Consider the following 105,953-nt stretch of genomic DNA (forward strand, 5'->3'; position numbering starts at 1 on the left):
TCCTCTGTTTCCTGGGTAACATTTGCACAATTTTGGCACCAACAAATCAGTACAAGAAAGTCTTGCACACATACAGGAACATCTTCCAGACTCACATTTGCCTTGCTTGCAACTGCAGTGGACTACCTGCAACACACAGGGGCAATCCTAGCTGGGATTTCTAGTCAAGTTCAAGTCTTTTATTGTCAGATGCACAGAACAACACAAGGTCAGACTGGTCACTGAAATTCTTAGGACAAGACAACGCAAAGCAACTGTTATAACATAACATATAAGTACACAAAACATAGATTACATCTGTGATATGCAAAAATATAATAAACCTAATATATACAGTAGAGTAAACCTCTAAATATACAATATACATAATAATCTATAGTAACCTTATAAACCTAAATTAACCTAAGACAAGTGAAGTACAATAGTGCAATATTGCTGATAGTGCAACCAGTAGCTGAAAGTGGCAGTGTGTAAAGTGACTAGTGAGAAGTGTATTCGTGTCCATATCAATGCTCATTCAGAAGCCTGATGGCCCTTGGAAAGAAACTATTATCCAGTCTGCGTGTGTGAGACCAAATGCTACGGTATCACCTGCCAGAAGGCAACAGGGTAAAAAGACTGAATGATGGGTGGTAACAATCTCTTAAAATCCTGCCAACTTTCTTGAGTCCTCCAGGTGACTGCTAACTCCCCATCCTCAAGGTGCCATCCATTGCCAATTGGTGAAGGGGCACACATTATACCCGTCAGAGAATGTCTCATTATGGCTGCTTGATAGTTTGCCCTTTTGCAGTGTTGATACAGGGCGTCGGGGGCATGGATAGTTCTGGCAAAGCTGAAGATGCCATGCAAAATGCTTTGTATCTTGCATTGTTCACAGTTTTGTCGCTTTACCCCGTTGCCTTCTGGCAGGCGTTACCACAGCATTCGGTCACGCACACGCAGACTGGACAACAGTTTCTATCCAAGGGCCATCAGGCTTCTGAATGGACATTGATTCACTTCATACAAGTCACTTTACACACGTCACTTCAGCTACTGGTTGCACTATCAGTAACATTGCACTATTATACTTCACTGTACTTCACTTAGTTTAGAATAGGTTTATAGGGTTAGCAATAGGTTATGACGTGTATTTAGGGTTTAGTAGGCCTATATTGTATTTTTATATTTATCTGTATATTTAGGAGGTTTACTTTTTTTTCACCTTTATTTAGCCAGGTAGGCTAGTTGAGAACAAGTTCTCATTTACAACTGCGACCTGGCCAAGATACAGCATAGCCACATAAGACACATACAAGCCACACAAGACACATACAAGTTTCACATAGAATAAATAAACATGATAAGCACAGTAATTACAAATAAAACAGTTTAACACTGAGGATAAAAGTGCAGGTAGAAATACTGGAGTGCAATGGAGCAAGATTAAATAAATGCTTAAATTTAAGCTTAGCATAGATGTAATTTATGTTCTGTGTACTTATATATGTTAGGTCATGCCAGGTACTTACGTTGTCTTGTCTTAAGAATTTCAGTGCACAGTCTGACCTTGTGTTGTTCTGTGCATCTGACAATAAAATACTTGAACATGAACAAAGTTACACTGGTCCAGGTTAAAACTGCTACCCAGATTTGTAAATGCAGTCAGGTATTCATCTTTCTCACAAGCAACAGAAAATGCCTTTCTTTTGCCTTTGACATAAATGTCAATGAAACGCCTGTAGCAAGTGGAGTGAAACCCAGTGTCTTCGAGAACATTGTCAAACCAGAGCCTGTTTAAGGAGAGCCTGCCCACTCCCTATTAAGCCCCATTGTACCGAATTTTGTTGCAGTTCCACCAGAGTTCCACTGGGAGTGATCGCTGTCGAGTGCAAAATGAATGGGAGTCTATGGAGCTAAACGGCTAAATTTGTCTCTTTCCCTGATTGTTGTTGATAAATCTCAGATTTTATTGTAGTTTTTGCATGTTCAACATACATTACAGGTCAAAAGTTGAATGAACGAGTACTTATGTCCTTTGGATTTCTTACAAGGTAAGTTGTTGTGGCCCATAACACGCTAGCATACTGCTAACGAATGCTGATTGGTTAGTGAAGGACTGACTACGACCAGAGATCCCGCTTGATGGCATCCGAAGCAGAACGAATTTCAGAGCATTAGCAACATTAGCAACAACATTAGCAAGCCAAAACTCTTTCCAGCATGTGTATTGACAGGGAGAGCCTAACCTGTCAGCTGTGTTGTCGATGCCTCGAGAGTAAAGTGGAAGTAACCAGAGCTTGCCGTCAAGCAGTAGCTCTGGTCGTACGATGTGTATGCTGTCAATGCCATTTTCAAAGGCTTTTTAGAACAGAAAGGCGACTTTAAAAAAAATCTAACACCCAGTGGTGTGTATTTTTTTGCCTCCCCTTTCGATTTCAGAATTCAAATTACTAGACAAAAAATCATATCCTGAGAAAAGTGGATTTTGAGGGGTATAGCTCCATAGACATCCATTCATTCTGCACTCGACCGTTAGCGCCCTCATATGGAACTTGAGTGGAACTGCAACCAGTTCAGAACCCGGAAGTTTCCCGAGAGTGGGAGTTCTCTCTTTATTAGACAATGGCTGTTTATCAATCCGAAGAACGCTGAGAACGCAAGTACATTCTTTTGAAGAACCTTCTTGCAAGCGTCCTTACAAGAATTGTCTTGCAAGGACGCAAGGACGGAGAATGAATCAGGATTGTTAGGGTTTTCCTGGACTAGCAGTATTATGATAACACTGACTAACTACAAAGACTAGATAACAAAGCTAAAAATTGGTCCGTCTACCTGTAATTTTACGTTTTCTGTAGCCCATGCTAACTTACAGTACCTAGTGTCTGCACTGCACTGAGAAGCTGGCTAGGTTATCGACAAGTCGGAGCAAATTTCAGGGTTCGTAAGGTCATGGAAAACCTGGAAAAGTCATGGAATTTTAAGATGGTTATTTCCAGGCCTGGAAAAGTGCTTGAAAAAAATTAAATCCCAAAAGTTTTGGAAAAGTCATGGAAAGTTGTTATAATCATATTTTCATGTTGTTTATTTACGCTTAATAATTCACATGCGTTTAAAAGAAATACGTTCAAAATATAAGCAGGCATACGCTTTCTAACTGAAAAGATAGATGGCCATAGCAACAGTAACTCAGAGAAGCGCGATGGATAATTCAAAGTGCCAGGAAAGTGTAGCTTTAACGATGATTGGCTACAAATGGAAAGATATATTAAACAGACAAAGACCCGGGACGAGCAAAATGTCGGTTGTGTGGTGGAAAATCATTCGACATTTCAAACATGGGAGAGGCGGCATTAACTAGCCATTCCAAAGGTAGCAAACATCAGAGCGCTGCTGCTAGCAAAGCTACAGCAGCCCGGTGATGGGTGCTGCTAGCAAAGCTACAGCAGCTCCCATCACCGGCTTTCTCACCACAGCGAGGTCCAGTGCTACGCCTAGCAGCAGGGGTCGATAACCGATGCTGTGACAAAAAATGAAGTCCTAACTGCGGAGGTAATGTGGGCTGAAGGGGCTTATTTTCCCGACTATGACCGGCGTTCTATACATTATGCCGCACACGGCTACTTGCCAAAAAAATAACTTAACACAGTGTGTCTTTTTACAATTTATTTGTTGCCGTTCGTAGTGTTGATCAGCAGAAAAATAGTTCGACGTTGAACTTCATAGATGTTGAACATTCTTTAGGCTTCAGTACGCTGGGGTTGAAAAGTTACCGGACTGCTTGCGGAGAAAGATGTGAATCCGAGGCAAAAAGGCCACTTCCCTTGACAGCGGTGAAATAAGCATAGAAAAGTTCAAATGTAAGTAAAAAAATTGCTCACCGCAGAACGTTGGGAATCCCCATTTAAGTGAATGGAGCATTCTACAGTATTACGAACAGCCGTGTAATACAACTTTTTAACGTATACACCAAGATTTCACAAAAAGTTTGGTCATGGAAATTTGGTTTAAAGTAATTGAAAAGGCATGGAAAAGTCATGGAAATCCGTTGGTCAAAATGTGTATGAACCCTGAAATTTACAAATTAGCCGTTTCATCAATAAAATAAGAACATTTTCAGCGACTGAACTGCTTATTTCTCGTCACATTTTAATTCAGATGCTGATTTACACGTACCGTTTAGCTGAAATATGAAAAGTAAAAAATTACAGCTGTGAGTTTGTCTGCCTCGCTTGACATCTTGCAATGACTTCTGGGATATCAGAAGCGTTCTCTCTGGTCAAGTCACCATCCGATGCATCCTCGATAAAAGGGGCGGATCAGGACCATTTCCGGATATTTTTGGCGTTCTTGGTGACTTGTGTTCTTTGGATTGGAACCATGCTTGGGCAATAAAAGATGACGTCAAACGAGTTCGCAAGAACACAAGAGCGGAAAAAAAGTGGATTGATAAACAGCCATTCTCTGGTCAAACTCAACTTCTAGACAATGTGTTTCCGCTATTTATTCTCAACCTGCAAGCCAAGCCACCGTTTGGCCCTGTTTCTGAATGTATCCCACCGTGTGCAGGTAACATACTTTTTCTTTCTTTATGGTCGTGAGATGCATATAGCATTGTTTAAAATCCTTGCCACTTACTTTTGAAGGTTTGTCCTAAATTTCCTCGTTTTCGCTACTTGATATTGACGAGATTGATTGAGAAAACATCTTGGACACTTTAAATGTTACAAAAAGCGGCAACTGTATTGATCTAGCGGTGAGCACGTGCTGATTTCCTCATCCCTCATGATCAAAATATAATTACGCGATGAAAGAACTAGTGCTGACTTTAAACACTAATAACAAATTAACTGCAGGATTCCACATGGATAACGTTTTTCTCTTGCTCAAAACCAATAGGTGTTTTTTTCAGAATCAAAGGAATGTAGTGCCCAAGCCCCCACCCCTCGCCCTTTGGCTTGAAGCAACGGCCCCGGTGGATGTAGGTGGTATTGCATGTACGGTTAGGTTTCCGACTCTTCCGGTCGTTTTTATTCTATTAACTCCATTCAACATTTACAAAACTATCTCCCCCAATAATTTTTGTTTGATTCTCGAACCTGGCTCATACTACTAGCTTTTTCATAGAATAATTTTTCCCGATTTTTGCTAAGTTTGAAACCAATCCGAAATGGGTAAACTAGCAACCCATTTATTTGCTTAGTCAATGAAAGTTGCCTGCAAATGTGCTGGCGGATACTAACAGGGCACGAGCACAAAAGTTTACATTGGCCGATAGCCGATTGATGAGCTCTCGGAGCTAGGGAAAAAAGAGCCACTGTTTAAAGTTAGACAGGGAAGACACAGAAGTGGAAAGATGGCCGCGTCCAGTCTCGCGATCTTGCTTGCCTCACTGCGCCACTGAGCACTTTTCATAGAAATGAATGGGGACGCCATCTTGGAAGACAAAAGTAGCTTACTCTAGTTATATTAACTCTATGGTAGTGCCCCATGGGAACGGAATGAAACGCAAAATGGTTTCACTTCAAATCAGCTGACGTCGCTAAGCAACGGAGTATGCTGGGGTTGAAAAGTAACCGGACTACTTGCGGAGTGCTACGAAAGACGTGAATCAGAAGCAAAAAGGCCACTTTCCTTGACAGCGGGTGTTGTTTGCCCTGTCGGGGCTTATTTTCCCGATAATGACCGGCGTTCTATACATTATCCCTTACATATTGGACTGGACACCTCGTCGGGCATTACATAATTGACCGCAGAACGTTCAAGTGAATGGGGCATTCTACTGTATTAAGAACAGTCGTGTAATAATTAAGCAATAAGCCCCAAGAGGCCGTGTTTTGCGCTGATTTTAGAACAGGTAAGGGAAGTTGTTAGGCACGAAGCGGAGTTACTCTAAAACTGTTACTACAAATATTTGATATGGTTTCATAAATAAAAACAATTAGAAACTAAATAGTTTAATAATAAACCATCATTCTTCCGCCACTACAAAGTATAGTTCCTACATAAATCGTTGCCACGCAACAGCCAGACGGACACCGTTGCCGTGTTTTTTTATTTGAAATATTCGATGCGCAGTAATATGGAAATTTAAATAATGTTATGAGGACAACCTGTAAGGTTATGCTGGATTTTACAATGGCATGGAACAATATAGCCAATCACAATCAAGGATGGGAACAACCAGTTTTAGAATGTATATTGTTTGTGTCCTAATATAGCTGCCAAATTTTGATGAATGCAGTTCACTGTTAATACTGTGATTACAGTGAATGTACTGTGTTTACAATAGCCCAGTAGCAGAGGTGACCCTTGGACAGATTGAATGGCTGAAAAACAGTTTGCCATTCTTGGTATTTGTTGTAGACAAATCTGAATTCTAAACAAACTCACACTCAAGAACTCGACAATGTTGTCCAGACAGATTCCATTCTTGTCAGGTTACAGTCATTTCCTGGCACTTTCCAGGGAGGGCAAACACAGAACTGATCTTGCTCATCTGATGCTCCGTGTTTAGGCCACTACGGAGCTGACTAAGCTGCTGCCCTGCAGCCTGCCCAGCCTGCCTGGGTGCCAGGCATCTGGTCCTCAGTGCTGGGGTGCCAAGGAGGCCACCAATATGCCTTAATAGAACAAGTCAATCAGTGGTGACAACCACACTGGAGGAAGAACAAAGCCTAACACAGGTAACAGACCTAAATGTTTATTAATGCTAATTTTTATGAAACATCCATAGCATAAAATGTTTGTTGGATTGTTGTCTGTCAATTCTTTAAATAATATTCTATTACAAATAAAAACAACATTGGATCCAACTAGTATCTGTAGTATCCAAAGTATTGAGAGACTTGTTGCTCTTGTTGGTTAGTTATAACCGATTTACACTTTTGTACTCGCTGTGAAATATTTTATTGTTGATTGTTCTTCTACAGGTACACTCTTGCACTTTTTGGGTTTCATGTTGTTTAATTGTACTTGCACTTTTTGAGTTTCATGTTGTTTAATTGTAACTTGTTTAACTGCATGCTCTTATGGTTCTTCCCTTTGGCACTTATTTGGTTTTTCACAATGTATGCTTCATGTTTTGGCTGCTTGTTATGTTTGGGGCTACCTCATTGTTATGATCAGTGACCTATGCTCTTTTGTAAAGCTCTCTCTTGGAAGTCGTTTTGGATAAAAGCGTCTGTTAAATACATAAATGTAAATGTAAGTTCGATGTTAACTGCCTGGAATGCTAGTTACTAGCTCTAATGTTTCTAATTATTCAAAAAGGTTTTTTGTCTGCTTCACATATCTGAGCTATCACTTTGACATAATGCATATTTTTGACAATCTCAGAGGTCGTTGTCTGCCTGCAATATATTGGATCAAGAGTGCTGACCATCTGTCAGGAAAAAAAAAGTTGTAGATGTAGACACAGATATTTTTCATAGAAAGAGCAACGTAGCTCTTTATATATGTCAATAGATCTCAAAACCTGGATGTCTGCAGTGCACCTGCAGAGATAGTACACCCATTTCGATTTATTGGAACAAAATAAGAGTTCTCGTGGAAACGGGAAGGTAGGGTAGTGTTGAGAAGTGGGATAAATGCCCTCTGAGCCAGGAGCTCTCTGGGTGTGTGTTCATCTCAGACAGTCTCACACCATTTCAACTTCTCACATCGACTCCATTAGCTTATGTGTTTCTTGGCCCGGCGGGAGACTTTGGTGTCAGAGGGAGAGAAGTGTAGGGGAAAAAAGCAGTTTTTCAAGGTCTTTAAATGCTCTGCGCTGACAGCAGAGGGGAGAGTCAACACTGTTCACAGGTTTCCTGCCGGCATGGTTTCCAAAACCTTGCTAAAGATGAAGAACGTTTGCAGACAGAAACTGTCAGCAATCTTGCAGACTCTCCAGGTGACGTTGCCTCTGCAGCCAGGTGTTGCGTGGGATAAACCTGGAAATGAAAATTACATCGGAATTAGAAGACTCCAAACTTGATTTGAATGAGACAAAACATTGTTTGGAGATTAAACAATCCATTTAAGACAGCCTTTATTTATGATGAATGTATATTACATATTTAAAACTGTTGATTCAAAATTGAACTTCAACAGTGTATGTCCATCAGGCAATACAATACACATCCCTTATACAAGAAAAGTGTCAAATGAACTCTTCCATCAACTCGTTCCATCCCAGACATGGGTTGTTCAGTTCTTGTGGTAGCAATTTGTCTGTCTGACAAAGTAACTAGCAGGCTGAGCATATGGTTCCCTTGCCCACTGAGATATTTGTATCTGTGATATGATAGTGTGCAGTGCATCTCTTCACTGTATTATCTAATGTGCCTTTCCTGGGTGCACAGAAATATGAAGGAATATAAAAAATGGGGTGACACTTTACATTAAGGTTACATTAACTACCATATGACTATGTACAGATATCTATAGTAACAACATTCTAGTTAAATAGGAATTGCTATTTAAATTATGTTTTAAAATAGGATTATGTGTTATGTTATTGTAAAAGTGTAATAAGGCACAGTATGGGGGAGGGGTGTAAGGGGTATGTGAATGTTGTGAAGGGGAATTCAAGGTTGTGCTACCAAAACAAGATTCATGTTAACATCCCCTTACCCCTGGAAAGCCCAACCATCCTCATACCAAGTTTCACTTCTGTAAACAATGGTATCAAAAAACCATAATTCAGTGTAACTACACAGCAGTTCCTATGTAACTATATGTCTATGTAGTTACATGATAGTAATTTTGATGGAAAATGTTAACTGCCAAAAATGGAAAGTAACAGCTCTACCAGGTTAATAATGGAGCACATTCAGATTCTTCTACACAAACTCAATGATCTCCAACAGTGTGTCTAGAGAGCAAGTTGAGATGAAGGCAGTTGTGGTTTATTGTTCAAGTTGTGGTTTCATGTTCAAAATTAAAAATGGAGATAAGTTATAATATTTATGGATGAGGAAAAAAAAGAACTGTTGATTGACAGGCTGCCAGACAATTTGCTTTAACTGAATGGTCTACGGTTGTACTCTGCACACTTACTCTGCACACTTCTTGTATGCTATAACAGATGGTTTAACTGACTTGTGTTTTAGATTTTTACATATTTATTTTTTAACAAATATGCAGCCTGGGTTGTGATGAGGCATGCAGATGACAGGCAGAGGCTTCCTGACATAACCTCTGACCCCTGAACAGACTGCCCACCTGAACTGTCATGAAAGGTTTGGTAAGTCATCTAACTGACAACAAGAACTGAAGCATCAAATTTGAGCAGGCAGGAAATTCTTAAAGGCTTAAGGCGGGACTTAACCTCAAACAATCAGGCCACACCCGAGTTGATTGGATGCCTGGTACATGCCCTGCTCATAATCTCTTGGTTTGCTGCAGCATGTTTTGCTGCATGTTGCACTACCTGTTTTCTCCTTTTGACTGTGCTACGGATGCATTATTTGAGGAAATTATGGATATTAGCTATTGCTATTTCCTTGTACTGAGGTGAATGCTTTGATTTGTTCAAGATTTTTAGGGTACCAATGTTGTCCAATTATTGTTTTTATTAGCAATTAAATAATCTGTCAGTTAACTATTTGTTGGAAATCCTTTGAAGGGACAATTAACTGCTTAACGGTTCTCTTTCAGGTCTTCAGCCTTTAACTAGTGTGGCAATGCCGACTGAGGTTTTTGGAATAACCCAGACACCAATAATTCAGTTTTTACAAGAATATTGCAGCAGGTGAAAAGGAGGGAGACAGAGATGGAGGAGGAGAGACAGAGCAAAGCAGAGGACAGAAAGAGATAGACACAGACCTGTCTGATCTAAAATACAAGGAAAAGTAGTCTAACTTGTGCCCTTACATTTTCATCTGTTAGCAATTTGAAATTCCTTGTTTTGGAGCAATCACAGGCATTACTAAACATTGGAAACTTGACATGATTGATTAGGCTGACAGTGTGGTGTCACCCCCCTCCAACACCCCTCCCCATCCCTCCCCTCGTCCTCTACAACACCCTTTTCCTCATCCCCTTTCTTCAACCCCCCTCCTCCCCCATGAGTGCATCTCACTCCTTAGAGAACTCATTTTGTTTACATCAACATCTCTGCCATTCTCGTGTGTTGTGTCGGGGGTTTCAGTCCTTTTCAAAGTCCTTCTATTGTTCAAAGATGTCTCCTTCCATCAGAAGCTGCACATCTGATCACATGAGGACATCAAAGGGACTTTGACTGCTTATGCTCCATTAGTGTGTGTATTGTTTGTCTGCAGCGGGAGCGTTGCTTGTTCAATGGAGTACCAGCGACGACGGGACGCCAAGAATGTGCTTCTCATGGGAGCTTTTTGATATTTTTCAAGTCATGTCGAGCTATACAAGATGACTGTAAGACCAAAATACCTTCTTATAAGTAGCCACAAGGTCAACGTGAACTTGAGTTTTCAAATAGTATGACTGTAAAGTGCAGGGTTGAAAGTGGGCTGACTCAAACACTTGTCAGCTATACTGCTTTGCCTTGGACCATGTTTTCTGGGTATTATAGTGTCAAACTCAAAATATCATAATAGCTTATGTTTTAAAGATCATAATTCTGTTAGTGTCAAACTAACTCTGCCGGTCGACATCTTCAGCCCATTCGCCTTTGTGATTTCAAACTGTCTCTCTGAATGTTGCTCTTCCCCGCTAATGAGAGTCTTGAGCCTTTAGTGGACCATTCAGTCAGAGATCAGATACATACGGCTTTAATGTCACCATTAAAAAGCTATTGAATGTAAAGTGACCCACGTGAAGACAGAACAGGCTTGTTAGTAAAACGAGACCTCAGTCATCTAGGGTGACTTGTTTTGTACATTTGGGTTGTTACTGGTTCCACCGCCTTGGGGTGACATTAGTGGAAATGCTTTATTCATACTAAATCTACACACACAGAAATACAGAGCATGATTTCAAACGACACAAACTCATCTTTTGGGGATTTTGCATTTATTGCCAACAAATCGTATTTAGGTGATTATCCATTTTTAAACCTTTAGTATGTCTTCTATTCAGACTGTAGCCATATGTGGTGTCATGGGGTAAATGCAGAGGACTGACCCAAACACAAGGAGACAAGGCAGGCAAGATCAAAGCAAACAAAGACAACTTTTTGCCAAAACAACTGGTACACAGAGAGGACACTAACAAGACATTAACAATGATGGCATGGACTGACAAAAAGTGAGCCCTCAAACAGGTGAACCGACACTGTTTAGAGAGAGAAGGGAGAACATCAAGGCAGGAAGCTACGCTTCAGTAGGAAGGAAGAGTGTCGCTTCTACTACCATCGGTCGATCATTTGAGATTTCACTGTTGAAGCCTCACGAACAGGCGTCAGCCGCCAAGCCAAGTGGAGCAAGGCTCCCTGGAAGATCTTTCGTTTTGTTCAAGGGTGTTTAGTTTCGGTCATTTAAACACACGCAAGTGCTGTTCACCCTCCCTTTGTTAACAGTCTGCTGAATTGTGTCCATCTCTGCCCTGAATCTCTCTGCGGCTTGCCACAATACACATGAACAAGTCTCAACAAATCTATAAGCTACTGTGTTGAATAGAATCGGAAACAGAAAGAGCACGACAAAGAGGATCCATCGAACAAGTCTCCAAACTCTCCACACAGGGTCATCCTCGGAAGTCACAGAACTATGGAAAATAAAAACAAACTTTTACTCATAGATCCGGTTAGTTTGTAGGTAGACTTCTACATATATTTAAAACAAACAATTCATGGAACAACTCTGACAGTCAGTCGCAAAATGCCAAATCGTCCCCCAGGAAGTTCAGTAATAATGTAATAACAGTGACAGATTTGAAGCTGAGACATCCTGATCTGATGTAATGTGCTCTTCTACTGTCATAATAGCTCACATGCATTTTTTGGTTTACCCAACAACACATTTTTCACCATGATGCTTTTAGTAACATGCTAGTTTACCTTGTCACATTTATTGTAGAGTTGTACAATGGACCTGATGCATTCAGCAGGGGAGTCAGGCATGTTGTTACCTCAGAATAAGTTGATGTTGCTGGGGAAGTTGAAGTTGGGATTGTTGTGGTAGTTGTTGTGGTACCAATTGTTGTGGTAGTTGTTAATGATGTGATCTGTGATTTATGTCCTGTACAAGTAAGGTCCACAGAGGAGTTTAATTATTGTATATCAAGCCTTCTGGTAAGCTCTATTTTTGCGCAGGACTACAGGTAATTCAGTACTTATATATTGCTTGTTAGTAATATAGGGTCCAAGTGCTACTTAGTTTAGAAGTTGAATGTTATATATATATATATATATATATATACAGTGCCCTCCAAAAGTATTGGAACAGTGAGGCCAATTCCTTTATTTTTGCTGTAGACTGAAAACATTTGGGCTTGACATCAAACGATGAATGTGAAACCAGAGATCAACGTTTCAGCTTTTATTTCCAGGTATTTACATCAGGATCTGATGCACAAATTAGAAAATATCACCTTTTTGTTCGAACCCACCCATTTGTCACGTGAGCAAAAGTATTGGAACATGTGACTGACAGGTGTGTTTTGTTGCCCAGGTGTGTCCTATTACATACATTATTCAATCAATAAATACCACTGAATGTCTACACTCAGGTTCAGATTGGGTAAGATAGGTTTTGTCTATGCAGACTGTATTCAGAGGTGAAAACAACATGAAAACCAGAGCGCTGTCTTTGGGTGAAAAACAAGCAATTGTGAGTCTTAGAGAAGATGGAAAATCAATCAGAGCCATTGCAGAAACATTGGCCATAGCCAGTACAACCATTTGGAATGTCCTGAAGAAGAAGAAAACTACTGGTGTACTAAGTAACAGACGTCGAACAGGTAGACCAAGGAAAACATCAGCAGTTGATGACAGAAACATTGTGAGAGCTGTAAAGAAAGACCCTAAAACAACTGTTAGTGAGATCAGCAACAACCTCCAGATGGCAGGAGTGAAGGTATCACTATCTACTGTTCGCAGAAGACTTCATGAACAAAAGTACAAGGGCTACACCAGAAGATGCAAACCACTCATTAGCAAGAAGAATAGGAAGGCCAGGCTGGAATTTGCCAAAAAGTACAGAGATGAACCTCAAAAATTCTGGGACAAAGTTTTATGGACTGATGAGACAAAGATTAACTTTTACCAAAGTGATGGAAAGGCTAAAGTTTGGAGAAAGAAAGGAACTGCTCATGATCCCAAACACACAAGCTCATCTGTGAAACACGGTGGAGGTAATGTCATGGCTTGGGCTTGCATGGCTTCTTCTGGGACGGGCTCATTAATCTTCATTGAGGATGTAACACATGATGGCAGCAGCAAAATGAACTCGGAAGTCTACAGAAACATTTTGTCTGCCAATTTAAGGAAAGATGCAACCAAACTGATTGGCAGAGCCTTCATCATGCAGCAAGATAACGACCCAAAACACACTGCCAAAACAACAAAGGAGTTCATCAGGGGCAAGAAATGGAAGGTATTAGACTGGCCAAGTCAATCTCCAGACTTAAACCCTATAGAGCATGCATTTTACCTGCTTAAGAGGAGACTGAAGGGAGGAACCCCACAAAACAAACAACAACTGAAAGAGGCTGCAGTGAAAGCCTGGGAAAGCATCAAAAAGGAAGAATGCAAAAGTTTGGTGACGTCAATGGGTCACAGACTTGCTGCAGTTATTGAAAGCAAAGGATTTGCAACTAAATATTAAGTCTTATTCACTTAAATATGTTTTAAGTATATCTGTTCCAATACTTTTGATCACATGACAAATGGGTGGATTCAAACAAAATGTGATATTTTCTTAGTTGTGCATCAGATCCTGATGTAAATACCTGGAAATAAAAGCTGAAACGTTGATCTCTGGTCTCACGTTCATTATTTGATGTCAAGCCCAAATGTTTTCAGTCTACAGCAAAAATAAAGGAATTCGCCTCACTGTTCCAATACTTTTGGAGGGCACTGTATATAGATAGATGACATACAGACAGACAGACAGACAGACAGACAGACAGACAGACAGACAGACATAGACAGACAGATAGATGGATGCAGCAAAAGACCAACAGCACGAAAATCCTTTATGTGTACTCACGTTCAGAAACACGAACACTCACAGCAAAGGACACTCCTCGACCAGCTGTTTCAATGGCACACCAGTAAGAATCACAATCCTCCAGTCTAACAGCCTTCATAGTAACAGTAAACATGCCCAGGTTCTTGTTGTCTATTATCTTTACATTATTGTTCATGTTTTGAGGTTGATCTGATCTAACTACAACCCTACAGAAATACCAGTAGGAGCCCCTACACCAGAACTTGACCTTGTCACTGTAGAAGGGATGGTAGAGGCAGGATATCTGAACAGATTCACCCATGATGCTCGTCACAAGGGCTGGGCCAGATATAGAGAACAAGGCCGTTGCTGTATGACAAAAACACAAACAGCATTACTGTCCAATCCTAGGACAAAGATTATCACAAATTAAAATGTTATACCATGTGTTGATGGTCATGATGCCTTACCTTTCACAAATAATAAAATAAAAAAGACCGTCATTGTTGCCTCAGCAGTCCTTGACTTCAAGATGTCTTGTATGTTTTGCTGCCTGGGTACTGAAAATGGAAAGTTTTAGTTTCGTGAGGTAGTTTTATGCGCAAGCAGGGCAGTAGTGTCTAACTTCCTGTCCCCATCTGAGTAAAGTAGCCAGACAGGAAGTTGTGTTAACCCCTGTGGAGGCGTTCAAGTAAAGAGAGCCAAAGAGTATGCAAAACCAAAAACCGCATCCAGTATGAAGATTTTGATAATCAGTTTCAATCTCACTGAATAAAAATGTCTTTAAGTAGCTGTCAATGTGAAAAAAAAAATAATATCACCATCATTTACCTAACAAAGAGGTGGTGTGATTTTTGTTTTTTCATGCTCAAATGCGCCTGGAACACAGCAATCAGGTGGATGTCATGACCTAGGCTGATTGAAGATAGCCTGAGCAAATAGAAAGACTCTCTGAGAAGAAAGACCAGCCTGCTTTACCTGTCTCCCACATTAACATATTACGAAGGGATGTTATCAGATTAGGGATGTCCTTAGGCAGCCAAAACACAGATTCATTCTGCAACGATCTGCAACACTGGAGTGAAAGCCATTACTGGTCAGGTGACATTGAGCGTTAGCAGTTATCAGTGCTGATGCACCTAACGACTTATTGAGCCTCTTTTCAGCGATAATGAATTCCACTAATTAATTCAATGCATGAGCTGTGGGATTGGGATTTTACATGCATGAGGATCCACAATGAACTGTCAGAATTGGGTTTCATTCAACATGTTCCTGCCACTTTCTCACAATTAGATATAACATCTCTAACTTCATTCCAACTACAAACAGCTATAGTGGAGGTGTACGTACAGCATTTGCACTATCATTTATTTTGGATTGTTTACTGACACTGTGACTGTTTTACCCAAAGTCTTTGTATAGTCAAATACTGTAAATCCATGGAAGGATCTGAAAGGAAAACACCCACAACAGTCCTAATAAATTAGATTTTGTAGAAAAACAGCCAACTCTTCTAGATTAGTCCTCAGAAATGTCAACATATTTCCAAAAGTAATTCCACACAATTACTCACAGCAGTAGCAATAGGAAATCACTAAACATGCAACAAGCCCCAGGTGAATTCTCAGCCAGTACTTTGGCTAGCTGGCAACTCTTTACAACATTATCGAAAGGTCAGGTAAACGGGCGCTTATTACCCATCTTGTTATTAACTTTATAACTACCTCAATATTAGTATGTTGTTTGCCTAGCAGAAATATGCAAATACACTGATATTTATTATACCTCAGATACTGTATTCGTAAAATACAAGTGTTGAATCTCTCCTCGCACACAAGGTCTGCTAGTGTTGGACCTTGGACTTCACAACATGCATTGTAGCGCTTATTTTTTTAGACCAGGGTCACACACATTGATCAATTTAAGAGAGTGACCTCGCTTTTGATGTTGCACTCCAGTGAATATGCCTCTGAAAACCTTTTTAGAAACCTTTGTTTTTCCCCCAAATAACATTTGTACGTAGCAGAAGAAAGGGTTGTGCACATCTGGGGGCAAAATATATCAAACTTGATGTAAAGAAAAAAATGGAAATGTCTTTAGGTCAAGTTTCCTGATATTTATGAGAAGGATACCTGTGCACACCAAATGGACATTACACTTAATTAAGGACTTTAATAACAAGTCTCACAATTGAACTGTTTTCTTATTTTGTACTTGTCTTATTGTTACATTTATAAATACTATTTTATAAAAACGCCTATTCAATAAATGTATTTTAGCAAATGCTTTCATCCAAAGCAACGCAGTCACCTTCATATAGTTGCTACAGGTAGCGAGGACTTAAGGACTAGAAGATACAGTGCGGTAACAACATTGTATCATGTAAAATACAACATCGCCTTTTCTTTCCCTTCGTTATTGTAATGAGCGCAGTTTCAATTCATTGGTTGTATAATTCACTAGTTGACCAAATTACCTAAACTTCTTTGACATAATTTTTTTTTTGACACAGTATCAATCAATATTTTATCCTCTTTGGCTTAATTGATACATTGACACATGACAGTTGTAAACCAAATAAACTGTGATTTTTCATGCATGAACTTTCTCTTCTTGCCTTTCAAAACACTGCATAAGTGTGGTGTCTGTATAGAATCTCACGTGTACTTGGTTATTCTTAAAACTGCGTGGAAACAGCCATCAGCTTGGTTCAGTGGCCATTTAAAAAAGGTGGTGCCATTTGTAAATGTTGCATGTCCTAAAATTATGCTCAGTGTTTGCACATTTTAGCATTGTCAAATGTACAAAAAAATCCTGAACAATTTTAACTATGACATTTTCAAACATTTAGAGACACATTTGTATAAATTAATGCAGTAATATAAAATGTAAATATAAAATTTAAATGTTAAACATAAACGTTTAGAAAATATGCAAATAGTACACACCCCTTGCTCCCCTCAATCGGCGCAGCCCCACTCACACCAATGACCATGGACCAGCAGGTGAAACCAGCATGGAAACTATGGGATTCATATGATGCCATGATTCAACCTGAAAAATAAAAAAAATTAAGGTCAAAAACAGTTTTAAACTTGAAAAATGTTGAGAGATTGAATGGCCAGTTATGGCAGGTGTGTTTCCTGCTCTCCAGGTTCCACTGGTACCTTCCATACCATTAATGGCAAGTTAGGTCGTTTTAATTTGAACTACTTATAGTATTTTGAAAATAGTTACTGTTATGGCTAACCTACCCAGCTAGCTAGATAACGTTTGTCCGAAACTAGCTAGAACTGAGGTTTTGTAGTCCACACTGACTTTTTGTAATCATGAACTTATGAACATAAATTACCCATAGCCTAGTTAGAGCTAGAGGTTACCGGTGACATGACTAACCACTCTATGAATTCTATACAGTGGTTAATGTGTGGCTAACTTCACAGGCATCAGGGAACTCGTGTTCTAGGTACAGCTCCAGCAGTGTAGTCTCTAATGTCTCCCGGCCTCTAGGGGACAATGGGGCTGTGGTGCGCTGGAGCCATCAGTGTGGATCGACACCGTCTTCCCTCGCATCAGTCCATACAGGTGTCGCCGGGTCTACTCAACAGTTCAATCTCAATTCTTTGAGATTGTCTAGCTCTCTCTCCAATTTTCCGGGCCATAAACGATGCCAATTAGCGATCCGGCGGCGGATCCCAATTCTGACACCATTGTAGCAGGTGGCAAGAAGAGGCTAGCAGTATCACAATGTCTGCTGTTGATAACTAGGGTCCTTCTATTTATATTCCCGTGCATAATCCTTACCAAACCCCAACATTTGTTTAACAGTATTCCAAGCTGTTAGAAAAGCAACCTCTGGTCACAGTTTTTGATAGGTCACTGATTTTGGTACAACACCAACACCGACCGTCTACAGTCAGGTAAAGGGCACCCATGCATTTCCGGGTTGCCTTTATGTGACTTAAGCGTGCCAAGGGTGGCCAGGTTCACTGAGTATGGTTTTGTGTGTGTGTGTGTGTGTGTGTATGGTTTGCTTTAGCATAGCATTATACATTGTTTACATAACTGTATTGAGTTTATCTTGTAATGATTACTTGTGAAGATTATTTGTATGCTATTCAATAGCTGCTTGAGCTGTGCATAACTGGTAAATTGTGTGTAGTACTGTAGATCAGTCCGGAGGTGCGGTTCATTTAGGCTAGAGCCTATATAAAAGAGGGCGAACTTCAGTTGGAGAGACTGCATGAGTGTGAGCAACCCAGGTTATACGTGTCATTTTTGCAGACTCATGTCATTTCAGTGTGTCTCTATTTTTGTACCATGTTTTGTCTCTACACGGGGCTGCAGGCTACAATAAAGAGCCCTTTATTGACTTAATTCTTCATTCTTATGCATTTTCTTTCTAATCCCTAGTCTTAAATCTAATCCCTACTGGCCTCTAAGGTACATTACCCTACAACAACGTGTAATTGATAAGTATAGAGTATACATACAGTGTTTCCCCTAGGATTTGTTTTTGCAGTGGAGGCAGGTCAGGTCTCTAACCTTTCACCTAATAGCTTCTCTACCCTGTCACCTGCGCTTGAAGGTTATCTGTCCAATCACACCTGTTCTTAGCAGCTTCATGAGGAATGATGTTGCCTGAAGGAACAAATGAATGAATCAATTTCTCATTAGTACTACAGACATATGTAGTTACAGTAGCAAAAGGTCACCTACCTACAGACTTTTAGATGTCTTTTGGTCACACGTAATTATGATCCCATTAACTCCAATGAAATGCCATGAATCTTGATTTTTTTCTTCACCATGATAAATGCAATTTTTTCCAGTTATTAGCCATGGCTATTGAGTTAGTTTAACCAAGCTATAGTTTGACATTTTCTTTAACTTTGGTCTTTCTTTTCCACATCAGTTCTTTCATGTGGATCATTGGTAAATCATTGTCATTTAAACATGATCCCTTCATTGGCTCATGTATGAAGAGAACATTTTCAAGGAGCCTCAGTTCATCGTGTATATTGTGATCTATATTGATATGACATCTCTATCATACCAGACATGTGTCAGAGGTCTTGGGGAGTCCCCAAGGTGGGTGGTGGGCTATGGGTTTAACCAACAGCATGACACCCTGGAGTTGTATATTTTCTCTCTTTTGGGGTCCCACTAACTCTGGGTATTGGTGAAGCTAGTTCAGGCATGGCACTCACGCAATCACTACAGTTGTGCTAATTGAAGGTCCAGGTCTTCCCCTTTAGGGAAATAAAATACTGAAGTTTGGGGAGTTTTCCTTGTATTCTCAGAAGGTTAAGATTGGTGTCCCTGTGAAGTGTTTTGACTTTGATTGTAAACAGGCCTTGTTTGTAGGCCTACTTGTGCTATGCTAGCTGCTCAAAGACAGTTTTTCCCTTAGATAGAAGAACCACTCAGCCAAAGATAAACCTATTTCCATTGCAATACATGGTTTCATCAATACATGAGTGTCTTGAATGAACTCAAATCACTGCACTACATACATGGACATGTGAAAGTGCACAAATTGTTGTGAAATCATACTCTGTGCTCCTTAGTTTCCAAGCTTTCTTCCTCACAGCACTCTGACTGATTAAAACTGCATGGATGTCCACAGAAGTTCAGCTTCGCCTGATGGAAAATAAAACAGGATTTAAATAGTAAGGGAGGAAGTGGTCACTGGTTGTAAGAGTCGGAGCTGCATGCCAGGAAAGAACTCTCAGTTCTCATTAGCACACTTCTTAACCACCTGGTGTCTCTGACAGGCATCAGATTGATAATGATCACATCCCCAAAGACATTCACACAGTTGATAAAGGTGTTTGGGTTTGGGGCCTCCATCTGTGAAGGAATTTGTAGCATTAACATGTTTCTCCAAACGTAACAAAATACGTTTTTATCTGAATTAATGGAGTACGGTCATAATTGACTGAACCCTTTGTTTTTACCTTACAGTATATACTTTCACAGATCTAAAGCATAAATATAGTGAAGTGTTTATCATACAAGATGCCCACCACAGCTAGCTTCATTCTCAAGTGCCGGAATTCATACAGGGTAATGTTATTTCATTTCAGTGGTATTAGGCTGCTCTTCTTCTATTGTATTTTCCCATCTATCTCTTCCTGAGGAGAGGAAAGGGGAGGGTCATATAGAGTGCACTCTGCCCATGGCTTGACTATTAAAGTCTCCATGCAGACTGTCTCCTGATTCTACTGGAGCCATGGAAGGGCTCTGTTGTGGATTTAATTGAGAGGAGGCTAAGCTTCCCATTGGGAGTTAAACACTGGAGCCAGCTGACACTGGCAACTTATAGTCCCTCCTTGTAATTGAAACTCACTTTTTGCTGAGACTAAACCAAAGGGGTTTACAATTATGCTTGAATTATACAGCCCCTTGATCCTAAATGGGTTCATATTGTCTGTGTATATTTTTAAACTTGCAATAAAAAATTTAAGACAAACAGTAATAACTGTATTTTTGAAAAAGAAAATTACGTAACCCCAAAGAGGAAGCATTTGTAGCCTGGTGTCCACATAATACACATTACAGAAGTTATATCAAATGTTTTGTTTAGAGAGGAACGCATTGGATGGTATGGATTTGTGGTTCCTTAATGGTCTGTGACTGCAGTCAGTGAGGCCTCTGCTTGAGAGTGCTCTCCTCTCAAATGACCCAGCTTTCCTCCCTGATACACAGAATCATGGTTTGTTCCTGGTTTTGAGTGTAAATAGTGTCCAGAGTATTGTTCTCATATATTGTGTAAAGAGTGCTTGCAATGGGTTACAGTTTTTGGATTCAGGTGTATTCATTAGATGATGGGTCAGATCAGTATTGTTTGGCATTTTTGAACATTTCACAAATGCACACCCATGCAGAAAAACACACGCACTCACACACACACACTTCTGCTTCACACTTGGTAAATGTGGGATTGTAGGACATGACCACGAACAAGAGTACATTTCTCTGTATTTGACAGGGAGCGCCATTGGTGAGTAAAGGCTTTGACAGTGGGGGAATGTATTTGGCCGGCTGTAGTATTATGACAAATCTCCTTGAGAATGGCTGTGCGTGGAGCGATACATCAGAATGGCAGAGAGGAGGAGGAGCTCCTCAGTGATTCCAGCCACCTGCAACAATATCTTTTCCTCATCATTCGGATGAGGCAGGCACACTGCTTTAGAGGCAAACACAGCCAAAAATTCAATTTTCTCTGACTGGAAAGGTTTCTGTCATTCACCTGTGAGGAGGAGACATATGCATGTTAAACAGAAGGGTTTCTAAAAGCAGTCTGTTCCAGCAGTGGTAAATCCTTCAGGATGTACATAGGAATGGCATGATTTCTAAAATCCTATTAGTTACACATTAAACAACTCATAAACATTGGTGGCTGCAAAGTAGGAGAATGCTAATCCAAAGCATGCCATTTTTAGTTATCAGTCATGGATCAGCTCCAGCTATCTAGCCTTGAAAAAATCTTCAGTTTAACGAATGATGAATTGATCCTGACAGGGCAATTTACTAATTTCTATTTTTAATCATATCTCAGGAAGAGCATTATTTTATTATTCTGCATCTAACCCTTTTCAATAACAATCCAATCAGCCATGGGTTATGTGCTCCGCTATTGCCCTCATTCTCAATAAACACAACAGCCCACAGAGAGATGGTTTGTCTGAAATACAAATACAGCCCAAATCAGAATGTGTGTGCGTGTGCGTATATGTGTGGATATAAGACTGATGTCAAAAAGTTATAACCATTTTGGACACATTAGAATATGCGAGCAGAAGTGTTTAATTAGTCCTTTATCACTATAAATGCTGCCAGCTTTTCTGATTTTATAATTCACTTTTCGGCAAACACCCACATTCTGCATAATAGATCTGTCAGATTGTGTTAATGCAGAGAGGACTGCTGGGAGTCCAGTCATTCAGGAGGACATTTAAGAGAGCCAGGCTCAACATTCATCAGCACATTGATTTTTGTCCTTCAAACGATAGCTTTATGAATGTGTGTACTTTCACATGCAGTATAGGAGCTGTGATCGTGAAACTGAACCGTTGCTGCACTTCAACGACAAAAAAAGGGTGCATGTTGAATTTTTCGACATTTTCTTTAGCTGTTGCAGGAAAACCTTTTTAGGACCATCCTCAATTGTAGATGTATGCATGCGGTTCTTTTAATTCTTCTGTTTGAGTTGAAAGCAAGGTTTTCAATGGAAGAGAAAATGCATTTGCGTATGTTATGATTATTTAATAAAATAAGAATTTGGCCCATTTTCTCATCAAATGTTAGCTTCAAAAAAGGGCAAAGTCACATTGCCCTGTGATTCAAATGCACCTTGTGTTAGCAGACTGCCATTTACAGCATAAAAATCTTCTGCACATTCATCTCAGCCTTCTATTGAAGATTCTCCAGTTTTTGCCCAGTTCCCTAGATCATTGGGCTGGTTTTCTGGACAATTTAGCAAAGGCGGCACATCACTGGCGTGATGGGCATAAAGTAGAAATTCATTCCAGGGTGATAGCATTTAATTCAGGTTTTACACTGCAAAATGACTGATCTTATCTGTAACAGAAGCTGGAGCCTCTCATCACTGTCTGTCTGGAGCCTGGCAATGGATGGTGAGACAGCATCACTATGGAAATTCCTCCTAGCAACCTGTTAGAGGAAGAGAGGCTCAATTTTAGTAATGGACTGAACTGGATAACTTTTCTTTGAAAGATGTTTCTTAGGGTAGCGAAAATAGCATAGAAAATAGCATTCTGTCCAAAATACTGTGTAAATATATACAGACAGCTTATAGTACAGACAATTATGAGGATTAAAGTTATTATTATAAGTTAATGGTTGAAATGATTTACATGCTAATTAATAACTCCAGTGAGGATCTAGATGAAGCCGTCCATAATGGGTGACATTTGACGAGGATTCACTCAGGAGTTTATGTTCATATGAAGTATAAAGCAGATGGATGTTTGAGTTTCCCATTTCTGCAATGTCATTACAGTTGTCATAATTTGTTTTCCTCGTGTTAAAAGGTTGCACAAAGACCATATATCCTAAAATATATATTTTTGAGCCAACGCATCTTCAAACTCAATATCTATTTTCACCATTGACCTGTATGTTTGACAAGTATCTGAGAACAGGACTGTTGTATATCTATCTCAGAGTAACAACGTAAAAAAAAACTGTTAAAAAATGAGATTTACAGTGCACAGAGCCTTTAAATGCTACACTAACACGCTGAAGGAACGGTCTGGAGTGAAATACTTCTCCTTGGGCCTATTATAGATTTGGAGTGACAACCTGTTCCAAGTTGCGGTTGGAAATAATGAGACAGACCAGTAGACCGAAGGCCTCTGCTCAACGGCATCATGTTTATGTGATGTTAGCTTTTTCGTTTTTTGTTTTCAAGATGGCGCCTACGAAGGCAGCTGCGGTAGCTAGGTGCGCTCTGTTTTGTCTTGTTTTGTTTGTTAATTCAGTGTTCTGCCAAGATTTTCGGGGTTCTCTAACAAGAGAAGCACTTCTTAACATCAGGACTACAACTCCTGTGGATTTATTTCCCAATTTTCTGCTTCCAGCGGCAGATTTAGTGAGAATTATAGTCAAAGCCTCCCTCGGCTTTGTCCAAGCGCGTCGTAGGAGAGGTAAACGGGCCGGTGCTTTGGTGCGACTTCGTCGGCGCAGAGCGCGCACAGCGTTACCGGGTATATTTCTCTCCAACGTGCGTTCGCTGAGCAACAAACTGGACAAACGTCTACTGGTGTGGAAAGACAGAGACTTTCGTTCATCTTCCGTTTTGTGCTTTACGGAGACATGGCTGAGTGAACTGATCCCAGACTCTGAGTGAACTGATCCCAGACTGAGAGGCGATCGTGACTCCCTGCTTTCTGGCAAAACGAAAGGCGGTGGTATTTGTTTTTTTATTAACAACGGCTGGTGTAAAGATATGACAGTGATTCTGCAGCACTGTAAACCTTTTTACTCACCACGTGAGTTTGCTTCATTCATACTGGTCGGCGTCTACATGCCCCCTCAGGCTAGCGCCAACGAGGCTCAACGTGTGCTCGCCAACCAGATATTGAGTGTGGAGCATGAAAATCCCGACTCCTTGGTTATTGTGCTAGACAACTTTAACAAAGGCAATCTCACTCAACAACTCCCCAAATACAGACAATTCATCAAATGCCCCACCAGAGAAGAGAACACTTTGGATCACTGCTACTCTACTATCAGTAAAGCATACCATGCGGTTCCCCGAGCAGCACTGGGTCACTCAGACCACACCATGGTCCACCTGATTCCTGCATACAGGCAGAAGCTTAAGCGCTATAAGCCTGCTGTGAGGACATCGAAACAGTGGACCAGTGAGGCTATGGAGGAACTGCGGGCGTGCTTGGACTGTACTGACTGGGACATGTTCATGACTGCTACCAATAGTCTGGATGAGCTCACGGAGGCTGTGACATCATACATCAGCTTCTGTGAGGACTGCTGTATACCAACACGCATCAGGGTGAGCTACAACAACGACAAACCCTGGTTTACAGTTCAACTCAGAAGGCTGAGGCTGGACAAAGAGGCTGCGCTTAGGAGTGGGGACAAGGACAGATTCAAGGAGTCGAAGAACAGGTTAAGCAAGGTGGTGAGAGAGGCTAAACGACTGTACTCAGAGAGGCTGAAGCGCCAGTTCTCTGCTAATGACTCTGCTTCTGTTGGAGGGGGCTCAGGCAGATCACCAACTTCAAGCCCAGAGCCCCCTACTCCACTAACGACTCTCGTCTGGCCAACGACCTGAACAAGTTCTACTGTCGTTTTGAAAGACAATTGGACTGCCCTAAACTATCCCTAAACATTCCCCCCGCTCCCCACCAACTCAGTGACAACACTCTCCATTCAGGAGAGTGAAGTTAACAGACCTTTCAAGAGGCAGAACCCATGCAAAGCAGCTGGGCCGGACGCTGTCTCTCCTGCCACCCTCAAGAACTGTGCTGACCGGCTGTCTCCGGTGTTCACCTACATCTTTAACACCTCCTTGAAGACATGCCATGTGCCAGCCTGTCTTAAGTCCTCCACCATCATCCCTGTGCCCAAAAAGCCCAGGCCAACTGGACATAATGACTACAGACCCATCGCCCTGACCTCTGTGGTAATGAAGTCTTTTGAGCGCCTGGTGCTGGCACACCTTAAATCCATCACAGACCCTCTACTGGACCCCATGCAGTTTGCCTACAGTTAACATGGCCCTCCACTTCACTCTACAGCACCTGGAATTCCCCAGCATCCTACGCCAGGATCCTGTTGGTGGACTTCAGTTCTGCCTTCAACACCATCATCCCCGCCCTACTTCAGGACAAGCTGTCCCAGCTGAACGTGCCCGATTCCACCTGCAGGTGGATCACAGACTTTCTGTCTGGCAGGAAGCAGTGCGTTAAGCTGGGAACACTAGTCTCTGACTCCCGGTCCATCAGCACCGGATCACTTCAGGGCTGCGTCCTTTCTCCTCTGCTCTTCTCCCTGTACACAAACAGCTGCACCTCCAGTCATCCGTCCGTCAAACTCCTGTTTGCGGACGGCACCACCCTTATTGGGCTCATCTCTGGTGGAGACAAGTCTGATTATAGGTGGGAAGCGGCCAACCTGGTGACCTGGTGCAGCCAGAACAACCTAGAGCTCAATGCTCTTAAGACAGTGGAGATGGTTGTGGACTTCAGGAAGAACTCAGCCCCACTCACCCCCATCACCCTGAGTGACTCCCCAGTAAACACTGTGGAGTCTTTCCGCTTCCTGGGCACTATCCTCTCCCAGGACCTCAAGTGGGAACTAAACATTGGCTCCCTCATCAAGAAAGCACAACAGAGGATGTACTTCCTTCGGCAGCTGAAGAAAATCAACCTGCCAAAGACAATGATGGTGCACTTCTACTCAGCCATCATTGAGTCCATCCTCACCTCCTCCATCACCGTCTGGTACGCTGCTGCCACTGCCAAGGACAAGAGCAGGCTGCAGCGTATCATCCGCACTGCTAAGAAGGTGATTGGCTGCAATCTGCCTTCCCTTGAGGACCTGCACACCTTGAGGACCGGGAGGAATTTGTGGCTGACTACTCCCACCCTGGACACTCCCTGTTTCAGTCACTCCCCTCCGGCAGAAGGCTGCGGTCCAGCGGGTCCATCGGGACCAATACTGACCAAAACAGTTTTTTCCCTTCCGCGGTTGGCCTCTTCAACAAGGCCAAGGGTCCACACTGACTTTAAATGACTTCCTGCTAAAAAAAAAACATTAAATCTACACAATTCTACTTTGTACATTTGTATCTTTTGTAATATTTGTATTTTCATATTGTAATTTGGCAACTTATATTTTATTTCATGGCAACTTATATTTTATTTTATTGTACATTTTATTTAATTCTTATTCCACTTAGTACTGCTAGTTTATGTACCCTTAGTATAGATAGTCCACATATTTAAATTTTAGGTTCCTATATATTTATTGTATGCACCTTCCTGCCAAAGTGAATTCCTTGTCTGTGCAAACTTTCATGGCAAATAAATCCCTTTCTGATTCTGATTCTCTGATTAGCCAGTGCTTTGGGGAAAAGTACATTATGAACTGTGTGATTAACCACTGTATTTGATAAGCATTTAAAAATATATTGTGTTTATTTAGTGGGGGGGGAGCGAAAAAACTCTTATAGAAGGAGATCAGAAGTCACAACTGTTCAGGTTCAGGTCCTAGCTAGGACACAAATAAATGGAAACATCTGGAAAAGTAGACAAATTCGTATTCAGTACTATGTGTACTGTAACTTTGGGGCTGAAGGTATGTGTAATTTGTAGCAGTAAGCCAGTTTCAATGTGCCCCACTAAATGTAAATGAACTTGAAATTTATTCCTGGAAAACTGGCGAAAATAAGTAACTAGTAACAAACTAGAGAGGGTACAATTCCTGCCCCGATCAGGGAATCCGGTACCCCGTACTCTCGGAGCACCCACCACATGAGCCCCCGAGGGACACGGTCGAACGCCTTTTCCAAATCCACAAAACATGTGTAGACTGGTTGGGTGAACTCCCATGTACCCTCCAGGACTCCGTGGAGGGTATAAAGCTGGTTCACTGTTCCATGGCCAGGACGAAAACCACATTGCTCCTCCTGAATCCGAGGTTCGACAATCCGACGGACCCTCCTCTCCAGGACCCCTGAATAGACTTTCCCAGGGAGGCTGAGGAGTGTGATCCCCCTAAAGTTGGAGCACACCCTCCGGTCCCCCTTTTTAAAGAGGGCAACCACTACCCCGGTCTGCCAGTCCAGAGGCACTGTCCCTGATGTCCACGCGATGTTGCAGAGTCGTGTCAACCAAGACAGCCCTACAACATCCAGAGCCTTAAGGAACTCCGGGCGGACCTCATCCACCCCAGGGGCCCTGCCACTGCGGAGCTTTTCAACCACCTCGGCGACCTCAGCCCCAGAGATAGAAGGGCCCCCCCCGATGTCCCCAGACTCTGCCTCCACATTGGAAAGTGTGTTGGTAGAATTAAGGAGGTCTTCGAAGTATTCCTTCCACCGATCCAGGACGTCCCCCGTCGAGGTCAGCAGCCGGCCATCCCCACCGTATACAGTGTTGACAGAGCACTGCTTCCCCCTCCTGAGCCGCCGGATGGTGGTCCAGAACCTTTTTGAAGCCGTTCGGAAGTCATTCTCCATGGCCTCGCCGAACTCCTCCCATGCCCGGGTTTTTGCCTCCATGACCGCCAAAGCCGCGTTCCGCTTGGCCTGCCGGTACACATCAGCTGCCTCTGGAGTCCTACCAGCCAATAAAGTCCAATAGGCCTCCTTCTTCAGCTTGACGGCATCCCTCACCTCCGGAGTCCACCACCGGGTCCGAGGGTTACTGCTGCGACATGCACCGACCGCCTTGCGGCCGCAGCTCCGGTCAGCCGCTTCAACAATGGAGGCCCGGAACATGGCCCATTCGGACTCAATGTCCCCGGCTCCCCCCGAGACATGATCGAAGCTCTCCCGGAGGTGGGAGTTGAAGCTCCTTCTGACAGAGGGTTCCGCCAGCCGTTCCCAGCAGACCCTCACATTACGTTTGGGCCTGCCAGGCCTGACCGGCATCCTCCCCCACCAGACCTCGGGTGTCCTGGTGCCAGGTGCACATATGGACACCTTTATGCTTGAACATGGTGTTCATTATGGACAAGCCGTGTCTAGCACAGAAGTCCAACAACAAAACACCACTCGGGTTCAGATCGGGGGGGCCGTTCCTCCCAATCACGCCCCTCCAGGTCTCACTGTCATTGCCCACATGAGCATTGAAGTCCCCCAGGAGGACAAGGGAATCCCCGGGAGGAGCGCTTTCCAGCACCCCCCCCCCCCAGAGACTCCAAAAAGGGTGGGTACTCTGAGCTGCCGTTTGGTGCATTACATTACATTTACATTACATTTATTCATTTAGCAGACGCTTTTATCCAAAGCGACTTCCAAGAAAGAGCTTTACAAAGTGCATAGGTCACTGATAATAACAACAAGATAGCCCCACAGCATAAGCACAAACGACAGTGAGGACCCGTCCCCCCACCCGAAGGCGGAGGGAGGCTACCCTCTCGTCCACCGGGGTGAACCCCAATGTACAGGCGCCGAACCGAGGGGAAACAAGTATTCCCACCCCAGCTCGACGCCTCTCACCAAGGGCAACTCCAGAGTGGAAGAGAGTCCAGCCCCTCTCAAGGAGACTGGTTCCGGAGCCTATGCTGTGCGTCGAGGAGAGGCCGACTATATCTAGCCGGAAACTTTCTACCTCGCGCACCAGCTCCGGCTCCTTTCCCGCCAGCAAGGTGACGTTCCACGTCCCTAAAGCTAGCTTCTGCAGCCGAGGATCGGACCGCCAAGGCCCCCGCTTTCGGCCGCCGCCTGTCTCACACTGCACCCGACCCACATGACCCCTCCTGCGGATGGTGAGCCCACTGGAAGAGGGTCCCACGTTGTCTCTTCGGGCTGTGCCCAACCGGGCCCCATGGGAAAAGGCCCGGCCACCAGGCGCTCGCCATCGAGCCCCACCCCCGGGCCTGGCTCCAGGGGGGGGGCCCAGTGACCCGCTTCCGGGCAGGGGCAACTGAGAACCATTGTTTTTCTTCATGGTTGTTTTTTTGAGCCACGCTTTGTCTGGTCTTTCACCTGGAACCTGTTTGCCTTGGGTGACCCTACCAGGGGCATAAAGCCCCCGACAACATAGCTTCCAGGATCACTAGGACACGCAAACCCGTCCACCGCGGTAAGGTGGTGACTCAAGGAGGGGGACACTAACGCCTGTCTAGATTATCCATTTGAAAGAACTGAAGAAAGGCAGGTGCTACAAACAGGATACGTTCACATCGCTAATAACTGTTACCGACAAAATCATACTACAGCTTGTGGTTGTGATGAACATAAGGTCGGAACGCACCTCTTTTCAGCAACAGCTTCATAGCTAATCCTGCTTTACATTGTCCCAGGTTTTCAAACCCGTCCTTGGTGAAATGGTTTGAGCAAATGTGTAATTGTGGGTCGAACTGCACGAGGATCTTCTACGCTATGGTATAGACAAACATCTGGCATGCCCGTTGAGTCAATGTTAGCAAGCCTCTAGCTCAGTGGTCACCAACCTTTTTAGGCCAAAGATCACCGACCTTTGCCTTGGTGACCCGAAGATCTACCTATTGAGGCGTTGAGAGACAGAACAGACTCCAGACTGAACTTACAACTTAACTTTATATTTGGCCTTATTGTAATTGAATGAAATCAAACACTTTGTGAACAATATGAACAAGAAAAAACACTTTTGCAATGAGCAGGCTGGATATGAACGGTTTTATTTATAAACTGAAGTTACAACACAACACTGACAAATTTCTCATGTGACAAGTCAGTGTGATGGCTGTGACTGAACACTTTCTGTGAGTGCCTTGTAGTTTGGCTCATAAGCAGAGACAGCCAGTCTGAGGCAGTCTGTGAGGTGTCTGTCAGTAAGCCGGCTCCTGTACTTGGATTTGGTGATTTTCATCTGTGAAAATGCCATTTCACAGAGGTAGGTCGATCCAAAGTAGGCACTCACTTTTAGTGCACATGCACTGAGGAGAGGAAACTTCTCTCGGCTGACAAGTCCCCAAAAGTCACTGTCCCTTGACCTGGCTTTCAGCTCAATGTCATTTTGCAAATCAAGCATCTCCATGTCCACTCCACTTGGCAAAGCAAATGCTTTCTCGAATTGGTCTGCAACCTCCTCTGTATTAATAGGCAGGAATGGGTTTGAAAGAAATGCAGCAATATCCTTCATGATTTCTAACTCACCAAAACGTCGACTGAACTCCGCTGCCAGTTTGTCCAGGTGCACACAGTACTGCTCAGGGTGAAAGTCAGAAGAGTCTTTGATGGACTGTGACATTTTTTCCAGGTTTGTAAAGTGTGTCAGCGTCCCTTTCCTCAGATTCGTGGTCCAGACACAGAGTTTGGCCTTGAACGCATTCACTGCGCTGATCATGTGGAGGAGGTGCCGGTCTTTTCCCTGGAGTTCGTGGTTGAGCGAGTTCAGTTTTCCGGTTAGGTCCGTCAGAAACCCCAGGTCCAGTAGCCACGCATCCGTTGAAAGTTCCTCGTGCTCCTCGTTCCTTTTCGACAGAAACGTCTTAATCTCAGGCAGCAAGTCAACAAATCGCTGCAGCACTTTTCCGCGACTCAACCACCTGACATCAGCATGCAGAAGCAGGTCTCCATACGCCGAATCGAGCTCATCCAATAACGCCTTGAATAAGCGATGCTGAAGCGCTTTTGCTCGAATCGAGTTTACCACTTTGACCACCAGTGACATGACATGAGAAAAGTCCACAACTTTCCCAGCCAAGGCTTGCTGATGAATCACACAGTGATACTTCATGAAGTCGGGGAAATCCGGATCATTACGGCACAGTGCTATAAAACCAGCGTGCACACCGCACATTGCCGGTGCCCCATCGGTAGTGATTGCCACCAGTTTCTGAATGGGGATGTTCTTTTCACGGACATAGCTTTTAAAAACGTTGTAAATATCCTCACCTCTCGTTCTCTCTTTTAATTGGAGAAGAGTGAGGAAGTCCTCCTTTGTTGTAAAGTCCTGGAAAGCCATTCTGACAAATACAACAAGCTGAGCCGTGTCCATTACATCCAGCGATTCATCAAACTGCAGTGAAAAATATTCACAGAGTGACAAGTCATCAAGTCCTCCAACACCTGTTGATCAGTCGCAGCCTTACTTTGAGACGTAGGTTGTGAGAAAAGCGACTGTTGAGCCTTCAACTCCACTTTCAGCTCCTGAACTTTTTTGGCGCGGATTGCGCTCTTTGGTGGATAGCAGTCTTTGAATTTCGGATGGTTAGTGTTGTGGTGCCGCTCCAAATTCCCTCGCTTAGACAGTGCCTGTGGCTGGTGGCACAACATACACACACTCTTGTCTTTTACCAAGGTAAAGATGAATTCCTCCTCCCATTCATGATGGAAACTGTAGTTTTTCGCCCTCTTTCGTGGTGCCTCTGCCATGCTTGCTAACACTATGTGGACAACACGGCCGGGTAAATAAACAAACCAACGGCAACCACGCCCACAGGTATCCTGGGATAGCAGGTCTCTCAAAGGTCGTCTTCGGGAAAAAACGCCCATTTATTCTGTCGGTGAATTGCTTTGCAACACGCACAGGCCAATATGCAAATCCAGGTACAAGAGAACGCGCGTTCAGTTTAAGAATCCTCCGCGTTCATGAATTAGTCGGAGATCAGTATTTCTGAAATTATTTTGGAGATCGACAGGGAAAGTCTCAGAGATCGACACGTCGATCGCGATCGACAGGTTGGCGACCTCTGCTCTAGCTCATTTGCTTTTTTAAAATTTGTATTGTTACGCTGATTTGCAAGGAATGCAAGAACAGCTAGATAGCGAAAACACCTAGACTGTTGGCTTGTAAACTAGTTGAGCTTGCTAACGCAAGAGCATAGGGGAGTCAGATGGCTGAGCGGTTAGGAAACCGTCTATTAATAAGTAAGTTGCCGGTTCGATTCCGGGCCGTGCAAATTGAGTGTCTTTGGCCAAGGCACTTCACCCTACTTGCCTCGGGTGAATGTCCCTGTTACTGTAAGTCGCTCTGGATAAGAGCGTCTGTTCAATGACTAAAAGTAAATGAATAGGTAGAATGTGTGGTGATTTAGCCAAGTTTATTGGCAATGGGGCTATCGCGTTATTTCATGTTCCTGACTGTGTTTCATTCGAATAAATAACCTGTGTTGTCATGTAAATCTGACGAACATGGTGCATCCCTCTGCTTTAGGAAGTATCCCATGTGTCGCCGCATGTTTCAATAAATTTGACGTGCTTCCCCCTTTGAACGTAATCGTTTTGAAACATTAGTTGCATTTTGCGATGTAGGAATCCTTGGCTGTGAAATAAAGTCACACTTTCGACCGCTACACTTTAGGCATTTTAAATGCACTAAAAGCTAGCTAGCTAACGCTAGACTAGCAGAGCAAGTGTAATATGTTTACTAGCGATCACGAGCAGTGAGTGGTTAATGTGCTTTTACGTCTGTTTTGGAGAGCCCAGATATGGACGATTATAGGGGCCAAAACTAAATAATAAATAATTGAATGGTTAAATGCTTGAATAAATACATAATTATATAATACAAAGCTCAAATAAATGACTAATTATATAATTTAATGCCTAATTGACATACAAAATGTATAAAGGCCAAAAAGGCCAAAAAATACACACTGCTGGGTGTTAGATTTTTTTTAAGTCGCCTGTGCCTTTTAAAATGTCAATGACGTCATACACATTGTATGACCAGAGATACTGCTTCCGGCAAGCTCTTGTCACTTTTTCTCTCGAGGCATCGACAACACATCTGACAGGTTAGGCTCCCTCTGTCAATACACATGCTAGAAAGAGTTTTGGCTTGCTAATGTTATTGCTAATGTTGCTAATGCTCTGACATTCTGGTTCCGCTTCGGATGCCATCAAGCGGGATTTCTGGTCGTAGTCAGTCCTTCACTAACCAATCAGCATTCATTAGCTGAATGCTAGCGTGTTATGGGCAACAACGACTTACCCTGTAAGAAATCTAAAGGACAAATACTCGTTCATTCAACTTTCGACCTATAATCCATCTTGAACATACACAAACTACAATAAAATCTGAGATTTCTCAACGACAATCAGGCAAAAGAGACACATTTATCCATTTAGCTCCATAGACTCCCATTCATTTTGCACTCGACTGCGATCATCCCCAGTGAAACTCTGGTGTAACTGCAAGCAAATTTGGTCCAATAGGGAGTAGACAGACTCTCCTTACACAGGCTCTGGCTTCACTTTTTTCACAAAAAAACAAATTGTGGATGTTCATGGAGATACAAGCATCTCAATCGGGACCAAGACGAACATGTGGACAACGATGTTGTCTATGTAGTGCAAATACGTTTTTTTAGGGGTGGGAAAATAATAATAATAATTTGTGAGATAATATGAGAGAGAATAGAGGTCGCTTTGGATAAAAGTGTCTGCTGAATGAATAAATATAAATAAACAGTAGGCTAGGCTAGTATCATAGGGGTGAACTAGCCAGTGAACTAGAAAATTAATGTAAAATATATATGATTTAGGCTGAAAATGAGCTTCCCCTATTTGAAAGACCAGCAGCCGTCTGCGCTTATTCAAACTCGATGTCGTTGTGCTTATTGAGAACTTTGATTGCTATTTTCCAACAGAGAGGTATGCCATTCTGAATGATAAAAGTAGGATGCAAAATCCCTTCGAATTTTAGAGTCCTGATACTTTGCTTGAGTTGACGCTTAGTCCTGCAGAAGAAACCGAGTTGTTGCAGCACAGCTGCGATCGCACTGACCTTATGGATCTGTGACCTTATCGTCATTCTGGATAAGCATTTCGTCAGAATATCCTGTCCTCAGTAGGGCCATTATTTCTATGCTTATTCCTTTCACTACCACGTACATGTGCGAATTGGGATTTTCTGTGCTCACAAAAATGAAGACAAAGCACAAAAACAGACTGAATGCTGCGCCTGATATGCGTGTTGCGCTTTCCTCCTGCACCCCGGACTGGAAGGTGCTACAAAAACGCAGACAGGCCTACCTACCCCATTAGCAATGTTGAAATGGTACACGTTTTGTATAATTTGTAATCTTTTTGTAATTATTTCATATTTGTTCCAATATTTCTGGTTCAATTGATTGTTGAAAATAAGAAGAAATGGGCTCTATGTCTTTTTTAATAGCCTATATTTAATGTCCAATTAGGCACTTATTGGATAACTTCTTTAAATATTGCTGGTTCAAATGTTCAGCGAGAAGTGATCACTCAATCTGAGATAGCTTATTAACAATGGCAGTAGGCCTACAAGTTTTGAAATAACAATAAAATAACAATAGAATTTCCTCATTATTGTTCAATAATAGTCAAATCCACGTTAATTTTGTTATTTACGAATAATGTCTATTGGCTTGGGTCGCGAAGGCTTGTGACTTTTAAAATATGGGTCCCCAGAAAAAAAGTTTGGGAAACACTGCTGTATAGGACATAGAACATGAAACACATGCAGGTCTGCATGCTGCAAAAGGACATTTATCATTGATTTACTCACACAGACCACAATATATTCCACTCAGTCATGTTAAGCATTTCCGGATTTCCCATTTGGGCATTTGCCTCGTAGTAAATGGAGGGAGCTATGAGATTCAGATGAAAGCCAGGAGGAAATGAATAGGCTTTTCATCAGGAGACAAGCTGCATGAGAGTAATAAAGAAGGGTTGGACTTGAAAAGGCAATGGAACAAGAAACATTATCTTAGGAAACGAGCCCCATAATCTATGCAATTAAAATGAAATGGCTGACAATGACAGTTAGCAGTTTTTTCTTCCTTTTTGGTTGTTCCACTGTAGCCCTGTTCTTTGAGTCTTCCAGCTACTACAGTCTTTCCTTTGATCTTTAATAGGTTGCTCTGCAACACCATCCAAAAATGAAAATGAGGAATGCTTTAGTTTTGCAACTGGAAGCAGGGTGTAGACAAAAAAAGTCACAGTGGTATTGTGCCCCAGAACAGGATACAAAAAAATAAAAAATAAATGTACACCTCAAAGCCAACCATTGGTTTGCAATGTATCTGACCAACACCGAATTTGGGTGATTACGTGAGGTTGTCAGGTGTGAAATGCTGCAGTAAGCTACTAAGAGCTGTACACTGGAGATGGCCTGGGAGTCACATTTCACCTGAGTGTCAGACACCTCTGTGATTGCTGCCTTCTCAGGATCTCCTCTCTGGGACATTACTCTCATGAGAACATCCCGAGATGCAGCCACTGTGGAGAATTTAATTTGGGAAACGGAGAAGCTGCTGAGAGTTTCATCATATGGATGATGGATGAGCTGGAGCTTTCAGATGCAAAGAACTCTCCCACCCAGGGCCAAGCAGTCTCTGCTGATGATGCCCTTGAAATATCGTTCTGTCTCACAATCACAGGGCCCAGGGAACCAGAAAACTCTCTGTGTTAGCTCAGGGTAAAGGTACCTTTGTGAGAGTCCCATTAAGTTCCTGTGGCCTTGCATTTGTCATGCATATTTTTGTTACTGAAGTGGTAGTTTGTCTGGTGTTGGTTCTGTTTGCCATTCGTTGGTGTAAAAAGTTTAATCAAGAGACAGCTCATCTTGTTAATGTTTCTCTTCATTAGACAAATCTTTTATGTGATTATAAGCTTGTCTTAATCCACCAATGAGACACAATGTTGCCTCTCCCTTGAATGCAGCTAAACTAATGAGATACCTTTTGTTCTGTCTACTAATCTAACATGTGGCATTTGACCTCAAAGCTCCATACTTGCAGTAGATGTTATACTCTGTTATACTTTTCCTATGAAAGTACCTTTTAATTTACTCAGCCAGTGACAGAAGGGTAAACAAACACATAATATGATCTTGGCAATGGATATGTCCTTTGAGTGTTCCTCCAGCAGTTATTCAGTTTCATATCTCGCTTTAAGGTCCATTGTTTTCTCCCTGGCTGTGTTTCTTGCCATGGTTTTGAGACAATATAATGACTCATCTTGAATGTCTTCCAAACGTGTTTGAGAGATTTGAAATCTAATCATTTCTGCATTTTCCTTTTGCTTATTAGCTCTGTTGCTACCCCTTCTCTTCTCCCTAATATGGACATGTGGCAAACCTAATTAAGTAGGGAGGTAGGCCTTCCATGTGGCAGTGCATTGCTAATCCATTATTGGTAAAAGCACTGTTCAGTCTAAGAAATATATTGTTTACTGATTGCTATAGGCCAAAATATAAACAACGCGTGATATGCAGGCCGTAAGGGGGCTTCGGATATTTCGAACAACCGGAACCCCGGGGGACATGGAACTATTTGATCCGCAGTCAGAAGCTCTATGCCCACCCCATTTTTATCAGCCGTTTGGTTATTTATGGCATATATAACACATTCCAAATCGAGTTTAGAAAGAAGCCTGTGTCATAGTCTGAAGTCGAAGGCCAGGAAATTTAAAATGAATTCTAAAGAAAATCTGCTAATTTAAAACGGGAATGCCTTGACAGGAGGAGCTGTCCAGTAGCCTACAAGAGCTCTCTCTCTCTCTCTCTCTCTCTCTCTCTCTCTCTCTCTCTCTCTCTCTCTCTATCTCTCTCTCTCTCTCTCTCTCTCTCTCTCTCTCTCTCTCTCTCTCTCTCTCTCTCTCTCTCTCTCTCTCTCTCTCTCTCTCTCTCTCACACACACACACTATTGTACTCTGTCGCTCGCCCCCTCTGTCGCTCGCATTGTCTCTCCGTCTATCTATCTCTATACCTAGGCTCTTTGGAGGAGGACGTGTTCGTAGCAGCACTCTCTTACGGCGGGCATCACGCTGAGTGCATGGTTTCATCCACGCTGGATGCTAAACGAGATATTTTAAGAGACATACTCTGTTGCCTTACAAGGATTTAACTATTTAGGCACGATGGAGATGCAGAAGTTGTTTCAGCTTTACATAAATGCCTTTTGTTTATTGAGCGTCACCCACACAGTATTTGCAGCCAGTCAACGTGAGTATGGGTGCTTGCTTTATGAAAGACTTAAATCGTTCACTTTACTGTAGCTTATTTAGCATAAATTGGTTAAGATAAAGGTTTCCGGACAAATAATCTTGTTGGAAACAACGGCGACATTGTCTTTTGGCATGATAAGTTATTCAGCCCTAAATGCAGAAGCTTATTGACAGGATTGCAAACATAATCATGTGTGAATATAACTGTTATGGATCCAGTTTAATATCTTCTGTCGAATGAATTAAAACAGAAACGGCACGCCAAATTAAACTGATACACTACACATAAACACGGTGTCTATGATTGTATGTGGCAACATGATGAAGTTACGGAATCCTAAACTTGAATCATTGGCTGTCACTAGAGGTCGTCGTCCCATACTAGACAGGGTACGTTACGTATCTTGATGTACTACAGGTGAGATTGTCTGTACAAGTTAGGCAAATGCAATTTAATGCCGTCGTACTCCAGGCAGTAGCCTATAGCTTTAATGTTCTGTCGGTAGCGCGCTATGGTGAAACTGGAATCTGTTTGATCTGAACAACAAATGTATAAATAACATACACAAAATACCTCTATCCAAATTCGGCCTTGCTGAATATGTCTGTCATGATTCTACTACTGATAAAACCTGTCTTGTTATCCCACCCAGGCTTAGAGGTGGCAGGTCCCTCTCAGCCAGAGCCTGGACCACCAGGGTGTTTTGCCTATCCTATAAGCAGTTTAGTCCAGCGGTGTAACCCTCTGAAGTGAGCTAAACTGACAGCTGCATTATTCATTTATGACCTTCTTGTGGTTCTCAAATGTATCCAATGATCAGGATTGACATGCTGCTCTAGAGATGAAACGTCTAGATTCTCCAAGAGGACAAGCAAATGGCTGTTCTCATATTTACTTTTGAGAAACAAAAGAAGAGGCCAGAGATCCATCATGGCTGGTTTGGCATGGCCCCTGTGTCAGGTGACAGAGATAATGGCAGCCACATCCTCTCAGAGGACCGTGTCCTTATGCATCTCTCTCTTTCTGTCTCTCTGTGTCTTCTTCTCCATATCTTTCTTTGTCTGCCTCTTTCTCTCTATCTTTCCATCTATTTCTCTTGCTTTCCCACAGAAATCAAAGGGTTTCTTTGCCCCAGTGACCTGTGAAAGCTATTCTATCACCCGTCATGAGGACATTTCTTCTCAGATTTTTGTACAGCCACAGACCTAAAGCAACTGCTTTTATCCCTGTGATTGGCAGCACACATTGCCGACCAGCTAATCCTAGTGCGTTTCTCATTGGTCCACATTTGAAACTCAGTAGGGGTTTGGGCCTTCTGTATAATTTACTTTATCATATTTTTATTAAGGCCAAAGTGTGGGTGCTTTAAAAGGGAAAGTTCCCCGCTGGGAGGGAAAGAGGGATTTTGAAGGCTGCCTTTGGCTGGAACAGCAGGGGCTTTCATTACCAGTGCTGTCTCTGATATGACACACTTCACTGTGGGGTTGTGGGTGGAAGGCTGCTCCACTTTCACTGACTCTATCTGCCATAGCCCACACCTTAGACCTACAAAACCTTCCAGTGATTACTTTGAGAATGTTCCATCCCATGTCGTATCCTGCACATGTTCCTCAGCTGTCTCCATTCATCTGCATACTTCAGTTCTATGACATGGCCTGCTTCAGTGCATCCCTCTTCACAGACAATGACGTCCTTGCCAATCCACTTACGGCCTTTAGAGGGGCACCATCTTACAATTCAATGTGCAATGTAGATGACAGCCTCCCATTGTGGATGCAGGTGCCAGAGTGATACTTGCTGTTTTCCCTGTTGTATGTTGAATTTAAAATGAGCAGTACAGGAACTCACTGAGACTCAACTACAGACTGACACTAATCCAATATATTTCAAGTATATTCTGAGTCATGTTGTGATAGACATGAGATGTCAGTGAAGAAGCAGTTTTGATATGCACTACATCCCATTGTTTCCTTTACAGGAAAACCCGCGTAGTTACAAATGACTAGTTCACTTTAGCTAAAGATAATGCATGCCCAAAATCACATCACACCTATAAGGTCAACATCAAATATGACTCTGTGATCAAAGCCCCAATGCCGCTAGAAAAAAGGCTGATTATTTCACAGTTTAGAATTATCCAATCGCTTTCTTCTATCTCCTGCCTTTCATCACTGCATAGAGGAAATAATGATTTCCATAATTCCAAACCCACACAGACTAACCATAATGCTGCACTACCAGAAGTGTTCTTGCTAGGTGATGAAAACTAGCCTATGTATTGAGTGAATGAGCATGATGAGAATGATTATATATGTTTGAGTGAGCTGTGGTAATCACAATACACTGACACCAAAGCAATGAAAAAAGATAATCACAGCCAAATCATCCTCATTCATATAATTAATGTATATTATGAGGGTTATTAGGACTGATAAATCAAAAAACATCAACTACCGTAAGTAGTAAGGTGTCATGACTAATATACAACTCCAGTCAAGTAATGTGTTATACCAAAAACAAATTTTCTTTAATACGATTAATATCACTTCAAGTGAGATTCTAAGAGATAACTTTGTGAAGCAGGCATGGTGTTTAGGTGGCGTGGTGTGGCCATGCTTATCCTACCCTCAGGCCTGTGTTACTCTCGTCGTGTTTGCCCAAATCTTATTTCTTAAACTGTCACAGCCGATACATCACAACTGCTGGACTGGGACCCGCCATGTTGATTACAATTGATTTTCCTCTTTTGAAAGGGTTATTCATGTAGGTGCTTACATGGTCCCCAAAGAGTTCAATTACAGGGGCTCTAATGAAACGATTCAAGACTGACTTGGCTTACTTTTGTTCTGTAGAGGGCGGACGGTTTCTTTGTCTCTCTCATGTCTACAGGGGCTGTTCTGCCCAGCTTTATAGGAAACCAGGTTTTGTTTCTCTGTAGATACTTACCACATTGAAAAGTACTAAATGTACTAATTTATATAATGTAAATGTACTAAGTGTATTTAAGAAATGGCAACTGAGTGTCCTACTTCTTCAAACCTTATCTCTCGAGCACCAATGCACACCGCAAAACAATATAAGTAAATGTGCTATAGTGTCCTACAATGTCCACCTAATGTACACATCCGATGTGGAGTTACCCAGTTAAGTCTAGCAACAGATCATATACACATTTTCTGGTTTGTACTCCTCAAATCGTAATCAATACATTTGAAAACAGGCAGCAACATTTGGTGTATAAGAGATCAATTTATGGTAAGAAATTCTAATGTCAGACATCTAGCAACCGCTAGAAACATACAGTACCTCTTGTTGCTATGGACACAGCACAGAATGTGGCTCTATTCATTTTTGTTCTTTCTTGTTTGGTTGTATAGCCTAGTGGAATCATACTTTTTCATTTTATCTCCCCACTGTCAAAGAGACCTGTCTTGTGAATACTGTAGAACGAGGTCTAATTTATCACAAAAAACACCCCTAACAGATCTCTCTTTTTTCTATCTATTTTGTATCTCCACCATCTCTCTCTCTCTCTCTCTCTCTCTCTCTTTTTCTCTCTCTTCTCACTGCACCATCAGATTACAGAATAGAACAAGCTAGCAGTTGGCCGTAATGAATAAAACAAATGCAAAAACAGCAATGGATATATGATATAACACTGTTTAGAGCAATCATTTCTGCTTGGGCTCTCGGGAATGAGACAAAATCTATTTTGATGAATGTGGCGCCAGTGCCGGCTTTGCATTTCCAATGGCATTGCTCTCACACTGATGGTCCACCATTGGTGATCTATAAAGGCCAATGAATATTCTGCAGATAGCGGTACAGTCCGTAAGTTTCACCCTCTTTCTATTCCTGTTATTACTGGCACAGGACTCAGAAGGATTAACGACACCCACTTCTTATTGAGCGTTCCAGTCAGACAGCGAGGGCTAAGTGAGGCACCAGGCTTGACAACAACAACAACAAGAAGATAATGATTTTGAACTTTTCATCCCAAAATAGACTGAACAGACAGTTAGGGTCGGGTTCTGGGACTGCTGCTGGTCATTATCAGTCCATTTAGATTCATCTCCGTTGTGTATCTACCATGAGCAGCCAGGAAACGCTTCACGATGAAGAGTTGGCTTTAACATCTCAGATTCAGGAGATCAACAAACAGTTTAACGAATGGGTAATACTTCTGCAGTGTGTAATATTCTAACACTGTTTGTGTTCAGCGTCAGCTTGTATTTATGCCCCTCCATTATAACAGTTGGTGTTGTATCTGTGGCATTGTAGCTGCAATTCCTCGGCCATCATGGCGGCGAGCCAACAAAGCCAAGCTCCTCTGTATTCAAATGTGAGTGGGTTGTGTGTGACATTTCTAGAGAGGCAGAAGTGAAGATGGCCAGATCGGAGCCAGCATTAGGGGCTTCTGGGAAATGGAGGCCAGGCTGTCAGTCCACCTCAAATGGGAAGCCTCCTCTACCGCACTATTCACAAGGGGCCAATCAGAACTAACCTCTGGTCTCTTTGCATAGGGACACACAGTGTCGCCTAATGATGAGCTCAGTGTGGGGTGTCTTGCAGAGGTTACACAGGCGTTAGAATAACAGGACAGAGAGATGACGTGTGTAATAGCTTGCCACTACATAGCAAACCCTTCATCACATTCATAAGGAAATGGTGAATTCAATGGTAGACTGACTAGTGTTTCATAAAATGTTACGTTGTTCAGCCGCGCGAGCTTCCAAGGATAAAGCTTTCTTTTACCCGCGGAAGACTACATATCAACTACCTATCCACAAGTAAACAATGCCAGCTTTCTCAGTATATGAAGAACTCTATCTTTTTGATCTCCGTTAGAGTGGGCTATCGAATGCTTTATTGGAAATGAAGTGCTACAGTACAGGACTGTGTTTCTCAATCACTCGTATTGACCTGCGCTTCCTCGAATTCAGCCTGCGTCTGGAGCTAACTGTCAGCCGATACCTGAACCCAGCTCAAGGTCTGCCAGAGCAGAGATATAGGTCTGAAGTCTAGCGGTCCTTGGGAGGTATCGTATATGTGGCTTTATCAATACTCTCCGGAGGCATTGACAGATCCCCAACTGGATCACATTGTTGCCGCGACAAGATTGCCCTGGAAGCAAGGCTAGATGAGACAGCATTTCAGGATAGAAGGTTGCTCTTACAGCCCCCCCCCCCCCCCCCCACAAGTCTACAGCTCTTCTCTCTATTGACCAACCTCCCCTGGCTGGTGTGGTCTGCCTGCTCCCAGGATTCCCTCTGAGCTGGTCCCAAGGTGCTACCAGTTCATATCTCATCTCCAGTGAGTTTCTGGTGAGAGGCTAGGAGAGAGAGGGAGCACCTCCCAGACACCTCTGAGGCTTGTTCAGATGATGGGATCTCAGCAAGCAGCTCCGGGCTCTCACCACTCTGCTGCAGGTGCACTCAGGCCTGCGCACGGAGCTAAAAATACTCCTCACTGCAAATCATGCACCCGTCAGTTTGTTGCGGTAATTGGGCTCGATTTCTTCCGTGGGCCGTTGTTTATTTAGTTTAGCAAGATTAAGAGAGGCTTGCTAATGAGGGTGAGGAAGGTGGGTGGGGGACTTATGAGGTAGAGCACTTCTGAGAATGTTTTTTTTGAATAAACCAGCATTGCTATAACATGTTTATGGCATCTGCTTGAATCACCCTCACTATCCTAACACTATTTCAGAGATACTGTTGTTACAAGTCCACATCACAACTGTCAGAGTTCTCGAATCCTGATGATGAAGTAAACAACTTCCAAATCTAACACCTAAGTACAGCTTTTGAAATCACAACACCTCACCTCATTTTTCCAACACACTCTTACTGTCGTTGTTTTGCTAGGAACATTAGTTGTGGGACACTGTTTTACATGACAAATATGTTTTTCATGGAGCAAGTTATTAATTGGTGTACATCGTTTAGGGCGGGGAGGGAACAGAGAACTCACACTCTGAATATAACTGTGTTCACACTCATCCATCTTACCATGCATCACTGCATGATGACACACCTTAGGGAACAGGGCGGAGTGCTGCATCTCGTATTTTTATCCCAAACACAATCAGTGAATAACCTCTAGCGGTGTTATATTAGCCTGGGGGTGTCAGGATGCTTCTGTCGTGGAGGCCTGCCATGTTGACTAGGCCGACTAAACTACCTCAGCATAGCAGCCAGATGGCTGCACTGTTCAGATGTGTTCGTATAAGAAAAGGTTGCTTTTAGTTATATTTTTTGTGTTTGGGTTTGAGGTGAGAGAGAGAGATAAAGAGAGAGAGAAATTGAGGCAAGGAAAAATGTGTGTGCGGGTGTGTGTGCATTAATGTGATTTAAGTCCCAGCACTTTGCATAGTGAGTGTGTGGTGGCACGATCACATTCATAGCTTCGAAGGATTTTCAATTATCCTACAGGGCAGGAAGGCACGGAGCAGTACAGCTTTGCAGACAAATCATCCCTGGCTCGTAAGTCTTTGTGATTGACAGGCCGGCATTTGGCTTGCCGCCAAATAAGTAGAGGGAGACCATAAACAAAAATACCGTTCATAAAATACACATTTTCTAAGTGGAGGTATGAGATTGTCTCAATTTTCACAAGCCCTGAGAGTTATGTCAGTTCTGTGTGCTGTTGACATAAATGGTTATAGGTGTACCCTCTCTTCTGTGTCAAGGTCTTGAGTTCCCTGTGTTTAGGTCCAGGTCTCAAATGGAGAGGGGGGCTGTCATTCCATCAAGTAGAGAGAGGCCTTCAGGGTATTTTACAGAGGTGAGAGTCTACTACTTGACATTTATATGGATGCTGCAGATTCCTGGGTTAGGTGAAAGCTATTCAGATCAAAGGTAGGCTGGGAGGTATTGAGGGGTTGCACGATCTTCAGTGTGATGGATTGTGTGAGAGATAAAAAGAGATAGATTGATACACTGTAGATGAGTGTGAGAGAGAGAAACACAGAGAGAAAGAGGGAGAGAGAGAGAGAGAGGGGGGGGGGGAATGGAGGGATTAATGGCTGCAGGATCTAAATCTAGGTAGGTGCTTTATTGATCGGCAAGGGGAAACTGTGACGTTGCAGAAGGCCAGAAGAGGAATTAGGAATTGGAAAAATAAATACAAATATTATATGATAATACCATAAACGCAATATACAAATGACCCATTTACCAAGTACACAGGGCTGTACACAGTGTAAAACACAGAGTTAAATCACAGAGAGATGCACATGTACAAAACAGTTTAAGGAAGCCTAAGTAAAGTAAGGTTCTACGGTTATACAGTCACAGTCAACAGATACGTAGCTCTTTGTTGGTTTTAGTAACAGTGCTGTTATGGACCTGCTCTGAAAGCCTCTGGAGGAAAGTCTGCTGGTGGAGACTATTTTTTCTATGAATTACGGCTTTAAAAAATGCCTGCTCAAATGTGAGTTTTTAAAAAAACGGCTTGATCCACTTTACTTCAACAGAAGAAACATCTGCTGGTGAGCGATGTGAGTAAATCAGGTCAAAGAAAATCCAGTCAGCTGGCCTGAAAGTCCTATAAAAAACTGTCAACATAAAAAAGACAAAGAAAAACTACAGGACTCCACTACCAACCAACATGCTGTGCTGTGAGCTATGTGTAGTCATTAGCCATCACTAATGTGCAGAGGACATCTCTAAGTTCGAGTGTTTGCCATCCAAAACAAGAAGCCTCTTGTAACAAAGAGGAATGAATGGATCCCTAATGGAGAGAGTACAGTAGTCATTGTAATCAAGCTGCTGGCAGTTCCTATTATGTCCTCAGATTGTCCTCAGCTGCTTCTCACACACATACACACACACACAGCTCTGCTCAATGGCATCAACAAAGCCTGCTCCTGCAGTAAGTGGAGGAGCTCCACCCCACCTCACTGCTCTTCTTGTCCTGGCAGGGCTGGATCAGGGGAAGAGGAGTCTGACACGCTCAGATCACTGGCCTCTTAATCTCCTCCTGCCTGTTGGAAGTGCTCTAATCTCACACTGCTGGATTAAAAGGAACACACACACATGCACACACCCTCTCTGTCACATACACACACAAACACGCAGGGTTACAGAAGGAACTGTGGACTCGACTGTCCTCTCTTAAAGGGTCACTGCTAGAGTTAATAGCCTGTAGAGTGGAGATTTGTGGAGTGGATAAGTGAGCCTGGCCTGGTATTTTAGCAATACCTGGTTCAATACAAGACTGAAGTTGGAAAAACATATTCTCCAGGTTTTAAAATGATGTTGTAGCGTTTCTTTGGTGTTAATCATAGTTTATGTGGGCATTAACTAATAAACGATTTAATAATGGATGATGGAGATCTAATAACTCAAATCCTACAATCTTACTCCATTCCTGAACACTTTTTCATCCTCACTAATCTTCGTTTTTCGAGGTTTATAGGTATTGGTTTGTGTTGATTTTCCAGATCACTGCAACATTCCCCTGGTATCTCTGCTGCCTCAAGTTTCCTTCCAGAGCTCCTCTCAATCCTCCACCAACAGTGCGCCACATTTTGCCAAACTCAACAGGAGAGATGGTGAGTACACCCACAACCATCAGCGACAGAGCAACAACTGAACACTGTAAGCCGTGAAATATAGGAGATTAAACAAGAATGGGGGAAAAAAACATCCTGAGACACACCCACACGCCCGACGCATACCCAGACTCACAGACACACACACACACACATGCACACGTTTACGGACACAGACACACAATCCACTCACACACACTGACAGACACACACACACACTCACACACCACAAATTCACACTCACAGACACACACACAAACACAGAACTTGATCCGATACGGTTGAATTATATATTTTACGTGAGGTGTTGTGTATGCGAGGTATCTCCCAACCTGAAGTTATTCTTAGTGGTAGCCAACCTCTGCTACATGTACCTGTAACAACAGCACGATGCTGCTCCCTGGGGGGCTCCGTAAACGATGCTTCCTCCGTGGTGGAGACTCTGGTTTGATATTCTGCACTCATCTGCTCCCATGGTGTTGTGTCCCAGCCCACAGCAGCTGAGTAATGAACCTTCCTGCCAAAACTAACCTGTTTCCTCAGCTTGTGGGGTCTTCTCCTCATTGGACTGAACATCACGCCATCAGACGTTTACACCACTTTCTCTACACCGAGCCAAAGCACATTCTAAGGTTTAATGTGTGTTTGGTCAATGGTGCTTCCAGCACATCAAACACCTCTTAGACTTACACTCTAGGAAACTTTGTCGGTTCACATTTGATGTCAGACAGCCTTGTTTCACCAAAGAGGTGTTAGATATTTCCTAGCCTTTACTAACCAATGACACAAACAACAAACACATTTTCACACACGCACACACACAGCAAAGTGGGCACAGGATACTCCCAGAGCAAGCTGCAATGCAGGGTTTTAGCCATTGCAAGTGGAGCCCACAGGCAAAGGCTTAGCTAGACTGGGCAAAAACCACAATTTGATCCGAAGTGCATGCTCGGCTGCTTGCTGAAAGGGATCTTTTTCTCTACCCTCTGTGCTCTCCCCAGGGGCGGGAGGCTGGTCTCCCCTGGTGCTGGACAGGCAGCCCTGGCTGCAGGTGGATCTGAGAGACAGGATGGAGGTGACGGCCGTGGCCACACAAGGGCGCTACGGCAGCTCTGACTGGCTCAGCAGCTTCCTGCTTTTCTTCAGTGACACGGGCCGGGCCTGGCAGCAGTACCGGCAGGACCACGGAGTTGGGGTGAGTCTTGTTTGGGGGGGGGGATCAGTGTCAAATACGGTGCAAACCATTGTAAGCCACAGCACCTTGATCATGATGATCAAGCCACAGTTCATGAGGTATTAGTCAGTCTGCTTGTGATAGAAAAAGTTTTGAATAAATGACTCAATGGACTGCAGCAACTAAAATCAGACAGTTGAATAACTGAGCAACACAAGGTCTGTGGGAGCTGTCTGCCAGTCTGAATGACTTTCAGGCTGTAGAAGAAGCAACATTCACATCTGGAACTGTCTAACTATTCATCCTCGTTCATTTCAAGATGAGACAATCATCAAGTTCTATCTCAGTCAGAGGTTCAGACTCAGCTTTTCATGATGATGAAAGTGGATCCGTGTTCATATGAAGTCAGTGTATGAGATCGTTCCACCCACCAGACTAAAGATGAAATTGAGGTCTTCCTCTCATGTCAGGGACACAGTCATGAGCCCCTAGTGACTTCTAGAGAAAGCTAAACTACTCTTTCAATTCCTCTCCTGCCTCGATGGACACAGGCCCTGTGTGACACAGATACAGAACACACGCTCTCAGACACCGTGACATGTCATCCTCCCAGCTCCTCTCTCAAGTGACGGAGACAGTTTAGTAGCAGGCGATAGAGAGCGTGTGAACTCTCTGCTTTAAGAAGACAGACCACGTCCCTCCATTGTGATGTCATAGCTTGGTGCTGCTCAGGAACGTCTGCATAATTGAGTTAAAGTCTAAGAAAAAAGGGCCTGTTTGTTCCTGCTGATGTTATGTGCACATAAATTCTTTATCGCCCATTGTGTTCAGCCCAGTTATGTCAGGTTTCTAAACAAAAATCTTCAAATTGGTTAAAATAAAAACTGCTAAGGGGTTGGATATGAGAATGGATGCTCTGGACCAGGGAGACAGTTACTGCATGCTGGAGTGTTGGGTGTTGTGGTGTTTTTGCAGTGTATAATTAACTTCACAGCAAGTACCATGCTGGAGCCAGTGCTGCACCCTTTATTCAATTATTAACACCATTGTAAAATATAGATTATTTACACTGGGCTGTACAGGAATCTAGGGATAGGGGAGGACAAATGTTCTCATTGTAAGTCACTATGCAAAGAGTCAGCTAAAGCACTTACATTTAATAAAAATGCAAAGTGTTAATAGTGTTTTATCTTGGAAATGACCTGGATCACACCTCGTGTCCAGATACGCAGTGTTAATGTGCTCTCAGCTGGTTGGGTGGCCTGTTCCAAATATGAATGAAGGATGATTTTTTTCATGCACATATCATTATGGAAAAAACAGTTTAATGGAACAAATAGCTATTGTTTAATACATTTAGTAACAATTCAAATACTTTTATCTTTAAAACGATAAATCACTGTTGTGTTATCACTATCAAACTTTTCAGACTATCATTCATCACCGTCGTTGTGGGGAGTAAAGCAAACACGTATCTTTCACATTCAACCCTGTTCAGATGCTTGCACAATTCTTTGTACAAAGACAGTTGCTTTCGACTCAAATGTAATTACCTGTCTAGATCAGAGCACTATCTATGACATTGAATTTATTTACCTAAAATGAAAATTTAAATAAATTGATAGCGTTACATTTGATTTATACCATACATATTTTTTTTTTCTTTTTCTAAATGCTAGGCTCTTTAGTAAAAATGAACACAATCACAACAAAATAGACCAGCCTATCTTCATGAGAGAAATCACGCTGTGCTTAATGACCCCATTAGAAACTGTGGTCTAACCCATGTTGAGACCTTGGTGATGGGAGAGTGTGATGATCTATACGGCAGGTATAAATGCCAACAGCCCCCCTCTCTCTGACCCAACTTCCACCACCTCCTCTCTTTCTCTCTCTCTGATTGGAATGTAAACAAACTCTTCTGTGGCCAAGCATTCCGCCTTTGTCTGCAACCTTCCTCCAACCACACGGCTCCACAACACCGTGTCCTGTCATGTGGTCACCTATTGAACAGTGGATGTGGATGGTATTAAGTGTTGAGGTAGGATAGCAAAGGATGTGCTTCTAATTTGAGTTTTTACTCAAATAGTTGAACAGACGTGTTTTGACACAGCCTGCCAGGAGATGTTTGTAATGCATCCCTGCCTACTTGTTCATTCCCTGAGTGACTGTGACTTTCATTTGCATGGCTTCAATTTTCTGTACCAACCAATTACAATGTATTTAAGGTAATGTTGCCTTAGGCACCACCTATCCGCGCTCTGTCAATTAAAACAATGACGAACATGGATGTAGGGGCTTCGTTGTTGCCAATCACGGACACAGCAACTAGCCTGTTGGATAGTCAGGCCATGACTATGCAAGTAGACAGCAGATGTCATCTGAAGCACCCACTGTGTATGACTGACAGCTAATTAGCCAAAGTCGGCCCTTAATGAAGCAACTCCAAAGGTGGCTAACCACAGTTTGAACCTATGACTTTTGGAGGTATTAATTGACGTCTGTCTGGCTTCTGAACGAGTGAGGTTCATAGGTAACGACCTGCTGGATTTCCTGCACCCTGAGGGGTTGATGAGAGAGCTGAGGGGAATGCTATGGCCTGAACTTTCCGACACTTTGCTCCTGGATCACTGGCACCTCCAGGCACCAAGAAGAAAACTGCCAATCAATATATATTTTTTTATTTATTATTAATATATATTTTTTTTATCATAATCTCTAAACATTGTGGTTGTCGCTGCTCATGTCACCTCGCCATTTTCTTTTTCTTCACTTTCTTATCTTATGGTAATACCCCCTTTATCTCTCTCTCACACACATACACACACTTTATACTTTACAAGCACAGCTGCAGTCTTTTTTTTATCTCTGCTTTGTGTCAAACCAGGTCACAGGGGCAACATAATTATCTATTCTTGCGGCTCTCTTTCGTCTTAGTCTATGGGAGTCAGAGAGGCTGGGCTGGAACTGCACTACAGGGAGTGAGCTGCTCATATGACAAACAACAGGATGGCACTCCAAGACAAGCCTCTAATGACCCAATTAGTCCAAATCCAGGAAAACGACTGATATACGTGGGTGTCCAGCTGTTTTTGACTTTTGGGAGGCAAGAGAATGTCCAAGTATAAACACAAACTTGATTATGAAAAACATAAAGATAATAAACAAGATTTTACATATATTTTAGTGAAAAAAACACATGTGTGTCAGAATATAACATTTCACCATTAGCTGAGGCAAACCTCAGGCTGGAAAAAACTTGAAACTTCTATTATATGGTAAACCACTTTTCAAGTTGTGTATTGATTTGGGGGATCGGAGGGGTTCATCTACTGCTGTGAGATTCAAGGTTCAATAGTTCCATTGTTGGCTTGGCTACAAACACATACCTCAGTGAAGACAGTGACACACCTAAATGTCAGCTATCTGGACTCTCACTCAGACCCAGCAACCCTCGGGTCCTAAAAGAAGCCTCCAAGAAGAGATAAAAGACTACAAGAGAACAAGAGGGAAACAGTAAACAGATGTATAATTATTCGAACATAAAGTGCCTACTCCCTCCAACTTCTTTAGGGCAGTAGGTGAGGCGGTGTTACATACTAAACAATCACTGGACACCTTTGGTTTCAAGGCTTTCTAATAGTGAGTAGAACTCCATATTATTTCTTGCTTTGTTAATAATATATTTGTAGTGGTTCCCAACATGAAGACAACTTGTTTTTGTAGAATGTTTGTCTGCTTCATCTCATTACAGAGAAGCCTTACAGGGAAGTAACTCCATGCTCTGAACAGGAAGGTCATTACAGTGTTTTTACTTTTCCTTCATTTTTGAATACTTTCATTTATTTATGTATTTTATTTGTTCACTATAACAGCAAGTGATGAAGTTGCTAAGGAACTTTGACCCTGTTTAAGATATTTTTAAAATGTTTTTGTTATGTTTGATTCTCTTCTAAACTAAAGAGCAGAGTTGCAGAAGAGAGCCTCGAGGGGTTAGGGTAGTTTTCACACACTGGATTTGGCCTTCATGTTGTCTGGAGTATCCGGCAGGGCAGGGTTTGGCTGTTTCTAAGATTGGTCCTGTCTGTTCTTCCCACACGTACACCAACGCAACACCAGAAACCTCCGCTCTAGGGTTGCCATGACATTATAGTGTTGTGTCATTTTTTGCTTATTGTTTGCGGATACCATTTTTCAGATACAGGATTCCATTACATTTCCTAAACTATTCCATAAAAAGAACATGTTGTAAAAAGACAGTGAGGAAAGAAGCATTGTCAAAGTTGTTTTCTTTTCCACTTCAGCTGTTTAGGTCCAGTGATCCACTTTAGTGTCCGTACTAATGTGAAGAAATCACTGAAAAGCCTCCACCAATAATTAGCAGTAGAGCAGGGTTGGTAGCTGAATAAACATTTCCTTACAATGTTTAAATCAAACCTCATCCTTGGTTCAGATAAACGTTTCTTTGGATATTAAAATGTCTTATTATTTTCCAAACTACTCATTGTCTGTAACATTAATGTGATTTCAGTTATCTGCTGTAACAAATGGCCTTACAAATGTTACTTAGTTACATTTACATGTTCTAAATCTCCACAATGTCTTCAATGCTGATCTATATTCCCAAGAGTCAGAGAGCATGTGCTCAGACTGTGCCAGTGCCATCAGGCAGCTCATCACAGGAGAGGAGGACTAAAGAGCTCTAATGACAGAGGAGGGAGGCTGTTCAGGAGTCAATACAAGAATATCAATAATTAAGTCAGGGTAAGGTTGGGAGATGTTTATGTGGACAGTGACTAACCTGTTTACATAGACAGTTTACATAGACAGTGACTAACCTGTTTACATGGACAGTTTACATAGACAGTGACTAACATGTTTATGTGAACAGTGACTACCCTGTTTATGGTGACAGTGACTGACCTGTTCATGTTGACAGTGACTAACCTGAGCTCTGGGTTTCTCAGGAAGGTCTTTAGGATCATCTTTTTTGACACATAAAGACGTGGACTCATGTCTTGTAGAGCCTAGGGAGGGTGGGGAGATGGGTCATCCCTCAGGGATGTCCATGCATGATACAGTATGACATCACAGCAGTTTGCACCAGGTAGTTGATCGCCATGAATTAATTAATTTACTAATGACTGCCACCCACTTCACTACACCTTCTTAGCCTTTTTCTGACCCACGTAATCTATACACTTCATATTAAACCATACACATTGTGAATGTGTATGTGATTTAGTTCCTAGCTCTTTTGAGATGATCTGATTGTAAGATTTTGAGATCAGAGTTCATACACAGAAATTTTTTTGTAGCATTGTATGAGTGCAGTGCTATCCTTGGCAATGAGGCATATCCCTTCATTGCCCAGTTTGCTGCATTAAATGTATAACTGCTTTTTGGCATTTTAAGGGACAACCCGGACGAGCACATTAAGCAGAAACATGGGCGGCGCTAGGGAGGGGCTAGCAGGAGCTTCAGCACCCCCAAGAAAGACCAAAGCACCCCAATAGCAACCCCAAAAATATTGCTCATTTATTAATATTATTCAGGCCCGGAGTGGCCATCGGGAAAATCGGGAGAATTCACGGTGGGCCGTTCTGCCCGCTCATAAATTGGTCCAGCAGATCGCCTGCTTGCTTTCTCTCAGTTTTTTTTCACACACCGAATAAAACGATATGTGTTAAGTTACTGTGACTAATAAGTAAGCTAATAGGCTACACTATGTTTTAAATAAGCGCATGATCAGATCGTGGATAAAAAGTGCCGTTTTCAGTTGCCGCGCATGCTCTCTTTCTCAAACACGTGTACCAAGTTTGCCACGGAGTCCCAATCAATCATTTATTGTTGTGGAGTTAGCAAGATTAAGCTGATGCAAAAAGAATCAAATGGATGGGGAAAAGATGCCAGGAGGAACTGAAAAAGCCAGGTAAAAAAAGAAAGATCTGTCTCTCCATAAATCTAGATTTCGGCAAGGGTGGGAAAAATATGTTTTCTCAAAAGCCCTGAATCTTTCAGGTACAAATTTGGGTTGTAATTCCTGTAAAATATTACAATATGAGTCCAACAAAATGTTTCTATTAACCTACAGAAAGCTCAAAAAACGATTTTGCACTGAAATTAATGCAACAAATTGCGCTCGTGTGGTATGCTCGCTCGCATTCGTGAAGTTCCAATTTCACCTCGCATCAAAACCTTGACTAGGTTCTAGGTTCGGGTTAAGCCCCGATTGTTCAACAAATGGGCTGGCTTTGGCCATAACACTGCCGGGCTGAAAATGGGTCCCACTCCGGCCCAGGCGGCCCTGATAGTATTTAAATATAATATATAGAATTGCGCAGATCCCCCTGTCAATGATCTAGCACCCAAGGGCGATTCTAGCATCAGACCTTTAGGGGTACTCAGCCCCCAATGACAATGTGACATGAATACAGTGCATAGAGTTAATACAACTAGAATAAGCTACTTTTGTCTTCCAAGATGGCGTCCCCATTAATTTCTATGAAAAGTGCTCAGTGGCGCAGTGAGAAAGATGGCCGGACGCGGCCATCTTTCCACTTCCGTGTCTTCCTGTCCAACTTTAAACAGTGGTTCTTTTTTTCCTTAGCTCCGAGAGCTCATGTAAATCGGCTATCGGCCAATGTGAACTTTTGTGCTCGTGCCCTGTTAGTATCCGCGAGCACATTTGCAGGCAAATTTTATTGACGTAAGCAAATAAATGGGGTGCTAGTTTACCCATTTCGGATTGGTTTCAAACTTAGCAAAAATCGGGAAAAATTATTCAATGAAAAAGCTAGTAGTATGAGCCAGGTTCGAGAATCGAACAAAAATTATTGGGGGAGATAGTTTTGTAAATGTTGAATGGAGTTAATAGAATAAACCGGAAGAGTCGGAAACCTAACCGTAATGCAATACCACCTACATCCACCGGGGCTTCAAGCCGAGGGGCGAGGGGTGGGGGCTTGATGCAAACAGGTCAGGGGTAAAAAAAAAATTGCGAAGGATACGGCGAACCCCCGACCCTAGGGGGGTTCGGGGGCATGCTCCCCCGGAAGAACATTTATTACATTTTAGAGTTTAACGCATGAATCTGGTGCACTTTGAGAGCTAAATTAAGAGGCTAGATCTATGTAGAATCTGTGCTCTTGTAAACAATGTCATGTTCTTTTAACCATAAATAACTTTTTTGTATAGCATCATAAAAAACAAATAAACAAACAGGATTACCTGTGTTGAACGACTTTAAAAAGCAAAAGTCAAAAGCATCACTTACTGACAAGCTAACATACATCCAATAGACATAATTTTCATTATTACACGGCTGTTCTTAACGCTGTAGAAAGCTCCATTCACTTGAATGGGGCTTCCCAACGTTCTGCGGTCTGATATCTTCTGATAACAGACCGTTGCTATGAATAACAGACCGCTGTCAAGGAAAGTGGCCTTTTTGCTTCTGATTCACGTCTTTCGTAGCACTCCGCAAGTAGTCCGGTAACTTTTCAACCCCAGCGTACTCCGTTGCTTAGCGACGTCAGCTGATTTGAAGCCTAAAGAATGTTCAGTTTATGAAGTTCAACGTCTTTGGCGAACTATTTCTCTGCTGGTCAACACTACGAATGGTAACAAATACATTGTAAAAAGACACACTGTGTTAAGTAATTTTGTTGGCAAGTAGCCGTGTAATAAGCGGGATAATGTATAGAACGCCGTTGTCATTATCGGGAAAATAAGCCCCGACAGGGCAAACAACACCCCGACGCGAAGCGGAGTTTGGTTATATTTATACATATTGTATTATATTTTTGTAGTATATTTCATATTTTGTAATTATATTTATATATATTGTATTATATGTAAGGGATAATGTATAGAACGCCGGTCATTATCGGGAAAATAAGCCCCGACAGGGCAAACAACACCCCGACGCGAAGCGGAGCTTTATATTTCCCGATATAATGACAACGGCGTTCTATACATTATCCCGCTTATTACACGGCTACTTGCCAACAAAATTACTTAACACAGCGTGTCTTTTTTATTTGTTACCATTCCTAGTGTTGATCAGCAGAGAAATAGTTTGCCAAAGACGTTGAACTTCAAGTACTGAACATTCTTTAGGCTTCAAATCAGCTGACGTCGCTAAGCAACGGAATACGCTGGGGTTGAAAAGTTACCGGACTACTTGCGGAGTGCTACGAAAGACGTGAATCAGAAGCAAAAAGGCCACTTTCCTTGACAGCGGTCTGTTATTCATAGCAACGGTCTGTTATCCCTCAGAACGTTGGGAAGCCCCATTCAAGTGAATGAAGCTTTCTACAGCGTTAAGAACAGCCGTGTAATAAATATATATATTGTATTAAAATTGTTTCTACTAGATGATGTAAGGTGGGTCTGTAAACCTCTCCCCACTCTGCCTCTGGCTGTGAGGTTTAGGCATTAGGAGTGACGTTTGGTTCCAGAGCCAGTTGTAAAGTTGGGAAGCACGGGTAAAGTGCTGTGTTGCCCCCCCCCCCCCCCCCCCCCCCCCCCCCCCCCCAATTTTTTTTTATCTCATGGGATCTGCACCAATCACGTAGGTTACCCATTTTGGTTTCATAAAGGTGAGTCTCACCTAAAGGTGAGGAGTTTGCATACTCTAATACATTCCTAATTTCACTGGATAACAATTAATACATTTATGTATGATTATGCAAAATATTGAATGAAGGAAAAAACTAAGGATGTCCCTTTCTTCATGAACTACCAGCATCAAATTATAATAAACAATAATATATGTATATATATATTTTTTTATTATTATAATTTTTACGAGTGCCGAGATTAAATTTAGGGGCGCTTGAGCGTTCAAAAAACGCCACTGCTAACACCCCCTTAGCACCTGCATAAAAAATGATCTTGCGCCGCCCCTGAGCAGAAATATCAGAGTACTTGCTGTCCTGGATGTTATTGTCTAAAAGGAGTACTCATCTTGCATAAATCTAACACATTGAAAGATAAGAGACAGGCAGCTCAATCCAAGACCATTTAAGCATGTTTTCTTTTTTCAAGAGAATTTCATTTCATGTCAAGTCTGTACAAAGAAGAACTAAAACGTATACAACCTTCAACTCACAGCAAGCATAGTAATTATTTGGAGACAGGATAGAAACAATGAGTATAATCTGGACATCATTTACATATCAGCATTTTAATTCCCTTACACTCTTATGTATTTTCAGAGGATTTGTGAAGAGATAATTTTTCAATGTAATTGACTGCCTATTTTTGGTTCGAGGTGTTCCTGCATTTAATTAGGCTACCTCTTCTCTAGGGCTTTGATGGATAGCTGTGTACACCAGTGATGAATATGTATGCACCATTTTTGAAGCAAACTTGTTTCTCTAATTTAATTTGCTAAAGAGCCTCCTTTACAACACAAGAGTGTGTGCAATGAAATAGCTAGTAGGCTCTCAATGGAAATGTAACCCCCAGTGAAATTTGTTAATGCTTATCCTGCATGGCCATGAGTAACAGCGGAGCTCGTAAGTGCTGAGCTTGCATCTCTTCCACGATGCATTTACCAGGAAGCGCTCACAATAACAACGCACCGGCATAAATCACAATAAGAGCCTAAATACTTCCCTTTTAGGATTGTCTCTCCTGTCTCACCTATGAGGGCACCTGCATCTGCCTGCCCAGTACCTCAGAGAGGGTACTTGAACTCGGGGCGGCTGTTGCTTATACTTGTATTTTAATTTGTGCTGTTCCTCCCCATCTACTCACATGTCAAGGTGTTTTCAACTGCAGTCGGAGGGAAATAAATGGTTCAGTTCGACTCTGTTAGGCTATTCACAAAGCCTGCAGCTGCGACGTCAACCATCCATCTTTCTGTTGCTTCGTAATACACATCATTATCGATTTAGCTCGTCACCTGCCTCATATCTGTTATAAAGGTCTGGTCATCAGTCATCTGGAGTTTTTTCTTGGTAGCTCTTTCTCTCCATGTCTCTCCGTCTTTGTCTGAGTGTCTCTTTGTCCCTCCTTCCTTCTCTCTCTCTCTCTCTCTCTCTCTCTCTCTCTCTCTCTCTCTCTCTCTCTCTCTCTCTCTCTCTCTCTCTCTCTCTGTCTCTCTCTCTCTCTCTCTTATTTCCCCGTGGCTACATGTGGCGGGGCTGTTGATGCCATAGACGGTAGGGAGATGAAAATGAAGAAGAATAATAATCTTTCCCATTTTTACTGAGAGGTTCTCCCATGGAGATGACTAAATGTGATACCAATAGTTTTTTACACTTGCTCCTTTCCATGGTACTCTTTATTTCTTCCATTGAGCTGCATCGAAATGTTGTGAACCAAATTCTTCTATTTCCAGCCCACATACTGATTCATATCCTCTTTTTTTATGCATCAAATAAAGCGGTTGTGTGGAGAGAAAGACGTGGCATTGATTTCGTTTTGTCAGCAAAAAGCGATTTTCATGCCTTTCTCCAGACCTGAAAACGCCTTGTCTTTCATGTTCTGATTCAAAGCTTTCACCTCGCACACAAAAGCCTTTTCAATTCCCGGATGGAATAATTACCATCATTTTCCACACTTCCAAGGTCATTTCAGGCAATACTGGCTCCAAAAAGACTCCCTTGATACAAATTCTGTAATTGCTGTCTTGTTTGTTTAATGAATGACATTCCCTAAAGAGTCTCTCTCACTTATTCTGCTGGTCTCAGTATATAACCACCTCTCTCTTCATCCTGCTCTCTCCTGTATCTGCAGAGGTTTGTGGGGAACATGAACGCTGACGGTGTCGTCCTCCACAAGCTCCCCCACTCCCTGAGAACCCGGTTCCTGCGCTTCGTCCCCCTGGATTGGAACCCCGTCGGCTGGCTGGGGCTTCGGGTGGAGCTGTACGGCTGTGCTTACAGTGAGTCCCCCCTGTAGGACCCCCACCCAGGCCATAGCCCCCGAGTAGGACCCCTACCCAGCACCCATCACCTTACCCAACACCAGTAACTGTAGGCCCCTTAGTCAGCAGACAGCATCTAGCCTCCCTTTAGGATTCCCACCTAGCCCTATACCAGCAAATGTAGATCCTTACACAGCACCTAGCCTCAACTCAGTAGTTAATGAATTTCCAGACTTTTGAGACATTTGATGAGTCCTAACTTACCATGTAAAACACATAACATACCACATCAGCATGGCAGTCATTTGTTTTCATAGAATGGAACGTGTCATGTAACGGTTGTCTCAGTGCAGGTCAGCACCCATCACTCTTGGAACATTATCTGAACAGGGTGGGGCTCTTGTGCTGACGCTGTGCATAGATGCCTTGTGATTACATGAGCTATAGAAAGGCAGGAGTGTTCTGACATCCATCATCATCAACGCCAAGCCTCCAAGCCTGTCCATGTGAAGCATGTCCTGGTTCCCCTGTAGCATCTTGGTCCAGAGGCTGTATGCTGGAGGACAACCAGAGGAGCAATGCAAGTGTTCCTGTTCCTGTTGATGAGGCTCTATGGTGCCAGTGTGCTGACAAAGCCCAATGCCAGCAGCTAACAGAGACAGACAACATCAGGCCTGCCTGTTCCTGAGCAGCCTTGCCCAGCTTGGGAAGCCAATGCTGAATAAATAAAGAGGGCCGTCTATGGGACGCCTCTGCCTGCCACTCTGCTCTTACTGGATCAGCAGTAAATTACTGCCCCGTGAAAGACAGTTATAATTATCCCTGAGTGAGGGCTTTCATAGTGCCCAGGCGTTGCACAGCATGATCTCTGTGTTAGTGCTGGATGGTGGTTCACTGTGATAATAAATGCAGGACCCTCACATCTTTGCTTCATATTATTAAGGTCATATTAAAGACATGGGCAGACCTGCGAGTAAGACCCCTACCCATGCAGACCATGATTATATTTATATTATACCATGATTATATGACATATTTAAGATTTTACTGTATTTTTGGAAGTCATAGCATTGTGAGCTATTCAGTGTTTTGATACTGTGGATTTGGACATGATCGCAATTTTCCGAAATAATTGTTTTCATTATGTGGATCGTAATTGGTGGTGGGCATAGATTATTTATTTTTAATCTAGATTAATCTCACATTGTAATCTTCGAATTCATCTAGATTAATCTAGAATTCAAATGTCTCATTTGAATTCCGCCAAAGGCATTCAGAATATGTGTGCTAGCCAAATAATGACTTAAAGTAAGTCTTTGAGAACGGGTTTCTCAAGCCAGGTGAGCGATGAGATTAGTTAGCTTGGTTGATAGAGCTGTGCTGACGGGCTTGCCACGGTTGCACTCAAACATAGTTGTTTGACGACGACTCTTCCCCTGCGCTACATCAGTGCTTGGCCTGGCATCTTCCCGCATTAGCTAAGGGATGCTTTGCGTTTAGGTGGTATTTTATGGAGCTAAATCAGGGCCAAATGTTTTGTTAATTCGAAGAAGAAAAAAATCTTCAGCCGAAAAACTAGTTTTTGGTCGAAAACTTGAAAAATAAAACATGCATTCAAAGAAAAAATAAGTGTACCAAGTTTTTTTTTCAGGTCGAATAACATTTCGATAACATTTTTGAATAATTTATAATATAAGTTATATAAGTTATTTTTATTTTTCACTTTCATATTTTCACATAGTTTCACATTTCATGTTTTCAGATTCAATAAGTTTTTTTTATATATTTGTTTTTTTCAGGTTTATTTTTTTTCAGTTTATATATATATTTTTTAGACTTTTGGCCCCGATTTTGCGTAGGGGGCGTGGCTTCAACTCAGAGGCAGGAATTGTGAGTGACAGCCTAACAAAGAGGCAGAAGACTCGGCAGTCGGCAAGGCGTCCGCTCCGCCAACCCAGTCTATGACACGGGTTTACACATCTATTTTGCGTGCCAAACCCTACGCAATCGGGGCCAAACTTTAAAAAATAAAAAATACTGAAACTAAAAATAAATAAAACTGAAACTCAAAAACAAAAGTTTTGAATCTGAAAACATGAAATGTAAAACTATGTGAAAATATAAAAGTCAAATAATGAAAAATAATAATCAAAATAATTCAAAAATGTAATTGAAATTGTATTCAACCTGAAAAAAAAATTGGTACACTTATTTTTTCTTTGAATACATGGTTTATTTTTCAAGTTTTAGACCAAAATGTACATTTTCAATGTCAAACTTTAGTCTTTCGACTAAAGATTTTTTTTCGAATTAACAAAACATTTGGCCTTGATTTAGCTCCATAGTATTTGAGACTGGATGAACTCGTACAGTAAACTAATTCCGAATCTCAGAAGGTGCAAACAACCTTAGTCTTGTCAAGGTTTCCAGTGGGAAGCTTCTTAAAAATTTCCCCTGAAGCAAACCCCGCGGCTTTATAGCTGCATCCATGTTAGCATGTCACGTTTGATGTGGTAATTTCATACACATTACGTACACATAAAGACATACACACAAGTTCGAAGACTCGTTCTCGCCCCCTACAGTGCAATTCGGCTAGGCATCTGCCCAAAAATATCAAGGTGAAAGTCATCATAGCTTGTCATAGCTATGATGATATCATAGTATACACCCAGCTCCCAACCCAACTTCGAGAATAGATTAACGGCGATATTTTTTTTATCGCCCGATAAGAGTCTCACGTTAATGCAACACGTTAACGCCGATAACGGCCCACCAATCGTAATTCCTAATATCAGAAAGGAAAGACTATGGTTTTGCTATAGTAGCTAATAATCTTTTTACAATATACTAACAGCATACTTTTCCAGATGTTTAAAGGGATTTCCTCAACAACACAAAATATTTACAAAACATATGCAGTATATATGGACAGAAATAAATTAAGAAAGAAGGAGAGAAAAAGAGCAAAAGGAGGACACTTAAAATGCAATATTGCACAGCTTCATGTTCATGTATCTATGCATGAGTCTCTCTGATGAGTCTCAAACTGATATAGACTGCCCTCAGCTTCCTGTGTTCCTTACGCAGAACATCAATCAGGCAGGCACTGCGTTTGACCCGGAGAGGAGGGATGAAACATGTTCTGCATTCTTTTAAAATAACAGGTGTCTGTCCAAGATTGTACAAGCTTTTCTCCAGATTGACATTGAAATTGCTTCCTGCATAAGGCATTACTATACAATGATTCCATAGCAGCATTAGCATACCCCTAATAGGTTAGATTGCTTCCATGCTTCGTCGTCGTCGTCGTCATCTGCCGCTTGTCCGGGGATCGGGTCGCGGGGGCAGCGACCTAAGCAGGGAGGCCCAGACTTCTCTCCCCCCGGCCACTTCCGCCAGCTCTTCCTGGGGGACCCCAAGGCGTTCCCAGGCCAGCTGAGAGACATAGTCCCTCCAGCGTGTCCTGGGTCTTCCCCGGGGCCTCTTCCCAGTGGGACGTGCCCGGAACACCTCACCAGGGAGGCGTCCAGGAGGCATCCTAATCAGATGCCCGAGCCACCTCAGCTGGCTCCTCTCGACGCGGAGGAGCAGCGGTTCTACTCTGAGCCCCTCCCGGATGATCGAGCTTCTCACCCTATCTCTAAGGGAGAGCCCGGACACCCTACGGAGAAAGCTCATTTCGGCCGCTTGTATTCGCGATCTCGTTCTTTCGGTCACTACCCATAGTTCGTGACCATAGGTGAGGGTAGGAACGTAGATCGACTGGTAAATAGAGAGCTTCGCCTTTCGACTCAGCTCCTTCTTCACCACGACGGACCGATGCAGAGCCCGCATCACTGCGGACGCCGCACCGATCCGCCTGTCGACCTCGCGCTCCATTCTTCCCTACTTGACGCGCTCTCTTCTTCCCTTCCATGCTTCAACTGTGAAAAAAATATTCCTCCTCCCTGACAATGTCTGTTAATTTCCTCAGAGTCAGATGTGGCGGACTTTGATGGCAGAAGCTCTCTGCTGTACCGGTTTAACCAGAAGTCCATGTCGACGGTGAAGGATGTGATCTCCTTGCGCTTCAAGAGTGGTCAGGCTGAGGGGGTGCTGGTCCACGGGGAGGGCCAGAAAGGAGACTACATCACTCTGGAGCTGCACCGGGGCCGACTGGCACTCTACCTCAACCTGGGTGAGACTCTCACCAGGGGGGGGGGGGGGCGGCCTCTAGGAGCTGTTGAAGGAAGGTGCTTCTGGAGAACCAGTTAACATGGAGTTGAGGGAGCAGTTTGGTTAATGGACTGTGACTGGTGGGTAGTGTGTGTCTGTGTGTTAAAGTGGAGAGAGACAGAAATAGAGATAGAAATGTGATAGCATGTGTCAGAGCATGTGTGCGTGTGTGTGTATGTTAGTATGTGTGCGTCTGAGCGTTGTGACGAGCGTGCGTCCTTGACCTATCAATTACCAATCCACCAGAGCTCTATTGACTAGCTGGCTTAAGATGGTTAAGGGTTCAGTCAGCAGCTCAGCTGGGATCCAGTGTTCTCAAACAGAGGTTTGTGTGCTTGTATCCAGACGACATCAGGCTACGGTTCAGCAGTGGTCGTGTTGCGGTCACTCTGGGCAGTCTTCTGGATGACCAGCACTGGCACTCTGTCCTCATCGAGCGCTTCAACAAGCAGGTCAACCTAACAGTGGACACCCACACACAGCACTTCAGAACCAAGGGGGAAGGAGACTCACTAGAGGTGGACTATGAGGTTAGTCCTCCTTTCTCCTCTGACTGACTGAACTAAAGGTGGACCTTTTATAGGTTCTCAAGCTGTAGCTCCCCCAGATGTTCTCTGACTCTAGCTGAGGAACTGTGGAACATCACGTTAACATCATTAGCAGGAAATCTTAGTGAAGCCCCTTAGGTGTAACATTCTGCTCTAAAACCATATCAGAAGATTGAATATCTTTATTTCTGACGACTCCTTTCCCCAACCTTCCCCTCTAGTTGAGCTTTGGGGGCATCCCACTACCTGGAAAGCCCGGAACCTTCCTCAGGAAGAACTTCCACGGCTGCATTGAGAACCTCTACTACAACGGTATCAACATCATTGACCTGGCAAAGCGACGCAAGCCCCAGATCTACAGCGTGGTAAGACTCTTCATCCTTAGGTACCAAGAGATAATGAGCTTGTTACTAAAACACAAAAGACAAAGAGAAAATAGTTAAAACAGCCAGGGCGCAGTGGGGTTTTAATTGCGCTGCTGCGCAGAGAGTTTGCAGTCGAATGCAACGTGATTCAATCATGTTTAATCACAGTTGCATTTGAATTAGTCACATGGATTTCTCTGTGGTCCTTAAACTGTGAGTGAAATGGAGCAGGAGAGTGTCAAGAGGGGACGCGAGGAAGGGGGTAAAAAAAGTTGAGTAAGAAATCCAATCTATTCTCTCTCTATCATTACGTCCTATCTGGTCCACACTACTCTGCCATTAAGTCTAAATCTATGAATAGATTCAGCCAAAGGCTTAGCACACCCTTCCTCCTCCTTTCAAATCAGACGGCCAGGCCCAAGAACCACATTCATCTCAAACACCTTTTCCCCTTGAAACTGATTGCTATGTTAAAAGGCCTTTACTTACAAGTGAGAGAGTGGACTTTTTTCTTTCTTTCTTTTTTTTGCCCACGGACGGCCATGATGGAATCTCTAATGGAATTTCAATGTGGAATTCTTCCCCAGGTGGTTTTGGGAGGAATCACATTGAGAGTCAAAGTGGTGCGATTGCTCTTCGCTGCCTTCCGGGCATACAGATTGATAGGAAACTGACCTCAATTTACATAACTGGTCTGGTCCATGTACCTGCAGGACCTTTGCACTTTGTGGAATATAAGTGCAATTTCATTCTTTCTGTCTTTGCTTGCTTCCCAATGACCTGCTTTGATAGACGTTGAGGACCTCGATTATTTCTTAGCTATTTCCTTCTGTGTCTTTAAAGGTTGGAAATAGTCTGTCAGAAATGTGTTATTATCAGTTTTGTAGAAGAAAATAAGGATATCTGTTATCATGGTTCAGAGATCAACATGACATTCCTTCAAAAACCTTAAATCATCAGCTCTCCATGAGGTTAATTAGCCATTAGCGACGCTGATGATGAAATGTGTAAATAACATCGCCTGGTTCCTTCGTCTCCAGGGCAACGTGACCTTCTCCTGCTCAGAGTCCCAGCAGGTGGCCACCACCTTCCTGAGCTCCAGCAGCAGCTTCCTGTCGCTCCCGGCAACGCCGTCCGCTATGGGGGGTCTGGCGGTGCGTTTCCAGTTCCGCACCTGGAACCCAGACGGCCTGCTGCTCTCTACCCTGCTGGCCCAGGAGCCCCAGAGACTGGAGCTGCAGATCAGCAACAGCCGGCTCTGTCTCACCCACCACACGTCAGCCCAGCAGAAATCCGAGGTGTCCACTGGTGAGGACCAGCCGCTGGCTGGATAACCATGTCACTGAACCTTAAAGTTCCGCAACCTCCTAGCAACCTAGGCTGCATGGAGTCCATCTGCTCAGAGACCATCTGAGGGGAATGCAGTGTTTGTTTCTATAAAAGACTCCTGGCTCTCTACCAGGGCAGACAGACTGTATTCAACTTAATCCATCATACAGCCGTTGACTGTCTATGTTTGGTTGAGCACATGATTTTCATCAACACCGTTTTTATTACCTTTGCCCTCAATCATCACAAAGCATACGTAATCTCCTCAGTAAGGCTTCAAGGAAAAGGTTATCCTCCTTGAGTTTATAAGGTTTTTACCGCATTGCCATGTGAACAATAACCTGGATAATCGTTTTGGATTGCAGAAGCCAGACCTAAAAGCAGATGGCAGACACAGAGGAATATTTATACCCAGAAGACCGACATAGCTTGAAACTTATCTTCTATAAAAGTCTTAATTTAGTTTCATCCTGCCTGTCATTCTGCAATAGCTGGAGCTTAGCTAAAGCCATTTTAATTTTTTATCTGACAATAGTAACTGGAATATTGTTATAACTGCACAATGAAACCTAACCTTTGAGTCTGTGTTTTTTTAGTTTCCTCAAGATTGGTATAGGTCAGTCGTAGAACATTGACCTCAGATCAACAGGTTGCAGGTTAAAATCCTCCCCAAGTGTTAAATAAAAGTGTCTTGTAAATAAATACAATATGTTCTCATGTAACAAAAAAGTGCCAAGTCATTAACTTTCTTGTCCAAATAGCATATGAGGTCAAGAGTTTTAGTTGAATAACTATTGCATACAAATATGTAAGCATTTCATGATCCTGTAATGTGAAGGTAAAACCTCTCTCACCCAGAACTGTCCAATGTGCTTCCTCAGGTCACAGAGTGAATGATGGACTGTGGCACTCGGTGAGTCTCAGCACGCAGGGTCTGCAGGTGACCATGAGTCTGGACAACGAGCCGGCCTCCACCATTGAGCTGGGGGAGCACCTGGAGGCAGGATACAGCTTCTACTTTGGAGGTCAGATTACACACAGCAACACGCTTCAACCTCAGAACATTTCTCTCTCATATCTCTTACTCTCACTTCTCCAAGGAGATGTTTCCAGTGGGACTGTCCACTGTTTGGTTGTCCTGTTGTAGTGTGTGTTCAGAACAATCCTGCATCATAATCCTAGCCTCCATCTCAAGTGCATGCAAGGAGATGATCCTTGTCTCAACCCTTCTTTTAAACATTCTCAAGCAGTAAGGTTTATAAAGGAGGCTGAGGCAGGAGGGGGGGGGGGAGACAGTTTGAAATGGGTTTTTCAAACATCAAAACAATGTGCTTTGTATGATTAATATAGTTTCATGTGAAATTATGCGTCCTTCAGGTTGTCCCTCTTCCCAGAGTGTCTCGGGCTGCAGGAACCCCACGATGGCATTCCAGGGATGCATGCGTCTCATTGTCATCAACAGCCAGCCTATCAACCTCAACCACGTCCAGCAAGGCCTTCTGGGAAGCCACAACGAGCTTCAGTTCGACACATGTGGCATACATGACAGGTAAAGCTGTTCCTTTTATTAAACCTCACTAGATAGACTCTCATTTGGTTGAGAAGGCTATAGTGAGATGGCTAAAGATGGTTGGGTAGATATGATTAGGTAGAGATTATCAGATGGTTAGGAACAGCAGAAATGGAAATAAATGGTTAGGTAGAGATGGTAGGTAATGTGAGCTCTCGCTCATTAAGGGGAATTACTTCTCTCCTGCCCTGCTATTCTGCCCAGACTTTCCTGCCGTCCTCTCCTGCACAGTCTTCTTGCCATGCCATCCTGCACAGTTGGGGTTCTGGACCTCTCGACAGCTCGGCCAGTCGGCACTCTCTGACAGGGTCGTCCAATTACACACTGTTGTTAGCTGTGTAGCACATTCCCTGCTAACAAGCAGCTCCTGCCATCAGCTGTCTCCTTCCCCTCAGTCAGGGGTGTACTGTAATATACAGTGATACCTTGAATTAATCCTGCATGTGTAGTGTCGTACAGTATGGATGAGGAGACAAACAAACAAGCTGGAGTTTCCCTGTTTACCCTGCGGGGGGCTTCTGATGTCGGACCCAGACTAGCTGAGGTTTTTCATCTGGAAGGCTAAGTGTTTCAGAGCTGCCAGGGTGTGTTTTAAATGGCGCAAAAGGGTGAGCTGCAGGCTCATGGCATGATTAAATGAGATGGGAGACAAAATGTTCTTTGACTCGGAGTACTGTTATCACCTGCTGTCAAAAACCCCTAGCATAAAAAAGCATGGCTGTATAGTCCACAACCATGTCGTATCTCCTACTACAAGCTTTTCTTGTAGTCATCATGCGGTTGTAAGGGCAAGGTTTATGTTCGGTTTTGTGCAATGTTCTGTAAATCCATTCTGTTGATGTGTGTTCTCACTCTAGCATTGGCGTATCTAAGCGAAGTGCAGCTTCATTAAAAAGAGCAGGAGATTAACCTTTACGAGTGTTAATCTCCTTTCCCTGTGTCCAATCAAACTGCATGACTCAATTTATAGCAAGTGTGCACTTCTGAGCACTGGCTACTGTAATTTCATGATCTGTTTGGGCAGGGCATCCTGCGAACACAACAATGGGAATAGCTTGGTGGTAATTAAACCAAGGCCTGCAACCTTATCCTTGGCGCGGTCGCCTCGCTCTATGGCAATTAATGGGAGAGAGACGAAAGTGTATGAAATTATAGATGCGTGCTTGAAAGGCTGGCAATTATGCGTAACTCAAGGAGGCTCAAGGAAGGGACTATTAATCAGAAGAAGCGTGGTTTGGAATTTCCGTAAAGCACAGGCTGTTCACATCCCGTAAACAAGCGGCAGGTTGACATGATGATGCTTTCTTTTTTTAGATGCGCTTCCGCAATGAGTGTTTGCTTTTCACTTGCCCCTCAATCTGAGTAGATACGAAGCCAGACTGTATGGGATTTATGAAAAAGACTAAATAAAGAATAAAAAACAATTGCAAAGGAAATTTCAAAATTGTGTTTATCTTGCTTTCTGACTATTTGGGTGCAAGAGCGTGTCTTGATAATGGCAGGGAAATGAAGAATATATTTGTAAGCTGGGAGCTGCTTCACTGATAATGAAAGGTTCAGAGGAAGACACACAAATGTCTGTCCTTTTTTACATAACACAAAAGCTTGGCAGTTCTTTAAATATTTTGTAAGCTTTTAAGGACATACATTTTGTTAACAACAAATCTGTCTTTACTCTTCCTTCATTTGATATTTTTTGGGGTTGTTGATTTTATTGACTGATGAAAGTGTCTGACATTGCAAAGTAAGGAAGGAACCGTCTTGTTACTCTTGTGAGCTCACCAAGAATGCTGCCTGGTGAGAAAAGCCCATACTGGAATGAAAACTGAGTATGTGTAGATAGAACATACAATATCTCTCTCTTTAGCGATCTCTCTTCAACTCACTTTTTTCTCCAGATGTCTTCCAAACCTGTGTGAGCACGGTGGTCAGTGTTCCCAGTCCTGGATCACCTTCAACTGTGACTGCTCAGGAACAGGATACTCTGGAGCTACCTGCCATAACTGTGAGCAGACACACACCCATACACCTTACACACCCTTTCTACAAAATACGTTCGAGTATTTTGAGCCAAACAAGCCAGGCCAGACCAGAAGATTTGCCATGTTGTTGTGTAGCTTGAGCAAACAAAGCAAACCATCACTCCGTTGTCCTGTGCTGTCAACATAACACAGCTCAATTACAAGAACAAACTGCAGAGAGCAACGCTGGTTCGAGCCACTGTGACCTGTAGATTAATTCCACAGTTCTCTCCTGCCTCTAAATCTTTCAGCAACTCTTCAGAAGCTTCCATCCAACATATGGAAGTTTCCCCTTTCTCTCCCTCCGTCTGCCTCTTGACATACCCAGCCTCTCCTTTGATATTCACCTCAGAGCACGGCGTGCGAATCCTTGTGTGAAAATCCTTGCTCCAGAATACTGATTCCTTGTTTACACACCAGCGGATGCAGTTGTCCTTGCATGTCGGGGCCAACGTGACGGAAACGGAACACCACCTGAATAAAAATTGCCCTAACAGCACATTCTCTCGTATGCTAAATGTTTTGAGGCTACAGTCAGGTCTACAGTATCCTCACTCTGCTTTATGATCCATAAAATGTCAGAAGCAAGGAGAAACTGTTGCTCGTTGCATACTGTGTTTCCTCTGTGCTGTGGTCTCCCTTCGGGGGAATAGTGTGTAATAATAAATATATTGGAGATAATCTTGTTAAGGAGGTCATTCTTAAGTGTGACACAATCTTTTATCACATGGACTCTGCAAAAGCTTTGCTGGAGCTTTACTTGCATCAGCAAAATAAGACAAAAATCCGTTTTGGTATCTGTTACACAGTGTTTTGGGTCACTAAATCTTTAAGTTTATTTGTATTTTTTTTTCGGTTGACCATATTGGACACAGTTTGAGTCTGTTTTCCCTCCAGCTATCTATGAGGCGTCCTGCCAGGCCTACAGACAGGTGGGCAGCTCCTCAGGCTACTTCTCCATTGATCCAGACGGAAGTGGACCTCTGGGGCCCACACAGGTCTACTGCAACATGACAGGTGAGTCAGAGTAAGAGCGAGGTCATGGGCGAGATCATGGGCTTGGCGGGGCAGTCAGTGCCTCAACTCTGCCAGTTTCCCTCAGGGACCTCTGAGATCATTCCAGAAGAGGGACACAGTATATAATAACAGCTCTGTTCGCTCACAGATCACGTTGCATTGATCCACAGCACGACTGACAGCTGACAGTTCACTACCCAGCAGAAAATCGTTTGGGCTAATTCGATATGGGCCCCGCACGTGGCCAGTGGCAAGCTTCTCCCTCCTCAGCAAGCCGTGTTTTGTGGGCATATCCTGGACATTAGTATCTGCATATCCCCAAAGCATGTCCTAAAATTACACTCGTCCATAAAGGTTAATCCACATGGAGTAAATCCAGCATCCCGAGAGAGGGGAGGGCCAGGCCTTGGCAGCGGTGCAGGACAGAGAGCACATTGTTGGCGCCCAAGACAATATCCATCACCACCCTGTCACCGGCTCCCAGCCATGACCTTTACAGAGGTTAATGCAACATTGAAGTCATTACGGAGGTGGCTGTTGTCTAGTGATAGTATAGCTCTATATCACAATGTGTTTTCCTCTCAACCCAACCCCCCACAACCCCCAAATCCTAATCATTTTGCAGTAAGTTGCCTCAGGTTGACCTCAATTAAAGAATCCATTAGAGATGTAAATAACTCTCAGCTTGACAACCTGGGATGTGAATTATCGCAAAGTGGAGAAGGATTTTCTCTCAGGCAAGGTAAACACAAAATCCCTATAATACATACTAAATGGAGGATGGAAATGAATTGGAGTCTTCACCTCAATTAATCACGTAAACTGTTAACCCATGGAGGGAGCACATATGGGCAATATCTTCCATCAGCTTCCTAGACATGGATTACTGCACTCAACAGTGAATGAGTCCCTCAGGAATTCTGTTAATGAATTCACAACTCATGTAGTTTCTTTAAAAAAAAATATTGTTGTCATGTTCACGTAGGAGGATGTCACCTGTGTCTGTGGGTCACAGGCCAACATATTAGTAGTCAAACATGTCTGCTTGCATCTGTGTATGTGTGTGTTTGTGTGTAGATGACAAAGTGTGGACAGTGGTGACCCACAACAGCTCAGGTCCAGTGAGAGTCCAGGGTTCCTCCATCCAGAAGCCCTACATTATGAGCTTCAACTACAGCGCCTCGTCTGACCAACTACGCACCCTCGTAGCCGGGTCCGAGCAGTGTCAACAAGAAGTGACATATGTCTGCAGGAAGTCACGCCTCTTCAACACCCGAGGTGAGTCAGTGGTGAGCAGGGTTTACATTCCTGAGAGATCCTTCTTAATATTCATCCCTGTCTCCTGGCTACCTGACTGTTAGTATTCACTGTCTGATCCAGCATGTGACCTCACAGAAAATACACAACGCTCTCTCACTATTTTTCTCATTATTTTACAATAACTTGAAAGGCTATCCCCACAGCTTGTCTCCAGCATTCATCTTCGATTGCTATGGGAGCAAGAGGGGTCCCAGACATCCCACGTTTGCTCCTATATCATGAAACATTCATGGAGTCCCAAATTCCCATATTCCCCTGGTGTCGTGTGCTTGCAAACAAACAAGTTCATTATCACAGCAGATCAAAGAGAGACAGAAAAGCAGGCCTTTCATGGAACCAAGTGCAACCATAAGAACATAAATGGCTTAGTTCTGTGCCATGCCCAGACACAGATATACGCTACAAAGAAGGTCTTTAACAACATGCTAAATAGCCTGCATCACTTCATGGGCACATATGCAATTGACAGAGTCCTATGTTATACTTTCGTAGAAGATTCAAGTCAATCTGCATAGGCAAACATGCACCCAACAGTTTATTAACAGTAGTTGTATTGGTACTTTATTCACCCTGAGGGGATATTGGAGCGTTGCATCAGGCAACATATAAATAGAAGGAACAGAAAATAAACAAACAAACAGGCTACCCGAAAAAAAACTAAATACACCTACTACAAAATACAAAAATATATTTTCAAAATATACAAAATGAAAATCATATCAAATCCCGATGCATAAAATATGTAGAGTTGTGTATGGGGTACACACAAAACAATACAGGTGACACACAGAGAGAGACACAGGTGATGGAATACTGGACAGATGAGTGTCAGTGTATAAATAAATACAGAAATATTAATCCTAACCGAGACTACTGGGTGAGAACAGGCATCGAGGGGGCCTAGTCCTCTATCGTCTTGGAGATGTTGAGCTGCAGGCAGTTCCTTCTGCACCAGCCAACAAAGTCATCCACCTGGCCCCTGTACTCACCCTCCTGACCATCCCTGAGACACCCCATAATAGAAGACTCAGGGTAGAGCTTCTGCAAAGAGCAACCCCTTGAATATGCCATTTCACAGCATTGTCAAACGCTACGCAATTTTATTTGTCTAATTACACTCATTAATTTGTTTTGTTATGTTAATAGTTTCTTTTGTGGTCATTTGTACACATAATTGAAAGGCTATGTAGAGGTGCGTTTTGTCAAAGACAAACCAACCACTCATGACAGGAAACAAGAAATCACCAATTCCTATGGACATGCAGTTGTAGAAATATGAATGCAAACTCACTCATTTCTCTTTCCATGACCACTAATTACACAAACAAGCTTTTCAGTCCTGGTAGAGTTGTCACCAACAGTGGGACTGCATCTGACAGCATAAACAAATGTGTTGGCATCATTAGCAACAACACAATCACAGGTTCATTTTATGGGCATTTGTATCAACATGTCAGGTATAGTGCCAGGTGGTGAGACTGCATTCTTGGTAATAATAAAGAGATGCTTTATGAATATTTTAGCTGTGGTTTTATGACTATGAGGCATAACCCTGTAAAAGGGTATCAAGAGACTGGGGGATTTGGGGATGAGGAAAGAAGAACATTGTACATTGCCGTTGATTATAATTATAATTAGAGAGAAGAGAGGTGTGAAACAGTTTTTCATGTTTCAAGATTAAACAAGTTTGAAAAGCTCTGAGCACCTACATGAGGCATACTGGGTTAAAGAAAGCATTGCATTTGACTGGTGCTTGTTATTGGTGGACCTGTATGGTCCTAGCGATGTTCCCATCTCTCTGCAAGGTCAGCAGGTTCTAATGTACAGTCCTGTGGTGAGGCAGAGGAGAAAGGGAGGGCCACTTAGACAGACTGCAGTAGATGACGCCATTTAGACAGACTGCAGTACATGAGGCTAGTCTGACAGACAACAGTAAATGAGGCAGGTCTGACGGGCATCACTCACAGACAGTTGACAGTAGATGCAAGCAAGTTCTAGCAGGGCTCTGATAACCCTCACTGGGCCACTCTGCAGTGGTGAGCTCCAGACATTAACCAGAGCTTTGATGGGCACATGCCCAATCCGGCAAAAGTGTGAGATTGTTCAACGCATGTTATTATGAAAATATGACTCACAAACTTACACAAATAGTCATTTGTTCCCACATCTGTACTCCTACTGTACATTGCTAAATATTCCAAGCCAAAACATAAAAAAAATGTTTGGTTCTTGTGTGTGCGCTTGATCTGTGTTTGTAGACGGCACCCCGTTGTCCTGGTGGGTGGACCAAGGTGGAGAGAGGAGGACCTACTGGGGAGGCTTCCTGCCTGGGGTCCAGCAGTGCTCCTGCAGCCTGGAGGAGAACTGCAGAGACATGAACTACTTCTGCAACTGTGACGCAGACACAGACTCATGGTAACATACGACCATCACCCCCACATGCTATATTACAATTACATTTAGTCATTTAGCAGACGCTCTTATCCAGAGCGATTTACAGTGAGTACAGGGACATTCTCCTCGAGGCAAGTAGGGTGAAGTGCCTTTCCCAAAGAGACAACGTCATTTGGCACGGCCAAGATTCAAACCAACAACCTTCGGATTAATAGCCCAACTCCCTAAGCGCTCAGCCATCTGACTCTCCTGGTGTCAAGCTCATCACCACCATCAGCTGTATCTGCCTGTGTTCATGATCATCACTCCCCATCTAGCTCACACTTTTATCAGGGCTAGACTGTACCACTGTCATGTAGTATGGGTAAACTGGTTGTTCTATTGTTATATACTGTATAGTAATAATTATTGGTGGGCATAGATTTAATTTTTTCAATCTAGATTAAAAACACTTTAATATTTGAATTAATCTAAATTAATATAGATTAAAATCGCTCATTTGAATTCCGCCAAAGGCATTCAGAATATCTGTGCTACCCAAATAATGACTAAAAGTACGTCTTTGAGAACGGGTTTCTCAAGCCAGGTGAGCGAGGAGATTAGTTAGCTTGGCTGATATAGCTGTGAAAGTCATCATAGCTTGCATAGTATAGACCCAGCTCCCAACCCAACTTTGATAATAGATTAACTGCGATAGTCACTTATAAACTGTCACTTTCAGCTACTGGTTGCTCTTTCAGTAACATTGCACTACTGTACCTCGCCACCAGGCTCCTGTTTGGTCATTGACATAGTCACTGATCTGCAAATTTGCACTACTGCACTGTACTCCACTTAGGTTAGATTAGGTTATAGGGTTGTAACAGGTTTTTTTTGTGTGTATTAGGGTTAGTATAGCGTACTATTTATTGTTATCTGTAATTTAGGAAGTTTTAGTGTTAGGGTTAGTATAGTCGTTTATTTATTGCTATCTGTATATTTAGGAAGTTCACTTATCTAAGCTCAGCATAGATGTAAATTTGTTCTGTGTACTTATATGTTATGTTATGCCAGGTGCTTGCGTTGTCTTGTCTTAAGAATTTCAGTGCCCAGTCTAACCTTGTGTTGCTCTGTGCACCTGACAAATAAAAGACTTGAACTTGAACTTGATATGTTTTTTAATCGCCCGATAAGAGTCTCACGTTAATGCAGCACGTTAACTCCGATAACGGCCCACGACTAGTAATAATGCTGATTATTGGTTAACTTTCAATGAAGCCACAGCGATGGTAAACCACTATGCTGCTATAGATGGATATACTGTATTGGTACTGTAAACCTTCCAGCAGTGCCTCAGCAGTAGAAGAAAACGTCACTGTTATAGATGAGATAAAAAGGATGTAGGCAACATCTTTCTGCTTTGTCTGTGGTGTTTAAACAGTCCCTGAATGATGACATGCTGCCAATATAATGAGCTGTCCCTGTCAGAACCACTATAGTTGTGTATTTTAGGCTCTGTATTACATCTGTTTGCATATACTCTTGTTTGTGCTCTTGTGTTCATACAGTCTCAGTTGTCCTCCCAGTCAATATTTACTTTTGTCGTTATCATGAGTATTTTATTGCAGTTTTATCTTGTCCATGAAGCTTGAACAAAAATGAATTCAATTTTGCTAATGCTGTATAAATGATCAACTGTATAAATGCATGAATAATGATCAAAGTAATTAAGCTTTAAATACAAATCTTATCATGATTTTCTTTTATTACTTCTTCGGAAATTGCAACCAGTGCATTCATTTCTTCTCGCCCGCCGCACACCTAGGAATTCTACGTTTGAGAGACCTCATTTGCATATCTCCCGAGGCATGTGTCCGCGTGATGATAGATTGCTCCATTTTCGTTGTGTTTACTCGAAGTTCCAAGCGATGCTGAGGAATAGGTTGTTTTATCTGAGGGGCCCTGAAATTGAGAGGCCTCTGTTTTGTTTTTTCAATCGCAGGTCTAATGACACGGGAGTCCTCTCCTACAAAGACCACTTACCCGTGAGGGAGGTTGTTATTGGAGACACCAACAGGACAGCCTCGGAGGCCGTCTACAGCATCGGCCCACTCCATTGTTATGGAGACAGTAGGTGACCGTTTCTATCTTGTAGTTTTAAACTGAGAAATGGAATAAGATTGTAACACTGAAAATATTGTTGGTAGAAATGCTATTTCTGGCAGACTGCATGGAAATGGTTATTGTTACCCATACAGAGCATGTTGAGATGTTCCTGTATGCTCTGGTCAATAATGTGTGTTTACCTTGTGAACGGAGTGCTTCTCCTGGGTCCAGCTGATCCTCCTGTCTATTGTGCTGCAGAGTCTGTCTCGAACGCAGCGTCCTTCTACCAGGAGTCGTCCTACCTGCACTTCCCTACCCTGCAGGCAGAGCTCAGCTCTGATATCTCCTTCTACTTTAAGACCAGCGCCCCCTCAGGGGTCTTCTTGGAGAACCTGGGCCTCAAGGACTTTATCAGAGTGGAGCTCAGCTGTGAGTCTGACCGACACGCACACACGCATGCACACACATATTCTCATTCACAGACACACACATACAAATTGCCATACGTGCACACACACACACTTGCATTTATACAGTTGGCTCTGAAACACACAAATGTGTACACACACTGATGCAAACACACATTCATTCAGCACACAAGCATCTACTCACATGCACACCCTAATAGGTAGGTATGCAAACTCAACCATAGTTTTTATGAAAACCATGCCTCTATGTGGCAATTGTACAGTACAGAATGTGCAAGCTTTCAATCACTGTCAATGTGATGAAATCTTAATTGCACCCTGGAAGTCTACCATGTAGGTGTCAAGGAGGCTTTAGGAGTTGTGTCTTGAGAGTGCACCAGCCATGCAATCAGGTGGTCCGTTTTAAGCATCTTTCAAATGGCTGCTGCAAATAATAATGATCCAAGTCCAGTATTAGTAAAATAGAGGTGAGGGCTATGTTTTCAACTGTGTGTTTTAAAAGCTACTCCTAGACTTTAAATCAAATTTGCTCAAGGCAAAATGAGTTGCAGCTTTGAAATAACTTCAGATTGAACCTAAGAAGCAGTTGGAATTATTGACAGGCTGTCAGTCTGCGACTACATAAATCAAGTTTTTGCCAACGTATCATACAGTATAGCAAAGTGTGGAAATTGTGGAAAAACAAACACCAAAAGACTAAACACTAAAAACACAAAAACACTAAACGTGAAAACACTGAACACCAAAAGACTAAACACTAAAAGAAGAGCATCTAATTTGGTCTGACCCCCGTCTGTGGTGCCTGTGTGCCCTCAGCTCCGTCCATGGTGACGTTCTCCTTCGACGTGGGCAACGGCCCGGTGCTCCTGGCGGTCAAGTCCCACGTGCCCCTGAACGACCGTCAGTGGCACCACGTGAGGGCGGAGCGCAGCGTGAAGGAGGCGTCTCTGCAGGTGGACCAGCTTCCATTGCGCTTCCTGGAGGCCCCACTTGACGAACACATCCGCCTGCGACTCAACAGCCAGCTCTTTGTAGGTGGGTGTGGTCATGACTCGCTAGATCCTGCCTCTCAGGAAGTAACTGGCCTATAGAATCACTGGGCCATTAATAAAAAAACATGTTCTCTGTCCTTCAGGAGGAACGGCATCCAGACAGAGAGGCTTCCTGGGCTGCATCAGAACCCTGACCATCAACGGCGTGACCTTTAACCTGGAGGAGCGGGCTAAGATGACCCCAGGGGTGAGCTCTGGTTGCCCTGGCTACTGCAGCGGTTCCAGCAGCCTGTGCTACAACAGAGGGAGGTGTCTGGAGAAGAACAGCGGCCACGTCTGTGACTGCTCCCAGTCTGCCTACGGTGGACCATCCTGCAAGGAAGGTGGGTAAAGATGGAGGACGGTGAAAACAGCGTCCACTATTTGTTCACTCAGGAAACCAGAAACTATTAGCCGTTAATAATCTATCATACACATTCATATCAGACCATGTATGTAGGGAGTCAGGTGGCTGAGCGGTGAGGGAGTCGGGCTGGTAATCTGGTAACGCTTTTTTGCATTTACGAAGTGTTGGCTAATAGTTAGTTCATCCTTTATAAAACATTAACAATACATTATTAAATAGTTAACTAAGTTATTACGTCAGGGAGTCAGGTGGTTAGGGCATCGGGCCGGTAATCTGAAGGTTGCCAGTTCAATTCCTGGCCAGGGAACATGACGTTGTGTCCTTGGGCAAGGAACTTCACCCTACTTGCTTCCGGGGGAATGTCCCTGTACTTACTGTAAATCGTTCTGGATAAGAGCGTCTGCTAAATAACTAAATGTAAATGTATACAGAGGGTGGGCCTCTCCTAGCAACTGTATCCACGTGTGCTGTGACCTAAGGAATATCTATATGGAAAGCACTTGATTCAGCTCACTTTCTGTTATTACTTCACTTTTCTTCTAATCACAGAGATGATCTGGGTTTACCTTTTGGAGGGTATTCAGTAATCTCTGCCGCACATTTACCTATTTCATCAAAGTGCAACAGGGTTGTTTTCACAACATTTCTGTTTCATTTAGCATATTTAACAACCTCAACTTCAGTTTAATGTTGAAAAAGTGCTAATCTTGTGACAGCTACAGAAGCTGTAAATATCTCCAAATACGAAGACTCCACAGCAATTGTGTTATGTTGATTTACATAATATGTTACATGCAAGACTTTTCTGGAGCCAGATATGCCAACACATTTCTCAGCATTGTTATTTGGCTCTGATCCAGACATAACGAGCTGGAATGCTGAACCCAACCAGAGAGGTTAGTTAGGCAGCTTCAAACCAGCCGTCCTCCGTCTGTTGAAGGGAAGGTGTTAAGATCAGTGGTGTTCAAAGAGCAGATTGGGCAAACAGCAAGTGAGGAAGTGATCAAAGCAGGAAAGGAGAAGAGAATGACAGATCCTGGCTGCTCTGCTGTCTCCAGTCTGTCTGGGAGGGTCCTTCACTGACTCCCACACTCATCCTGCCCTCCAGGATCTTGCTGAAACCCTATTGGTCTGCCACAGAATAGAGCTCTACTTTGATCTGATCCTGTCACAGAACCTGGAATAATGTAAAATGTATCTTGATGGAAGAACACAACTCTTTGAACTCTCAGGTTTTTAGAATTTAACATTCAGGCATGTCACGCAATACAGTAATATTTTGTAAGTCTTGTGTCAGGTCATCACATTCTTTATCAAATTTCCAATACTGGTTCTGGGTTACATGTTAGATCTATGACTTGAACCTGATATTCTCATGAATGTTCAGGATCAAGGCCTTGTTATTAATGTGTAGAGTAAATGTCAGCGAGTTTCAAAATACTGTAGTTGAGATGACAATCAAATGTGCCTTAGAAGTGGCGTTACACCTGCAGGTCATCTGCTAACGATGCCCCGCCCTGCTTCTATCTCTCTCTCCCTCTCTCTTTCCATCTGCTCTCTCTCTCTCTTTTTTTCTCCCACCACTGTATCACTCTATCACTGTCCCTCTCTCCTCTGTCTATCTTTCCTCTCTCGCCCCTTCCCCCTCTCTCTCTTTCCCTCCAGAGGTGTCTGTGTCCTTTGACCAGGAGTCCTCGGTGACCTACACCTTTCAGGAGCCTTTCTGGGTGATGCAGAACAGGAGCTCCCAGGCCTCCAGTGTGTACAGAGAGATGAGCAGGGCCAGAGAGAACATGGGTTTCAGCTTCCTGACCTCCCAAAGCCCCGCCATGCTGCTTGCTGTCAGCACCTTCAGCCAGCAATACATTGCTGTCATCCTGGCACGCAACGGTACCCTCTGCTCATTATTATATGATTAGGATGCATTTATTCTACGGGAACATCATATTAGCTTTATTAACTAAAATTAAGTTGGATTATTTTTGTTGCCACTCCAGCTATCACATCTAGATACAGTACTGGGGTTCATTGCCACAGGGATAGATGCTACAAATAAGACTTTTCCTAAATGCCTCTCTGCTTACTTTCACAGTAATGGCAATACATTATTACTATAACCACATTACATTTAAGCATAGCTGACCATGAATATTCAGTGAATTTAATGTTGGATAGCTATCCACTTTTTTCTTTGGACCCAAAACAAATTCCTGTCCTGTGTTGTCCAGGGAGCCTCCAGATCTGGTACCACCTCCATGCCGACAGGAAGCCAGATGTGTTTAGCCCCGGAGCCTCCAACCTGGCAGACGGACTGCTTCACCGCATCAGGATCCATCGCGAGGGCAGGGACGTCTATGTACAGGTGGGTCAGGACACACTAGACCATCACCTCATTACTCTCTGTACAAACATCCTCACATGTGTTTACTTTAGAAGTTTATAGGTGGATTAGAAGGTACCAACACCATCCCTTCAAGGGATGGGTATAGTTCAGTAGTATTTGACTGCAGATTAAACTGTTTTATAAATGCATACCAATACTTTGCATGACTTTGCCACTCACTATAGAGTAGGAATCATAGATTCACAAAGGCTACTATGTTTTCTCTGAAGTTACAGGTTAGGAAACATAAATTAGGATGTTGATAGGTTTAACAATACAGAAGTAATGTCAATAAGGACAAGACTAAGGAATTTGTCATATGAGACTCGGTGCCGCTATTGTTCAACCTGATAACAATTTGATTGAATGTGAGCAACACTTGGCTACAAACCAGATAGACTGACCACATGCTGTGGCTACTTTATGTACTATATGTCTTCACTTTATTTATGTGCCTGGGAAGCAGTTTGACATAAAAACAAGTTTGACATAAAAAACTTCCTGTTGGGCAGGTTGGAGTGAGGCTGAGCTCGTTTCCTGGAGCTCTTTACACTTCCTTACCGTGGGCTTTGTTGTTGTCTCATTCATCCAGATTGACAAGGACATGAACCTGCGGCTCAGCTTGTCGTCGGACGCCAAGTTAATCTCAATCAAATCGCTGACTTTGGGGAAAGTCACAGGTTAGGCATGCTGAAGAATGAGGACATTTTGGGTTGATGTACTTTGAAATGATGAAATGTTGCACGGTTACCGTCAAGGTTTTCATGGTTCATGGTAAGCCTGAGCAGGACAGGGTTGTGAGGCTTGTAGACAGTGCAGAGAAGCAAGCCATCATTATTTGCTCATAAACAGAGAGGAAACCGATACAATTGATCAAAAAATAATAATAATTTGCATTTGGTCTAATACTTTTAATTTTCCCCATCCACTGGGGATGGAGAAAAAATAGGGATACTGTTTCTCTCTCACTATCTTGACTATCTCAGAAGAAAACGCATGCACCACACTTCTGTGGAGTAAAACACTCCAGCTTATCATGTTGCTCATTAATCAGGAACTAAATGGAACTCTTAAGTAAATCAAGCCTCATTTGTTGAACAGAGAGATTCACAATAGCTCAGGGAACAAGAAAATCTATGCTAATTGACAACATAATTTGCATTTCAAAACAATTGTTTTCAGGCCTAGCATTAAGGTGCTGCAAATTCCCTGTTGTGTGGTGATGAATAAATGAAAAATGAAAACTGTTTGTTGATAGTATTTGAAAAGTCAAATACGTTGGGTACTGGTCGCTGAAAATATAATTTAACAAACAATTAATCTTAGCCAGTAAACCACACATTTCAAATAAGTTGGGTCTCAACTCAGTTGTGACAGTTGATAAATTATTTCAATCTCTAATGAAAATAGATGACAGAATCAAGCGCTTTCACGGAGCACCAAACCCAGTCGACGTAACGTGCCTAATCAATACTTTTTAAATGGGACAAAGTCATCAGTTCCCTAGGGGATGCCTCTTCTATTTCGTTGCCACATACTGTACTTGTTTCATTAAAGCACAGCCTCCATGCTTAACGATCAAAGGAAAATACATTTACCTTCTTGACTGGGTTAAGTCTCCGAGGGATCTATTAAGTCAGAATGAAAGCCGCAGTACCGCAAACAAAGACAATTGATAAACATGGTGGCGATGATCGTGGAACTTTTTGGAGTAAACTACTTCCCCTAAATTACCCCCCATGGGGAAAATGATGGTAATTATAGATTTCAAACCAATGAGTTAAAATAGGATTTGTATGAAAACAATACAAGAAAATATGGACCCCCATGGTCTTATTAGATTCTTGCTTTTGAGTTAAAAGTATTTTTCAGGGGTTTGAAGTATAAGCTTATTTTACAATACAACTTTTAAAGTAGGCCTACTGTGTAGCATGGGTAAACAGGTTCTAACAAAAACTAATGTAGTTCCTTCCATGTCAAGTAGTTCCTCCTAATTTAGATATAGCTAATGCAAATCAGAGCACATGCTAATCAGGACTAATGCTAGTCAGAGCTACAACAGATTGACCAAAATTCCTGGTTGAATTAGACATCACTTCCCTGTAGGCTATAGTAAGAAAAAGCCATATTCAAACTATCCATTTCAAGTTCTGATGTAAATCCAACTGTGGCCTAATCCTAAAATAGCCTAATTACATTTTAGCTTCCTATATCTGATTAATGATATTCAAGTGCTCAGAGTAGCCAGTCTTAACAATCCAGCTTCATGCACTGTGCTAGTCATCATGATTAATTTGAGCATGTGACAATGACAATTTTAATAAATGTATAGTTAATCTCTAATTTCATGTGCATACATTTCAAAAGTAATTGTGTTATTGAACAGAATCAATTGGAACAATATTAATTTAGTCACAAGTGGTCCACTCAGTTGGACATGGCTATAGCATTGACAATGACATATTGCACATAGCCATATGAGGCCGTATTGCATAGACAGACTAAGCCTATGCAAACTCTATCTGAAACAATGAATGAGCAATGTATTTCTTTTCAGGGATGGACTTCGTAGACAAGGAAGTGATGGAGGCAGGTTCAAAAGGTTTCTTTGGCTGCCTGTCGTCGGTCCAGTTCAATCACGTGGCTCCTCTGAAGGCTGCCCTGCTGAACCGAGGCAGCTCATTGGTCAGCGTGCGGGGTCAGCTGGTGGAATCTAATTGTGGGGCATTGGCTGACTCGACAATCCTACACTCTCAATCAGGTGAGCACTGGACTGTGTAGAGGTCCGATAGAGATTGACAATGATGCTGTACAGGAGCTGTTGAGGTCAAAGAAACATGGAGTTTCTGCAGTAGTTGATGGGATGAGTGTCTCATCAGACCTCAACAATTGCAGGCTGGCTAAGCAGACTGGTAAATCACACAAGCCATACAAGCACATAAATGCACAAGCCTATTTTAGGGGGGTTGGTTGTGTTGGAAAGGTCAACTTATCAATAAAATGAGCGCTCACCAGTCGTGCTTCCTTTTGACTTCTAAATGTGTGTTCTAAATGTATCATTCAAAATTAATTATAGTTTATTATCTTTACATCTACTTTGCGTGTCTTTAGTGAGACATCAGCAGCATATTTAGAGAACATTCCTGGTTGAATACTGTGTTTTTGTGTAATCCAACCTACCTTCTGTTCCCCAATAGCAAAAAATTGAGCGATCGATGATCTAATCCATTTCTCCTGATTTCATCCCTCTCTTCCCTATCCCCCTCCAGATCATTCCGAGACCGTTGACAGAGGCAAGGAGCCATTAAGGAACGCTTCACAAAGCAACGTGGCTGTAATTGGAGGTGAGTTTTCCAATTCAGAGTTGTTAAAGTGCTCAATTGCCAAAGTCAGTCTGCTGTGAAATGAGCCCCAGCTATCTGTGCCTCTCATTCTCCCCTCAGACATTTTCTTGGAATAATGTGTGTCTGTCAAGACAGGATAACATGCCACAATTTTGGCAGTTCCAGAGAGAGAAAGAAACTTCCAAAGTAATTACCCAGAAGGCATGGTATTTGCTTCGTAAAGTAAAAGGTCTTGTAAATTGACTTTCCGTCAGATATGATTGTGTGCTGTGAAGATAATGGACTGACTGGTTTGGAATAAAAGAATATACCAAATTACTTTCCTAAATACAATTCTTAGAGTGCGAGACATTTGCCAAGGAAGTTAAGTTTTAACAAAATATTTATACTAATCAAACCTTGCATAAGTCAACTGCGTTGAAAGCGATGAGGTAGAGATATCTGCGGTAAATTAAAATAGATAATAGAAATGTGTTTGAATGCCTTTTTATCAACTAAGATGGCCGCCCCTGGCCCTTCCTTCCTCCTCAGGTGTGGTGACTGCAGTGGTCTTCATCACTCTGTGTGTGGTGGTGGTGATGAGTCGTTTCCTGTACCAGCAGCGCCAGGCCCAGAGGAGCACCAGCAGCATCAAGGAGAAGGAGCAGCAGCGGCACAGCCTGGAGACGGCCTACCGGACCGAGCTGCACCTCCACAACCCAGTCAGAGACAACATTAAGGAGTACTACATCTGACACGCAGAGACCAGTTGGTTCAACAGTGGACAAAGCTCTATTCTGTGTTTGTGTTGAGCGGTGGAGGAGTAGCTCCTGGAAGGGCTGGTGCCTCAGCCCAGCACTCTGGCCCTGGATGGGGGAGACTAGAGGGAGGTAGTCCTCTGCTCTGGCCTTGTAGGTAGGACACGTCACACTAGCTGAACATTAGTGACTGAATAATATGGTTGATGTACTGTAAATGTTGGTCACTGAGTATGAACTATTTTGGTACTCTGACCTCTGGAAGACAAGAGGAAGACGCAAGTGAAGTAGTGAGACAGAGGGCATGTAATGCCACACCACTGAATGTATCAAATCCTCTGATGACAGGATTGTTCCTGTAACAAACGCTAACCTGGAAATTCTTCAACTAACATTTCAGCAGCAGTATACTAGACGACACCTCCAAGAAGTGTACAAGTAGGTGAGACCTGTAACATATGCCAACAGCTCCTGCCTACTGAGTACTCTAGAAGTGACTGGCTGTGGGGGAATGGCAAAATGGGAGACGGGACCAATATTGCCTACTGTTAAAGAGTGCCTCTTTATATTGTTTTTTCCTCTTTATGTTCATCATTTTCTTTTTGGGGTGGATTAATGCAAATTCCATATTCCACTTACATGGATCAGGTTCAGTGTGGTTTAACTTTTTTGTAACCTGCAACATCAGATTGTAGATGGCGTCTCTATTGTACTGAGAAGCTTGATCATATCTGCCAGGTTCAAGCTATAGTTGAATAATTAGCTCCCATATCCATTGGATAAGTTACAGTTTCAGAAAAATTTGAAAGTTCACTTGAAAAGTGTCAATGTAACTTAAATGTGCTTGTACAATTTACATCAACATTCACAATTACTGAGTAACATTGAAACTATTTACATGAAACTGAACCTTAGATCATCGTTTGTTTCTGTTTACAAAAGTATTATCATATATCAAATGTATTTCTAAATTATTTGCAAAGCTGCCATTGATAAGGTATTGTATATTGTTTAGATGTCTATTTAATAATAAAGTAAGAATATTCTTAATGTGTTTCTATTGTGCTATTATATTTCTTTACTCAATACCAAAACAATATCCTGAGGTTCATGTCAACCTCAACTGCCTGCCATTGTTCATGCAAATATAACTTATACTGGACATTTGGTACAGTCCATTAGATATAGTTCAACAAGGTGTTAACCCATTGGAAAAAAATTGCTCACACAGAAAAAAATTACTTTGCCTTAAAGTATCGAACGATACGGTAGCAGTTTTAAAATGGAAAACTACGTTTTAGTTGCGTTAAATGGGCCCTGTTCTTCTTTTGACATTTTGCAAAACTCTGTCCTGGTCATCTGTGTGCTGTTTCCCCAAGAAGGACCCGGACCAACACTTCAACAGCCAATCAAAGTGCTCTTGTTTTCCAAGTTGATGTTCCAACTGGCCTTCCAAACAGTGATACTCCTCAAGATTCTCAAACTAACAGTCTTGCCTTTGGTGTCAGGGGTTGAGTTTATTTTACAGGAAATATTTTACTTGAGCAGTTTCTTCAGCCTGACGTCGCTAACCTGGCTCAGTTTCTTCTACTACATCAACATTGTTCCCAACACTGGCAAGTGTTTTGTCTGGATAAAGGAACACATCAAGATGGTGGTGTATGTCATTATGGGTCTGGAGAAGCTTTTCATGTTCACTTCTGAATGTATCTACATTACAAGTAAGTTCAGATTTAAGAAACAGCCTTTCAATTCCACAACTTTGAATGCAACCCTTGAATCAGGTTAAATCAATGAGTTATTCAGTGTTGGCACAACATTTATGATAATACAAGGTACATATCTCCTGGCATGTCTTGCGACCATGACGTATTCATGGAGCAGCACTGTAGTCTACCTGCGCAGACACATGAAGAGTATAGTGGAAAGCAGCAGCTCCTTCTCCCAGACGCAGCTGGAGGCTCAGATGAGGGTTGCTGTTCTAGGAATAGTAAAATCTGTGATGTACATCCACATTTGCCTCTAGACAATTTTCATTGTGTTCTGCTTCGATGAATCGTTTTACAAATACTTTGATCCGAATAATTACATTTATTTCACAATTTCCTCTCTGTTTGGTGCATGCAGTTCAATATGCCTGGGATATTCTCAGTCTGTCTTCAGAAAGAGGTTTGTCATGTTTTACAAGGGAATTTGGAGAAGAGTTCAGTCAAACCTCTAGTGTCTTCAGTAGTTCATTTGAGTTGACAGTAAACACTAGAATAATTTCCTTTGAGTTGTCAGTGTATGTGTATAGGAAGTACTTTGTTCCATCTACAACAGTAATGTTTAACATTTACAAGTATTTTCTAAGATAAAGACATTGAACATGCTGATCATTTAAACCTTTTGTTGTTCCTTTTGCAACAATGCTATCTTATATTACTTCTTAAAATTTTACTTTTTTAATTATTTGTAATTGCAAATTGTTTTTGTAGCTAAAAACAAACATGTCTGTTTAATAAAGTGATACAGTGAGATTTTCATTATGTGTCTCTAACATGTTATTATCAGTCAATGCCAGGTTGTTTGTTGCTCAATACCGCAAAGCATATTTTTTGGAAGGCTAATTTCAACCACAACTGCCTGCCTTTGTCCATGCAAATGAAACAAAACCTTTACATAAACAATGGACATTTGGTACAGTCCATTAGAGATAGTTCAACAAGGTGTTAACCCCTCTGGAAGAACATTTCTCAAACTGAACAATTAGTTTGCTTTGAAGAGTTTGTAAGAGGATGCAAAAGCTCCTTATTAAAGACGATTCTTAACTTGTGCTAGAAGTTTTTAAGAAAACTTTTTTGCTGAACTCTGTCCTGGTCATCTGTGTGCTGTTTCCCCAAGAAGGACCCGGACCAACACTTCAACAGCCAATCAAAGTACTCTTGTTTTCCAGGTTGATGTTCCAACTGGCCTACCAAACAATGATACTCCTTATGGTTCTCAAACGAAGTCTTGCCTTTGGTGTCAGGGGTTAAGTTTATTTGACGGGAAATATTTTACCTGAGCAGTTTCTTCAGCCACGTCAGTGGCTGATATCAGTGACCTGGCTCAGCTTCCATTAACAACAATGCTATCACATAATACTTATTTTAATTATTATTTAGTAATTATTTGTAAAATTGTATTTTACACCACTAATGTCTATTTAATAATTAAGAGTGATACTTGTCTGTGTTGCTTCTCTGTTTAATAATACAGTGAGACAGTGAGATTTTTAAGTGTTTCTAATATGTTATTTTAAGTCAAAGTCAGGTCATTTGTTACTCAATACCTCAAAGCATCATTTTTGGAAGGTTCATTTCAACCACACCTGTCTGCCTTTGTCGATGCAAATGAAACTAAACCTTTACATAAGCATTTGGTACAGTCCATTAAAGATAGTTCAACAAGGTGTTAACCCTTTGGAAGAAAATTTCTCACACAGAAGGAAGCACTTTGTCTTGAAGAGTTCAAAACAGTATCCAAAAGCTCCTTCTTAAAGAGAAAACTCAAAACATTTGAGACAGCCGTTGTCAAGATGGAAAACCTAGTTTTTGTTGCGTTAAATGGCCCTATTCTTAATTTGACAATTTGCTGAACTCAGTCATGGTCATGTAGAGCTGGAGGCTCAGATGAGGATGACGGTTCCAGGAATAGTAAAGTCTGTGACGTACATCCCCTTAATGCCTCTACTTTATAATTATGTTGTTTAATTTTCTATTAACTAAATGTTTCTAAATACTTGGTACCAAATGATAACTTTATCTATACACTTCATTTTCAGATTTGCCTATGCAGCTCAGTATGCCTGGGATATTAGTCTGTCTATAGTCTGTCTTCAGAAAGAGGTTTGTCATGAGTTTGAAAACATAATGTATAGATTTTCAAGATGTTCAACTCATCCTGGATTGCATAATGTATTGTATGCTATGGTTCGTTTTGGTTTATATAAAACCTTGTGTATTTAAAAAAAATCTGTACACTCGACTTGTCAACAATTACAGCCTTCCCTAAACCCCTAAAATAAAAGCTGCTTAATTGAATTTCAAACCTAAAATCTATTTGCAGGACAATGAAACGAGTTGACATTCATCACAAACTTTGTGAATATCTGGGTTTTCCTTCTCCACAGGGCAGTAAGACTGAATTCAATCAATGGTTGGCATTCATTATTATTTCATGCATTCATGGCTTCAGAAAAGCGATAAGCGGGGATTCTGTCATCTACAGCACGTTTAAAGGCTCTGTATCAAAAATCAATGGCACACATAACCTCAATTTCTTAATATGTTCACTTGTGTATGTTTTTGTGGTTTTGTGGTATATGATTGATTTTGTTTAACTGCCATGTTAAAATATGACCTTTGATCTTTGTACCCTAGTGGTATCCAGCTTTCATGGAATGATGAACAAAGGCGGTGGTTCACTTTTTCTAATGTTTGGGGTCACTCTAGTAAAGGTTTTTTGGTGGGTTTTCACTGCTGTTAAACATAGTGGTGGGACATGTTTACCCTGACACATAGTTAAAAGAAACATGGCCATGGTTTAAACATTGTTAAACACCATTGTACATCATCTTGAAAAGTATCCTGGCATCAAGACAGATTATTGTTTCGGAAAGGTAAAACGTGATTTAAATCATGTTGTGACAGCATGCTTAATTTATTCCACATAGTTAGGATTTACATTGAACATGGGGCAGTGCAACTTAATTCATTATGCAAATGCTGGAACAGCAGTCACAGAGCAACACACTCAGGATGTGATCAGAAAGACTGAGTTCTCTCGTGAGATGCTGTCCGTTCTTCAAGATGGAACTTCTTCTTTTTGTTGTTCTGAATGGTTCAACTTCCATTTTGGGCCTTCTGGTAAACCTCTTCTATATCTTATGCTTTCTGACCCAGAGTAGGGATGCAAAGCGAGCATTACGTCAACCTGTCAAGCTACTCTTTCTCATGATAATGGTGTACAGTATTTTGCTTCAACTCACACAGCTGGTCATAGTTGCACTAAAATTCTGGATGTGTTCCATCTTCATCCGTTTCGGTTTTCATTACACTCTCAGAATCTGTACAATGTCCTGCATGTCATCGTTCGTGTGGCTCAGTGTCTTCTACTACACCAAGATTGTACCCAACCAACGACCATTCTTCCTCTGGATAAGGAGGAACATCAAAACCCTTGTCTACTGTGGACTTCTTTGTAACAAGCTCTACTTTATACTGAAATGTGTTGTTGATACTACGAACTCGCTATCCATTTTAACGAACAATGACACTTTAAATAACATATGGAGTGTGGAAAAGCAGTGGACACGCAGTGCTCTCGCTATGATTTGGTGTCACATCTTTTACCTGATGTCATTCGCCGTGATGATGGCTGGATCATGGACAGCCACATTGGTGTACCTGTGCAAGCACATGAAGAACATGGAGGGAAGGTCCCTCAGTTCCCTGCACCAGAAGCAAATGAGGGTCACCATCACAGGGTTGATACAGACCATCTTATTTCTCTCCTGCGCCTCATGGCTGGTGATGATGCAGTTTGGCACCCTGATGAACTTTATGGATATCGGACAATTTGATTCTGCAAACACAGGCATTTCTTTTTATGTCTTGATCATGAGTGTTAACGTGGGGTTGAGTCAGTCTCTCTTCAGGCAGATGGCGTCCAGCATTCTGAGCAAGGTGAAAGCAGCTTTGAGATTTTCTTAGTTGTTTTAAAGGACAAAGTATACTCTTCATTAACACTAGTAGAAAGTAAACGTGTGCTTTTTTTCCAGAATGAAATTATGTTTAAATGTAGTTTGATATGTTCACAGCCTGAAGTAGATTGTAGATGGAAAATAATTTTGAAATTGCCATTTAAAGTTAATTAAGTGTTCTTTAAATGCATTTACAGTTTGTTTATTTACATTTTCTTTTCATAAAAATTAACACAAAGGCAAGAAGTCTTCAACATTGGCTCTCTGATTGTTTATGTAGTTCTTCAATTCATTGTGGAAAAAAAAGTCTCATTGGGAGATATACATCATACAGTCTAAGACTATGTTTTAGTTTATACTCTATATGCTGTCTGTCCACTGAGCCATACCCACCCCAGAAACAGAATGCATTCACACACACGCAGACATTACACACACATCCTTTCTATAGATGTATTCAATAGACCAGCGAAAAAAGTGATTAGAAATGCTTCCTCTGCTTATTCATCAGATTCAGCACTTTATATAATGACATCAGGGCCACTCACAGACACTTTTCAACCTGCTCTTTTATAATGCATTAGAAAAGTCTACTTTTACTTATGGGGGAAGTTTTGCAAAACAACCAATTAATGAGCTACATGCAAGCTCCAAACAACCTCAGAGAAGAGATAAAAAGGAGGGGAGAGGAGAGAGGAGGGAAAAGGGAGGTGAGGGGAGGGGGATGGAAAGAGGAGGGAGGAGAGAGAAGGGAGGATAGAGGAGGGAGGAGAAAAGAGGGAAGATAGAGGAGGGAGGAGAGAGGAGGGAGGAGAGAGAAGGGAGGAGAGAGGAGGGTGGAGAGAAAAGGGAGGAGAGTCGAGAGTGGAGAGGGAAGGGAGGAGAGATAAGGGAGGAGAGAGGAGGGAGGAGAGAGGAGGGAGGTCAGAGGAGGGAGGAAAGAGGAGGGAGGTGAGAGGACGGAGGAGAGATGTCATAAATGACTAAATGAGATGTAAAAATGTGTGATCACAACAATTGTATTGTTGTTGTTTGACACTATGTTCTCTGAAACAGTAATGTATAGATAACTAAACATTTCCAAAATAGTTTTGGGTTATCACAAATACAGTAAATTACTTGTTTTATAATAATATATAGTACATCAATGGATGTCATTGATACAGGACCAGATTTCATCTTTCTCTGTGTATTTTATTTGGCCTTGAATCTGTAGTTGTGCGTGCGAAGTTGCGGAGGAGAGACTTGTATTCTCCCTAAATTAGAGAGAAAAAATACTTGTTTTTCCCCTCAGAGAGATGAGTAGAAAGGGGACACCACACTAAGGAGAGCAAGGCAGCCACACAGAGCTGCACAGAGCTTTGGAAATCTCTAGACTATCGGAACTGCTATTAACTGTATTGTCATTAAGGAAGATCCTAAGGGAAAATGTCAGTAGTCTCTCCCAGCGTGGGTTTGTGTTACTGTGTAGATTCATCATGGGCTGCCCCCATATACAATGGACACGTTTCCTTGGGAAGAATACAGTGAATTACTTATCAAAAGGAACATTGTTGAGATCTCAATGTGGGATCAATTTACATGTAAAAACGTTGCACTCCACACTTTCACTAAAGTGTAGAAATTGCTGGAAAAGTTTTGAATAATGCATAAATGTGCACTCACACACATGTTTTATTCATACTCTATATATAACTTGTTGTAGCACAATATCAAAATGGCACCATAGAAGGATTGATTAAGTAGGGCATTTAAGAAAGAAAAAAGTTAAAATCCATGAAAACAAACCAGATGTGTTAACTCTAACCAATATCAGTTGATGGCTGTGAACAGTCTGTTTCTGACACCAATCAGAAACTTGAGAACTTATACCAGAGTTCACATGTACGGGAGCAGCGTGTACTTCACACAGGAGAACAATCACAGATGAAGAAACAGGATTACATTTATTTGTTTCTCATTATCACTCGCACACTCACACACACTCATATGTTCACACACATGCAATCACACACATGGGCATCAACTCAATGTTCGTAATGGTTGTAATTACAACTATAAACATCAAATATAATCAGCATCTCCTAAGGGGGAAAGACTAATGGATTTGGTTTAAATAATTGACCTCAGATAGATTATTTGGGGAGGGTTGCATTTATGTTTGAATGATTGATTGTGTATGTGTGTGTGTGGTGTGTGCTAGCATGAATATGTGTGTCTGCATGTAAATATGTCTGTGTACGAGCGGATATGTGTGTGTGTGTTGATATTTGTCAGGGCCTGCCTTGCTTTTGGAATAGGACTGTGTTCTCAGTAATCACAATATCAAGCTAACTCTCTACAGGAACCATCACCGGAACACACTGAACCGTACAGCGGTAATGGGATATTCTTGTCCAATCAAAAACATGTATGCTTCTGTCTTTAACATATGATGACAGTGCTTAGTACAGAACTACTGAAAATGTGCTGACATCCCTGTCTCGGCTAGTTTGAAAAAAAAGAAGAAAAAAAAAGGGAGGGTAGCTCTCTTGACTGTGGTGCTAAAAAACGAAATCCACAGAGAGTACTTATTTATTACGCGGTGGAGTTTTATGCACATATTAAATGGGTCACTTCAACAACCCAGGAATTACTTCCCCATTTCCATTCTGTATAAGTTAGATTTACATGTGTCTGTCACTGATGCCAAAGGTATTTCTTCTTCTTTTTTCTTTTATGGGAGTAGGGTCTAATTGTTTTTCACTTTGGTGTTTTAAACTTGCATCTGATTTGAGCTGGTCGCCATTAAAGCAGGGAAATTGCAGGGCTATTCATCAAGTTGAAGCTCCGACTCATTGCATTGTTTATCATTTTCAACAGGTTCATTTGATTTGGAATAAAAAAAGGCATATACTAGGGCTGGGAAGACCCTCAACCACATAGCAGTAGGAAAGTAATTATAGCTTGGGTCATAATTTCATATTCAGTCTGGTGTCAGGATTGTATATAAATGTCCTTATAGAGTCCTCAAAGAGGAGGTGAGTGGTTCATGGTAAAGTAATGTATATGTTACTGTGATGCATGTTGGATGTTGAGTGAGATCTTGTAGTGTGTGTGTTTGTGTCTGTGTGTGTGCTGCTGTGTGTGTGTGTGTGTGTGTGTGTGCATGTGTGTGTGTGGGGTGGGGGAGGGGTGGGGAGGGAGTGCAGGGGAAGAGGAGAGAGACAAAAGCTTTCATCAAATTATTTTAAAACCTCAGAAGTCACAGTCAGTAGCTCACTAAGAAAAATCTATTTAAAAGCAATATGGCTTTACAGTGCTTTACGTGACCTACTTATATTTTAATATTAAATGTGTGTTTTGCTTCTGAGGTAAACAAAGCTGGACCAATGAGTTATTGCTCCTGTGATGGATTTTTATGTAAATCAAAGGTCATGTTTCAGATGGAGGAGCTCTCTGATGCCATGCCATCAAAATGAAGTGCTTTTATCAACACAGTCTGAAAAGACCTCAACACTACCAGTTCCCCATCCACAATAGAGGCCCTCCCTTGCAATACATGTGACAGTGTGATGTGCCAGTGTGGTGTGTGTCCTCACCACAGGGGTGCACATCAGGTAGTACAATTTCCCGGTATTTTTAGCCATGGAGGCCAGCCCTAAGCCAGGGGAGCAATAAGCCCCTTAGCACCGTGGCACCTTTTCTAAAGTGTGAAGGGAAATAGCAGGAGACATGACACATCTGGAATGGGACTTTAAGTTCTTGTGTAGGAGACGTGCTGATGATATCTATAGTGCTTTGTAAAAGTCTGAGACACCAAAGATCGTTTGCATGAAAGTTGTTCTGGAATTCTTTTTGTCTTTTGTGTCTGTAGAAAGGAGCAATGTTAGATTCATTTAGTTGGAGGCTTTTTGTTTCATTATTTCCTGAAGCATTTTTATTTTATATTGTGAATGATAAGCGTCTGACCTATGTATTCCACTCCTGAGACCACTAAGAATTGGACTGTATGCAATACTATGGTGTATTTTTCTCTATTTGATTTTGTCTTATTGATCGCTTCACAGACACATTTTCCGCAGTAATGTCCAATACATTAGTTTGACAATGTGTTCTTTTGCGCATTTATGGACATCCACAGAACAAAATGAGTGATGTATCAGTGTTGCTGTTCCTGATGAGACGTGGTGATGGATATCATGCAAGATTTTATTCTTCATCGATTTACCATACTTTGTATTTGGCATGTTCCATTTGCTGACACACAGTCAAAGCAAACACATGAGGGTCTTATTTTCATCAGGCTTTGATTCACAGAATTAGGTATCAGCGTGGCAGATTGCCACACCTATGTTGAACCATGTCACAAAGAGACTGCCAAGCCCTGTAAGGTTCTCAAAGACAGCTACAACAGATTGTGTGGCTCTGTTTGCTTGTAGGGGACGGCAGGAAGAGAATGCAAGACAGACAAAGGAAGGAATTTGGACATCACAGTACATTGAAGAGGAGGGAAACTGGCACCAGAAGGGTTAAACGTTTGACATTTACATCGTAACATAAAATTTGTATTCATTTACCAGACTTTTATTCACAGCAACGTACAAATGGTGCATAAAATAAGTACAACAGGATAATCAAGGGACCAAAGAACACTTTTTAATGACAGAATGGCTGTGATGTGTGATAGCTGAAAGGTTACACCCACCAGAAAGCAACTCCACGACCTGCGTGCTGATGGCAGTCTCTCTGAACGGCGAGAGAGACAGGGTGTGGGGGTGGTTAACCACTCGACATGTTCTTCTTTGCAAATGAAGCACTTGTCATTTCAATTCGTATCACAAACAGGGTAGCCTACATCTGGACTGTGGGTATTTATAAAAATTCCCAAGCCTGGTACCATATTACCCTGCTGATGTTACTGTTCACATGCTACTAGTGTAAAATAAGTCTGGAAGTGAATTGCAGCTGTATTTCATGATATATCTAGCTAACTGTTTCATGCAGTGGGTACTGAATGAGAACAGTAGTTTTGCTGAAATATCATTAATTGTACTTATAAAGGGAAGATACAGTGGACTGCACAGCGAGTACCGTGTGAAACAATTCAACTTCAATAGCACATATTCAGAAGGTTATTTCAGTTGATAAGTAGTGTGTAATCCATACCTGTGTGTAACCCAGTAGATCACTGACTTCACTTTTAGGCCAGCCAGCAGTGCTGCTTTTTAACAAAAGGCCAGGCATTGGTTGTATTCAGTCTATATGGCTATGCAGCTCCTCTCCTCTGAGCATGGACACTTCAGATGCTGTTTTACCGTTTCCCTTGAAAGTCCTTGGTGACACAATGAGGAGATGACTTCAGATGGCGCAACACTGAAGAGCGTAGATGAGAGGAAATGAAAAATCCACCCACCGACCCAATTACAAGAAGAAAAAGACTGTTTATCGGTCGTTCATCTCACGCTGTTATTGCACCATGAGCACAAGGGGAGCTAATAACAGCGGGGAGAGTTACAAGGTAAAAGATAAGAAAATAACTTGGAAATTACATTTGCCACATGCAATCATTCATATCAGTCAGAAGATAATGAGAGAAAGTTCCCTTCCTTCTGTCACGTTGTCATCCAGATTGATCAAGAAGTTATGAATGCAAATGTGGACTGTATGCTTAGATTGCTATGTGCATAATTAAGGATAGATTGCTAAGATGTTTTACAAGAGCATATGTCACTGCTGTATGATCTCCTGCAATCTGAGCCTCAGAAATCCAATTCAAAAGGCCACACGTACTTTAAAGTTTAAACTTTTTACTTCTCAAATGAAGTTGAATTCAGGATAAGTACATAAATTACAATCAAAAAGGCTTTTCCTGGAATGATACTCTCTCACAGTAGAATCACAGAGAGAGCATGGAAAAGATTTGTTGTCACACATCACTATTCTGCCATGAACACACCGAACTGTATTGATTATTCATCCTTTGTAATGTGAGTCGGAAAAGCAGCATGTCACAATGCCCTAAATTCAGAGAGAGAACATTATATAAGTCAGTGGAGGGCTTCTGTTTCTCTTCTGGGTGTCTTCAATGCAATGTTTTACACAAAGGAACTGCGTGGAAGGAACGCAGGCCGTCATCCCTTTCTACTGACGGAAGAGTCCTAACCTCTGGCTTGGTGTGCTCTGCAGAGCACCCAGGGTCCTGGTCCCCTCCACCTCCTGCCTGCCACATACACACAGGGAAGGCTAAAACAACAGGGACTAATGCACAGGAGACACAGAAAGAGGAGGGGGGAGGGCAGAAGGAGAGAGAGGAAGGGAGAGAGAGAAGGAGCATTCGGACAAGGGACAGGGAGAGAAAGAGAGAGAAAGAGAGACAGAGAGAAAGAGTGAAAGAGAGAAAGAGAGAAAGAGAGATTGGTGGTGAGATAGGGAGAAAGGGGAGAGGGAGAGGGATAGAAAGGTGTTGTAATTCTAAATCATTTATGCTTCTGTTTCCCTAGCCTTGACACCGGGGCATGCACAGATGCACATCCTAAATCATTGATTGCATGGAAAGTAGACTTGAATGGTAAATAAATGGGTCCCATAAAACCTTGCAAGGATGGATATTGAGATGATATCTGCTGCTTTTTTATTTATTCGAAAAGTCCGGGAGCATCCCTCTGAGCCAAGGACAGAGAGATCCTCAGGAATCCCTCCACCTCTCAGGCCCTGCTCACAACCACCTCTATCTGATTAAAGGGTTAGGGTAACACACAGCTCTTCGCTTTTATCTCCTTGAGTATCGATGCTGCTTGGGCTTGTCTTACCAGTTCCTGGCCTGCTTATTGATGTCCATTTCCCTCCCTAACACTGACTTTCAACATGAGTGCACGACTCCACAGCGAGCATTCCTCAGGCTCTTTAGAAGGAGGGCAAAACAACACCGCCGCCGCTGTCTGAAAAGTTATTTAGCCAAACTCTGATCGCCTCCGAACTTCTCCTCTCGGCTGTGACGGATCCCAGAGCAGGGCCAGAAGGCGACAATCTTGCAGGAAACTGTTTCATTAGATGTCCAGAGCTCAGCTGAAACTTGATCTGGCCGGCAAACTGTGACATGTGTAATAGAAAGCAGACTGGCAGGGGACTGGGGAGCATGGGGGACCATGGCACTCACACATCACAGGCCAGCCTCAAGCATGGCTAGGATGACAGGTTATCAATAACCCTATTATATGAGCTGTCAGCGACCATGACAGAGGGCACAGACACCATGTCACACAGCAACTACAAAAACACGCGTCAAATTCACACTTACACATTTTTTGCTTGCTTTGCTTGGTCTTTCCATGGCCAAAAGTGATGGTGGGTGTGGTGTTGAAACCTTAGTTTTCCATGACTTGGCTATAGTCATGTCCCCTATGAAGAACTGGAGTGCTGCATTCAGTAAAAACAGCACTTGGATGTAGCTTTCTTCTTGGTCTATCTGACATAACAAACTGGATCATACCTTTGGTAAATCGAATAGCACACATGATTGTGATGTTACATAGGCAATACATTATAGACAACAAACATATTATAAGGCACATTTTCTGAAACGTAATAATGGTCAAATAAAAGGAAAGAGAGTTCGCAAGCGAAATAAGTATTATAAGTATTAGCAAGCCACATCGTCAAGTGATCCCTCCTTTGTGTGTCTGTAAAAACACTTGTCTGCCGCCACTAAGTATAAAATCTGCATCCGTGGTTCGAAGACGGGTAATTCTCACACAGGCTGACACACTGGCACCAGGAACAGCTTTCAAGATGTCACACTAGGCTTAATACAGTCCACGTCACTTTCACTTAGCTGGGTATTTTCACGTAGCAACACTGCCACCAACTGGCAGCGGTGGTGCAGACTGCGAAAGCAACATCATACATCGCAAACAGGGCTTTCAAGTCGTAAGTATATATTTGGAGTATACATTTATACTCCAAAGAATGCTACAGGTCACAACCCTGAATGTCAGGAATACTGGGGACATAACAGTTACTGAAACTATACTAACCAAGAGGATGTTAGAGGGCTAGTAATGACTGAGTTCTACCCATATGGCCATGAAACTGCAGAAACGGAAGTCTATACAATGTGGGAGTGTACAACAGCAAGAGCGACTTGGGGGATATTCCAACCTCTAATTAACAGTCTTTCAGGAACCCAGATAACAACGGCACAAGGAATTATCTATGGACCACCGAAAGGCCTTAACTACGCCAGCACAAGAAAATGACTGGATGATCATTAACATAATAAGTACTCTGGAGTGTTCGGAATATGATCTTGGCACCCTGTAACCTTTCAATGGTTTACCTTGATTGTGAGGTAACTGATGGACTATTTTAGCTTTGTAGCCCCACTAAAGAGAGATCCTTTATAGAAAACTAAAACATTGTGTTTAATATAATTATATATTTATATATATTATAATTTGTGCTAAATGTGTATTATGATTACGTAATGAAATGATATGTTAACCCCAAATCTGTGGAAACCTTACACCAAACTTCCAAAAAAACTTTAGAGCCCTGATCACGAACACAACGCTTGAAAGAATTTTATGTAAAATACTAATGCAGGCGTAAACTGGAGGTGTGTTCAAATCAGTCACAGGTTAATCCTGTCTACGCTGTTTGCTTCCTGCCATTCACAGGAGAACCCGTGATCTGAGGTGTCCTCCCTCGCCAGTTTGATATTCCACACACTCATCTGCTCCCATGGCGGCTGTCTGCTCGCCCTCACAGCCACTGAGTAATGAACCTCTTCTAAGGTCATGTTTCCCCAGCCTGATGACTGTTGGGCTGTGGGGCCATGGAGAGCACATTTTTATGGAGCATCTAGTCTCAGACTGCCTCACCTCTGACCCCGGGCACAAGCTGGATAGTCTTAGGGACCTGTGACACTTTAACTGATTAGCTGCGTGTTTGGTGATGGCTGTGATCGGGTGGGCCACTACTCTGAAGTGACCTCGGGATGAATATGACCCAAATATAAATATGAATATGACCACTGAAGTTCTGTATCAGAAACATGTAGTGATTTTGTATGTGTGGAGTGGGAGATACATTGTTTATTGTTTATAATTTTTTAGATTGTCTCCAGTTTAGTTTAGGTATTGGTATTTGTTGGTGTTTTATGTCTGTTTCTTTGTATATAGCGCCCATTAAGTAGAATATACATAATTACATGGAAGGACAACATTTTTAGGATACAGTATGTATATATAAACATGTATTTGTTTCTGAATTGTCATGTTTTTTTGTGACATTCTTTATACTTCAGTAAAAAAAAATATGTTAGGAAGAAATACAGCCTGATGTGAAATTATTAATTGGGCCATTTCAAATGATTGGTTGTGAACTGTGTGTAACTGTGTGTTAACTGTTTTGGAAAAGATGATTGTGTTTTCTTCCTCTGTTCTTCCTCTCCATTATTTCATGAGATTGAATAAACAAATGAACCAAACTAAAAGTGTTGTTCCAGGATGTGGGGGCAGAGTTTCAGCATGGTGGTGATGTTTCCAGTCTCCTTGGGTGCAGTGTTCCCAGGTGGGAACTGGCCTCCTTCCTGGCATCTCATGAATTATTCACAGCACCATTGTCTGGGTGGCCCTCACCTGTTGACAGGTCCACTGGAGAGGTGGTAGTGGTGGTGGTGGTGGGGGGCGGGGGGGCAGCGACCCCTTTACAACATGTGACAAGTGTCTGGCTTCACCTGTCTGGTCTGTCTGTGTGCGTGTGTGTGTGTGTGTGTCAGCAGTCTACCCTCAGTGCAGACAGCTGCTGGCACAAAGACCTTCAACGTGGGCTGAAACTGGTAGTTTATCACAGGTAAGGGTATCATAGCTTCTGTCTCTTTACTTTTTAAGGAAAGATAAAGTCATATCATAGTGTGTTTTTATTGTGCTGTTTGGTGTCTTTCTCAACAATCACCAACTCCATTATTCAGTTCTGTACGCAGTCTGTGAGCAGATGCTTGGCTCAGAACTGTGAATAACAGTTTTAACAAACAAAAAAAAGTTTTGGTATTGTACTCTCATTGCATACAATGCCTATCATTTGTTTATTTTTACAAAATACCTAAATAAGACTTTCACATACAAATGCACGGACTGTTTATACAGCAGTAAGAAACTGAAACATTGATTTATGATCATAAAGTTGTAAATGTATACATTGATGGATTGTAACCAGAATCTTTGTCTAGGTTCAGACCTGCCCATAATGCTGTAAGGTGAACTGAATGTATTAAATAATTCACTATACAGATGCTCACATTAAACCCTTATTTTCTTCCTGTCGTCAGGGTCATGATGACATCCCCCTGTCTTTTTTTCCTCATCCACTACACTAGTGTTTTTCTGTTCAGGATAGTGGGGGCTTGCTATAAAGGATGTGACTGTCTCTCCGATATCAAATACATCAACTGCTCTTCTGGGAATTTCACCACTCTGGTCAGCAACATCGCCCGCAACACAGAGTACCTGGACCTGTCCAGAAACCTGCTGACAGTGCTGCCGCTAGACTCCCTGGGACGACTGTGGAGGCTGCGGGTGCTGCTGCTGAGAGAAAACAACATCAGCCTGGTTTCAGATGGGGCTTTCTCTCACCTGCTGGGCCTCCGCAGGCTGGACCTGAGCCACAACCGGCTCTCTACCCTGGGCGAGGGCTTCTCCACAGGGTTGGGCACCCTCATGGAACTCCTACTTAGCCACAACTCTCTCACCGTCCTGGAGAGCGGCAGCTTCCAGAACTTGGACAACCTTCAGAAGCTGGACCTCAGCGCCAACCTCATCCATCTGGTGTATCCCAGGGCTCTGGGCAGCATGACTGCTCTGCGGCGCCTCCATCTGGAAGGGAACCGCCTGGCCAGCCTGGGTCCCGACCTGTTCTCCACCCTGCGCTCCCTGGAGGTACTGGGCCTGCGGGGGAACCAGGTGAGCTCCACTGAGGCGGGGGTCTTCACCCCTCTCTCCCGCCTGGCTCTGTTGGACCTGGGCCACAACCGCCTCAGCACACTGGGATTCCGGACCCTGCTGAGCATCCGCACTGCCAGCCTCCATGTCCTGCTGGAGGGGAACCCCTGGCACTGCGACTGCGACCTTCAGCGAGTCTTCAGTAAGCTGAACGCAGTCCATCGCCTCTTCCTGGACGACCTCGGGGCTCTGCGGTGCAGCGACCCGCCAGAGCTGAGGGGCAGGTCCATGGGCGACGTGGAGGCGGAGCTCTGTGTGGGTGAGACGGTGACCGTGCTCATCCTGACTATTACCGTGGTGATCACCGTGGTGGCGGCCATTATCATGGCAGAGAAGAACAAGAAGAACAGTAAGGAGTGGACGGAGGAGAGCGTGGGACTGGAGGCCTACTGCGACAACTAGGCCTGCGGCAGGCTGATGAGGAAGAGGAGAGAGATACCATGGAAATGCAAATTGTATTCTATATGTAAGAGAAGTGTATTTTATGTTATATATTATATTCTGTATATTACATACTGTATATTACATATTGTAATATTGATATTGTTATATCATACAGCTTTTACAGTTAGAACAAAATTCTTCCAGATTGTGTTTGTGTTATTGGAATCACTAAAGACTCTTATTTCTCAACAAGATTTGGTGGACTTTGTTATAAAGCTTCTGTAACTATTGGAAATGTCTTCCGCCAATTTAATACAATAAATGAAAAGGGCCAAAGGCAGACCTTCCTGCAGTAAGGCTTTGTTGGCATGGCTGACATTATGGGTTAAAGAGTGTGTCCTTGTGAAACAATCATAAAAAGTAGCCAACAATAGAAAAATTGAGCAGTTTGAAAACGTTGTGCTGGGACTGACTGGCAAAATACAGCCATGCATATTTCATAGCTCCACCTTTCACCTCAGGCATACAAAAGGGAAGGTTAGATGAAGCTATTTTCAATGTGCAGCGGTTGTCAGTCTTAGAAATTGCTTTGGGGTAAAAACCCTTTTGGTTCAGAAAAGAACTGCACAGCAGCCTGCTGCTGTTTAATTTACATCCAGGTTTTGATATTTATATCTATATATATACATACAGTTTTACTAACCATGAATGTATGATGAATTATGAAAGCTGTACATTCTTTCAAAGGAATCACATAGAAATGAACGTATTCTACATTCCTATCATTGTACTGCAATAAGCCTTTTTCTCTTGGTCTTGTGGGTATTGTAATGGAATGCTTGTTAGAATAGTGTATGTCTCGAACTGTGTGAATTATTTATTTTGCTCCACTTCGGGCTACATGTTTTATCATTGTGACCCATATCGATGCTACTGGCCCATGGATGGCACAGATCCAGCACGCCTTCCAGCTCAACGTTACTTCTTGGACCGTTGTCAAGGTAATTAGACTGATGCTAAGGTGATTCATTCTGAAGCTGGATTTTTCCCCAATGTGTGGACAGGAGCAGTAATATCGAAAAACGTTTTGCAAAAGATCTGAAGACTCATTGGCCTTTATTTATGAATGGCTTCAAAGTTTTCATCTCATTCAGTCAAATGGAGAATGTGTCTGTATGGAGAAGCATATAAATCATCTACAACCATATCTTGTGATATTGTAGATCACATAGAGATTTGGCTTCTATAGTTACAGGCAGTGTTCTTTGTGAAAGTAAGTAAGTAAGACTTTATTTATATAGCACTTTTCATACAAGAATTGCAGCTCAAAGTGCTTTACATAAAATCAACAAAAACAATAATACAAGTGTTGATCGAACTAGCCGCATTCTATCTGCGGTCTCTCGAATCCGTCTTAGATCCGAGCTGCCACTTGCAGTTTCTAATACACAAACATGACAAGGGGGTAGACAGGACAAGAAGAAATGTTCAGCATAACATGAGGAGAGACAGGAGAAAAAAAAGGCAACCCCCACACTATGCTCCTAGAGGAGTACAGTGTGGGAACAGGCAAAAAACACCTCAGCACATAAGCACATACATTGTACAACATTACAGAACCACATGACTTGCAACGGGGAGGGGGGGAGGGGTATGGACAAGCAGCATCTGGACCTGCAGCCATACTAGGCGCTGGTCACAGACCCGCCAGCCACACCGGGGGAACAAGCGGAGGAACAAGCAGGCAAAGGCGTTGGATGGGGGAAGGGGTGTGTATGCCTGGGTTGTCACCATCGCCTAGGCCACAATTAGACACTTCTCAGTTCGCAGATTGTATTGCCATGGAGACAGCCTAAATCAGGTCCCAGACAGAGACAACAATCCTCAGGTGTCTGTTGGAAGGGGGTAGGGAATGCAAGAGAATTTTCGCTGCAGCGCTCTTCAGGGGAGTTGTTGTTCCAGCAACGGCCTTGGCCAAGGCCTGTGCTGGTTAGGGTGCCGAAAGCAGATAAGATTGGGGTTGTTTGGTCGAGTAGCCGCATTCCAATTTGCACGTCTACTCCTTTTTCCACCGGTCTCCGTCGATCCAATCATGTCGGCCAGCTTTAGGGGGCTTTTTTACAGCTGTAGCCATTTCCTTAATTTTTCGATATGCCAGGGCAGCGCCTAATCCAATCAGCAAAAGCCTGTAATCGTGGATCCAAATAGGTAGATGCCTTCATTGTCCTCCACGGAAAGCGCCCCTGGACACCCGACGCGTCCATCTGGCTACTCGCCAGCTGCTAACCTCCCGTCAGGACAGTCAGGTTTCCCCCGAACCCAAGATGGTGTCCATTGCATTAAGAGACCAGCTGATCAAATCCATGATTTTTAGTTCGGAGAGCGGTGCGGAGAGAGTCTCTCAGTATAAGACACAAGACACAGGACTAGACAATACGATAGAAGCCAAGCAGGGAAGGTCAGGGGAGGAGAGGGAGAAAATGCGACCGCCTTCGTCGAGAGCCAAAGAAAGGGTCAGGGTTGGGGTTTCTTTCTCCAAAGAAAGTTAACTCAAGTAAACGCTTACTCAAATCATCCTTCTCCAACAACTCCAACTCAAAAGGTGCACATATTAAGTGTTATGTTATGTTGGAAGTACACTGCGTCAACATAGATACAGTGCTGTGTGTAAAATGTTACTGTGTGCTGGAATAAACCTTGTTAGTGCCACCTCCACATTTTTGCCAACCTTGCAAAGTCATATCAATAAAGGCCAATTGAATTAGTTCAGGAACATCAGAAATTGCGTGTGACATCTAGATGGAAATCCTTTCTGACGTGATTTACAGTATTTGATCAACAGAGGGCACTAAAGATGAGCACAGCACATGTAGACCTGCATTTATCAAAACACTGACAGATGATGTGCATTTCTACCAGTAGAGGGGAGTATATAATAAACTGTGAAATGCATGCTCCTCCCCATCTCTGAACCAGAAAAACTCATTTTTCAATGAATAACATAATTACAGACAGCCGGATAATGTGTTTTCAGATGTCCCTGTGTTGTCCTAGACCAAGGGCCTCAGCTCATCTCTGCTTGCTGTTCCATCTGTCTGCTGTGGTTGAATTAGCATCTGAGCTGGACATAGTGGGAGTGGCTCAATCTAACACAATTTGCCTCAACAATCAATTTTAAGACCCTCAAACATGGGATTAAATCCACTGGAGTGGGCCCTTTGCCAACCGAGGGTGGCCTGATCACAACAATAACCCCTGTAGAGGCTGTCAGGTGACAGGAGGGTCAGGAGGTCAACAGAGTGTGAAAGTGATTCAGAAGACAAATTGTTCATCAGCACTTTTCATCATTAGCATCATTACTAATACAACACCAGCTGATTTAGCAGAAGCGTGGGTAACAGGGATGTCATGACGGGGCTACGTTCACTGACAATAAATGAACATGGACCAACATCAAGGTCTCTGTGTGAAGAGTGGCAGTTTAATGTAAAACGGTACAAGAGAAATGGGGTTAAAAAAACGACTGCAAAACAAATTACTGCTTTTCTAAAGACTCGACTGATTTCTCCCGGAGTCAAAATAAGCTTTCTCTAAAAGCTCCACACTGCTGCCTCAGTTGAATGGTGGAGCACCCCACTCAGCAGAAACTCTCCATGCCACCTCCCCACCTCCCCCAGCCTCCCCATAACAATCTCAAACTCCCCCCACCACATCCCTACCCTCCCGCGTAGGACCTCAAGGGTGAAAACACAATGGACAGAGGTGGGCTATCTGAAGCCTAGCCAGACTCATTCTAATCAGGGACCATCATTCTCTCTGGGCATTTCAGCTACAGGGGGAATGTTGCACCGACTCAGCATCTGAATGCAAGGAGGGCAGTGGGAGTCTGAACCCTGTGAACAAGGTGGCCCTACGAGGAGGCCTGTGGAGGTTTAAACCCTGAGAACAATTTGTCCCTACGAGGAGGGCAGTGGACGTCTGAACCCTGTGAACAAGGTGTCCCTACGAGGAGGGCAGTGGGGGTCTGAACCCTGTGAACAAGGTGTCCCTACGAGGAGGGCAGTGGGAGTCTGAACCCTGGGAACAAGGTGGCCCTACGAGGAGGGCAGTGGGGGTCTGAACCCTGGGAACAAGGTGGCACTATGAGGAGGGCAGTGGGGGTCTGAACCCTGGGAACAAGGTGGCACTATGAGGAGGGCAGTGGGGGTCTGATCCCTAGGAACAAGCTGGCCCTGTGAGGAGGGCAGTGGGAGTCTGAACTCTGGGAACCCCCCGTATCGAGCTGAGACCTCGGGAGCAGTGCAAGCATGTCATCTTCTCCTCTGGAGCGGGGCTCTGCAGAAGATAGGAACTTTTGGTTGTTGTTTCACACACACACACAAAAAGACATGTGCCACCACAGATACACACAACCACTTACACTCACACACAGAGGGAATCCTCTTTGTAAATCCTGCATCCTGGCAGACAATCTGACTCTACAATTACACTAAGCTGTCCCTCTCTTCATGGTGGCCGTGGGGTGGCTCTCAGGATGGCAGCGTTGGCTGGTCTGGTCAGAGCAGACTGACCTGCAGCGCTGGGGCTGGCCAGGACCCCAGAGCTGGGTGTCAACACTAGACACACAGTAAACACAGATTTGCCATTGATTATTTCTCATCTGAACTCGGAATGTGCGACTAAACAGCGTTCTTGTCTGAACCCCAAAGTGATGGTTGATGACCATGTACTTTCCTGTCACTGTCAGATGTGTAATTTTGAAGTTTAAAATCAAGCTCAAAGACTTGAAACAAGACAACCGTGGGAGGTTTTGCTTCAACAAGCTGTTCTGTTCTGGTGCATGTAGGATTTTTACCATGGCAATCCAATCGGCCACTTGTCCCATGATAATCTTAAAAACTGCGGAGTGATTCTGTTGACACCAGCACAACAGCCCATCCAGTCAGGATATGGCCAAGAGAAAAAAAAGTGGTGGAGGAATAAGGGAGAAAGGGGGAGAGCAAGAGGAGGACAGGAGAGGAGAGAGGGGGAGAGGAGCAGGAGGACAAGGACAGAGCAAGAAGAGCACAGGAGGGAAGATAGGGGGCAGGAAGAAAGGGGGAGAGGAGCAGGAGGAGGAGATAGAGAGGGGGGGAGAGAGGGGGAACGGAAGAGGGGGGAGAGGAGGAAGATGGATGTGTGAAATCCTTCAGATAACTTTAATTCCCACCTTGGTGGGGTGCGGGTTTGGTGTCTGGTGCCCTTGATTGACCAAAACTGTCAAAAGCAAACCCTACTTTGTAGCAACATTAGCAACAATAGAGTAAGCCACATCAAGACACGGGCTAGACACTAACTGGCCCCTTAGTTCTGCCAGGCCAGTCTCCATTTTCTAACTAATGACTGGTGCTTTTGGACTGAAGTTTGTCTACAATGTGAATGCACATTCCTAACCAGCATTTACTTGCATTTAACTACACAGCCCAGTTGCTTGCATCCAACCTTCCACAGAATTGACCATAATCCTAACCCTGACCTCAACCCTAACCCGTCAGCCTATAAAGTGTTTGCAATTTGATCTCTTAGAGCAATTTTCAATTTCTGTAAAGTAGTTGGTATGATGGAACATTTACGGCAACTGCTGTTTCTTTAAAGAAGGATCCAAAGATAATTGATGATACAGGTTCTGCCAAGTAGGGAGCTGTGCCTGCCCGCTCAGCTTCCCCATGCTAACATTTCTTGCCTGAGAGGGCCTTCCTGGATGCAGGGCAATCCCTGAAGTGAAGTAGATGTAAAAACAGGCAGCTTTGGCTGCAGTCAGGAAGCAGTTTGGGTACAGTATAGTACATGTCCCAGCCATAATTCCAGTTGTGGGAAAAAATCTGTATACCAATTGTTGGGTGGGGTCGGGCCATGAGAATGTGATC

General features: G+C 42.7%; 3 protein-coding genes across 4 annotated transcripts; 2 read left to right on the top strand and 1 right to left on the bottom strand.

Annotated features, from left to right (window-relative positions):
- Window positions 1-10,949: 10,949 nt before the first annotated feature.
- On the bottom strand, window positions 10,950-14,625 carry LOC124485601 (CMRF35-like molecule 3). Of its 2 annotated transcripts, none has more exons than XM_047047303.1 (4): window positions 14,525-14,625; window positions 14,094-14,423; window positions 11,942-12,122; window positions 10,950-11,649 (listed from the first exon to the last, which is right to left on the bottom strand). In XM_047047303.1, exons 1-4 carry the CDS (start codon window positions 14,556-14,558, stop codon window positions 11,406-11,408), a joined length of 789 nt encoding a protein of 262 aa, XP_046903259.1. In that variant the 5' UTR covers window positions 14,559-14,625; the 3' UTR covers window positions 10,950-11,405. The 2 variants fall into 2 exon arrangements, with proteins under 2 accessions (XP_046903259.1, XP_046903260.1); XM_047047304.1 differs by having other exon boundaries at window positions 11,541-11,649; window positions 12,013-12,122.
- Window positions 14,626-36,982: 22,357 nt separating this feature from the next.
- On the top strand, window positions 36,983-83,945 carry LOC124485960 (contactin-associated protein-like 5). The gene is made up of 24 exons (XM_047047870.1): window positions 36,983-37,192; window positions 45,639-45,749; window positions 46,751-46,944; window positions 57,673-57,820; window positions 61,779-61,982; window positions 62,366-62,550; window positions 62,790-62,933; window positions 63,974-64,241; window positions 65,144-65,287; window positions 65,640-65,811; window positions 67,731-67,837; window positions 68,751-68,870; window positions 69,948-70,148; window positions 72,449-72,605; window positions 74,566-74,693; window positions 74,928-75,098; window positions 75,914-76,132; window positions 76,233-76,472; window positions 78,161-78,385; window positions 78,724-78,857; window positions 79,471-79,558; window positions 81,436-81,639; window positions 82,148-82,222; window positions 82,754-83,945. Exons 1-24 carry the CDS (start codon window positions 37,108-37,110, stop codon window positions 82,954-82,956), a joined length of 3,927 nt encoding a protein of 1,308 aa, XP_046903826.1. The 5' UTR covers window positions 36,983-37,107; the 3' UTR covers window positions 82,957-83,945.
- Window positions 83,946-97,405: 13,460 nt separating this feature from the next.
- Window positions 97,406-100,065, top strand: LOC124485793 (insulin-like growth factor-binding protein complex acid labile subunit). Its single transcript, XM_047047603.1, has 4 exons — window positions 97,406-97,584; window positions 98,237-98,345; window positions 98,448-98,518; window positions 99,057-100,065. Exons 1-4 carry the CDS (start codon window positions 97,406-97,408, stop codon window positions 100,063-100,065), a joined length of 1,368 nt encoding a protein of 455 aa, XP_046903559.1.
- Window positions 100,066-105,953: the final 5,888 nt, after the last annotated feature.

This window comes from Hypomesus transpacificus, chromosome 23 (assembly GCF_021917145.1).
Source record: "Hypomesus transpacificus isolate Combined female chromosome 23, fHypTra1, whole genome shotgun sequence".
Classification (NCBI taxonomy): Eukaryota; Metazoa; Chordata; class Actinopteri; order Osmeriformes; family Osmeridae; genus Hypomesus; species Hypomesus transpacificus.

Bases quoted from the DNA above. Each gene is read 5' to 3' on its own strand.
- LOC124485601 (XM_047047303.1), bottom strand. From the start codon at position 14,558: ATGACGGTCTTTTTTATTTTATTATTTGTGAAAG. The intron at 14,424-14,524 runs GTAAGGCATCAT...TTTGTCATACAG, and splicing joins TATTTTATTATTTGTGAAAG to CAACGGCCTTGTTCTCTATA. The intron at 11,650-11,941 runs GTAAACTAGCAT...TATTTTCCATAG, and splicing joins TCTACAATAAATGTGACAAG to TTCTGTGACTTCCGAGGATG.
- LOC124485960 (XM_047047870.1), top strand. From the start codon at position 37,108: ATGGAGATGCAGAAGTTGTTTCAGCTTTACATAAATGCCTTTTGTTTA. The intron at 67,838-68,750 runs GTGAGCAGACAC...TTTTCCCTCCAG, and splicing joins TGGAGCTACCTGCCATAACT to CTATCTATGAGGCGTCCTGC. The intron at 81,640-82,147 runs GTGAGCACTGGA...ATCCCCCTCCAG, and splicing joins AATCCTACACTCTCAATCAG to ATCATTCCGAGACCGTTGAC.
- LOC124485793 (XM_047047603.1), top strand. From the start codon at position 97,406: ATGGCGGCTGTCTGCTCGCCCTCACAGCCACTGAGTAATGAACCTCTT. The intron at 97,585-98,236 runs GTGACACTTTAA...CAGTGTTCCCAG, and splicing joins CTGGATAGTCTTAGGGACCT to GTGGGAACTGGCCTCCTTCC. The intron at 98,346-98,447 runs GTGGGGGGCGGG...GTGTGTCAGCAG, and splicing joins AGGTGGTAGTGGTGGTGGTG to TCTACCCTCAGTGCAGACAG.